This window comes from Malaclemys terrapin, chromosome 5 (genome assembly GCF_027887155.1).
Source record: "Malaclemys terrapin pileata isolate rMalTer1 chromosome 5, rMalTer1.hap1, whole genome shotgun sequence".
Lineage (NCBI taxonomy): Eukaryota > Metazoa > Chordata > Testudines > Emydidae > Malaclemys > Malaclemys terrapin.
The window spans coordinates 43941354-44049000 of record NC_071509.1 but is presented as its reverse complement, the minus strand read 5'-3'; the positions used below and the strand labels follow the sequence as shown (position 1 = coordinate 44049000).

General features: G+C 42.0%; 3 protein-coding genes and 1 long non-coding RNA gene across 10 annotated transcripts; 2 read left to right on the top strand and 2 right to left on the bottom strand.

The window, feature by feature from the left end:
• Positions 1 to 1099: 1099 nt before the first annotated feature.
• On the bottom strand, positions 1100 to 58194 carry FAM114A1 (family with sequence similarity 114 member A1). 2 transcript variants are annotated; one of them, XM_054030397.1, is made up of 14 exons: positions 57825 to 58194; positions 50926 to 51272; positions 49010 to 49097; positions 35559 to 35678; positions 35284 to 35390; positions 32839 to 32973; positions 29987 to 30139; positions 25863 to 25986; positions 14451 to 14536; positions 12604 to 12765; positions 11078 to 11217; positions 9788 to 9860; positions 6871 to 6924; positions 1100 to 3572 (listed from the first exon to the last, which is right to left on the bottom strand). In XM_054030397.1, the coding sequence occupies exons 2-14, from the start codon at positions 51262 to 51264 to the stop codon at positions 3471 to 3473; spliced, it is 1683 nt and encodes a 560-aa protein (XP_053886372.1). In that variant the 5' UTR covers positions 51265 to 51272; positions 57825 to 58194; the 3' UTR covers positions 1100 to 3470. The 2 variants fall into 2 exon arrangements, with proteins under 2 accessions (XP_053886372.1, XP_053886373.1); XM_054030398.1 differs by lacking the exon at positions 9788 to 9860 and having other exon boundaries at positions 3484 to 3572.
• A 1604-nt stretch (positions 58195 to 59798) lies between these two features.
• On the bottom strand, positions 59799 to 67124 carry LOC128838318 (uncharacterized). Its single transcript, XR_008445154.1, has 3 exons — positions 67084 to 67124; positions 64263 to 64435; positions 59799 to 61301 (listed from the first exon to the last, which is right to left on the bottom strand). It is a non-coding gene; the product is annotated as an uncharacterized LOC128838318 (long non-coding RNA).
• Positions 67125 to 69024: 1900 nt separating this feature from the next.
• Positions 69025 to 76781, top strand: LOC128838384 (toll-like receptor 1). 3 transcript variants are annotated; one of them, XM_054030525.1, is made up of 2 exons: positions 69025 to 69083; positions 74677 to 76781. In XM_054030525.1, the coding sequence occupies exon 2, from the start codon at positions 74743 to 74745 to the stop codon at positions 76705 to 76707; it is 1965 nt and encodes a 654-aa protein (XP_053886500.1). In that variant the 5' UTR covers positions 69025 to 69083; positions 74677 to 74742; the 3' UTR covers positions 76708 to 76781. The 3 variants fall into 3 exon arrangements, with proteins under 3 accessions (XP_053886500.1, XP_053886502.1, XP_053886501.1); XM_054030527.1 differs by having other exon boundaries at positions 69070 to 69102; XM_054030526.1 differs by lacking the exon at positions 69025 to 69083 and adding an exon at positions 71015 to 71198.
• LOC128838383 (toll-like receptor 1) lies at positions 69028 to 98534 on the top strand. Of its 4 annotated transcripts, none has more exons than XM_054030521.1 (3): positions 69028 to 69083; positions 89669 to 89849; positions 95538 to 98534. In XM_054030521.1, exon 3 carries the CDS (start codon positions 95621 to 95623, stop codon positions 98015 to 98017), a length of 2397 nt encoding a protein of 798 aa, XP_053886496.1. In that variant the 5' UTR covers positions 69028 to 69083; positions 89669 to 89849; positions 95538 to 95620; the 3' UTR covers positions 98018 to 98534. The 4 variants fall into 4 exon arrangements, with proteins under 4 accessions (XP_053886496.1, XP_053886498.1, XP_053886497.1 ...); XM_054030522.1 differs by having other exon boundaries at positions 69080 to 69102; XM_054030523.1 differs by lacking the exon at positions 89669 to 89849 and having other exon boundaries at positions 69065 to 69083.
• Positions 98535 to 107647: the final 9113 nt, after the last annotated feature.

Genomic DNA, 107647 nt, shown 5'->3' with positions numbered 1-107647 from the left:
GGGACTTCAAAAAAGTGGAAGTGCAGTTCTTTGTTCAGTGGCGTTAGGCAGTGGATGCTGTAGTGTAGGAGTCAGTCACTGAGAAAAGCCATTTATAATTGAACAGCAAATAGCAGCAATAAATAAATTATACCTTTCTTTTTTCCATTTTGGAAAAAAAATGCAAATACTTTTGATACAGACATACAAATAATGCCCTGTAAAATAGTTTGAAACCAAACTAAAGTTGAGCTAGATGCAGTCACCTGAAATAGTTGGGATTATTTGCAGGTTTGCAAATGTGCAGACATTCCAGCTCAACACACTTTTTCAATCCAATGCGTGTAAAAGCCTAGTTTATTCTGAAGCCTTCATCTCTGGATAGTAAAAGTGTTCATAAAAGTGAATCACTACTCAACAACTAAATATCATGTTCTACAATATGAAAAACTGGTTTGTCCATGAGTATAAGTGACTTTCATAAACAAGATTTTTTTTAAAATTAAATATTTAGGGTTTAGTAGTTTGAGATTTTCTTTGTGCAGATTTTACAAGGAATTATATATATTGTTTTCTTTTAAAAAAATTCTTTTCACTTAAGGTCAAAGAACTGATACACTACATGCATAATTTAAGTAGTACAGTGAAACCTGTTCTAAAGACCACCTTAAATAAGAAATCCCGTCTCAAATAATTTCCCTCAACAGCTCCTTACAGTGTCCCCTAGGGTTTCCCATACAATTCTGTTCAATCTTTAGTTAAAAGAACATTTTTATTAGACAACCAATTTTCGCTGTCCCCTTCAGTGTTTCCTTGTCAGGTTCAACTATATGTATGTTGCTCTGAACGCCAGAGGAAACCTGAGACACTTGCCCAATTTTAAATCCAAAAAGAGTAACCTCTGCATAGGGGTAATATGAAACTGCCATAACTATTCCTTGGAAATGATTCATTTGGCAGCAACATCACACTTACCCATACCTACTGCACAATTCTGATAAGTCTGGTTTGAACTGAAAGGCTTTTCTCAACTATAATTAATGGTCAGACTAATTTAAAGTCAATAACATCTAAAACGTAATAACTGATAAATAAAGGCACTTGACTTTTTGTGATACTCTCCCTTTAAAATGAAAACAGGATTTTAATCATGCACGATATACTAGTTTGACAATACTGTGATTAAATAAAAATATTGCTTTAAATAACGAGGTATCCATAGTAGGGCACTAGGCCTTGGAGGCATGCACACATCCCAATGAACCCGTTGTTGATTTGTGCCCTTTAAAACTGGGAGCTGCAGGAGCAGGGCACATGACTAGGAGAAAACATGTGACCTGGTATATGAAAACAAAGTACAAAGCTTCTTCTCTCTGGGGCAGGGGAACAAAAAAGAGAGACCCAGGTTCTAGGAAGTTAGTGTGGGTCTCTCTGTAGTAGCTAGGTGGGGCTATCAAAGGGGAAGGGTGTCCTTTCCCATCCCAACTGGTTGATGCTGGGGAAAAAAGGGTTAATACCTAATATTTCAAATTTATTTGCTTCTGTTTTGGGACTAGTATTTGGAAATAAAACAAGCCTTGAGGAAAGCGGGCTAGTGTTGAGAGCTTTAGTCTACCTTCCCAGCCAGTAAGTTTGCCTACCAGTTTACAGTATCTTTTCTATATTTTCCCAAGTGCCCCTCTTTATTTCATATTGGGCTATTATTTCAAGATGGTGTAAGTAATAATGAATGTCAGGTTTAGCTTGCCAAGTTCAGCTGCACAGGCAGAACAGAAATTGTGCATAACATACCACAGAAGTACATAATGAATATCTCCCATCTAAATGATGAAATATTAAACATAGTCACTACACAGGTGACAGCAGAATATGGATCTCATTATGTAAGGCAGAGACACAGACCTGCTTTCTGTCATCTCTTATTTAGGCTCCTTACTGTTACCATGCCTAGGCAGATAAATGGCTTCTCATTTCTAACAAATACAATTATAACATTTCCTAGTATTCTATTCTGATTATGTTTATGATGTGTGAACACATTGCTTCAACGGTTAAATACATTCAGATGTTAGCTACAATTTTATAACATTTAAAAGAGCTAATCACTATATCAATATGAAAAATTACAGTGTAGCTTACAAAAATGTAATAAACATGGACAATTCAGGAGAACTGGATACTTAAATAACTAAAGGTTTCTACTGTCTTGAAGTAATAATTTTAACCTGGCCAAAATAAACTCTGAGGCTGAAGACTGTGAATTTATTAAGCCCAAGATATGCATATCACCAAGTTTAACACAAGAACCCTTAAATTATTTTATACTGAAATGTGCTTTCCACCCTCTCAGGTTGGCTCTGTGCACAGAATTCCTCTTCCATGTTCCCACAACATGCTTCAACTTGTGACCTCCCTACCTTGTCTCACCCAACTCAATCTTCTCATAACTCCTTCTCCTCCTCTTTGACCCTTATTGGAAAACTTAGTTCCAATCCCTCCCTATCAGTAATCCCTTTTATTAAAAACAAACAAACTGTATTTAAAATCCAGATTTAGGTGAAATGATAGATTGGGGAGAAGGAAGAGAAGATGAGGCAATACGTTTGTTATGGTCACACAGATTGGGAGTTCCAAGGGCAACTGCCAACCAAAGTGAAGGGATTTGCTGAATTACTGTGTAGTTATAGAGTATGATGACATACTCTAATGAGTAGAGTAAATCCCTCTACTCTGGCCTATAATGTCTTTCGGCCAATCAGAGTGAAGGGACTGGCATAAATACAATAAGTATACAATTATGGGTCAGCACATGTACAGTTTTGCCTGTGCTCTAACTGGCTCAGACAATTTCACTTCAATACAATGTCTGATATGCGTATTTTTCCTAATTTTTATTAGCTGAAATTTGTTTAATGTACAGCTCTTTGAACACCAAAGCACTGTATGCGTGCTAAGGGTTACTATCAGACTGTCACTGAAAAAATAATATTGGAATGCTCAAAACAGAGTTCATTTGCTTAAGTTAACTTGAGAGTTAATGAAGGTTAAATACAGAAACTAACTTTCAAAAGTAAACATTTTAAACTGAGAATTAAAATGGGGCATCTGGACCAAAATGTTTAAAAAACATTGTTTTCAAATTTCCTTCAGACATCGCTGTTTAGAACTGAAAGTGTCAACATTAATTACCTGCTTCATATTGAAGTCAATACTAACTTCAATAAACACTTCATCAGTTTAAATTGACGTGAAGAATATTCACTAACTTGAAAAGAAATTACCTATTCTAGTAACTACATCTAGTTAAAGAACCTCTATTTGATTTTTCTCAAATATTTTTCAGTACTGCCTGTGCAAAATGGCTTTTAGTGTCCTCAAAAGGGCCCTCTGTGGCCAGACATCTTTTGTGCCATCTCTTCAAATTGCATACATTAAAGAGATTAGGTTTGCGGTTTCTTTTACACACAGTGATGACAACTGCTGGGAAACTGTCACTCTTGTGCTTTCAAACAATTGGTCTGGATATGTGAAATCTGAAGAACCGGAAGCAATAGCTGGAAAGCATCCTGAATATAGGTAGTGCTGTTGCAGCCCTAATGAGAGAAAAGATGTGATTCAGTAACATATTTTTCATGCATCTCAGTGACTCTATTCATACTCAGTCTGGCTGGTGCTACATCAGGATACAAATTCATCTGAGATTTTAAAAGCTCTATCCAAGTACACTGGAAATTACAACAAGAACAGCCATATGGAGTCAGACCAATGGTCCATCTAGCCCATTATCCTGTCTCCAACAGGGGCAAGTGCCAGATGCTTCGGAGTGAATGAACAGAAGAGGGCAATTACAAGTGATCTATCCCCCGTCCTTCAGTCCTAACTTCTGGCAGCTGGAGGTTTATGGACACCCAGAGCATGGGGTTGCATCCTTGACCATCCTGACTAGTAGCCATTGATGGACTTATCTTCTGTGAACTTATAAAATTCCTTTTTGAACCCAGTTATATTTTTGGCTTGCACGACATCCTCTGGTAATGAGTTCCACAGTTTGACTGTGTATTGTGTGAAGAAGTACTTTCTTGTGTTTGTGTTAAACCCGATGCCTATTTAATTTCATCGAGTGACCCCTAGTTCTTGTGATATGTGAAGGGGTGAATAATACTTTCCTATTCATTTTCTGCATAACATTCATGATTTTATAGACCTCTATCAGTCCCCCCCCCTTACTTGTCTCTTTTCTCAGATGAACAGTCCCAGTCTTTTTAATCTCTCCTTCTATGGAAGATGTTCCATACTCCTAATCTTTCTGTTGTCATTCTCTATACCTTTTCCAATTCTTATATCTCTTTTGAGATGGGGTGACCAGAATTGCATGCAGTATTCAAGGTGTGGGCATACCATGGATTTATATAGTGGGATTATATCTTCTGTTTTATCATCTATCTTTTTCCTAATGGTTCCTAACATTGTTAGCTTTTCTGACTGCTGTTATACATTGAGTGGATGTTTTCCGAGAACTAGCCACGATGATTACAGCTCATTTGGACCCCATCATTTTGTACTCATATTTGGGATTGTTTTTCAATGTGCATTACTTTGCACTTATCAACACTGAATTTCATCTGCCATCTTGTTGGCAAGTCACATAGTTTTGTGAGATCCCTTTGTAACTCTTTGCAGTCAGCTTTGGACTTACAAAATTAAGATAGTTATCGTCTGCAAATTTTGCCATCACACTGTTCATTCCCCTTTCCAGATCATTAATGAATATACTGAACCACTGAGGTCTCAGTACACATCCTTGGGGAACCCTGCTATTTACCTGTCTCCATTGTGAAAACTGACCATTTATTCCCATGCTTTGTTTTCCACCTTTTAATCAATTACTAATCCATGAAAGGACCTTCCCTCTTATCCCATGACTGCTTAGTGTGCTTAAGAGCTAAACGACCTTACGTAAGGCTTTTGGAAAGTTCAAGTACATATTCAGATAATAACTCTTTTCTTCTTTGTAAAAAGTTTATAGCAAGCAAGCATCATTATATACAGAGGTATGTTGTCCCCTATTTGACTGTGCATCACCTTCTAGAGTTGTGTATGTAATGTAGGTGGAATATACCTTCATGTGGTCAGGAGCAGAATCAATTTCCTCGACAAAAAGCATCAAATCTTTCCACCCACAGAGCTAATTTCAGACCTGCTGCATGAGGATGTAGCACGGCTGAAATCAGTGAGTTTAAAATTATTCATATATTGCAGCATAAATGCATTATTATATTATATACTGAATCTCTAATACAATGTAGAACAGCTGCTCACATTTCTTTAGTATGCTGTAATTCTGGGCTGACTAATGGCAAATCTTCGTATGGGTATACAAGACCTGGATTCCCCAAACTTTGTGGTATGGAGTGAGCCTCAATTTCAGATCCAAATGTCATGGTTCAAGCGTTGTTAGGAATTTATCCAAGAGTTATGGTACAGTAAAATGTGCCAACTTAGGTACTAGCAACTTTAATCTCTACACCACAATAAGAGGAAATATAAAAAGAATCTTTACTATAAAGCCAGGAATCTTTACAATAGTGTTTTTAAATATATTGCTTATTTAATACAAAATAGTCTATTTCAGGGGTTCTCAAACTGGGGGTTGTGACCCCTCGGGGGGCACAAGGTTATTACATGGGGGGTCGCGAGCTGTTAGCCTCCACCCCAAACCATGCTTCACTCCAGCATTTATAATAGTGTTAAATATAAAAAAGAAAGTTTTTAATTCATAAGGGGGGTCACACTCAGAGGCTTGCTGTGTGAAAGGGGTCACCAATACAAAAGTTTGAGAATCACAAGTCTATTTGCAATTGACTATTCAGATAATAGATCTTTTTTCCTTTTTTGTAAATGGGTCCCCAGTGTTAGGTTAAAGCTACACAGTAACAATGTGCATTCTGTACTGTATAGATTTTTATTTTTAAAGATAATATGTGGCTAGTTGGCAGAGCAAAAGAATGGGTGCCACAGATATATTAAACTTTAATCCTATATGAGCCAATCACTGTCTGTTGATATTACGATCTTTTGAACTCCTTCTGTCTCAGTCAACCTGAGTGTAAAACTGAGTAAAAAGCAGGGACTTTCTAAAACTTACTGAGCCTTTCTTGGTCAAAACTAGAACTGGGTGAAGAATGAGAAAAAATATTCATGAACATTTTGACTTCAACAGACACTTGGTTTGACCAAGATTGCTCTTATTTTTATGCACTTGTGAATATTTGTACAAGTGCAATTTAGTGTGGTTATGTGTGTGTGGGATCATGGGTAAGATTAATTTAATCACAAAATAAAACTTGTTTTAAATCACTGTTGTGTTTGAAGATTAGGTTCAAGCAATGAGGGAAGAACAACACAACTATACTTGAGTATCCTTGCAGCTCAAACTGTGAATATTCAATCCTGGAAGGAATAATCACAGTAAACTGTTCAAGCTAACCGTAGGGCTGAAATTAGTTGTTTGACAAATGTTTTATGTGCACAATCACAAATAATGAATAGATTAATAACCTTAGTCTGTTCATAGGCAATATCTGAGCAGGAAAAAAGGCTAAACTTGCTGAATAAATTGCATATTGTGAATTGTTCACCCAGCTTAGTCAATACATTACAACACATAGTCCGTGTTCTTAGGAATCCTGACAAAATTTAGTATTACTGCTCTGGTCCAGCATTTGTGGATGACTTCTGAACACAAAATGGAGTTGTTTATGAGATGGCACAGAATTACAATGCCATTACCATTACATTTGTATGGTTCTTTATAGGGACATAAATGTGTATGCTTCATTTCAAAATGAGTTTATCAAAATTTTTCCTACTGTGAAAAAATTGAAAGCTTACCTCTAATAGCACACTACTGACCATTGGGTTAAGGAGCTCTGCCTTCTTGTTACTCTGTAGAAAGACAAATATTGACAAGATGTAATGCCAGGGCTAAACACAGATATTTAACAGTAATATACTTGCTTAGTAATGGATTAGTTTTGGCTGTATGAATTTTGAGAAGGCCTTGGCTCAGCTTGATTCTCTTTGATGAAAATAAGGTTTTCAAGGAAATACACAAGTTCAAGATAATTTTAATACTATGGCATACTACTTTTGATAACATTTAACATTCATCTGTCTATACTTCTCTATTTGCCTTGTACGGTATCACAGTGTATAAGATGGGCTCATTGTTTTATCTGATTCTTTGGCTATGTCAAATGCCACAGAATTTGAGGCCATCTGTAAGAATTTAGGACTGGCCAGTGGAGAGCATTTTTTTAAATGGTAGATGTGGTCAGATCCTCTTTTCTCTGTGCACTTTGCCTTGTCACATAATGATGGCAGAGACTTGCAGAAAGAATTGCTTTCGTCTAACATTGAACAGGGAACTTTATTAGAACACATAAAACAGTATTTTTTCAATTCACTGTAGAGCTTCTGCTTTGAACTTTCGCAGACCCCCGTTCTGCTTGGTTTCTGTTACAGAGTTAAAGAAACAGGACAAATATCCTCACACCTTGTAAGCAGTTTAAGCACTGAAATGTGTTTATGAAGAGGTAAAGAGTATCTTTAAAAGAACAGGGAGAGAAGTGGAGGCAGTTTGGAGGGAGATGGAAGAACAAAAGAAAGTGGGGGAAGGGGAAGGGGGAGGGAATGAGGGTAGAAAGAGAAATAGCAGAACAGTATCTTTATTGTCCGGAACTAGAAAATCTATTCCATATCCCCTTGTTTAGTTGATTATCAATAAACCTCTTAAACATAAAGAAAGTAGTGTCAATTAAACATTATTGATTGTAAGAATCAATGGTAAGTGCAAGCAGGAAGAAAGAAATCTAGAGCGATAAACAAAGGAGATACTTCCTAGTTCTGAATAATTGCTAACTTTTAGGAAAAAGGCCACAATTACATTATAATGACTATATGCCTGAATTATATAGCACTGCTGCTATTCTGATGATAGAGCTCTTCCATTCTACACAACTACTGCAGAGGCCTGTGGCATTCCCAGAAAATTACCTTTTGTCCAGAATCAATCCAGCTGGGTATGTGAGTTAGCCAAATATTTGGAAAATTTGGTTGGTGGTTAACTCTATGCACATTATAATTATCATGTTAGATGCATGTAATTTTCATTCTGTACATCCTGCGATGGGAGCAGTGTAAAGATGCACTGTCTCTGTAAGGAGCGCAAGGAGGGACTGGACTCCCTGCGACACCATTTTTTGCTGAGCTCCCATCCACACAGCCTGTACAGTCCTGTTGGATGATGCTTACTGCTTTCCTTAGTGCTGGTGGGAGCCAGCATCATCTCTTTCCCCGCTGGCACAACCTGAAGGCACATATGGATGGGGCAGTGGTTCTGAGGCACCAAGCACAGGGCCTGAGGCTGTCCCCTGTGTGGAGCATACTGGGGGTCGGAGAGCTCCTTGTGCCCAACTTCTCATACCCTGCACAAATGCCAGTAACAATTTGGGCCTGAACTCTATGTTCCTGTATCGTAAAACCCTCCTGAATGCCTATGCACCAAGGGACAGAAATAAAGTTGCAGTGAAATCCTTAGCTCTGAATATCCTGAGTTGGGTCTGATTAATATTTCATGGCTAATTTTTTCTGCGTGCATACATTTATATGCTAAAACATGCTTAGAAAACGCAGAAATAGGCAGATTCATCTGAAATAACTGGAAGCAATGTAAATTATTCAAAATAAAAGCAATCCAATAAATTATGTTAGTTTTTAAATAACTTTGAAAAGATATCCAGTGATGCCCTGAAGTAGCTCGCAGGAGCCTCTTCTTAAAATTCCAACAGGCCTGGGGAAACTTCCGTGTCTTTGATAAGAATTCATGCTCCCTGGATAATCCCTACCAGACATGGCTTCACAAAACTATTTCTAAAGAGCAACTTTTTTCCCTTTGGATTGTGCCAGATCACTTGATTGTCAGGTAAGTTCAAAAATATTTTGTGGTGGAGTTTATCACCTCTGCTCTGCTGACTCCCATAAAGGTCTTCACTCCTTCCCCATTTCAGGTCACACAAGCTATGTTACACTAGTAATATCCTCTGTACATTTTTCAGGAACAAAGTGTAAATGTTTCCAGCCAGAGCAGTAAATAGAAGTTTGTTTTCTAAGTAGGTTAACTTGCTATAGTGAGAGTGTGATTTTGTTTAAACAGAAAAAAAAGGAATAGATTCTCTAGCCTTTCAATCTCCTCACTACAAACACGAGGGGATTTATCAGTCACTATGGGATAATTTATGATGTGAAGCCCCTCTGGGAACATACTGCCCGTGATAATGCTCCCAATGTTGTATTTGGGTGTTTTTGTTTTTTTTAATACAGATGCATATAAAAGAAGGGGCTGGGTAAGGGGCTGCTGCAGTTCTTCGATGTGTGTGGGCCACTCAAGGGGAGTGGGCTGGGGGAATGGCAGAGGGATACCTAGTAGGTCCAGGAACTCTGTGGATCCAGTTGCTACAAAACCAGCCTAGGGAAGGCAGGGCATATCACAGGATCTAGCAACAGTGGTGGATCTGCTGAAAGGGTGCTCTGTGTTCTGGATCTGGCTGGGGTTGGAGCGGACTGCAGCTCTCCCTATTTCTAGTCTTGCACATAAAGCCAGTTTTCACAGGGAATGAGAATCTCCAGCCCGCCCTATTTCTAGTCTTGCACATAAAGCCAGTTTTCACAGGGGATGAGAATCTCTCTTAAAGAGGTTATGTTTATAAAATTTAACAAACAATAAAAAGGAAATGCTCTCATATCTTACCCCGGTGGCAGTTAAAGAATCAGAAAACTTCTTAGATAAAGACAACACTTCATTGCACATGGCACTTGTTAAACTGGTTATAAAAAAGAAAAGAGACAAACGTTAAAAATATACTCCTGCTTTATCTCAGAAGTCAAAGTTCTGCTGACAATCTTGATCATGATGGAGGCTTTATGCTTTGGATTTGAAAAATCCAGCACTGGTTACAGCTGGAGACAGGATACCAGAGTAGATCAAACATTGGTCTCTTTTGATATGGCACGGTTTTGGTTTTTTTGTAAAAGTACTAGACTTTTAGTCTAATTATTGCTTTACTTAAAGTTATACCAACCCAACGACTAAAAATACCACTGGAAATAAATACTCCTGCTCCCAGCTAGAAAGAATGTAATGAGTTTTTTTTTCTCTCCAAAGCAGTGGATTGTATTAATAGAAGAAGCATTGTCTAGTGGTTAAAGCACAGGGTTGTGAATGAGGAGATCTGGATCTAGTCCCAGCTCTGTCACTGACTTGTATAACTGTACCTCAGTTGGGGCTCAATCTTGCAAGGAGCAGAACATTCTGGCTCTAATCCAGCAGACAATTTAAGTACTGAATTTTAAATAAAAGTGCCCCCACTGACTTTAATGGGATTATTCACATGCTCAAAATTAAGTATGTGCATAAGTAGTTTGCTAGATCAGGATCAGAATGTTCACCACCTGGTGGGGGTCATGTGTTTAGGGGTTAATCCAAAAACCACTAACGTCAGTGGGAGTTTTTGTATGGTCTTCAGTGGGTTTTGAATTGGATCCTTAGGTCCCAGTTTTGAACCTGGGATTCTTGAAGTTAGGTGCCCACTCCTGTGGGTTGGCAAAGAGTTGGTGATGAATATGGCATAATTGCTTAGAAATAGATTTTTGTGTCCTTTTGGCAGAGTACAAATGATAAGACCCTATTGTGGAGTACAAAAGCAAATTCTGTGCATGTTGGTATACTATCTTTGGTAGTGCTGGTAAAAAGTGCATCTAAAATGAGTGTGCACATTTCAGCTCTAATATAGCAACAAAAAGTCATCAACTTGTGCATCTGTTGTGTTTTTTGTAAAAATATATCTGATATGCATGTCAACAAATCACAGGCAGTCTGTGATTTGATTGCTTTTGAAAATAGAGTGGCAGAAACTCTAAAGTCAGTCCTGTTTGTTGATGTGTTATGGTGTCTGCAAAAGCTCTGGACTCAATAAAACTGCGAATGTTAAGCAAGCGCATACTAATGACAAAAATAAGAAATAAAAAAAATTATATTTACTTTGTCATAACTTTTGCTTGGTCCTGGGCTGTCTTTTCCACTTCTTGCCCATGAAGAATTAACTCTGCTACTTTATGAAGCTGTTCGATACAACGAGCTGTTATCTCGGCAAGGCTTTCAATAGATAGCATGTAGACTTCCTTAAATGAAACAAAGAAACAGTAACATAATTTCTATAGACTGAAGAAGAGGCTTTGTAAACTGGGGCAGAGTACAAACTGGGAGATATCAGTGCATACAAAGCCAAGGAATATCAGCTGTTACCCATCCTTGAGGAAAGGGGGATGGCAGTATAAGGACCTCATGCTTGCTTATCTCCGAGAAGCAAAAAAGCAAAACTGCCATTCATTTCAATGGAGGCAAGTCCGAGCCCTAGGAATTTCTATGGTGGAGTTTTTGGTTCTGGTCCCGATAGATGCTGAAATTGAGCCCTTAACACTCATGGAATTTACACTGATTTCATAGGGAGTTGAGAGGATCACGCCATCCCCAAAGCACATTTCCATAGTGAAAATGAATTATATTCCTGATAAAAAATTCATTTTGCTAGCAACAAAGTGACTATACATAAACTCTTTCTAATCTCAACTCTCAGTGGTTTAGCAGTATCTGAAAATCTGCAATAATATAATCTATAATATACACAGTACAACTCAGTTTCTTACATTTTAAAGTGTATGAATTTTTTTAAAGGGAACATAATGGATTTTTTTTATTAGAGATCATTAAAAAACAGCACAGTTTAACACTGTCATAACTTAAATTAAGAAATTCAACCACAGTTAACTATACCCACAGAAGGCAATAGCACTAGTGGGTATATTTAGTCTTAAGGAAAAACCTTTCGTAAAAAAAATCGTAACTTTTTGGTTTGAATAGTAAATAATATTGCTACTTTGCCAATCTGTTTATCCATGAATTTAAATATAAGTTGATCATATTTTTTTTTCATTTATTGGCATCTGAAGGAAGAGCCACTACCAAATGTTGAGACATGACTTTAAATATGGTACATTGCTACATACAAAACACCATAGGATTTTCCCATCTCCCTGAATTTAATCTTTTGTGTAAAAGGTGTATTTGAGGCTTTTAATTTTTTTAAAGTTTAAAAAGTTACTATTGGCAGAGGGTCTGATCCTGTTGATTATTTACTCATGAGAATAATCTAATAGTGAAAAATACTTATATAAGTACAATTTGCAGAATTAGGCTCATAGCTATTGATTACCATCTCTTTTAAGTTCCTTTATAAAGCTATAAAAAGCAACAGAGGGTCCTGTGGCACCTTTAAGACTTAAAGGTCTTAAAGGTGCCACAGGACCCTCTGTTGCTTTTTACAGATTCAGACTACATGGCTACCCCTCTGATACTTTATAAAGCTAAATAACTTCTCCCCCTGGAGATATTAAAAACAACAACAGTACCACCCATAAGGATGAAGCACAAATGCTGGTTGCTTAGAGAATCCAGCCAAAGAGATTATGATTTTGTTTATGAAATTTCTCCTTCTAGGACTATTTTACCTCCACGGTTTTGTTTTTCTTTTCTTCTGTTTTATCAGCACCATCTCCTCCTCCTTGTTCAGTCTTTTGTTCATCCTCTTTGTTTTCCTCTGGCTTCTCTTCCAAGTCTAGTGATGTGGAGAAGTTGGTTTCTTCTAGCCAGTCATGAGCTTTTTTCCTAGCCTATCAAACAAACCCCACAAAGAACCTCCTATTATTCAAGAGTGGAAGATCAAATAATGTTGCTGAAACACAAGTTAACAATACATTTTTCTTTACCTAGTTTTACTGTTCCACTCAAAATTCTTATTTACATCAGGCATGTACATAGGAGAAAATCTTTCTGTCCACTGAAGCATTGCTCACCCCGGCCATATACTGAACTATATTATACTGCCCTTAATCTGCATATAGAGCTATCATTAAGACTAAGGTTACCAAAACCTCAGGATGTATCTAAGAAATACAAGAAAAAGGAAACTAAGATCTGAGTGGAAAAGTGAAGCAGAATTTTTATAAAGAAAGAAAAAAAATAAGCAAATTCTTTGAATAAGCTAAAGCAAGTCCAAATTTAGAAACGAAATTAGAAAGAAAGCAACTGGATTTTGAACTGCTTAGTACCAAGCCGATAAGCAGAAACAACATCAGTGATGTCTTTCCAGCTAACTAATGTGGCATGTATCACTTTTTTTTTTAAAAAATGCCAAGTCTAATTAGAAGTGATAACATTTTGTTTCAAGATTAGAATGTTTGGAGTACTCCCCCAGAAAAATGAACATGACTAATGCTAAATTTAATTCTGACGCTGAATTGTGTCGCTGGTCAGTAAGGATACGTCTACACCACAGTTTAAAAACTAAGGGCTGGCCCATGCCAGTTGACTCGGGCTAAGGTGCTTTTTAATTGCAATGTTTGGCTGGGGCCTGGGTTCTAGGATCCTGTGAAGTGGGAGGGTCTCAGAGCTTGAGGTGCAGCCTGAGCCTGAATGTCTACACTGCAATTAAACAGCACCTTAGCCCAAGCCCAAGTTAGCTGGCATGGGCCAGCCCTGAGTTTTTAACTTTGGTGTAGACATATCTAAGGATTCGTCTACCCAGGCCATGGGAGTGAGCCTTCCAGCCTGGGTCGATGGACTCAGGCTACTGGTACTCGTGCTAGTGCTTTCAAAATAGTAGGGTAGCCAGTGCTCTGAAGTTGCATCCCAGGCTGGAGTTCAGGCACTGAAGCCTTCGGAGGGGGATGGGCTTCAGAGCCCAAGCTGCAACTTCAAAGCGCTCTCTACACAGCTATTTTGACAGTGCTAGCACGAGCCCCGCTCCCCCAAGTCTGTAGACTTGCTGCGGTCTGTGTAGACGGGTCATAATAGTCTAAACCAAACCCTCAAGTAAAGATCCCTATTCTATATACTAAAGCTTTCCCCACTTTGAGATTTCTTTGTGTGGCCTATCATTCTGGTTTGTCAGTGAGAGAGTAGCTAGCTAGCCTGGCCCCCTGGTTCTGGTCTGACTCACCTAATCTCTTCTACCACAGCTCTCTCTTTTTAACATCTCTGTGCCATCCACCATTTGCGGTCTGATCTGCCACCCTAGATAAATCTCTACTCTGATATAACACGACCCTATACAACATGAATTCGGATATAACGTGGTAAAGCACCGCTCCGGGAGGGGGGGGGGCTGCGCGCTCCGGCAGATCAAAGCAAGTTTGATATAATGCGGTTTCACCTATAACGCGTAAGATTTGTTGGCTCTCGAGGACAGCGTTATATCGGGGTAGAGGTGTACTACTCTACATTGAATTTCAGAGCAGCGCCCACTAGTTCTTCTTTATAGTAGGGAGTGGTGGCTGGTTCTGTAACTTGCACCAACCTTATTAAGTTTGTCAGGAGTGGCAGCAACGTGCAATTCAAACAGCAGCTCAGTAAGCATGCTAACAAACTCTTCTTCCATGTCTGCTGCAAAAGGAAATAAGATTATTTCTGTGAGCATGTTGTTTTTGTCGTAGCAGTCAAAAATCAAATCGAAGATCAGATCCCCACATATTTCTAGCACTATAGAACCAGCATTGGTTAGACTAACAAAATGTGAACGTCTCCACTCTTTGTTCCATCAAAGGAAAAAGGGAGGCGGCAGAGGCAAGAATTAGATGTGTATTTTTAAGAACAGGTTAGACAATCACCTGTAAGGGATGGTCTAAGTATACTTGGTTCTGCCTCAGCATAAGAGAATGGTCTAGATGACCTCTTGAAGTCCCTTCCAGCCCTTCATTTCTATGATTCTGTATAAGTTACAGGTCATGGCTTACCTCCCCAGAATTGCAATGGGTCAGCAGAATCACTAGGGAAGAACCCCCAACAGATAAGCCCCTTTTCTCAAATGAGAATATATATATACATAACACAGCAGCATAACCAGAGAATATAAGGTAAAGGGTGTTTCCTGCATATTCATAGGTTCCAAGGACAGAAGGGATCACTGTGATCATCTAGTCTGACCTCCTTTATAACATAGTTCACAAAACTACCTCAAAATAGAATCATAGAATCATAGAATATCAGAGTTGGAAGGGACCTCAAGAGGTCATCTAGTCCAACCCCCTGCTCAAAGCAGGACCAATTCCCAGCTAAATCATCCCAGCCAGGGCTTTGTCAAGCCGGGCCTTAAAAACCTCCAAGGAAGGAGACTCCACCACCTCCCTAGGTAACGCATTCCAGTGTTTCACCACCCTCCTAGTGAAATAGTTTTTCCTGATATCCAACCTGGACCTCCCCCACTGCAACTTGAGACCATTGCTCCTTGTTCTGTCATCTGCCACCACTGAGAACAGCCGAGCTCCATCCTCTTTGGAACCCCCCTTCAGGTAGTTGAAGGCTGCTATCAAATCCCCCCTCATTCTTCTCTTCTGGAGACTAAACAATCCCAGTTCTCTCAGCCTCTCCTCATAAGTCATGTGCTCCAGCCCCCTAATCATTTTTGTTGCCCTCCGCTGGACTCTTTCCAATTTTTCCACATCCTTCTTGTAGTGTGGGGACCAAAACTGGACACAGTATTCCAGATGAGGCCTCACCAATGTCGAATAAAGGGGAACGATCACGTTCCTCGATCTGCTGGCAATGCCCCTACTTATACAGCCCAAAATGCCGTTAGCCTTCTTGGCAACAAGAGCACACTGTTGACTCATATCCAGCTTCTCGTCCACTGTGACCCCTAGGTCCTTTTCAGCAGAACTGCTACCTAGCCATTCGGTCCCTAGTCTGTAGCAGTGCATGGGATTCTTCCGTCCTAAGTGCAGGACTCTGCACTTGTCCTTGTTGAACCTCATCAGGTTTTTTTCTGCCCAATCCTCTAATTTGTCTAGGTCCCTCTGTATCCGATCCCTACCCTCTAGTGTATCTACCACGCCTCCTAGTTTAGTGTCATCTGCAAACTTGCTGAGAGTGCAGTCCACACCATCCTCCAGATCATTAATAAAGATATTAAACAAAACCGGCCCCAGGACCGACCCTTGGGGCACTCCACTTGAAACCGGCTGCCAACTAGACATGGAGCCATTGATCACTACCCGTTGAGCCCGATGATCTAGCCAGCTTTCTATCCACCTTACAGTCCATTCATCCAGCCCATACTTCTTTAACTTGGTGGCAAGAATACTGTGGGAGACAGTATCAAAAGCTTTGCTAAAGTCAAGAAATAACACATCCACTGCTTTCCCCTCATCCACAGAGCCAGTTATCTCATCATAGAAGGCAATTAGGTTAGTCAGGCACGACTTCCCCTTCGTGAATCCATGCTGACTGTTCCTGATCACTTTCCTGTCCTCTAAATGTTTCATAATTGATTCCTTGAGGACCTGCTCCATGATTTTTCCAGGTACTGAGGTGAGGCTGACTGGCCTGTAGTTCCCCGGATCCTCCTTCTTCCCTTTTTTAAAGATGGGCACTACATTAGCCTTTTTCCAGTCATCCGGGACCTCCCCCGATCGCCATGAGTTTTCAAAAATAATGGCTAATGGCTCTGCAATCTCACCCGCCAACTCCTTTAGCACCCTCGGATGCAGCGCATCCGGCCCCATGGACTTGTGCACGTCCAGTTTTTCTAAATAGTCCCGAACCACTTCTTTCTCCACAGAGGGCTGGTCACCTTCTCCCCATGCTGTACTGCCCAGTGCAGCAATCTGGGAGCTGACCTTGTGCGTGAAGACAGAGGCAAAAAAATCATTGAGTACATTAGCTTTTTCCACATCCTCGGTCACTAGGTTGCCTCCCTCATTCAGTAAGGGGCCCACACTTTCCTTGATTTTCTTCTTGTTGCTAACATACCTGAAGAAACCCTTCTTGTTACTCTTAACATCTCTTGCTAACTGCAACTCCAAGTGTGATTTGGCCTTCCTGATTTCACTCCTGCACGCCTGAGCAATATTTTTAATAATTCCTTTCACTCTGTGGGGTCTACAGCTAAAGAGGGTAATTTCCTTTTTACTTTAAATTTGAACTCCGGTTAAGCAAGACTTTCATTTTTGTGGTTTAGTCTATGGCAGAGGTTCTCAAACTGTGATCCGGGGACCACCAGTGGTACACGAGCTCCATTCAGGTGGCCCACGGATAGTTCCCTCTACGGTGTGTGCCTGGGAGGCCACACATGAAAGAATGAAGGGCCACCTCCCTAATTAGTGGAGTTGCGCAGGCATGGCTCCACTAATTAGGTGCCTGGACCCTGGAGAAGACGCACATATAAGGTGAGGTGGCGGCCTGGGGGGGGGGGACTAGGGGTAGGTGGGAGGGGGCAGTGGGGTGAGAAGAAGGGGTGGGGGGAATTTGGGACATGCAGGGCTGCAGTGGCCAGAGAAAGAGGTGACTTTCTCCAGCTCCAGGGCTGCCAGGGAGAGATGGCCCTCCTTTTCAGCCTCAGCTTGGGGGCTGCCACGGCAGGGGAGAGAGAGAGAGAGAGAGAGACCCGCTCCTTACCAGCCCCAGCTTGGGGGATGCTGCGGCGGGGGAGAGAGGGCACATCCACTGCATTAGAAAGGTAAGACTACTGATATTAAAATATGAGTTGTGTGCTTTTATTTGTAGAACAAAAAAATGTTAATTATTATTAAGGTTTTTTTTATATAGCTCTTTTATCCAAAGCGCTTTACAATAGTTAGCTAACGGTACAAACAACATTTGGAAGGATTATTAAGTAGTCCGCCGAGACCGTCAGCAATTTTCAAGTGGTCCACAAAAAAACAAAAAGTTTGAGACCCACTGGTCTAAGGGGCAGGACTTTCTCTCATTGTAGAATGTTTGTGAGTAAACCACAGATTCTCTGTGCTTGAGCTCCATCTTGGTCATACAGATTCCTTTTGTCTGCCTGTGACAGCTCAACCTACAATCATTGTTTCCCCAGGGCCTATTGTGTTGTTTCTGTGGGGCTTCCCAAGATGCATATATTTTACTATCGTTTAGTTTATCTTTGACTTCACAGATAATGCTTTCCAAGATGACAATTTCTGCCATGCAGTTCTACCATTTTATCTATGTAATCTCCTAAAGTATCTTAGTTTGGTTGGTCATACCGTGTGTCTGGAATCCACATTAGCACCTTTCTGGGGAAATATGACTAAACACAGTTCTGTTAGAAATAGCTTTCTTGCCCTGACAATGCTACAGATAAGCACATCAAGATTTGTTTCATCGCCATTTTTATCTATTCATTTACTAGTTAGGGATACGTTTTCCATCCTTACTCTAAATCCTCAAAATAGGGTTTAATGGGACTAAAGCAGTGCTATGCTAACCCTCTGCGCAGGGTGATTCTCCCCCCCACCCCTCCCATTCAGAAGTACCGTACCATACTCTGCAATTAGTTTAACTGATTTTGATAGGATGATTTACAAAATAAGGTACTACTTAGCATGAGTAACGCTGGCAGAACCTGATATTATAATCTTTTTGAGGCAGGAACCCATCTCTTTACGTGTAAAGAAACACACACATCTCGGTGCCATACAAGTAAATATGAATAATTGGTAACACCAACTCTTTAACTGACTTGGAGACTGAACTATCCTGTCTCGCTTAGAGGTGATCCCACCAGGTCAACAATGAGACTAGTTTAGGCTCAAACAAAATGTATATGCCAAAAAAAAAAAAAAAAAAAAAAAAGTATGAGCCAAAAAAATTCCCCAATGGTAAACAGCAGAGTAAAAGAGGTGGTTAGAGGTGAAAAGGCATCCTTAAAAAATTGGAAATCAAATCTTAGTGAGGAAAATAGAAAGGAGTACAAACTCTGGCAAGTCAAGTGTAAAAGCATAATTAGACAGGGCAAGACAGACTTTGAGGCGCAACTAGCTAAAGACAGAAAAACAACAGCAAAAATTTTTGTAAGTACATCAGAAGCAGGAATCCTGCCAAATAATCAGTTGTGCCACTAAGCGAGTGAGTTGCTAAAAGAACACTCAAGGAAGACAAGGCTGTCATGGAGAAGCTAAATAAATTCTTTGCATCGATCTTCACTGCAGAGAATGTGGAGGCGATCCCCACATCTGAGCCACTCTTTTTAGGTGACAAATCTGAGGAACTGTCTCTGACTGAGGTGTCAGTAGAGGAGGTTTTGGAACAAACTGATAAATTAAGCAGTAATAAATCACCAGGACAAGGTGGTATTCACCCAAGAATTTTTGAAGGGACTCAAATATGAAATTTCAGAATTACTAACTATGGTATGTAATCTATCGCTTAAATCAGGCTCTGTACCAGATGACTGGAGGATATCTAACATAATGCTGATTTTATAAAAGGCTCCAATGGTGACCCTGGCTTTTACAGGCTGGTAAGCCTCACTTCAGCATCAATCAAATTGGTTGAAACTAGTATAGTAAAAAATAGAATTATCAGACACATAAAAACAATATCTTGTGGAGGAGTCAACACAGCTTTCGTAAAGGGAAATAATATCTCACCAATCTATTACAATTCTTTGAGAGTGTCAACAAACATGTGGACAAGGGTGATCCAATCAATACAGTGACTTTCACAAAGCCTTTGACCAGGTCCCTCACCAAAGGCTCTTAAGCACACTAAGCAGTCATGGAATAAGAGAGGGAAGATCCTCTCATGGATCAGTAATTGATTAAAAGCTAGAAAATAATGTATAGAAATAAATGGTCAGTTTTCACAATGGAGAGAGGTAAATGGCAGAATCCCGACAAGGATCTGAACTGGGACCAGTGATGCTCAACATGTTCATTAATGATCTGGAAAAGGGGTGAACAGTGAGGTGGCAAAATTTGCAGATAATGCAAAATTACTCAAAGTTAAGTTCAAAGCTGACTGCAAAGAATTATAAAGGGATTTTACAAAACTGGATGACTGGGCAACAAAATGGCAGATAAAATTCAATGTTGATAAATGAAAAGTAATGCGCATACAAAATGATGGGGTCTAAATTAGCTGTTACCCCTCAAGAAAGAAATCTTGGAATCATCATGGATAATTCTCTGAAACCATCCACTCAAGGTGCAGCGGCAGTCAGAAAAGCTAGTGATGTTAAGAACCACTGGGAAAAGAATAGACAATAAAACAGAAATATCATAATGCCCTATTTAATCCATGGTATGCCCACACCTTGAATACTGTGTGCAATTCTGGTTGCCCCATCTTATAAAAGATGAAATTAGAAATGGAAAAGATATGGACAACAAAAATGACTAGCGGTATGGAACAGCTTCCATAAGAGAAGAGATTACAAAGACTGGGAATTTTCAGCTTAGAAAAGAGATGAATAAAGAGAGGATATGACAGAGGTCAATACAATCATGAATGATGTGGACAAAGTCAATAGGGAAGTGTTATTTACCCCTTCACAAAACACAAGATCTAGGGGTCACCTGAAGAAATTAATAGGCAGCAGGTTTAAAACAAACACAGGAAAGTACTTCTTCACAGCACGCAGTCAATCTGTGGAACTCATTGCCATGGGATGTTGTGAAGGCCAGAAGTATAACTGGATTCAAAAAAGAATTTGATAAGTTCATGGAGAATAGGTCCATCAGTGGCTACTAACCAAGATGGTCAGGGATGCAACCCCATACTCCGGGTGTCCCTAAACCTCCAACTTCCAGAAGCTGGGGCTGGAGATGAATCACTTGAAATTGTCCTGTTCTGACAATAGCCAGTGCCAGATGCTTCAGAGAGAATGAACAGAAAACAGGATGCTAGGCTGGATGGATCGTTGGTCTGACCCAATATGGCTGATCTTATGACAGTATTGAGCAAGTTTTCTTGTATTCAGGGTTATTAATTCAACGTTCACTTCATTTATTTTTAAAAGTCTATATTGAAATGTGTCATTATTTGCAGCCTGCTGAAACTAGAGAAGCTGTTCACTGACACATTGCACAAGCACCAGAATTTGTGTTAACTTGTGGCATATAACATTTGATACCCAGTTCAATTACCTGTCCCTTAATGTCAGGTAGTGACATGTGAAGTCATTGATATTAACATAGCCTTAAGAATTAAGTACAGGCACTTTTCAGGTATACTCATCTTTAGTTGGGCATGAATATTACCACAGTTTGCAAGGAAACAGAAAACTACTGCAAAAACACATTTGTCCCTTTGGAAGCAAGAAGTGCCCTTTTTCCTTATTCCTGTGGATGCTGATGGTACCTGTCTGTCTGATCCTAAAGATGGCGTGGAAATGGGCTACGCACCCAATCCTAAAGAATGAGATTTATGCAAATGAGCTTTCTCAAAGATCCTCACACATCTTTCTCTTGTGCAGGCTCCACAGAGATAACTGCAGCTCAAAAGTTGTAGTAACATCCTTGGAGCAGCAGCAGAAGGTGAGAAATGGTCTGGGATGGGTCCTCAAGGTTACAGCAAATAAACAAACCATCCAAACAGTTTATTTGAAGGTAGGGAAGTGTTTTTTCCTCCAGCTAAATCTCTTATCTTTTATATATGTAGAGCACAGCCAAATGATACTGTAGCGCTATCAAATACTGTGACCTTGTCTACAATGGGAAAACACGGTGTCTTTAGCAAGACAGTTAGCCAACATGTGTTAATTAGCATGTTTTTAGGTACTGCTGAGCACCTAGGCAGAATTTAACATGTTCAAAAATATCTTGTCTAGGACCATGTCTTCACTGGGGAAAAAAAAGGTTCGAATTAAAATCCCACTGAAGACCAGGCATTTGTAGTTTTAACACAAGTTAGCGGGTTGAGTTAAAGACTATAGGGGAGTCGGAGTTTAACTCTACTTGCTAACTAATGATAAAACTACAACTGCCTTGTCTTTGCTGGGATTTTAACCTGACTTATCTAAATCAAGTTAAGAACACACCTCTTATTTGCAGTGAAGACATGCCCTGGGTTTGACCAGGACCAGCTAACTCATAATTAAACAACACTGTCTTTGTTCATATGAAGTGCTCAGTGGTATTGAAAAACATGTTAAATAGTATTAAGCACACGGTACACCTCATTTTCCCAATGTAGATAAGGACTATATCATGGCAGGTAAATAAATCAAATAAAAAAAGAAAAAAGACCAAGAATCTGCTCTAGGAAGGACACACCTCAGTGCAACCTGGGAAGCTACATTTGGTTTTGTAAATAGGATCAGAAACATGAACCACAGTAAGTGGAGAATAGAAACCTAGTTTAAATTATATAGCCATTTACAAATGAAGGCTGGCTGAATTAGAAACCTGCAACGGTTAATAAAACTGTGCTCTGTCGGGGGAACAAACATTTACATCATTAGCAGAATTAAATTTAAAGATGCTGGATGTCATATTTATTTTAAAATGACAGATTATTGCCCTTTATGGCCCTATTAACTGAATTCATTAAGTTTTATGGGGCCTTTATACATTGGCTGCACTCAATAAAGACATTTAGGAATGCATGTGTTAAATTCAGGGAATGGCCTGGTGTTCCTGTCTCACAGGCCTCCCAATGGTCACGAGAAACCCCTTCCCCCATTCTCCTGGTTTTTACACCTTTCCTGAAGATCCCACATTTTATTCAAGCTGAGAAAAGATAAGTAGGATTCTCTTAGGCACCTCAAAGGTGTTGTCTAGAGGGGACATTGCAGGGCAATGTAAGGAGACGTGCACAGTGTCTTTGCAATGCTCCGTGCATGGCCAGTTACAAGGGAAAGGCAGCAGCAAGCACTGAAACTCAAGTGTCTTATGTGGGTGTGCTCACCACAGAGATGCCAGCCCTGCTCTCATGGAAAGGTCCTATAGAAAATTATAATTTTTCCACAGTTTTTGAACCATCCTATAAAATTTAATACAAAATTATATCCTTGCTACTCTATATAATTCTATAGGATGGTTAAAAAAAAAAAAAAAAAGCCTTTAAGGGCTTGTCTTCACTACCCGCCTGGATCGGCGGGTAGAAATCGATCTCTCGGGGATCGAATTATCGCATCTCGTCGGGACGCGACAATCGATCCCCGAATCAACGCGTGTACTCCACCAGTGCAGGTAGGAGTAAGCGCCGTCGACGGGGGAGCCGCGGCGGTCGATTTGCTGCTGTCCTCATAGCGGGGTAAGTCGGCTCGGATACGTCGAATTCAGCTACGCTATTCGTGTAGCTGAATTTGTGTATCTTAAATCGATCTCCCCTCCCTCCCCTAGAGTAGACCTAGCCTCAGGCCTGATCCAAAGCCCAATGAAGTCTGTGGAAAGACTCCCTCTCAGCTCAGAGGGCTTTGGAGCAGGTCATAGAAAGGATTACATGCTCTGTGAATTTCTATTAGGTTTTAGAATAATTTCACAGAACCCTATTGATTTCATCCCTCTTAAATTACATAGGATTTTCCCATAAGGGTTTACCTTGCTCATCATTTCATACTGTTTAATGCCAGAAGGGATCATTAGTCTTACGTCCAGTATATCACAGGCCATTAATTTCATTTAGTTACCCTCATATTGAGCACAATAACTAGGGTTAGACTAAAGTATTTCAGCCCTTGGGAGACTGAGTTATAGCAAAAAATCTAGCTTAGCTACATGCAAGTTTTCTAGCTGAGCAGCAAAACACCGGGATGTATAAACCAAATAGCTGGCAACTTTGTCCTCAAGAGATTCAACACAGCTGCCTGTAAGCATGTTACAAGTATCTGAAAAGAAAATGGGTCTCCTCTCCATTTCTCAAAGTCCAGATTTCTCTCTCCATCTATTTTAGTAATTCTGTCTAAGGCCAGATGTTAAACATTTAAATATTTAATATTTTTATAGTCTCTTTCAGCCTCTTGTATTAAAAAAAATGCAAGTTGACATTGTCCCCTTAATAGTTTGTAAATATCTGTGGACAGACATCATGTGACGTGTACAAGATATGAAAGTTCCCTTGTGGAACTGCTGCTTATGCAGTATGGGTGACATCTGCCACTGTGCAGAGGGAGAGGGCAAATCCTGTCCATCACTGAAGGGCTGATCACAAAGGGATACACAATGTACTGTATTATACTGCCTTTACTCTGTATGTGGAGCTACGTGCACATGTAAATGGATCGTGGGACTTAAGTGGTGCATAGGAATTGCCCTGGCTTTTTGCACTGGGGTTACCCAATGTGCACTTATTGTGGTTAAAGGAAATGAGTCACCTTGAGCAGTAGCTGATCTTACTGCAGCCTAAAATAACTGTTGGACTTTCTGAAGACCATTCTCTCGCTCCTAGCTGCATTGAACATGTCTGTGGTGGTTATTATTTCCTCTGTCACAAGGGAGGATGTATTTTGGTTTTCTAACCGATTTGCTTTTGCAGAGCAAAATCTGCAATGCTTTTTGCTTCAGTCTTTATCTTCAAGGAACTCTATGGCTTAGGCTCAGCATATTTAAAAGATTGCTTAGAGCTTGAGAATGAGGACGTTGGTTGACAAGTCCCCTCCTCAGGCACAACTGAACTTTCCACCTTAAGGGTAAACCTCACCTGTCCTGGAGATAGAGCATTCTTCGGGGCTGTTGTGAGGCTGTGGAATGAATTCCACAGGCATTAAGGACCATCACAGACCTCACCACTTTCCTCTCCAAATGCAAGCCATGTTTCTTTGATGTGCTCTCTCTAGTATAAGCTCAAAGCAATGTTTACATTAAAAAAACAACCCTACCAAACTAAACACTTCATTGCACACACAGCTTTCCCTTCAGGAGAGGATGAAAGAACAAACCACATGAGACAGATGTTAGTCCCTTTGCTTAATAAACTATTGGAAGGTGCTAGGAGACTATGGTGATGAGGGCAATATTTCGAGTAGAACAGAATAGAAGTTGCTGCTGCCCCAGGCAGTGTGAACAATGAAATATCTCTAGACGCTTCTTTTAAATAAGATTTTATTTCAGTGATTCTTAATTTCAGATTCTTGGTCACACATCTCTCAGTATTTTGCAAAATGTAGGATCGTATAGGCCTGCATCCCTGAGATTAGGAGAAGACCCTCATATGTAAAACAAGGTCTTCTAAGTTATTGAGGATACAGTCCATTTCCATTGATTTCAGTAGCTCAATTCAAAATGCACAACCCAGGAGGAGAGGGGACTACAGTGGCTTTAAGCTATCTATGCAACTTTCTGATTCGGTCCTGTTTCAGAGGCTGCAGAGGCCCCTGGCATAATGTAGGCAGCCCTAGGGGGTCTCTCTAAGTTATGGAAACCTCCCTAGGCTGCCCTCTGGACCAAAGCATGGTCTGGAATCCTCACAGTGCTGTATACTGCAGCCCAGCCTGTGACGTGCCCTTGCTGCCCCCCCAATACACCCCCTAAGTCAGGACTTGCAAAGAGAAATCTTGGAGGCAGCCTTGTGGCTTTCTTCAACAGTGCCAGTGTGAGGGGAATCCTCTCTCAGCAGGAACTGGGGCTTTTAGGACCTTTTTATGCCACACCAGCCCTTTTACCTGGTGTAAAGGTGCTGGAGAAGGGGTAAGGATCTCACCCACTGTGTATTGGATACAGCCATTACGGTACAAAATCATTGCTGAACTCCCCTAACCTTTTAGCCTATGGTGCATTCACAATTTTATACGCAGAGTCTATAAACCAGAATGTCAATCAACTGAGTTTGAAATGAACATCTAACAATCCAAGCTTCCCTAGTCTCCACTGTATTTACTTCTTTTGAAGAATGTTAGGGTATTATAGAGAAATTCACTCCAAATTGTCTGTCTACTCTCAACTCTCAATTAAATTAAAACATGCTAGTTTGGGTTAAAGTTTTTTTTAAATTAAATATATAGATTTAACAGGTCTCAACTGGGATACACCAGTATTATTTTAATTACCTTTTTTTTCTTGATCCTCTTCATTATTTGATTCCTTTGGAATGAAGATCTCTTTAATAGCAATTAAGTCATTTTTCACAGTTTCCAACTGCTCTCCATTAAGTGATGTTAAAAATGACTGAATCTGAAAAAGGAAATGACAGTGATCACTACTAACCCAAATCACCCCTCTCTTTACTGAAATTACAAATTTTGATCCTGACCCCAAGGTGTGTTGAGCAGTAGACAAGAACTCCCATTAGAAGATCAGGTCCTTTATCTAACCTATCTACCTTATCTAGGGATTAATTATGTGCTCATCTGCTTGGTATCCGAGTTTCTGACAAATATTACACAAGCCTTACAAGATATTCAGGCCGCCTCCTGCTCCCAGAGCATATTTTTTGGATAACATCTTATAATTATTCTGGGAAGGCTCTGGTGAAGAGTGGGTAGGAAGAGCAGAGGGGAAGACTCGCTGTCAGCCTGAATAGCTGTGGCAGGAAATTCCAGAGTAGTGATCCTGTTCCCTGCTCCCACAAGGCTTACCCACATTACCTACAGTCCAACTGTTTTGAAGAATGCACTGGTCATGGTATGTCATTGTGCCTGAGAAAGTCTGGTTCTAGCCCACTGAAAGTTTTGAAAATTAAGGCTATCAACCTAGGGGATGACTGTTAGTAGTCTGCTCTCCTCACAAGCAGCCTTAGTTCCACTAAATTCCCGTAGGCTGTCTCTGGTGGACACTCACCAGTCTGTTTTCGTCTTCAACTAGAAATCTCCTTGCAGAGTCCCCAAACGGCTTTCAGTTTTCCCCCGCATGTAGGCTGCTAGATCTGTAGTTGATACCCAAGCACTGAACACTCTTGCTTACAAGAGATGAACCTCATTTCATTATAAAGAAGTCTGTGAGCTCTGGTTAACTTGAATTTAAACAGACTCATGCTAAGTTTTGGCTATGACGAATGAGAAGGTGTTTTTACTTGTTTCTTTGTTTTTATAGGACTGACTGTGATTTTTGTATTTACAATTCTACACCTAGAAATAGTTGCAAATGCTACAACTATAGGGACATTAGGTGTCAAAGTGCTATTGAAATGGGCCTGCAGTTATTTGTGCCGGAAAAATAGCACAAAAAATGAAGTGAGACACTTTTAAAAAAGCAGGACCATTCTGTTTAAGAGAAACTATTCCTTATACTTCTATTTTTTGGGAGGGCAGGGAGAGATGGACTTAAAAAAAAAAAAAAAAAGGTGGAGGAAGAAACGCTCAGAAATGTATTTGAAAAATGTCATAATGTATAAATACAACCGCTAAGTGTGCACCAAAGCTTTCCTGAATGGCTGCACAGCAAAGCCAATAAACTGACATTGAAAGCTAGCTGTCACAGAGACCTTATTAACTTAAGCATGTATCTCAGAGTAACCTTACAGGGTTTGTCTACACAGCAGTGTAAGCCTAGGTCTGAGTCTGGACACAAGGCAACCCCCTCTTGCATCCACACTGCAATTGCGCTAACCTAGGCTTGGACTTAGGGTCCCAGGACCCAGTAGGGCTATAGGGTCTGAGCCTGAGTTAAACCTGGACCTAGAGTCCGAGCCCTATTGCTATTCTGTGTGCACATGGTCCCATTTTGACTTGGGGTCCCAAGAATCTTCTAGATGTATCCTACAGTTCCTGGCGGCAGAGTAGCAGTGCTGCAGGCAGCCAGCACAGTGGTCCGGAAGTGCCACTACTGCTGGCCGAGCCTGCTTCCCATTCCTGCATCCTCCTGTGGTGGCTCTGGCTCCTGCGCCTCCTTGCTGTCATGTGGAGCTTGCTCACAGCAGGGAGAAAATTTGCCAGTTGGGATGTGGCTCTTGGGGATCATTACCCCCCTGGCCGTGGTGAGCCAGGAGCTCTCCCTCTCTCTGCGGGGTGGTGCTCTGATCTTGTCCTTGCTCCTGGGCTCCCACTGCCCTCCCTGGGGCTGCATGTGCAGGGACGCCCTGTCTGTGTGCACTGTCAGCATAGTGAGTGGGAGCTGGTCCCCAAACTTCCCTGCAGCCTCCTGGCATGCAGCGGGGACAGGGATAAGGGATCCCCGGGGATGCACTTCACCAGACCGCAGCCAGCAGCAGCCAGGCTGGGGGGGGGGGGTGTTTTAAGAGATGGGATCTTTGGGAGGACAGCAGCGATCCACCACCTGGGTCATGCAGGCAAGGGCCACACACCCTGGGTGGAATGGAGCAGGAAAGGAAGCAGCTAGTTCTGGATCCCCTGGGGGGATTGCCAAGAGCTGAAGAACTTGATTATTAGGCAGACAAGCGGGTCACCGAGTTGGCTGCTTCTTGAGACTTGTTAGTAAAAAGTGGGAGTAAGAAAGTGCCAGCAGTTGAACATTGGAGGCTGCTTCTGCACCAGTCTTCAGCTGGGCCAGGGTTAGAAGACTTTAGACAGGGGTGGTGACTCTGATGCAGTGTATGACCCACTCGGGGTGTTCCTTCTGCAGGGTGAGTGATCTGCAGTTTGCACAAGCACATTATCAGCCACAAACAAATTTATTTTTCATCATGTCATTTTGACTTGCATTGCATGGCAATCGAGACCACTCCCTCCCAAACACTGCCCCCTCACCAAAAATGAGCCCGTTTTCCCCTCCCCTCGAAGCACATTCCTATAGGTACTATTTCCCCTCTGCCATTGGGCCATGCAAGTCCATAACATGAGCACACAAAGTACCCCTTACTTCCGCTGGTCGGGTGCAATCAGCTCCCCGCCACGCTAGCCTCACTTCTGGCTGAGCGTATCAATCAGTGTCTCCTCACTGTCATACGTCCTTTTAGAGGGAAATGGCTCACCTCTGGCTTCACAGAAGTTATGAAGAGCACAGCAAGCCACAGTAACGCAGACAACGGTAATTACACTGGCATCTAAATGGGTTTGTAAACACCTCCAACAGGATATTAATCTGCCAAAAGCACATTCAACAATCATTCTACACCTGCTTAGAGTGTAATTAAACTTTTTTTTTTGCCTGAGCCTCTGAAATCAGAGTATGATTTCATAAGCCAAGGCAAAAGAGGGTAGGTGGGTTCCCCGATAACAACAATGGGGACAGTAGCACTATTTATATCTATGTCATTTGGTGGAAATAGTGTCCCAGCCTGTCCATGAATGTAGATTCCAGAGCAGCAAAAAACTCTGGCATCATTAACTTTTCCTGTATAGCTCACACTGACATTCATAAATCTGCCTATGTGATCCACTACTGCCTGCATAACAATGGAGTAATACCCTTTGCAGTTTACGTACTCATGTGCTCCTTGAGGAGGGCCAACTATGGGCACAAGTCCCATTGACAGCACCACCACCATTAGGAAACAGAGTGGGCAGTAGAGTTTTCCCACAGTACACCATGTTCCTAGGGCTCGAATGTTGACATTGGTGGGGGACACTAGGCACTCTGGAATATGGTTACTTTTGACTTGGGTTAGTGCACTGCAGTGTGGATGTCAAAGCCCTAGGTTTGAGCACAGGTCAGAAAATTCTTAAACTAGGGTTAAAATGCAATATAGATGCTCAAGCCCAGGTTTCCCTGACATGGGTCAGCTGACTCAAGTCCCAGTTACCCTAGGTTACATTACTGTGTAAACATAGCCACAGAAACTGCTTACATCTCTATTTATATCTTGGGTTAGTCAACAACAGGATAATAACACAATACAATAAAGAATATTTAGAAGTTAAATAAATAATCTGGAATGCATTTTCTTTTATTAACCTCTTGGTGTAGTTGGTGCAAGGTTCCTGAATATAAATGGCAACACCTTTAATAAAAACAATACACTTGAGTCTTCTGGTAAAGCTTGAAAAGGCATTAGCACCTTGTAACAGGTTTAAAGAGCAGAACACATAATGTCTTAACAACTAAAACTTTCAATGGCAGATTTCCTTGCTTCCTTTGTGCTAAATCCTGGTCCTCCTGAACTCACTGGGAAAACCTTCATTGATTTCATGAGATAAGGGATTGACCCTAGGAACCAAATCAGTGCCCAGTGAAGTCAATGAAAAAACTCTTATTGACTTGTATGGGGAGATTAATACTTACAAAAAGTATTTCACTAAACATTGTGTTTGTGATTTATGCAGCTTGTTTACTGTACCTTGGCTTCACTTTCATTTGACAGAATTTCCAGAGCTTCAAGATGGGACAAACCCTGGAACTCATCAAAAAGCAGCCCATAATGCGCTGTCCTTTCAACTGTAACTTGCTGGGCCAATCTCTGCTTCTCTTTCTCTTTCGCTTCTCGCAACAGCTGCAAAAAAATACATCATTCCTGTTGATTTATTGACTGCACTGCAGATTTGCCAGTTTTTATTACTCTCAGCCTCATCTCTTCTAGACAGTAATAATAAAATTTGGTACTATATTACACCTGCAGAGCTGAAATTTTAGTCAGCCTCAGATATGCCTCATAATTTTTTTTTGATTAACTTCTCTAATAAAATATTTAAGTAGTGTTCTATATATGTTTTTCCCTATGGTAATTATTAACTGTCTTTAAAAACCAACCAACAACAAATAACATTGCTCATATCCTCAAATGCAGTGATGGCTACTGGTAATACCTCATAAATTTTGCCACCGTTTGCAAGAGAAGAAAAATTAAAAAGCCTTTACTTCATCCAGTGCCCCATACAGGTCCTACAGTATGTATACCTAGAGCACAATCTCTGTAGAATGCTGTTTCCAGGGTTCCTAACCACATGAAGTATATATATAGTGAATATATAGTGAAACCTGTCATAAATGATCTTTGGACCCACAAAAATCATTTGCTTAATGAAGGTAGGGTTTTGTAGGAAAAATGGATCAGAACTGTACTCCATACATTTGGGGATATTATGGAGTGCTCTCTTAATACAGAAGGTTGCCTAAGAAGAAATGGCCTCTTGTACACATTTTCCACTGTATTTATGGGTTAAATTTCACCCTATCCAAAGCCTATGAACCACTTAAGGCTATTTTGACATTTTACGCTTACGTGGCACTTTGGCCTTCTCTGTCCCTCTGCACAAGGATGAAATATCTAGCTCTACCATTTTCAATACTGCATACACAATTCTTCATATCTAAATTTTGCATGCACAAATTAGATTAAAAGAAAGCAGTGGACTGGGACTCAGGAGAACTGGGTTCAGTTATTACCTCCATTTAACACTTCCTTTCTCCCATCCTTTGTTTCCCTTGCCTCTTTAGGCCCCAATTCAGGACCACACTTACGCACATGTTTAACTTTAAGTATCTGCTTAAGTGCAGTCTGGAATAGGATGGGACATGCCAACACTTAACTCAGGGGTCGGCAATGTTTGGCACGTGGCTCGCCAGGGTAAGCACCCTAGCGGGCTGGGCCAGTTTATTTACCTGCTGACATGGCAGGTTCGGCCGATCGCGGCCCCTACTCGCCGCGGTTTGCCGTCCTGGGCCAATGGGGACGGCGGGAAGCGGCGCGGGATGTGTTGGCTGCGGCTTCCCGCCACCCCCATTGGTCCGGGACGGCGAACCGCGGCAAGTGGGGGCCGCAATCGGCCGAACCTGCTGCGTCAGCAGGTAAATAAACTGGCCCGGCCCGCTAGGGTGCTTACCCTGGTGAGCCGCGTGCCAAACGTTGCCGACCCCTGACTTAACTGAATGTATTAACATATACCTGCCCATGCAATTAGCTGGTTTCATGTAAATGTGTATTTTTGCAGACACAGCTGTAGTCCAGTGTTTGAAAAATTGGTTCTTACCATCTAGATGACTTTCTTCAGATCATAAATTTTCAGTCAGATCAAATTTTGAGTCTACACTACTTGAGAGAGTCCCCTTTATTGCCAGAGTTGCAATATTACATTGTGAAGTGCCTTGGAATGCTTTACAAGAAACACATTAACCAAAACTAAGTCCTGATCTTGCAATCAGATCCATGTAGAAACTTCAACTGCAGTACTGGGGCTGTAGTATTTTATAGCTATACATATTTCTTTTTTAACAGTAATGGCCATTTGGAGCATTGCTCAAGTAGATATAGGTAAAGTGTATAATTATGTAATTTGCTTAGCATGGATTAGTTTGCTTTTGATCTGTTCTAACAGTATCATTCTGTTTCTGCTTACAGTGGTAGATGTTAAAAATGAAACATCTTATTGAGAGAAAAATATCTCACTGCAATATTACATTCTACAAACAGGAAAATATTGTGGTAATATAAAGGCTTCCTTTTAATGTCTACTGCTATAGGATTTCCCTTAACCATACTACATATAGGGTTTTATGCTACCTAGGTCTATCTGTGTTTATTAACACACACACACACACACACACACACTTTATTGATGAAATTCTGCTGCAGTTAGCAAAAGTAGTAAGCAGTTACTGAACATCTGTACCTGGAGAGCTAAAGTAACTGGTACTGGCAATGATTATATTCGGATTATACTGTTACAAGGTCTCTGAATCTTTGAAGACACAAATCATAACTTGACTCATATGGTAAGGGCATGGCTCATTGCTGTTGAGTATGCTGTTTCCCTAGATGATAGCATTAATTTAAAAGGATATAAGTAATAATTTTTTACTGCTTTAATTTTTTCCCCAATAAAATAAATGCTATATTCCACTATTACTCATTCCCCAGGAAAGCACTACAACTATGTATGTATTGGTGTGAATACAGATTTATAACTATTAAGAAAACATTAAGGGTTTGAGCACTTCTCCAGAGTACGTTTATCACCTGACACAGTATCTTATGAAAATCGGTAATTGCACATCCTTACTTATATGCAAGTGTTGATTTTACAAAATACATTAATTTGCAGTCCTGCAGAGAACAAAGTGGAGCTGACACAATGCATAATTTTTATTTGGATAGGTCTAACTATACTAAATTAACCCTACTACTGATGCGAATGAAATTCTTGCTCAGTAATCTGCAACTGCACTAACAAAGAGGATTTGAAGCAATCCAACCTGAGATAAGGAAACTGTTCTTTCCATCAGTATTTTGGTTCTCTTAAATCCAGGATCACTTTCTGCCAGGACATTCATGGTTTTCTTGCCGATAAATTCCAAAGCATCTAGACCACCTGTCAAAACACTTTTTCCCTGCACATAAAACAATGCAGTGTGGTTATTTTCTTTACACTTTATGTTAATAAGAAATTGTAAAAAAACACTGGTTCTGCTGACGCTGACTTTGAATTTTTAACTCCCTAAAGTTTCTCCACCCTTACTAATAATAGGATTTATGACTTCATCAATCATCTCACTTTGCTTTGAATCCATTTTCCAGGAGAAAAAGTACTATACAAAAGTTTTATAATTAACTTATTTTGAATGATATTTAATAGCTTGATGTCAATAAGAAATGTGCCCAATAGCAATTCTCTTAATAAATTAAATAATAATAATCAGAGAATAAAGCCATATTTACTTTGTATACATGGATGGTTCATCTTTTCCTTTAAATGGCATGCAGTGGGTCAGTGCAAATTTTAGGTACAAAAGGTTCCTTTGAAGTTAAGGACCCTTATGAAAGGAGCTCACCTCACTCGTGTAACTGAGTTTTTTTTTCATTTGACAGCTGCAATGAACTGCTACATGGGAGATTCTCTCACATGAAGCCATTGATTCTATGTCCTCTCACGAGCTTTATTCATCTCTCTCATTGGTTCAGCTACATGGAAGAAGAACCTACACTGGCTAACTGTTCTGTCTGTAGCCTAGACTCTATGTCTGGCAGCTTCTCAAATGAGGAGCTGAACATGGAAAACTTTACAGAGGTCTCAGCAGTCAAGACTGCCTCTGTTCTCAGTATTAGAACATTGAAGGAAACTTTTTTCAACAAGAGGTAGGAGTCACTACCTGAACTGTTCTGTTTCTTCTTGATACCATTTGTTACCTTGATATGATGGCCTTCACCACCCACATGGACAGCTCTAACTTTCCAGCTCGCCCTCCTAATTCTCCCACTTGCAGACTGGCTTCCCCATGGAGCTCAGGCAGTCTCACCCAAACCCACCACCAGCAAATTGTAGGTAGCTACAACCTCACTGACTCTGTGACCCTCACTGCAGCCCTTGGGGGGTGGCCAATGGAAATCTTCCTATGTTCCCAGAATCTTTGACATTAAAGCGAAGCTATTCATGGCATGCTTCGAATGGGCTGGACAATCATTGAAAGGGAACATCACCCTCACCAGTTTTGCACAAAGGAAACCCTGCCATCTATGCTTCCTGGATGCTGCCTGCAATTTTCTGCAATCCTATGCTAGTGCATCATGCAAAAAAGTTCAAAGGAAAATGACTGTAGAGGTAGCATTTTATACACACTGAAAGGAACAAGGCAAGATGTGGATGGATATTGGAGAGGTAAAATGGAAGAAGCAACAGGATTAGGCAAAAGCTGGGATATAGGGGAGGAGAGAGAAGAAGAGAGTGAAATGTAATGTTTAGGTTTTGAGCCTGGATCACAAGGAATATGGAAAGGACAATGGTAATAATGGATAAGGGAGGAAAGATGAATAGTTAGTTCAAATTTTGCCATGTTGAGTTTGAGATGGCACCAAGATATCCAGAGAGCAGTGTCAAAGAGACAGTTTGAGATGTGAGACTAGGCATGGAGGGAGAGGCCGGGGCTAGAGAAGAAAAGAAATCATTTAGTAAAAGTCTTGAACCAAGCAAATGTAGTATTGTCTTGTTTTATCTACCAGCAAAAATATAAGAAACCCTCCTCTCAAAGTTAATCACAAAGGACTTGATTTTAATAAAATCACGAGAGCACCACACCTTCATATGACTCCCAAGACTTTGCATAGACATACACAGTGCACCAGCCAGAATTTTTTTAAAACTAAGTCTAGTCCCAAATGTTCACTCAAAGGCCACGTCTACATTTTGAGCTAGCGATGTGATCCCCAGCTCACATACACATACTTGCGCTAGCTCAATGAGAGCCAGTGCAAGTATAAACAGTAGTGGAGCCATGGTAGCATAGGCAGCAGATGCAGTGGCATGGTTCAAAACCAGGCTGAATACAAACTCACCTGAACCTCGTGCGTAGGTCTCAGCATTGCTAAGCTGTGCCTCTGCTGCCACTGCCCGTGCTACTGCACTATGCTACTGTTTATAGGTGCACTAGCTCTCATCGAGCTAGCCTGAATATGTGTACTTAAGCTGGGAATCGCACCCCTAGCTCACAGTGTAGGTGTAGCCTAAATTGGTTACTTTCTTTGATATACTTGAAACTTTATATTGAGCTAGTTATTTTTGCGTAAAAGTGTCATTGTAGATCTGTGGTTCAAAAACTGTTTTTCAAACAGTCACACAACTCCCAAACCCTCGTCTTCAAATGTGACTTGCAATTAGAGGGCACGAAGGAGAACTTCAGAAGACAAGACACATTGGAGTTACTCACTGTGTTCTGTACAGCATTAGTGATTGTTGACAGCATCCCACGAGATCCAGATGAAGGCGAAGAGGGTGAAACCCCAATGGAGCTCTGGTCTGGGGCATCGTTGGACTCTAATAAAATGAAAAAGAGACAGGCACAACGCATCTTCAACACTGTGTTATTTTCAACAAATCACAATGAACTGGATTCTGTCACCAAAATCTTTGAATTTCCTAAATTGTATAAATTTGATAATTTGTCAAAATGTTTTGTTCAACTTGGACTAATAAGCTACTTACTGATCCCTGGTATTTTGCTCTCAGTTGTGGCAGGTTGTGCGCCTTCTGAAGATGTTGAACTCGCATTATGAATTCTTAGAGTGGCTCCTGCTTTTTCCTTTACTGCAGTTAATCCATGACCTGTAATGGTACAAATATATTTTAGATGCAATTATGCATGTGTCTGGGATTTGGAAACACTCTTATTACTAGTAACAAGGCATAATATTTAATGCTTAGTAAATACATCAATTAAAAATTAGGTGAAACTCACAAAATATGAAGCCTACTACATCTGCTTAACTTATTTTCTAGGTCAGAAAAGCCAGCTAGACCTTCATTTACTCACTAGTTATATTAATACATTTCAAACTCGTGTCCTGTATGTTAATTGAGCAGAAATGATGAAAATGAAATAGAATACAAATGATACAGGATATAGATCATTGTAAATTTTGTTATTGTGACAGAGAGGGGTAAATTTAGTGCTCAATCTTTCAAAGTACTGAGTGCCTTCAGCGCTGATTAACTAAAATGGGAACTGAGGGTGCTCTGTGCCTCCCAGGGCTGGGGCTTAAGTGGAATTCAGATGTTTCATAAGAATGGATGGCCATATTGGATCAGATCAATGGTCCATCTAGCCCAATATCCTGTCTTCTGACAGTGGCCAGTGCCAGATTCTTCAGAGGGAATGAACAGAACAGAACAGTTATTGAGTGATATATCCGCTGTCATCCAGTCCCAGTTTCTGGCTGTCTGAGGTTTAGGGACACCTGGTGCATAGGGTTGTATCTCTGACCATCTTGGCTAATACCAACTGATAGACCCATCCTCCAAGAACTTATGCAGTTCTTTTTGGAACTCTGTTAATAGTCTTGGCCTTTACTATATCCCCTGGCAATGAGTTCCACAGATTGACTGTGCGTTATGTGAAGGAGTACTTCCTTGTGTTTGTTTTAAACTTGCTGCCTATTAATTTCATTGGTTGACCCCGGGTTCTTGAGTTATGTGAATGGGTAAATAACACTTAATTATTCACTTTCTCCACACCTGTCATGATTTTATAGACCTCTCTCATATCCCCCCTTAGTCATCTCTTTTCTGTCTTTTTAATCTCTCCTCATATGGAGGCTGTTCCATACCCCATTTTCTGAACCTTTTCCAATTCTAATATATCTTTTTGAGATGAGGTGACCAAAACTGCATGCAGTATTCAAGGTGTGGGCATATCAAAGATTTACATAGTGGCATTATGATATTTTCTGTCTTATTATCTATTCTATTCTTAAGGGTTCCTAACATTGTTAGCTTTTTTGACTGTTGCTGCACTCTGAGCAGATGTTTTCATCGAACTATCCACAATGACTCCAAGATCTCCTTCTTGAGTGAAAACACCTAATTTAGACCCCATAATTTTGTATGTATCATTGGGATTATTTTTCCAGTGTGCATTACTTTGCACTTATCAAGATTGAATTTTATCTGCCATTTTGTTGCCCAGTCACCCACTTTTGGGAGATTCCTCTGTAACTCTTTGCAGTCATTTTTGGGCTTAACCATCTTGAGCAACTTAGTATCATCTGTAAACTTTGCCACCTGTTTACCCCCTTTTCCAGAACATTAATGAATATGTTGAATGGCTCAGGTGCCAGTACAGATCCTTGGGGGACCCTGCTATTTACCTCTCTCCATTGGGAAAACTGACCATTTATTCCTACCCTTTGTTTCCTATCTTTTAACCATATACTGGACCTTTCCTCTTATCCCTTGATTGATTACTTTGCTTAAGAGCCTTTGGTGTAGGGCCTTGTCAAAGGCTTTCTGAAAGTCCAAGTACACTATATCCACTGGGTCTCCCTCCCTTGCTCACTTGCCTTCTGACACCCTCAAAGAATACAATCCATGCAATTCATCTTTTCTCCCAACATTTTTGGGGCTAGCGGATTTGTTCTCAAGTGTGTTACTTGGATTGGATTTTAGGAACACTTTCCCTAAAAGTCCTGAGAGGTGATACAAAGGAGAGTTGAGGATGATCAGGACCTTACAGGACTAGGCTCTGAACACAGATGCAGGGCTTTCCTTTATGAACCTTTGCTCTCTAAACAATCAATCATCCCACTCTCCTGGGTTATGTTGTTGCTCTAATTTTAACCTTCAAATCATCTTCCCCCAATAATACTAACCAGCTTTCTTTGTGTATGTTACCTAGGCATTTGACCTTTGGACAGGAGGAGCTCTGGTTGGATCAGGTGGCAGAAAAACAAGCATTGCACCCTCATTTAGAAAGGTATTTGGTAGGTGGTCCCATTGAAGTCAATGGGACTATTCACAATCTTAAAGGCAGGCTTAGGTAAAGGCTGTTCTTTCAAAAGCATACAGTGTTTGCCAAACTCTGCTCCTACTGGAGTCTACAGGACCAGGGTTAGGACAATGCTGAGAGTTTCTGAAAATCCTCTTGCATATATCTTGCCGATTTGGGGCCTAAGTATGCACAAGGAGGTGTTAATGATACTTCTGCACACTTATGCTTCTCTGCCATCAGCTAAGTTGTCATGAGTTAAAAAGCTGTGATGTGAAAAATCAATCTAGAAAACAAATCAAAGACATTTCTAGAAATCTAAAACAAACACAATTGTAGGTGTTTATTAAATATTGTCCATATTCCCTAAGATTGGGAACTGCATGCATTTTATAAATTAAAAAATGAGTTTTCCCAGAGTTATTTTGATTGCTGCAAAACAGTTCATCAGTAGCTAGAGTACAGTACAGTATTTATATGCATCTGGGGTATCCAATTAGAGAGAGATGCAACAAACCATTGTGATTGAGGGTGGAGTGGAGGGAAGTTTTGCTGCATGGTTCTGTGATCGCCAGATGGATTATTCATGAGATGCTCTATGAATTCAATAAGTATCGTCTGGGGACTATAAAATTACATAAAATAACTCCACATTGTGAAGCAGCACATTTGAGAGATCACATGCAAGAACAGCAGAGTATCTTGGGGAAAACACAAAGTTCCAAAGTACAGAAATCTCTTACAGAACAGACCTGCAGATTGTGCTGACTATGTGAAATAACTGATTTACTATTTTATAGTTTAGTCTACGTGGGACTCTTGCATTTTACATTGAAACAATGAGACTTGGCAGCTTAGAATTTTGATTTGTCACAACAAGATGGTTGAAATGATCTTTGCCTCTTTTTTCCTGTCTCACAAACTGTAGTTGTGTGTCAAACTGTGCATGGTTAGTTAGGCTACCAGCAATGAAACTGTGAGTCAACAGAGTTATTGCAGACTGAAGTTCTACTTTATCTTTCCCTAGCCTGCTGTGCATTTTAATTGGTTCAATGAAAATATTATTAGCATTAGTAAATTCATGATTCATTATTTTTATTGACCAACTTTCTGGGACTGTAAGTAATTGTTAATTTGTGCTTGTAAACTAATATAGCTAGATACTCTATGTTGCATTTGTTAGCATTTCTATTATTTATATTTTTACAAAAGGGAAATCCAAAAGAAATTTCAATTACTTTTTTTTCTACTGAGTCATAAAATTGTATTCACCTTCTTTTGAGATTGTGACAAAATATTGCAGACAAATCAATATATAATTTTTTAAAAATATTAACTTCACATAGGAAGGTGTGCAGGGTTTTTTTAGGTTGATTTTCCAGTTTCCTTACATAAAAATGATGTTTTGTTTTTTCTTACATTCTGAAATGCTGGCCTGAAAAATATACTTATGGCTTTTCAGCTATGCTTACACCGTCAAGAAAATGAGCATGCATATTTTGGTGGTGTATTGATATTTACATTATGAGAATTCAGCATTTGCAGAACTGTACCTCTAGCTTTCATGCACCGCAGAACTGTGAGCCAATAATTCAGGGAAACTGGATGCAGTTTTGCTGAACTAAGCTCTGAGCTAAGTACCTCCGACTATAACAAAAGAAGCCGATTAGCTCAAAGTAGCGCAGCTGGGGCATGTCATCATTGTTGAGGATGTACATGAATGAGAAAAAGCACAAACATCATGAAAATACAAATTGTTTTAGAATGTGAGCGTGACAGACATTCAAATGAAAAATTATTTGTTACTTTAACAACATGGAAACGGGAGGGCTCTCGATGGTTCTGTGTTTTAGAGATGAAGACTTACTGATTTTGTTTTACATAGTGGTGTCATATTTACGCAGATATTACAAATACAGTATCTTCTGACAAAATTAGTGACTCTTTTCTGTCCACCCTCTCTCCATCTGTTTCCTAATTAAATTTATGGCTTTGTCTCCACTTCCTTCATCTAACTGTCTCAAAGACAGAGGAGCGTCTCTTGGGTGAGAGAAGCATCTTTCAGTATTCCTGTCATTTTGGAGAAAAACTCTGCTTGGGGTAGTTTTTCTTGTTTTGTTTTTTGGTTGGTTGATTTGTTCGTTACAAAGTTAGAGGGTTTTGATTAGCAGGGGACGGTGTTTGTGTAGAACGTTGTCACTGTCATTCTTGCTACGGTGGAAAGGCTTTTTCAAAGAGGAAGGTTTTGCAACATATCCTAAAGATGGTCAGCTCTGCATTTGACTGATCACCTCTGGAAATTTGTACCGAAGTCAGATCCCCTAAATCAAGAACACTTTGTCCCCAGCTTTGACACTTCATCCCAGGCTTTGTGATCTTCATGGTCCCAGAGGCGTAGTGCTTAATTTGTGCCAGGGCTTGCCAGGGCTGAGCTCCGACACCTCTGGGCTTGGCAGTTCAGAACTCGGGCACCTCTGGGCTTGCTGCATCAATTATGAATATAAAAAAAATTGCTTGAGCCCCAGCACCTCTTTCATTACAAATTAAGCATTGCAGAGGAGTGCAACTGTTGCAGACATTCATATGTTGAATTTTGATCTTTACAACAGCTGGAGCATGATCCATTTAATATGTCAAAGATTAGGGCCAAGGCCTAAAATTGGCATCTGAAACTGGCTGGGAGCCAGCAGAGGGAATTGAGCATGGCCTGATGTGCTCACAGCAACCTCAACCATAGAAGAAGACAGTATATGCAGAACAGTGCTGCCCCCTGGTTCATATCTAGAAATACATAGCATCACAGCATGCTCAGCCTCAACAACGCTACTGGTTCTTCATGGATTTTATGGTCCAGGTCAAAACTGCCCTCTGTGTTTTTAAAACTCTTCAAGGACACACTCCTGGGCTCAATTCTGATCACAGTTACACCATTATGTAAATCAGGAGTAAGTCCATTTAAAACAGGAAGTGAGATCAGATTCAGGCCCCATGTATGTCCTTATTCCAAAAGGATATTTATACGTATATGTTTTTATAAAACAGCAACAAAATGGCAGATGAAATTCAATGTTGATAAATGCAAAGTACTGCACATTGGAAAACATAATGCCAACTATACATGTAAAATGATGGGATCTAAATTAGCTGTTACCACTCAAGAAAGAGATCTTGGAGTCATTGTGGATAGTTCTCTGAAAACACCCACTCAAACTGCAATGGCAGTCAAAAAAAGCTAACAGAATGCTGAGAATCATTAGGAAAGGGATAGATAATAAAACAGAAAATATCATATTGCCTCTATGGTACGCCCACATCTTGAATACTGCGTGCAGATCTGGTCATCCCATCTCAAAAAAGACAAACTGAAATTGGAAAAGGTAAAGAAAAGGGCAATAAAAATTATTGAGGTCTGGAACAGCTTCCATATGAGGAGAGATTAATAAGACTGGGACTTTTCAGCTTAGAAAAGAGAAGACTAAGAGGGGATATGAAAAAGCTCTATAAAATCATGAATGGTGTGAAGAAAGTAAATAAGGAAGTGTTGTTTCCTCCTTCTCATAACACAAGAACAACAGGTCACCAAATGAAATTAATAGGCAGCAGGTTTAAAACAAACAAAAGGAAGTATTTCTTCACACCACGCACAGTCAGCCTGTGGAACTCTTTGCTAGAGGATGTTGTGAAAGCCAAGCCTATTACAGAGTTAAAAAAAGAACTGGATAAGTTCATGGAAGATAGGTCCATCAGTGGCTATTAGCAAAACCAAGCTCTGAAGTGTCCCTAGCCAGTAGCGTAGCTGGTGGGGGAGGGGTGGAGTGGCCGCTCCCTCACCGAGCACAAGTGGCGCCTTTTTAATTTTACTCACACGGGAGCGGGGAAAAAAAAGGCGCCACCCGCTGCGGCGCTTTTACTGACGGGGCGGCGCTCCGAGTCTTCGGCGGCGGGCCCTTCACTCGCTTCGGGTGTCTTCGGTGGCACTGAAGCTTCATCGCTCCCCCCTCTTCCCTCCACCTGGCTACACCACTGTCCCTAGCCTCTGTTTGCCAGAAGTTGGGAATGGGTGACAGGGGATGGATCACTTGATGATTACCTGTTCTGTTCATTCCCTCTGAAGCACCTGGCATTGGCCACACTGTCGGAAGACAGGATATTGGGCTAGATGGACCATTGGTCTGACACAGTAAGACTGTTCTTATGTTCTTAATTGACATGAAGGGCTGTAAATTGTATCAGTGATTCTCAACCTTTTCTATACCACGACTCCATGTTACAAGAGAAAAAATATTTCATGTTCCATGTAGCCACAAAGAAAGGAAGATGGCTGCAACCCCCTGAAATCTGTTCAGGACTACCAGGTTGTGAAACATGAACTTTATTAAATGTCCTTATAATGTAAGAACTGTAAAAAATGTGTTATTTTTACAGCAGCTAAATCATCTGTGTGTTATTTCCAAAGCAGTTTTTAACATCCATGTTATTTCAGTCTTAAACACATCATGCCTAATCAGCTCTAATTTATGTAATGAAAAAGATATTTTCTGAGGAGATTAAGTTGTCTTTTTTATGACCACACAAGGTATGAGCATAACATCCAGCCTTCACAGTTGATGTTATTCCTTATTCTGCAACAAGGGAATAATGTATTTAGGGAAAGGAACAGCTTTTCACAGCATCTCAATGTTTCAGTTTCACATAATTTCAGGCATTTCCACTTCTGTTCAACACATAATGAAATTTAAGCTATGTAACACTGATTACTACACATACCTACGAACCACTCATGCATACAGTGATATCAGCAAGCTACATTTCATTTTGTCATACCGAATGACAAAAAGACATCAGGCAGCACAAAGAAAAGGTTTATGGTGGTTGATATTTTGTGTACTGTTATGCAGGATTAAGAACTGGAAGAGGAATACACACATGCACAAAATAATCAAGAGAGCAGAATACGGAACATGAGTATGTGTAAAGAGACACATTATGCAGCTCTCTAATATCAATTAATTGATAATTCAAGTTAAACAGTGGCAGAATAGAAACCCAAATATTTTTTCACTGTATTATGGCATATTAATGGATGTGCAAGTTTAAACATGGGCATCTGATTTTTACAATTTATGTAGTATGTTGTGCACATATGCCACAAATTAGGGAATTGGCTTTGGTAGGACACAAAGCCAGTCCAACATCATAAGTGAAGCAAATATGTAACTTATGTAATGCACTAATATAAGCAATAAAACATTTGGATGCACTATTGTTGATTCATTAAAAACATGATCGTTTCAGAGAGGGAGGGGGAAAGGGCAAAGAAAATGGATATATTTGTGACACCATGCAATGTTATGCTGTTCACGCCATAGTGGGACTGATTCTCTTCTCAGTGACTTCAATAGAGCTACTCTTGATTTATGCCGTTGCCAGCAAGGAGAGACTCAGACCCAGCATGCTTTTAAACAAAAATCTTCTTACCTCATTAAATGGCAACCTACTTCATTCTTTCTCCCATAGCCTCAAACATTTAATTAGTGTGACATCTAGTGTCAAATACTGACCATGGTTCAGGCTGTAAGTGTTACCAATCAAAAGGCATTATGAAAGCTTTTTGTTTAGCACCGTGTCACCGACATTAATACCAGTGGGGATGCTGAGAAGAGGGGGAGCCCAACAAGACCAGATAAATATCAAGGTTACTTTGGAGATGAAAGACATTTTCTTAAAAAACAAACAAACAATTGTTTGTATATGTCAAAATAATTAAGTAGGGAAAGAAGATTGAATCTACACAGAAACTGCTGCTAGAAACCAACAACAATGCTAAGCAAATTACTGCCATACTGTAAAAATGCTAATCTGTTTGGAAGTGCTAAATCAGGGCTTGAAGGATAATGAAACCGACAGGGATGAACATCCATTTCAGTCATCCTTGAGAAGAGCTGTTAGCCCTTTAAAATGTTAACTGGTCAATCACAACTGTGCAACCATTTCAGCTACTTTTACAAAGAACAATTTATAACAAATAAAGCAAAGGACAGTAAACATTTGTCATGCTTGACTGGGAACAAGCAAGTCTGTTACAGAAATGAGATTACTAAGAAATAGCAAAGTCCAAATCTAAGATGTTGCTGCTAGTTTTAGTATGAGAAAAGTGGCTCTGTTTGTAGCACTTGCTACATTAAGGGAATGAGCAACATTCAAGTGGATTGCATCATGTGATGTCTGTTTTCTGTTATATTGGAAAGGATGGAAGAGGAAGTGTGGGATGAATTACTCAGCTACTCAGAATATTTTTAAGGAGAATAATAAATATTCAATAAAAAGAAGATACATTGCAAAGATTCCCCCACTAATAGTATAAAATGCTTTGCACCATTTCCTCTCTATATAGGAATTATAATACTGCTCAGATCTGTGGTCCATCTAGTCCAATATCCTGTCTCTGACAGTGGACAGCAATAAATACTTTAGAGTTGGGAGCAAAAATTCCTATAATGGACAATTAAGAAATAGCCTGTTTGTAGGGGGAATTTCTTCCTAACCCCAAGTAAGCAGAGTCTGACTTACGCCTGGAAGCATGGGAGCTTATATCTCATATAACAATGTTTCAATTTTATCTCGGTAACTTTGAGTATCCATCCATAAAAATGTCTAATCCTTTTCTAACCCTTGGATACGAAGCTCTTGGCCCCAATTATATCTGGTGGCAGTGAGTTCGACAGGTCAATTATGTGTTTAAAAAAGTATTTCCTTTTACTAGTTTTAAATGTGCTTACTTTCAATTTCATTGACTGTCCCCTTGTTCTTCTACTATGAGAAAAGGTAACTATGAGGGTAAGTATAAAATCATAGGGTTAGAAGGGACTGCAAGGGACATATAGACTAACCCCCTAATCTAATCATCTAATGGTATGATATTTTCTATACCATTAATTATTTTATATACTTCTACCATATCCCTCATACTCATCTTCTCTCTAAACAATGCCATTCTTTTTAATGTCTCTTCATACCATACATCATGTCTCTTTTTTAGTACATTTTACCATCAGATAAAGGTGTCTCTCTTAATTACCTTAATGAGAAATGTGCATGTGCAACTGAGGACAGCATTCTGTTTTGCAAGTTAAATGCTCCTCTCAATTACATGCCTGCAACCTTAGTTATTTCCAATATATAACTAAGGATTTGGCCCTACTTAGATAATTTCAGCATACAATTCAGAGACAGCAGTACATAACAAGAACATCAGAAAGGCTAGAAGTCATCACCAGTTGCCTTTCATATACAAAGAGGGAGACATTTCTAATTAGATATATTTATCACACACACAAAATCCTATGTTACAAGAACATTATTAAAGTTGCAAAGACAAGCACACTTACATTAGGAAATACCAGAATACAGGTTGCCTGTGTAGCCTTATTTCAGCGCCCCAGGAAACTGGATTATGATACCGTCTTCATTACGTGCCATTTTTTCCACAGGATCCCTGCCTCATTCAGTGCGTGGGATGGATGGTGCTCTCTTTAATGATCAGTTATTCAATAGTTTGTTTTCTCCTCATTCTTCAAAGTGTGGCCCCATGTCTGTCTTACTGTACACTATTCATACCTTGATCTGAAGACATATTTATTAATTTCCTAATGGATTTTTCTGTAGTTCTCTTCACTATAGTATCTGAGTACTTTATTAATATTATTAATTATTTTCACAACACCCTGTAAGGTTAGGGCGTGGTATTATCCCCACTTTATAGATGGGGAACTGTGGCACAGAGAGATTAAAGTCAAAAATATCTACTAGTTTTGGGTATCCAATCTGAGATGCCCAACACTTGATTTTTTTCAGAAGACAGAGCACTGTATTGCACTTTATATATTCAAAGCACAGTTCCCAATTCTTCAGCTGCAGTGGTGAGTGCTCAGCACTTCTGCAAATCAGACCCCAGGGTCTCAAGTCAAGCACCCAGAAAATTAGGAAATACAATTAGTGACCACATGTGAATTGTTTGGTTTAACATTACACAGGAACTGGGGCAGAGGCAGGATTAGAATCCGATTCTCCAGGGCAGCATTCAACTGCCTTAAGCATGAGACTATTCTTTTTCTTCTTGCAATCCCCTGCCTCATTCACTACACACATTCAACTTCAGAAACAAATGAAGCAGGGATCCTACAGACCATAGCCTCCTTCACTAGCAACCCTGATTCATCCTTAGAGTAGGTCCATCCTGTGCACTGAAAGAGGCAGGGATCCTGTGGAAAAAATAGTATGTGATCTTGTAATTAAAGATGGTATCATAATGCATACCCACAAGGGAGATGAACTGAGTTGCAGTAGTGATAAGATTTATATCCAGTGTAGGAGAACCATTAGACAATAACCTGATCACATAGTGGAGTAAATACAGTAACTCCTCACTTAATGTGCTAGTTATGTTCTTGAAAAATGCAACTTTAAGCTAAATGATTTTAAGCTAATCCAATTAATAAGAATTAATATAAATAGGGGGGGTTTAAGTTCCAGGGAAATTTTTTCTGCCAGACAAAAGACATTATATACCTAAACAGTATAAGTTTTAAATAATTTTAAACAAACAATTTAACACTGTTCTCACCAATGATGATTGTGAAGCTTGGTTGAGGCAGGGGCGTAGCGGGGTTGGGGCGCGGGGGCTTGCCCTGCTCCGCTCGCCGGGCATTCCAGCTGGAGAGAAGGGTCAGGGCGTGGGGCTTGCCCCATTCCACCTGCCTGGGGCTCCTGCCAGGGAGTGGGGTGGGGATGCAGGGGCTTGCTCCATTCTGCCCGCCTAGGGCTCCTGCCAGGGACCGGGGTCGAGGTGCAGGGGCTTGCCCCGTTCCGCCCACCCGGGGCTCTTGCTGGGGAGCAGTGTGGAGGCGTGGGGGCTTGCCTGCTCCCCAGCTGGAATGCCAGACAGGCGGAGCAGGGCAAGCCCCCGCACCCCAACCCCGCTCCTGGGCAGGAGCACTTTGTGGGCGAAGCGGGGGGAGCCAAACAACGTTATAAGGGAACATTGCAGGACTTTATGTTCTCTAATAGGTCAGCAACCGAATAGCAAAAACACATTAACCAGGAAGATGTTAAGTGAGGAATTACTGTATTTCATTTAGTAAAAAGACAGTGATACAGATGCATGCTAGCCATTATATCATCAAATACAGAAACTTTCTGAGCACTGTGTGAAAATACAGATAATAATAATAGTAAGCAAGTTGGGTAATTGAAATAAGAAGACTATTGCATGACACATCTCACTTGCTTGGAAGAATGTTTTGTATTTCAGTACCCACAGGTCTCCTGAATATTCCTTGGTTATATTAAGAAATTCATAGATTCCAAAACAGAAGGGATCATTGTGAACATCTAATCTGACCTCCTGTTTAACACAAGCCATAGAACTTCCCCCAAAGTAATTCCTAGAGCAGATCCTTTACAAAAACATCTAATCTTTATTTAAAAATAGTCAGTGATGGAGTATCCACCATGACTCTTGAAAAATTGTTCCAGTGCTTCATTACTCTCACTGTCAAAAATGTATACCTTATTTCCTGTCTGAATTGGTCTAGCTGCAACTTCCAGCAGTGGGATCATTTTATACCTTTCTCTGTTAGATTGAAGAGTTGATTAGTACATATTTGTTTCCCCATGCAAGAAACTACCTATTAGGGGATTACAGTCATAGGTCAGCAGTACTTATATGAAAGACTTTGCACGTGTTATTTGTAACAGCAATGCTATTATATGTACTGTATATAAAGTATAAACATGGGAATACTGTGTTTCCTTTCTGTTCAAAGCATATACATTTTTGTTTTAATCTAACATGACTAAACTCACTGCATGCATTTCTTAAATTCCTTGAAATGCCTATTAGTTATAATCTAAATAATCATAACATACACAAAGTCCCTGCTCGTGCCATGAGCTTGCTATTACATAGAAAATTCTCAATGTTTAATGCCTATTACATAGCTTATATTTTATTCACTTTATCAAACCTACATTAATTCAAGGAATGATAGTATATTTGGATGTTAGTAGAGCCCACTCCCAAAAATCCAGGATTTAAATGGTGATTTGTGTGAATATAATCAAATGAAAATACTGTGATTTCTCAACTATGACTCTATGGTCAGCATGGGTAAAAGGTGACTTTTTAACCCTTCGCTGTTTGTGAAAGATGCCGGCCAGACAGCCCAAAGAGAATGAAGAATATGAATGGGCAACAGCAGTGAAAGCTTCTCCAACACTGTCCTCTCAATTTGCCTCAACCCTGATACCATCTTGAAGGTCTGCTCTACACTGCGGGGAAGGTCGATCTAAGATACACAACTTCAGCTATGAGAATAGCGTAGCTGAAGTCGACGTATCTTAGATCAACTTAGAATCACTTACTTCGCGTCCTCGCGGCGTGGGATTGACGGCCGCCGCTCCCCCATAGACTTTGCTTCTGCCTCTTGCCGAGCTGGAGTTCAGCAGTCAACGGGAAAGCGATTGGGGATCGATTTATCGTGTCTACACTACACGCGATAAATCGATCCCTGATAGATCGATCGCTACCCACCGATCCGGCAGGTAGTGTAGATGTACCCGAAGACTGGGAAGGTTAATTCAGTCTTCAAACCACTCAGTTCTTAGCCTCTCTTTTAAGACTTCCAGTAAGGATGAAAATTAGACTGGTGTCTTTGTAATATGGCTACCTGAAACCACAAACTCATGTCACATAAGAAATTGATAATATAACATATTTTGGTCACTAGTGATTTAGGTTGGATTTGAAGTTAGAAGAGATATTAGAAGTTAAAAGAGGCTTACAATTAAAAAAAAAAAAAGATTCAGGATCTTCTTATGCTCTCTGAAACCCAAAGGATAGTTTTTAGTTTATTGAACCTTGGACTTTCCGTGAAAGCCAAAATGATTTACAAGAAGAAAATCCATCTTTCTTCCACATTACAAAGGTCATGATAGCCCAGTAATTTTGTCATTCAAATCAGGATAAGATTGCTTATAAATCTTACAAGTGTAAGCAACCACTTTAACATTAATTGTTGCCTTTAAGAGTATTTAACCATGCCAACCTGCATTAAAACTCTGATTTAAAAGTACTTTCCAGTGATGCCACAACCTTCAATGGTCGAACACTTACCAACTGTGGCAGAGGCTGTTGACAGCAGAGATTTGCCCCACGATCCCCAAGCTCCCCATCCACTTCCTTTAGGAGAGGAGTCCAAATCCTACAGAAGAAAATATTAAGTCCACTGTCAGAAATGAATGTTACCCAAAGACAGGAGGAAAAACAACTAACACTAGAAAACAGAATCCAGCATGTAATAAATGATGACAGCAGGCAGAAAATATAATATAATTATGTTTGTGATTCAACACTAATGCCATCAGGGAATCTGTGGAAAGATAAACCCAAGAGAAGATACTGGCTTATATGCAATGGTGATGTTGCAGTGTTGCATTATTTTACGTACTGTCCTTTGAATTGCACTTTAAATTGAGGTTTCTGGTGAAAGCTTAAGCTTCTATGGCTGATGTGGAGAAGAAAATAGCTACGGTGCACAATCCTGCATTCCCTTTCTCAAGAAAATAATTTGTAACAGCTAAGATTATCGTAGTAGACTATTTTCAGTCTTTCACATTTTAATAAGGCTAAGAAACCAATAGCCTTGTTAGAACCTCTATATTACTTCTTTGTAACCTAGCTTCAATATGTACTGGACCTTTGGCCAGGAAAACAGGTTCATTAGAAAAGGTACATGTCTTATGAACTTGAACCTCTTCACCCATTTTCAAAGGGGCAGAGTAAATAATCTCTTTCCTCCAGTCCTTGGCCTACAATTCCTTGTTTGTAATTGATCAGACATCCTTTTAGTTTGCAATATAACATGAAGAAGCTGCAGAGTGTGCCCTGATTGGACATGGATTCTATTCTGCTGACATGAAAAAATAAAGTAAACAACTTTTGCTTTTACAGGTGTAACAAACATTATATCCACAAGCAATAGCAATATTGCACTAAAGTAAGCAGTTCTGTGCACTCAGCTGAAGTAGAAAAGAACCCTCAACAGCCAGGGATACTTTAATTTCAGATGTCTCACTGTTTTATTATGGCTAATTAACTAGAATTTTCGAAGTAGTGGGTAATAATAATATAAATAAATCAATAGTAATAATAACTGAAACATTTCAAGATTTTGTAAATGAGCTCTATGGAACATACAATAGAAATGTCATCTGATAATGGTTAAACAGATGGTGAATTGTGGCTATGACTACCAATTAGCTAAGAATAGCAAATACAGCTAGTTTAGGAAAACATCCTCTTGCTTTTGAGCTCGTGGTTTGTCCATCTGTTGTGTCTTATCTTTAAAGGGCCCTATTCAGCAAGCATTTAAAATGTGCTTAAGTCTCACTGAACTCAATGGGATTAAGCACATACCTAAATGCTTTGCTGCATAGGGTTAGACTGGCCTTAGACTGCCATCTCTTTGGGGAAGGGACTGTCATTATTATATGTTTGTACAGTTCTACAATGTGGCCCAAATCTGATTAAGGCCTCCAGGTGCTATCACAATGTAAATTTGAAAACAAACACAGTCCTAGGACATTGTATAGGATGCAAAGTCAAGAACTCAGAAATAAGGAAGCACCAATTTATAATTGCATATGTGACCCAATTCTGCCCACTTTTTGGTCCCTCCTGTGCACTGAATGAACCGGGGTGTGGGGGAAATTAAAGACGATCATAGTGCATACGCACAAGCGGGTCAAATTAATGTTACATGGGCAAATCGGATGTTTCCTAACTTTGGAGTGCTTCACTGCAACCTAAACAGTATTATTTTAACACAGATTTTTTTGTATGATTTCCTAGGTTTTTGTAAAAAATTGCCCACGATTATTTCATAGCAAGATTCTAGTGCAATGAATATATTATTTTTACAGCATCCTGTCCTTCGCACCAAGTGGGGAAACATGCTCATGATTCTGTCGTACAGAAAGCTAATTACCATCAAGGAAAGATTTTTGGAAGAAAGAGGCAAGATTACTTACTGGACTGCTTTGTTCATTCGGTGTCACTTCTGATCCAGGTTCAGGATCAAGGCTCACAGACTCACTGCAGTCAGTAGGTATGTTTTCAGTCACCTCTCCACTGGAAGGCTGATTTGCAATTACTTCTGCAGTCAAAGGATTTTCATTGATAACCATGTCCCCTTCTTGTCCATTACTAGTATTATGAGAAACTTGTCTCTGTTCATCTTGGAAAGACTTATGCAAGATCCCAGCTGTTTCACTGTCTTCTGCTGCATCATTAGCCAACACATCACTGCTAAGCATTGCCATTACTTCAGGTTTTCCTTCAGCAGATATTGCATCACTTGTGTCAGACATTTTTATTTCTGTTTAAAAAAAGCAAAGAAATTAGTATATTTATATTAGCTAATCAAAGTAATTTCAAATCCCATAAACTCTTAAATGACACAAAGGCACTGAAATAGACAGCCTTCAGTACCATCCAATTGCAGATACACAGCATACTAATAATGACATAGAAGACTACAGAAGTCTGTGTTGTAAATTTGCAGTGTTTCATCTATAGAAATCATCAGGGTTCATTTGTGATGGCTAGTTATAGCCCTTGATCTTGGAGGAACTCCCATTGATGTCAATGAGAGACGCAAGCAGAGATCAAGGAGAGGACATAGAGTCCATGTAATGAACACTGATTGCTTCATATAAAGAAATCTTGCAGACTTAAAACCCTATATAGCCTTGTCCCAGCCTTTTTCTTTTCTTCACATTATAGACTACTAGACTCTAAGGCCAGATGGACCATCATGATCATCTAGTTTGACCTCTTGCACATTGCCAGCCACAAAACCTCACCCACACACTCTTGTAGTAGGCCCATAGCCTTTGGCTGAGTTACTGAATTTCTGTTTGCTTGTTTAGCATTGGCTTCCGCTAGGTCCCTCCGATTATCTCACCAATGCATGTACAAGAAGAGCGGCCTCACTGTAACCCTTACCACCTGGAACAATGTTTCTAGTATCCGTCCTACATGCCATACATATTCTAATCTCATGTGAAAACTGAGATTTTTCTTTTCTACAGTCATTTTTTAAACTTTGAACCAGAACTATATTATTTAACTCTGTAAAGCATTTTCAAGTCCTATTTGTATGAAAGCTGCTATAAAACATGCATTTTGATGTATAAAATTGTGCTGTTCAATAGCTGTGGGGGTACACGCAGTCCATTCTTAAAAGTGTATTTTGTGACTCTTGCAGCTCTTGCAAATCCCACTTACAGTGGGTCTGATTCTGATTTCATTTGTACTGATGAAAACTAGGAGTAACTCTATTGAAGTCAATGGATTGATTCCAGCTCTTGTGGCCCCTTTACACTGTATGGTGCAGTGGGCCCTGGGGGGAATTTCTCTGAAATTCATTTAGTATTTGCAACCCTAAAGACCCCACAGGAGCATACTGCGGGCAGACCTGGGACAGAGACTGCCCAGACAGGTCTGATTGTTTAGCCTGGGTAATGCTAGGTAAAAGCAGGCACTGGGGCTGCTCTAACTTATACTGGGGACTACTCTGGTTCCCAAAGCAGCCTGGAATCCAAAAGACAAAAAGATGGTATACAGCCATCTTCGTGTGATATTCCTCCTGGACTGCACCTTCTCTGCTGCACCTTCTGAGAGGCTCAATGAGATGGGATCGGAATCAGGCATAGTGAGTGTAAGCATCTGATGCAAATGGAAAAGTTGAGGGAAAAACATTTAAAGAAAAACTGAAAAACTATTAAGAATTTAGAGCAGGATATATATGCAGATGGGAAAATATAGATGCATCTATTCAAACTCAGCTCTTTACTAATTATCTAAAGCCACAAGTGACATGACTTGACAATTGAGAAGTCTGTTTTACCTGCAAGGTTGCTGAGAACACAACCATATAAAGCACAACAGGGGAGAGAGCACTGGAATATAATTAATAGATTTTAAGGACAGACAGGAATACTCTGATCATCCAGTCTGACTGTATGTATAACTCAGTCCAGAGAACTTCACCCAGTAATTTTGGTAGTGAAGAGAACTGTTCTTACTACGTAAGTGAACACTATTGAAATTTAGCAGTTTGTAATATCAGCTGCTGCAGAGAAATTATCTGAATGTAGGTCTTGAAAGACAAATGAAGGAGAACTGCTTTTCAGATATATTGGACTTGATTCTTCTCTCATACCAGTTTTACACAAATGTAGGAACTTTAACTCCCATGGAGTTACTTCAGATTTACAATGACAGTGAGTTTCAAATATGAATAGATACCTGTCAAGTGTACAGTTTTAGTAGATAAAGTCCTCATTTTAGGCCCAAATGTACTTCTGTCCCATACAAATCTGGTGCTCTCTCATGTTTTTAATGTTTTTTTCCCTTTGACATTTCTAATACCAGTAATTAAAGTGACAGAAAATTTTACATGCAATAAATAAGTGAACCCCACATTCAAGCTTTTTCTGGTATATGAAGTTGGTTATATCACTTAGGAATATAGTTCATTTTAACTGTTGGTAACTCGCACTTTGGGTTTTGGCTACTTGAATTCTATGTAGACATATTTGTAATGACAGAATATACAAAGAAACTTGATTGATATGATTGAAGCAGAACTGGCTGGATTCTGATTTTGCTTACACTGATGTAAATTAGGAGTAGCTTAACTGAAGAGTTAAACTGGTAGAAAACCAGAGAGGAGAGTTAATCCCTATATATCTGAAATTAAAACTTTTTCCTTCAATTTTCAGTTAATTTTTGTTAACATTAGCTCATTTTCAGTCCTTTATAGTCTCATAGGAAATAGCAACATTTTACGTTAAAATCATGTGATGATTGTAAGTTAATGAAATTGCATGTATGCAGAAAAATATATAGGTAGATTGGAGTCTGATCCTGTGAGACGAGTGAGATATGAGGGCTCTAAGCAGTTTGAAAGATCACATCCTAAGAAGTACAGAGGACATCACTCAAGTGGTTCCATTCTTTTCTCTCCAAAAGGCCCCAGAGAGTGTTTTGGGGGAATTGTTCATTTGTCCTGAAGGATCTCTTGTCAGAACTGCCATAGAGATTTATTTTCATCTCCTTTCCTGTTAAGAGGTGAATGTAAGGCCATTGGGGAGAGAGATGATTTGGGCTCCAGTGACATTGGCATGCAGACTCTAGGTTTCATTTTCATCAGTCCCACATGATAGTTTCCAGACCAACTGATTAAGAATTGGATGAGAAGGTGCTGTCAGAAGCTTAATACGAATGAAACAGTGGTCATGTTAGTGCATTGGGTTGGGGAGAAAACTTGAAGGCAGGTCAGGGCATGGTTTCAGCAGCCATTAGTTTTTCAGCAGGCATTCATTACTGAGATGGCTTCTCCACAATTTGTTCAAGGTGTTTGCTATTTGGATGGTGTTTTAGGACTCTGTGTCCCTAGAATTTCAAGTGGTTTCAGTAGCTCTCTATTCTGAAACTCACATCTACAGATGGTTGGACAGAGCCCAGATTTGTTGGTTTTTGTTGAGGGTGCAGTATGCTTGTTTGGGGCAGGGTTGTCATTTTTTGTTTGTTATACATTTAAAGATGTATACATTGTTATACATTACACTTCCCTTTCACTTCACTGAATTATTTTCCTCCTCCAGTTGTGCTCATGCTGAAAAAGACAACAAACAACTGGTACAGTTGTTTTCAGTAGCACTTTACCTGCTGTGTAATGCAGCTTTTAACTTGCACTTCTTACTAAATTAGTAACATGGGAGACAATTAACATTTCTGACTCTGATTCTTTGTAACCAGAGAAAGTTATTAATTCCTTAATCTGGTCTCTCTGACTGATCCAGAAAAAATTACAGCTTTGTATACATTAGACCAGGGATCGGCAATCTTTGGCAGACGGCCCGTCAGGGTAAGCCCCCTGGCGGGCCGGGCTGGTTTGTTTACCTGCCGCATCCATAGGTGCGGCTAATCACGGTTCCCACTGGCAGGAAGCGGCGCGGGCCAGTGGGAGCTGCGAGCGGCCAAACCTGCGGACGCGGCAGATAAACAAACCAGCCTGGCCCGCCAGGGGGCTTACTCTGGTTGGCCATGTGCCAAAGGTTGCCAATCCCTGCATTAGCCTTCTTTTCTTAAAATTTCACATTATTGCTTCCACTTGTGGAGCAATAGAGTGTGCTGGGGCAGAATGACTACCAGCATTTTAATAGCCATGTCATCTACTCCTGATCTGAACAGGAACTACACAGGAGTTAGGAATGGAAATAAAAACAAAAAACAAAAAACCATCCAGTGTAGAGAAGTTTTGTGAATGCTGTGCAGATTGTATAATGAACATCCACGAGGGGAAAGGAGTGAATATTCAGCAATTACTGCACCTGAGAAAGGAGTGGCCATGGCAGAGTCCAAAGGGTGTACTGTACAGGGATCATAGTTATCTATTGGTTGAGCACCAACAGTATGCCTGGCACTGCACACACAAGACATGATTCCTGTTCCCAGGAGCTTTTAGTCTTCACCTTGAATGGTCACTTAGGGTATGTCTATACTACAATTAAACACCCATGGCTGGCCTGTGTCAGCTGATTCGGGCTCCCAGGACTCAGGCTAAGGGGCTGTTTAATTGAGATATACACATTCTGGGGGACATTCCCCCATTGCAAGGTCTCTGATCCTAATGTCTACGCTGCAATTAAACATCCCTGTGAGCCAATGCCCCATGAATCCAAGTCAGCTGACACAGAACAGCCATTAGTTTTTAATTGCAGTATAGACATACCCTTAGAATGTGCATTAATTATTTACGCTAAACAATCTGTTCCACCTTATATTCAGCTGTGACACTCTGAGAACCTTTTGCAGACTTGAGGAAGAGCTCTTTGTAGGGGGGAGGGATAGCTCAGTGGTTTGAGCATTGGCCTGCTAAACCCAGGGTTGTGAGTTCAATCCTTGAGGGGGCCACTTAAGGATCTGGGGCAAAAACAGTACTTGGTCCTGCTAGTGAAGGCAGGGGGCTGGACTTGATGACCTTTCAAGGTCCCTTCCAGTTCTAGGAGATGGGATATCTCCATTAATTTATTTATTTATTATCAAAGCTTGTCACTTTCACCAACAGAACTTGGTCCAATAAAAGATATTACCTCACCCACCTCGTTTCTCAAAAATGGTGTGGCTTATTAAAGTTTGTATTCAAAGCTACAATTACAGCAATACTGGAGGTGATAATTCAAATCCTGTTCAGTGAATTTAGGAGTCTGAACTGTATTGTTTATCCAATTTTCAATGTTGCATCCTTGGGGCAGGGATTGAGTCTTCCTCTGTGTCTGTACAGTTCCATGAATACCCTTGACAGTCAATAAACAACAAGCACTTGGTGACATTTTAAGTATTTGTTTATATTGTTATTTACTTATCTTCGGAAAAATGCATTTACAACTCACACTGGTTACATTTATCACAGCGTTAGCAATGTTTGCCATTATGAGTATAGCAAATACCATAAATGCTGAAGTACGGATACATTCTTTCTAGGTTTTAATGGTGTTCACTGGCTGATGATTCTGGTGGCATTACATGATGAGAAATAGTTTGTTTCTAGTTAAAGGCCAGATTCTATCAAGAGATATTTGCACGCAACTTCCATTGAATTCAGTGGAATTATGTGCATGTACATGATGGCATAATTTAGCACTAATAGCTTAATTATGGGCCTAATCCAGCAAAGATTTATATACGCTTATAAATTTGAGTGATATGTACATAAATAAGACTTTACAGGATTGGATCCTATATTTGGAAACTCACCCAAGTTCATCATAAATGAGTGCAATTGGTCAGTTAAACCCCTTCCCCAATGAGCTAGGTAGGTATACAGCATTCTACTAGACATGGTCTAAAAACAGTTTGCAGAATGAAAGGAAACAGAAACAGCAATGAAAATCCCTGTTTCAACCTAGCATAATGTGTAATTCAGGTGGTCATGCATATGATCCTACAAAAAAGTACCCTACATTCACATTAAAAAGTAATTGAATCATGTAACTCCTCTGTATCTAAACTAAGTACATGGAACTATTCTTCTGTAGGTTTCAAGAAGGAAGATTCAGGGCCATGTTCACACATGCTGTAAGTGGACACATCTCTGTTGATGTTAGTGGAGCTGCATACACTTATACCAGTTTGAAGTTTACAATCCAGTGTAAAGTTAGGAAAAGCTACACGAAGCTGTAAGAAAACAAAGAGAGCTCCATAGTTGAGTGCATCCCAAATACTATCTCTCCCGTTTCCTTGCAGCTGCTGCTACCCTAAAAGCCACACCACACTTTAAAAAGAACACTTTCAGTACCAAGTAGGTTAGTAGTTCATCTCTGGGATTAGCGTGCCCCCTGTTGGATTCCAGTTTTACATGCATAGTTCAGAATTCCTCAAAAGCAAAGATGAAAACACAACTGCAGAGAGACATTTCAAAATAAATCTCAGTGTGCATCGGCGCAGGGTATTTTGTAAATGGTCAGGTATAGGCATGTTTTTAAGCAGCAGCTGTTTCCCCTTTTGTTAGGTTCCTTAATTAATTGTACACTTGATCTTGATGGGATTCTAAAGAACCCCATGGAAATATCAACTGCAGGGGAGAAGTGGTGGAATGATATTTGGGGACGACGGGGCGGCTCCTATTTCAGTGAAATGTGCCACGAAGCCTGGAAAGCAACCCGCTGGAAGGATTTGCTATTATTAACCCAGCTCTACCCCGTGTCCCGCTCTCAGGGCACCAGGCAGGAGCGGCAAGAACTCTGGTCCGCTGAAAGCCAGTGGGGTCGAGTTTCCCGCGGGACAGGAAAGTTCCTTTGAAATCTCTTTAGACAGTCTCAGAAGTGAGGGAAGAAGGGAAAATCGTTTAGTTCCTTACCGCTTCGCAGCTGAGCTGTGCCTGGGCCGACGCGCCCCCCGCTCCTTCCTCGTCCCCGCCCCGCCACGTCGGCAGGCACTGGGACAGGGAGGAGGAGGAAGCCGGGCAGCTGCTGGCCGGCGGAGGGAGGGCTCTGGCTCTGCCTTGCAGTCACCCTGGAGCTGCTGCCTAATGCAAAGGGCTTGCTCGAGCTTTCCAAGCCTCGCTCAAACCAGCACAGGCTCGTGGGCTGGACCCGGACAGGACGGCGCGGTTTGCAGCGGCTGAAGAACGCGCGGATGTAGGGGCTGGTCTAGCCCAGGGCCCGCAGCCTCGCGCACAGTGACTCCCCTGGCCTGGGGGTGCGGCGGGGTCTCCCGCCCCCCGGGCTTTAAGCTTCTCCGAGCCGAAATCAGTCATTTGTATTGGAACAGCCCTTAACATAAGCTAGCCACGCCCCTCTGTTTGTCTGGCCCTGATACTTTTTGTGCAATTGCCTCAGTGATTCCCCCCCTCCATTCTGTCTTTCTTCTGTGCCTCTAACGCTGACCGACAGATTGAGGGAGATTATTAAACGATGAACGACGAGATTTTCCAAGCCGCTCCTTGTCATGGGAATTGGGCACCCAAATCCTGGAGGCAGCTTTGAAAATCTCAGCCTGAATCAATCTAGTGTGGACAAGCCCACAGTTGCGAGTCTTGCGACTTAAATACACCAACATTGGAGGAGCTATTGCCCTGCTATCCCAATGCATTACAACTACTGTGATCTAATTTGATCACTTTCACGATTTATCAGCTCTCTTTTTTGGAAGGTTTCGTTATATAACTTTAGGCACCTAAAAAACAAAACAGAACCACCAAGTCTCATTCCTTTCAGGAGGAGAGGACTGTCCCCTTTGGGGGACGGGGGAAGTCATTTCAAAGTGATTAGCCTCTGTGCCTCTGAGGAGGAAGGATATTGCAGTGAGTGTTTTTATCTAAAAGGAAGGAGTCACGACCTGAACTCTGCACATAAGGGCAGTGTAGCAGCAGGCAAGAAGACAAAATGGAGAGAAAGGTGAAGGGGAGGGGGGAAGTTTAGCTAGGGTTCATTGGCAGAAGTGATGTAAGGGAGAGTGGTGAGAATTGTGAGAAGAAATGCAGGCATAGGTAGAATGATAATTTATGTCAGGGTTTTGTTACATAACAATATAAAATGTAAGGCCCAAAGATCTTCCCTCAGATATGTGCATTCAGCTTCTATTGATATTAACTTGTGTTATAGGCTTGTAACTCAGAGGAAAAAAGCAAAGGCTTGAACTGAGGGGGAATCAGGCTAACACAGTTCTCCTTGTTAAAACAAATGGATTTATCACAGTGTATGTTTCTGGTACTTTGAGACTAACTGTACCAAAATGTAAAAATAAATAAATAGCCATGTTAACAAGCTGTTTTTCATAGCGGTCATTACGTTTTAATGTTTATGCTGGCACGATGTTACATGACAGGACTGTGTAGGTCATGATATGCCACCAAAATATAGTGTGTATCGATGCCCTCCTCCAACAGGGCCAAATGTATACTTGACAATATTTTCAATTATTATATTGTTATAGATATATCTATAGATTTGTTTGTGGTAGCACCTCTAAGCCCCAGTTAATTATTAAATTCCTTGTAGAAAATTGAATTTAAAGTGAGAAGGAGAAACGTGTGGAAGCCTTGTGGAGCAGGGGACACAATGGAGTTATGACAAAGTAAGAGCTGGGAAATAGCTTCTGTCAGACTGATTAATTCTCATAGTTTTTTATTGAGGCAGTGATGACACCCTCATACAGTATCAGCTGTATACCACTGGAAAATTACACAATAGTAGCTAAATGCATCATCTTTCTGTATCAAAGAAAATTGGTAGATTGCAATTTCTTGCTTTTTATTTCTGATCCTTCAGTGAAATAACTGTGACTACCTATGTGCATAAAGTTAAGTATGTGGAGTACGTGCAGGAGTATTTGCAGTATAATACATGAGTATTTGCAAGGCCAGGAGCCCTAGTTACTTTTTTCAATCTCTGCATTGAGTAAATCAGGAAGTTAAAAAAAAATTCAGAATTGTTCATACTAATTTCCAGTAAGTTACTGTTCACTTTGGGTACCAACAATGTTGTGAAACAAGTTCTGCATCATCTTTTGACTAGGGCCTGGTCTACACTACGACTTTAATTTGGATTTAGCCGCATTAAATCGAATTAACCCTGCACCCGTCCACACAACGAAGCCATTTAATTAGAAATAAAGGGCTCTTTAAATTGATTTCTGTACTCCACCCCGACCAGCGGAGTAGCGCCAAAATCGATTTTATCATTTCGAATTAGGGTTAGTGTGGCCGCAATTCAATGGTATTGGCCTCCGGGAGCTATCCCACAGTGCTGTCCCACATTGTGACCGCTCTGGACAGCAATCTGAACTCGGATGCACTGGCCAGGTAGACAGGAAAAGCCCCGCGAACATTTGAATTTCATTTCCTGTTTGCCCAGCGTGGAGAGCACAGGTGACCACAGATAGCTCATCAGCACAGGTAACCATGCAGGCTGATAATCGAAAAAGAGCACCAGCATGGACCATACGGGAGGTACTGGATATGATTGCTATATGGGGAGAGGATTCAGTGCTAGCAGAACTTCGTTCAAAAAGACAAAATGCAAAAACTTTTGAAAAAAATCTCCAAGGGCATGATGGAGAGAGGCCACAATAGGGACTCAGATCAGTGCCGCGTGAAAGTCAAGGAACTCAGACTAGCCTATCAAAAAACAAAGGAGGCAAACGGTCACTCTGGGTCAGAACCGCGGACATGCCGCTTCTATGACAAGCTGCATGCAGTTCTGGGGGGGGGGGCCGCCACCACTACCCCACCTCTGACCGTGGATTCCGAGGGGGGGGATCATCTCATCAGCTACACTTGAGGATTCTGCGGACGGGGAAGAGGAGGAGGAGGAGGATGAGCTTGCAGAGAGCACCCAGCACTCCGTTCTCCCCAACAGCCAGGATCTTTTTCTCAGCCTGACTGAAGTACCCTCCCAACCCAGTATCCAAGACCAGGACTGCATGGAAGGGACCTCAGGTGAGTTTACCTTTTAAAATATAAAACTTGTTTTAAAAGCAAGGGTTTTTAATGATTACTTTGCCCTGAGGACTTGGGATGCATTCGCAGCCAGTACAGCTACTGGAAAAGTCTGTTAACGTGTCTGGGGATGGAGCGGAAATCCTCCAGGGACATCTCCATGAAGCTCTCCTGGAGGTACTCCAAAAGCCTTGCCACAAGGTTTCTGGGCAGTGCAGCCTTATTCCGTCCTCCCTGGTAGGACACTTGACCGCGCCATGCTTGCAGGAAGTAATCTGGTATCATTGCATGACAAAGCCTGGCAGCGTATGGTCCCGGTGTTTGCTGGCATTCAAGCAACATCCGTTCTTTATCTTGCTGTGTAATCCTCAGGAGAGTGATATCGCTCATGGTAACCTGGTTGAAATACGGGAATTTAATTAAGGGGACAGAGGTGGCAGTTCCTACTGGGCTGTTTGCCTGTGGCTGAAAAAGAAATCCTTCCCTGCAGTTAGCCAAGTGCGTGGGGTGGGGGAGGGGGAATTGGCCCAGAGTTTTTCGCGTTTGGCTAGCAGGGATCTTCCCTGATACCAGCCATGCGGTGGGGGGAGGTATAAAGCGATCATCCAGAGAATTGGATGGGGGGTGGTTAGTTTGTTTTCTTCTGCTGAATGTTAACAGGAAAACCGCAGCACTCAATGGGCTTTGCTTGGTATGTGGGAAAGGAGGGCACAGAAGCCGAAAGACAATGGCTTACCATGGCCGCATGCAAGCCGAATTCTGTTGCCCGGATCTGCGTCTGTGATCTCTAGCAGCAAAGCCACAGGCACTCAATATTAAGAGGCAAAATGCGACCTTGCACAGAAATCACATGTGCTATGTAATGTGAATAGTGTTGGTCACCGTGAAAGAGTATAAGCATTGTTCTGCAAAATGTATCTTTTTAAAAAATTCTCTCCTTTTTTCCCTCCCTCCAGCAGCTGCAAATTCTTCAAGCCTCCCTCCCGAAGGCTATCACAGATAAGGCGTCGGAAAAAGACGACACGAGACCAGATGTTCGCAGAAATCATGGAATCCACCCGCAGTGACAGAGCTCATCTGAATGAGTGCAAGGACACGGTTTCAAAGTATAGGAAAGAAGACAGTGAACGTGAGGACAGGAAGGACCAACGTGAGGACAGGAGGGACGCTCGAGATGAGAGGTGGCGGCAGGAAGATCAGAGGAGGCAGGATGCAATGCTGGGGCTGCTGCGTGAGCAAACAGACATGCTCCGGCATCTAGTGGAGCTTCAGGAACAGCAGCAGGAAAACAGAGTGCCGCTACAGCCCCTGTATAACCCCCCTCCCCATGTTCTTTATCCTCCTCACCCAGACGTGTAAGAACGTGGGGGGAGGCTCCGTACACCTTCCCATTCCACCCCAGTGGACAGCCCATGCAAAAGGCTGTCATTTTTTTTAACCTTTTTTTAGTGGCCTTTTCCTTCCCGCCGATCCTCCTCCCAAACCCCACCCGGGTTCCCTCCCTCTTTTTATAATGTATTAATAAAGAATAAATGATTTTTAAATGATAGTGACTTTATTTGGTTTGAAAGCAAGCTGGGGGAAGGGGGAGGGTGGGTTCCTTACAGAGAATGAGTCAATAAAGGGGGCGGGTTTTCATGAAGGAGAAACAAACAGATATTTCACACTGTAGCCTGGCCAGTCATGAAACTGGTTTTCAAAGCTTCTCTGATGCACAGCGCTTCCTGGTGTGCTCTTCTAATCGCCCTGGTGTCTGGCTGTGCGTAATCAGCAGCCAGGTGATTTGCCTCAGCCTCTGACCCCACCATAAAGGTCTCGCCCTTACTTTCACAGAGATTGTGGAGCACACAGCAAGCAGAAATAACAATGGGGAGATTGGTTTGGCTGAGGTCTGAGCGAGTCAGTAACGATCGCCAGCGACCTTTTAAACGTCCAAATGCACATTCTACCACCATTCTGCACTTGCTCAGCCTGTAGTTGAACAGCTCCTGACTCCTGTCCAGGCTGCCTGTGTATGGCTTCATGAGCCCTGGCATTAAGGGGTAGGCTGGGTCCCCAAGAATAACTATTGGCATTTCAACATCCCCAATGGTTATTTTCTGGTCCGGAAAGTAAGTCCCTTGCTGCAGCCCTTTAAACAGAGTAGTGTTCCTGAAGACGCGAGTGTCATGAACCCTTCCCGGCCAGCCCACGTTGATGTTGGTGAAACGTCCCTTGTGATCCACAAGTGCTTGCAGCACCATTGAAAAGTACCCCTTGCGGTTTATGTACTGGGTACTCTGGTGCTCCGGTGCCAAGATAGGGATATGGGTTCCATCTATCGCCCCACCACAGTTAGGGAATCCCATTGCAGCAAAGCCATCCACTATGGCCTGCACATTTCCCAGAGTCACTACCTTTCGTAGCAGCACCTGAGTGATTGCTTTGGCTACTTGCATCACAGCAGCCCCCACAGTAGATTTGCCCACTCCAAATTGATTCCTGACTGACCGGTAGCTGTCTGGCGTTGCAACTTCCACAGGGCTATTGCCACTCGCTTCTCAACTGTGAGGGCTGCTCTCATCTTGGTATTCTGGCGCTTCAGGGCAGGGGACAGCAAGTCACAAAGTTCCATGGAAGTGCCCTTACGCATGCAAAAGTTCTGCAGCCACTGGGAATCATCCCACACCTGCAACACTATGCGGTCCCACCAGTCTGTGCTTGTTTCCCTTGCCCAGAATCGGCATTCCATGGATAGAACCTGCCCCATTAACAACATGATCTCCAAAGCACTGGGGCCTGCGGTTTGACAGAATTCCGTGTCCATGTCCGTGTCCGTGTCCATGTCCTCATCACGCTTGTCGCTGCGTTGCCGCTGCCGCTGCCTCCTCGCCTCGTTTTTCTGGTCCTGGCTCAGCATAAACTCCACGAGAATGTGCGAGGTGTTTACAATGTTCATGACTGCTGTCTTGAGCTGAGCGGGCTCCATGCTTGCCGTGTTATGGAGTCTGCAGTGTTCACCCAGGAAAAAAGGCGCGAAATGGTTGTCTGCCATCCGTTGCTTTCATGCAGGGAAGGAGGGAGGGAGGGAAGGGTGAGGCTGTACCCAGAACCACCTGCGACAATGTTTTTTGTCCCATCAGGCACTAGGATCTCAACCCAGAATTCCAATGGGCGGGGGAGACTGCGGGAACTATGGGATAGCTATGGGATAGCTACCCACAGTGCAACGCTCCAGAAATCGACGCTAGCCCCGGAACATGGACGCACACCACCGAATTAATGTGCTTAGTGTGGCCGCATACATTCGACTTTATACAATCTGTTTCCAAAATTCGAATTAGATAAATTCGGATTAATCCCGTAGTGTAGACATACCCTAAGAGAACATTGATTGCAGGCTCTTGCCAAACAACTTGTGGTTCTTGTCTCCTTATTCCTCCACTTCCTTCCTCACTTTATTGTAAGGCAGGACTCATCAGTTTCATTCTATGGAAAGTCAGTGTGTAGATTCATCATAGCTTTTTGCCACTAGTGTTGTTCTTCCTCTGCTGGAGAAAAAGAAAAATAGTTACTCTTGTGTAGTGTTGCTTTAGGAGCATAAGGATATATGTTATGATTTATTAAGGAATTTCACTAGCAGAAAAGAATCTCAGTACTCCTAAATAAGTTGTGGTGCTCATAAAAGCATCATTAAAACCAGACAACTTTTCAATAAATTTATCAAGGAAAGCACTCTGCAGTTCCCATTTTAAGGTAGGTGAGACCAGAATAAATATTGAGTAAATATATTTCCAGGGCATTTTAATAAGGATAAAAATCAGTGCAGACCAATGATTACCACCAATATATTTTATATGATTTTATTGATTTTTGACATAGTATATATTGACAATGAAATCTTGAAAAACACAGAGGCTTGTCCTCTGCTTTGTAGTGGAATTGTAAAAAACACACACAAACACACACCAAACAAAAACAAAACAAAAACAAAAAAAAACCCCACTCTTTTGACTTGAGCTGAAGGGGATAAGGGAAGCTCAGTAACTGGAGATCTATTTTACTCTTGATGGATGGTGGAGTTTTGTACAGACAATGAAGCTGGTGTTAGTGTGTCAGTTTTACAAACTCTGTAGAAGCCTGTGCATGGATCAGAAACGTACAAACATATAGCATAAACATATAAAGTAATAACGTTTTTAGCTAGGATGAATGTGTATTGGAAATGAATAAGCCTATGATACATGTCCTACTGTTAAGTGTAATGATTAACTATCTTCTTAAGCATAGAGATTTCTTTAACTGAATTTATTTTTCTCGTAGTTATGGTTTTAAATTTTGTTTTTGCATTTATCTCACTTTGGCTGATAAAAATACAGTAGTTAATTCCACTTATTGTTTCTCATGAATTAGTACAATGCTGAAATGTCTGGGTTGCAAACACTGGATAGGAATATTTAGTTCTTTCAAGAACAGTTCACACAGAAAATTAATTGTAAACAAAGTCATGGAAACATTTCTTTTGGTCTCAGGTTTAATAAAAGTTTGTTCTATATCTAAATTTGGGGACAGATTTGACCTGAGTGTCTCTTTAAATGTGCACTTTATGGTTTCTAGGAATGGTACCTGCTCTTTAAGAAATGAATGAATTCAGTGCTGCAACAGTTTTTTAAAAATGTTGAGATGGTACTAGGTGCATTAGTCCTGCTCCTGCCCTCAGTGGGACATAACAAGGTAGTTCTGATTTGGGAGGACATACACCCCATACTCATGCTCCAGAAGATGGTTGCACCTATGATTGAGCATGGTGAAGTATAATGGTTAAGAGTGCATTAGCACTAATGAGATTGTGCTTGTTTTGCTTTTCTAATTCATACTTTTATTTTTAATATATTAATCAGATAATATATAGGCATGAGTACAGAATTCAAACAGTGTCAATGGCCAGCCAGTTTGGCCGTATAATCAAAGGGCTACCCCATTATAACCACTCTGCTATATGACAGTCCCCTTCAGATTAAACAAAGTGTATTATGCACCATGTTCACTAGGGCAATAGGCATTTTATAGCCAGACTGTTGGACTTTGCCCACCTCCTGAAGTTTATCAGAGAGCCCAGTCTTTACAGCTGACCATAATTGCCATGACAAAGGATAGATGAAGTGGTTTGGATATAGCTGGTTCCTGGGCCATTTAGAGTTGTGCAGATACACAACACTGTATGGTTTTTTTTTTTTTTTGAAGCATTAAGTGAACATTTTTGCTTATTTCATTTTTGTATATTTTGACTGCACAGCTTTTTGAAGCACATTGGCACAACAGTGGAGGGCAGGGAGTTATCACAGTGCTTGTCCATATTATGTTGTGTTTTCACCTGTATTATTTTGCTCCTCCTTTTCCTGACACCAGGTGTCAAGGCTGATTCCCTACTCTGGCACTTCAAGGGCAGAAGTTAAAAAAATTAATACTTGCCACTTCAGGCTTGTATTAAACCCTCAAGGTTACAGCTTTTCTCTGACCTTCGCTTGGTAAACACTGCCATCACCCAAGGGAAAAACTGCCTCTTGCAAATCCTGGAAAAACTCACTTGGGAAGTTTTCCCTAAGACACCTCGGCTTTTCCACCCCTCCCTCGGGGAAGCTGAGAAAGGAAACAAACAAAAGGGAAACCCAGCTGTTGCCACTAGCTACTTCTGTACCTCCATATAATGCTGTCCTCGGGAGCCAAAAAGTCTTACTGTGTTATAGGTGAAACCGGGTTATATTGAACTTACTTTGATCCACTGGAGTGTGCAGCCCTGCCCCCCCGGAGCACTGCTTTACCGCGTTATATCCAAATTCATGTTATATCGGGTCGTGTTATATCAAGGTAGTGGTGTAATTAAAAAACATATGCACAGACCTTTTAAGATACAAAACCAATCAGGTTCTTAAAAAAAGTAAATTCTATTAAAATAAACAAACAAATCTGGAACTTAGGCTTTTGCTAGATTTTGAACGAACAATTCCAAAAATTAAGCATCCAAAATAGCTTTTTGGGGGGTTCAGCTTAAAGGTTACAAGCAAACAAAAGCCTCTGGGGTTAGCACAGAGGAGTCCACAAGCCTAACAGAAAATAAAAGAAATAAACCTAATCACATCTATCTAAACATTCCCTGTCCCAATGAATTCTTCTAGGTATGGATGATGAATTTTCATACCTGGTCCAAACTTTACATAGCTTTCCAGCTGCCCCGTCTCTTCAGCCTAGAGAGAACAACAGAGAGACAAAGGGAAAGCTTTTTTCCCATTTAAAAAAGTTCTAGCCTTCCCATTGGCTCTTTTGGTCAGGTGCCCACTCCCTTTTCTTTACCTGAAGGACTTTTTAACCCTTTACAGGTAAATCAAGCAGCCATCAAGAGGGACTTCATAGCTAACTGGCTGGCTGGGTGTCCATAAAAGGGAGCCTTCCCCCCTTCATTTATCAGACCAGGCTTGACTTAAATTTCAGAAATAAAACATGACATGACTAATGCTGTTTAAGACAAAACCAGTCATTTTTAAGGTTGTTTCTTTGGCTTCCTGGGCTATACCAGTGTAGGGTGACCTGATGTCCCGATTTTATAGAGACAGTCCCAATATTTGGGACTTTTTTCTTACATAGGTTCCTATTACCCTCCACCCCCTGTCCCGATTTTTACACTTACTATCTGGTCACCCTATACCAATGTTGCATCATGAGTCATTATGTCATTTCATTGTGTTGTGGCACCCTAAACTAGAAGGATGTGGAAAAAGCCCATTGATTTCAGTGGGATGACTTGCTAAGTAAGTGCTAGTCTATATGAGTTAGGGTGGTAGAACTAGTCTCTGAATTAGATCTCAAGGAAAGGAAAGTTCTCAGGGACTGTTTTTGATGGTGTTATGGAATTTTTAAAATTAAGATATTGTTATCACAAATCATCAAGTGGCACTGTCTTACAAGTCATAGTCTTACAGGTTTTTGTTGTTGGTGGTTTTAGCATGCAAGAAGTGTATAATCTTTGAAGAAAAGCTGTGTTCTTATGTAATCCATGCCTGCTGGGAATGGTGCTCTGTCCCCGTCTAGTGACACCTAGACCACTTAGCGATTAATGAGTCTGCTACATTCTTAATTAAAAGACAGGTGGCTTTTACCTCACACAGTAAAGGCTCATGCATTTACCTCCAGAGATCCCAGGTTCAATCCTGCTTGCTGACAGACCCTGGCTGTCAGAGTTACAATTAATTTTGTCATATAGGTTCTTGATGGGAGCTGTGAAAAACAGCATGAGAGTTTGTTCTTTGCCTTAATTTCTCCAACAGAGTCACTTTCTTGTTTAGAGTTGCTTTGTTGGAACTGGGCATGTGAGCGTGTGCTTAGATTTCAGAAAAATGGGTTTTCCTGTATGCTGTTTGTGACCACTTCTGTTCATGGACTGTTGTGTATCATGTAAATAAACTAGTTATACTTAAAATCTACACAGACTCCATGTCATTGATTATTCCTCCAATAGGAAGCTGACTTGCAGGGCCTCAACATCTGCTACCACTTGACAGAGCAGTGACAATATAATAATAGACCTATTTTTATCTTGACTTCAATGTAGCTACCACTGTGATGCCTTTAAAGTAAAAGATTTATCATTCTTCCTTTCAGACCAAAATGCAATTTAAATGTTACAAAAAGTACTTTTAGAAACCATTTTATGACAGGAACTTACAACTAAACTATTTCAACTAAAATGACAAAATGCTCAAAACCAGAATCAGAATCATGCTTTTTGACTTGTATTACTATTTAGTTCCAGGAGAAGATATTTGGGTGTCAATGTAAAACTTGTTCAACAGAAGAAATATTTAATTTATTTTAAAACAAATTCAGTAGAAAGGGAAAGCAATTGATGGATCGGTTGAAATGAGAATTAAGGAATTTATCCTACTTAGGCTATCGCAAAGCATGAAAACATGCAGTTCAATAATATAATTAAATGAGCAAAAGTTATCAATAATGTCTAGAAAAACATCAATTTGTGGAAAATACATGTGTAATTTCATAAGAAGTCATTAGATGGCACAAGCAACTTTTGGAAGGTTTGAGTGTTGTTAAATGTCATTATTCAAATGGGCAGTGTTACAGGAAGTTTGCTTTTTGTCTTTTCCTGTATAATTTTTCAGCTTATTTGTGCAGCAAGACTTCCTGGTAAGAAAGAACTATTAATGTATGTTTGTTTTAAATAGACCTCTGATTAACTTAAAGTGTTGTGTACTCTGCATCTTATTCAGAAAATGAGAAATGTTTTGTAAATCGTTTATGAACTAAAGTTTATTATTTGTTTTCTAATCTTTGTGAGTGACTAGCGTAGCCTCATTTGAGTTCAGTAAATTAACTGAAACAAATTATAGCGATATAAACACCTTTATACTGTCAAGTATGAGAGGGGTAGCTGTGTTAGTCTGGATCTGTAAAAAGCACCTTATAGACTAACTGACGTATTGGAGCATAAGCTTATGCTCCAATATGTCTGTTAGTCTATAAGGTGCCACAGGACTGTCACCTTTATACTGGTATCAATGTGTCTACATTAGAGAGTTCTACCAATTCAACTAAATCTATTTTTGTGCACATGTGTGTTTTCAGGATTGGAGACAAAGCAACAATATATTTTACCTGTATCAATTATATATTTTTACGTCAGGCTTGTGTCTTATAATGGTATCTTACAAAATACATGGTCATGCTTATATGACTTTTCAATATATTCCATATATTTTGTGTATTAATATAGAGTTCTAATCTTAAATATTTAAAATGTTTTTCAATTATGACAAGAATCCATGATATCAGGAGTGCCTGGAATTCATGTGTGGAGAAAACAACAGTTTGCAGTGCTGTTGTTGTGCCCGTGTTGGTCACAGGATATGAGCAAGACAAGTATCAGAGGAGTAGCCGTGTTAGTCTGTATCCACAAAAACAATGAGGAGTCCGGTTGCACCTTAAGGACTAACAGATTTATTTGGGCATAAGTTTTTGTGGGTAAAAAAACCCAAAACCCCCCAAAAAACCAAAACACACCACTTCAGATGCATGGAGAAGAAGTGGTTACCCACAAAAGCTTATGCCCAAATAAATTTGTTAGTCTTTAAGGTGCCACCGGACTCCTCGTTGTTTTTGAGCAAGACAAGGTGGATGAGGTCATATCTTTTATTGGACCAACTTCTGTTGGTGAAAGAGACAAGCTTTTGAGCTGAAGAAAAGCTCTGTGGTTTGGAGCTCGAAAGCTTGTCTCTTTCAGAAAACAGAAGCAAAGTTTGCTTTTAGTCTTTCTCTGCCTGCATTCCTCTGGGTTTAGCTAGCTGCCTGCTGAAGATTACTATCGGCTATGTCAGTCACCAGTTTTCCTCGCTGTGCAGTTCTGTTAGCCTGTCAATCATATTGCTCTGATCCGCTCACCTGCTGTGCCAGGTTTATACCTGTTTTAGAGTCTGGTCCTGGGAGGGGCTGATCAGGTGCTGCCTAAGCTCAGAGTGAGAAATGAACACATGACAAGAAGTGAGCTCCCAACATCTGTTTTGATCTTAATAGCTCAGATTTTGACTCTTTGTCAAATGAACATTTATTTCATACTAAATGCAACAATTTTGATTAAATAATAGTTGGAAATTTTGCTTAAGAATAAAAATTGAATAAAATTTAATATATTCTGATTTTAAACACCACACTGTCCCTAACCAAAATACTATACAAAGCCAAGAACTGGTAAGCTTTATTGGCCTCACAGGCTCAGTCTGGAAGTACTCTCCCAAAACCTCTGTCTCATGTCTCTGGTGGGCGGTGGGGGAAGGGCTTTTCTTTGCCACCACACTTGAGTAGTTCCTTGCTGCATTTACACCAGTAATATAGATAGATAAAGATATGGCTAGCGCAGTGGTTCCCAAACTTTAACAACCTGTGAACCCCTTTCACTAAAATGTCAAGTCTCGCGAACCCCCTCATAAAAATGAATATTTCCAGGGATTTTCTCCTTTACCTGAGTATAAATTATAAAAGCAGTGATCTTGGAAATATAAAATTTGTTTTTATGACACGCTTATTACATACTATTTGTTATTAATTATTCGTTATCATTACAGTATTTTTATTAGATTATGAAAACAGCAACACTCTTCCAAGATCTCACTTTCGTCGCTTGTATCACTTTGAATAAGCCTGTTATAAGACAAGGATCCTATGTTTCATCCAGGAGTATCTGATGTGAAACAGCATGAAGGCATTTAAGAAGCCAACTCAGAAAGTTCCTGCTACACAAGCATTCAGGTCTTGAGCAGTCCAGGCAAATAATACACGTTATAACAAAGCTTAAAATTGTTCATAATAATTTTAAAAGCAATACTAGCTGCCTATTTAATTTTAAAAACAGCAAAAAAAATCCACCTCCCTTTCCATTTCTTATAATGAGTCTTGAAGTTTAAATCTCAGTGTGATAGCTATGCTTGCTTTGATCTGCTTAGCTCTTGGAAGTCCAGGGGCTCCGGGCTGCTGGCCCCACGTTGCCCAGAATCCCTAAGAATGGCTCTGACCACCGTTAGAGAATTTTTTTCCCCCCTGTAACATTTCGCGAACCCCAGTTTGGGAACCACTGGGCTAGTGTGACTGCCTGGGAGGGCATTGACTGCAATTCCATTCAGCCATTGTAGAAGACTTCAACCACAACAATCTGTAGTTAACATTAGGTTCTATTCAATTTATTTTGGGTGGGTGGTAAATGGTCTTTTGGATGAGACCTTAAAAATCAAGTTTTTGTCTGTTCTCCGTGTATATAAAGGTCCATAGGATCCTTATAACACAGTAGGGATTTGCCCCTGTGAACTTGGATTAAATTCCTCACCACTACCACACATATAGGTTGCCTATCTGGCTGCAGCCTATCAGGTAGGAGGTGATTGCATTTTATTGATCCTCTGCTTATCAAGTTTAAGTGCTTTGGGATCATTCAGAATGAAAAGTGCCATGACCACGTCTCTGTCAAATGTTAGTTCTCAATTAATTATAGACCCTAAAGATCACAGATGTGTTTTAACTCTTATCAATTTCATTGTACTACAGAGCATTCTGACTCAAAAAGAAACTCTAGGCATGAGAAAGTGGACAAAGAATGTACGAATGTATATTTAAATACTTTGACTCTAATGATCAACATTCAGGAATAAAGAAGAGGATTTGTTTTAATAAAGCAGCTGGAAAATGTATAGCCTCCTTTCAGCTGGTCCTTCTTCGCAATAAGGGCAGGGAAAGAAAGATGGCAATGTACATTTCAGGGCCTTATTTAGCTGTGCTGTAGCATCACTTATGTGAACGGGGGGGGGCATTTCACTTAAGGTTTGATCCTGCACAGCACAGAAGGAGTGTTGTCCATACAAACACAAAGTAAGAAAGTCAGGGCAGTGAATGCTGCTTTGCCCAGTCCTGTTGAGCTGTAGTACAGAGCAGCCAAGGTACTCATGCCTAGTAGCAGGAGTAAGTCCTAATATGGAAACATGTAGCTAAGTGTCTCATACCATGCTGAGGATTGCATTTATACTGCCGTTCTCTACCCATGCCGAGGTATCCACTGGGGACTACCATTATAAAAGCAAACTAAATTTAACTTGACATCTAAGGCTACACCTACACTACGGGGGGAGGGGGGTGTCAATTTAAGATACGCAAATTCAGCTACGCGAATAGCGTAGCTGAATTCGACGTATCGCAGCCGACTTACCCCGCTGTAGGGACGGCGGCAAAATCGACCTCCGCGGCTTCCCGTCGACGGCGCTTACTCCCACCTCTGCTGGTGGAGTAAGAGCGTCGATTCGGGGATCGATTGTCGCGTCCCATTGGGACGCGATAAATCAATCCCCGAGAGGTCGATTTCTACCCGCCGATTCAGGCAGGTAGTGTAGACCCAAGTTAAACCTGAACCTAGGTCTCTGGAGGTGAAAATGCTGCACCTCTTAGCCCCAAGATTTCTAATTTGTTTCTCATTCGGGCTCAACATATTTTTTTTAAAAGGTGTAAGTCAATAAGTTGATCCTCTGTTACTTGGTGATCTGCTAAAAGTTGTTAACATAAGTAAAGGTTTGGCAAGGAATGTCAGTATGTTACCTATAATAAAGCAGTGGTTCTCCACCTGGCATCCAGGGCCCCCTGGGGGGCTGCAAGTAGGCTTCAGGGGGTCCGCCAAGCAGGGCCAGCATTAGACTTGCTGGGGTCTGGGGCGACAAGCCCCGCTACCTGGGGCTGAAGCCGAAATCTGAGCAATTTAGCTTCTCTGGTCCCGCTGTGGCATGGGGCTCTGGGCAGTTGCCCTGCTTGCTGCCCCCTAATGCTGGCACAGTTGTTGTGGCACAGATGGGCCATTGAGATTTTATAGCATGTGGGGGGTGGGGCTCAGAAAGAAAGAGGTCGAGAACCCCTGTGTGAGGGTTTATGCCCCTCGTTACAAAGCAGTACAGCCTAGAGGCCAGAGTCCATAGAATTGCCCCTGGTTACAGGGCACCACGGCCTAGCGGCCAGAGTCCATAGAATTGCCCCTGGTTACAGGGCACCACGGCCTAGCGGCCAGAGTCCATAGAATTGCCCCTGGTTACAGGGCAGCACAGCCTAGTGGCCAGAGTCCATAGAAGTAGTCCTTGCTGCAGGGCAGTAGAACCTTACTACTGGCTCAGCAGGAGGGTCCTACCGAAACACGCTGAGGCTCACCGGGGGCAAGGTACCAGTCCGTCACACCACCCCTCCCGGGTCGCTTCCCTACCGGCTTGGGAGTTGGGGTCTCCCACGAATCCCAGGGTTCTCTGTGGGTCTCCAGGAACATCGCCTCCCCTGGTTCCTCCTGCAGCAGGGGTTCGTGCCGGCCTGTAGAAGTCTCCGTTCCCAGCAGCTTCAAGAGTGTTGGCTGGTCCTCCACAGGAGCTTCCCAGTTAGGTCCTTCCCCTGTGGCCACCAGCTCAGACTGAGCTGAGTTCCCTCCTTTTATACTCCCAGAGCACTTGGAGCATGCCCAGTACGAACCGGGCGGGACTTCCTCCGTCAGAGCTACTGGTCTGATGCTGCTGGGACTAATGCGGGGCGGGACTGCCCCGTCACACCCTGTAATAAAGTATAATTTCGAGGAGGGTTTGTGGGACTGGGAATGGGATAGAGCTTATTCTCCTTTGAGACATTTTCCCTCCAGCTAGCCTTTTACCTCCAGCCTAGGGTGGCAGACAAGTATTGCTTTCTGATAGCTCTTTGATAGGTTATATGAAATGACTTAGTTGTTGGTCTCAATCCAGTTCCTACTGGACAGAGGTTTATGTGACAAAACCTCCATCTACTGAGATTAATTGATGTCCTTGTTGGCAGCCTCAGCAAAGAACCCAAGGACTGGATGACCACGAAAACTCTTATTCCTAGGGTTGATCCCTTCAGTTCAAAAGCGAGGTGCATTTTGTAATTCTGAGGAAGCTTGCATTGTCCCTGCTCATGCATAAACAGCAGATTTCAGTCTCCTGAACTGTCAATCAGACACATTTTACAATTATATTAATGTTTTAAAAAGTAAGAGTTTAAAAAGTAGTAATTGTGTTTTTTCCCTCTTAAACAGATAGTAAATGAATTAACATCAATGTGTGTTGCCTCTCCTGAATGGCAGAGTGCCCTCCATTGCTCTTAAAATCAGAAGGACACTCAGCACCTTCCAGAATTAGACACTAACACTTATGTTGGACACTCACTTAGTCATTACTATAGTGATTTAATGTGAATTCTTTTATAGGATTAGAACCAATATGGAGAAATGCTGAAGAAGGGCAACAAGCACCTATAAAGAATAACAAAAAACATGGCAGAAAACAGAAGACCCCTCACAAACTTTTTCTTTTGTAGTTGTGTCTTCACATTAACTCTTTGGAACAATATCAAGCCATCTGATGAAAATGAATTTATTGCAAACTATTCCAGCAGCTTACTAGAAGACCATTCTGATTATGAAACCAAGAGCCCGCCACTCTCACACACAAAGAGGCTTCAATTTGCATCAGCAGATAACAAAATAAACCATCCCAGTTGGGATGTGGAAGACAATACTTCGGACAGTTTAATACTGTCAAATATCCCAGAGAATGGAATCAGTGATTTAATACAATTATTGTCAAAATTCAACAAAACCTCAGGATTAAAAAATCTTGCTCTGAACAATATTACAACATCCTGGGAAAATTTTATTAAAATTCTTCAGATTGTGTGGCATACATCCACTGAATATTTCAGTATCTTCAAGGTGAAACTGATGTCAAATATTAACAAGCAATCCTTCAACTATGATGGTACCTCACTGAAAGCAGTGATAATATCGAATGTTTCCATTCAAATATTCTATTTTTCACAGGATGACCTATACTGCATATTTTCAGAGATGAACATTATAGCCTTGACAATATCTGATTCAAAGATAATACATATGCTTTGCCCTTCCAAACGAAGTCAATTTCGCTTTTTAAACTTTTCAAACAATGATTTGACAGACATGGTTTTTCAAGGCTGTAATAACTTAGATCTCCTGGAAACACTTATTCTACAGAGGAATCAATTAAAAAAACTTTCCAAGGTGAGCTCAATGACGAATAAAATGAAATTACTGAAACACTTGGACATAAGTAGGAATATGCTGTATTATGATGAGAATGAGAACCACTGCCACTGGGTTGAAACTCTGGCTAAACTGAATTTGTCCTCAAACAAATTGACAGATTCAGTTTTTGGATGTTTGCCAATCAATGTCCAAATACTTGATCTACAAAATAACCAAATCACAACTGTCACCAAAGACATCACTGAACTGAAAGCTTTGAAAGAGCTAAATATTGCATTTAACAGGTTAACTGAGCTGCCTGGATGTAGTCATTATAGGGGTCTGGAATTCCTGAATATAGAAGAGAATTCAATTCTCACCCCATCATCTGACTTCTTCCACAGTTGTCAAAATATCAGAGAGCTCAGAGGAGGACATAATCCATTCCAATGTTCTTGTGAATTACGAGACTTTGTTAATTTTGAAAAAAAATCAGGCGGAAGGTTGGTTGGCTGGCCAGAATCTTATGTGTGCGAATATCCAGATGGCTTAAAGGGAACCCAGCTAAAGGACTTTCAGTTGTCTGAACTATCTTGCAATACAACTCTCTTGCTTGTTATAGCTCTAGTTGTTACAGTGGTGGTAGTGGCTGTGACATCCTTTCTGTGTATCTATTTTGACGTAATGTGGTATTTGAAGATGATGTGGCAGTGGACACAAACAAAACGTAGGGTTCGGAAGAGTCACCCTGAAGATCTGCAAAGCATTTTACAGTTTCATGCTTTTATTTCATACAGCGAACGGGATTCCCTCTGGGTGAAGAATCATCTGATCCCAAACCTGGAGAAGGAAGATGGGTCTGTACAGATCTGTCTGCATGAGAGGAACTTCATTCCTGGCAAAAGCATAGTTGAGAACATTATAAACTGCATTGAGAAAAGCCACAAATCAATCTTTGTTTTGTCTCCCAATTTTGTGCAGAGTGAATGGTGCCACTATGAGCTTTCCTTTGCCCATCACAAATTATTTAGTGAAAGTTCCAATAGCTTAATCCTCATTTTACTGGAACCAATCCCACAGTATCTCATTCCTGCCAGATATCACAAGCTGAAAGCTCTCATGGCAAAGAGAACATACTTGGAGTGGCCAAAGGAGAAAAGCAAACATGGCCTTTTCTGGGCTAACCTTAAGGTGGCTATTAACATTAACCTGCCAATATCTGCCAATGTGGTGTAGAAACAGACTAAGAACTATTTTTATTTAAATTGTTTTTTTATTCTGAGAAAATAATAAACATTGGATTATAATGATTAAGTGTCAGAGTGTTTCCTTTATTATGGTAGAGGCCATTTAAAAAACACTGCCAGTCAGTTTCCGTGTAGTTATCAAAGCTGCCCCCTAACTTATAGGAAAAAATTGTCATCTTAGAAACTGGGAAAGCCGTATAGATGAAGAATACCTAAGGATATTAGTAGCCAGTGAATTAGATATGTGTTTGGAATGTGATATTACTGCAATAAAAGCCAGTCCAATTCTGGATAACCTACTGTATTCAGAGGCATGCAACAGAGCATGAGGTAAACATCATGCCTACATGGCTTTAATGTGACCACCTCTGGAATACTGTGTCCCGTTCCGGCCACCATCTTACCTGGAAGACATTGACCAGTTGGAAGAATTTCTGAGCAATAAAAGTGGTCAGCATGCTGGAGGAATTGATTTATGAAGAAACATGAAAAGACCTAAACATATAGAGAGTAGCCAAATGATTACTTTTTCTCCTGATCAGGTCTTGAATCACCTCATCAGGTATATCTCCATATAGACAGATTAAAAGAATATCATTATGTAGCAACATATTGGTCTGTAGATTCATCCACGGTTCATGCACATAACATTTGTATATAGTAGCATGTTCACTCTGAAAGTTCTTTCAAGTTGCAATAACATTTTGTTTAGTGGAAAAGGGAAGTGTATGCCGACCTCCAGCACCCAGACCGTGTATCAGCAAAGCTTGATTCCTGGTATCTGGGAAGTCCACTCCATTAGGAGGGAAAAAAACCCTAATCTTAAATTGTCAAAAGTAGCTAGTAATTTGAAGTGTTTCTGTGTTCAGAGCCTGGGTGTTTAGTACTTTTTTAAGGTTTCTGAAGTTGGGCACCCAAAAACAAGCTCCAAGAATCACTAATCATTTTTGAAAATGTAGGTCATAGGTTTTGAAACATTCAAAACCAATGTATAAGCGGTAGTACAGATCCACAAACACAAGCCAGAAATTCATCAGAAGGTTTAAATCAAAGAGTAACCAATTCTATCACTAAACCTCCCCAAACCTCACACTGCCGGGGCAGTGGCGGATTTTGGGCCCCCTGAAAAATCTCCCCCTGCCATGGCCATGGAGCTGGAGGATCTCTTGCTCCCCACCATGGCCCCAGGGCCTGGCTAGGGCAGAGAGCTTTTCCGGTCTCGGGGCTGCAGTGGGGGGGAGCAAGCAGGGGGTGGAGTCGTGGGAAGAGGTGGAGTGGGAGTGGAATGGGGGCAGGACCGTGGGGGAGGGGGTGGAACAGGGATGGGGCTGTGGATGGAATGGGGGTAGGGTTGCGGGGGAAGGGGCAGAATGGGGTGGTGCCATGGGCAGGGCTGTGGGCTGAAGGGGCGGGACGAGGGAGGGGCTCCAGGCTGGGAGCTCCACTGCAGTCCCAGCCGAGGCTGAGAGCTCGACTCCTGCCAGGGCTGAGCTCCCAGCCCCACTGTGGCCCTGACCGAGCTCTCAGCCCCTCTCGTCCCAGGCGGAGCCATGGGAGAGAAGGACCGAACTTGGGGAGGGCCTGAGAGCAGCGAGCTGGGGCTGGGATTCGGGCGGAAAAGGCGGGGCCTTAGCCAGAAGAGGCAGGGCAGGGAGCTAGTCACCCATGACAAAAATATTATATGGTTTAGCACTGATGTTTCAAACTGAAAGTTTGTAACATGTTATTCAAGTCACCGTTATTCACTGTCTGTCTACCAGAGGACCTTGCGGGGGATAACCATCTGGGCTTGAGGGATTGCCTCTGGAACCTGGTCCAGAATACTCCTTTCTCTGGTGAGAAAGAAATCCTTAATGCTGCTACAAAACAGAGCCTGAGGCTGCAACTCTCAGTTAGCCACAGCACTGTACAGTAACTCCTAACTTAAAGTTGTCCTGGTTAATGTTGTTACGTTGCTGATCAATTAGGGAACATGCTCATTTAAAGTTGTGCAATGCTCCACTATTATGTTGTCTGGCTGCCTGCTTTCTCCACAGCTGGCAGCCTCCCTACATCCCTCCCCCCTCCTCACAGCGCCTCCCGCCTGCCGGCAGACCCCGTGGATCAGCACCTTCCCCCTCCTCCCCCTGCCTCCTGCCCGCGGCAATCAGTTGGCTTGCGGTGTTTAAGAGGCAGGAGGGAGGGGGGAGAAGTGAGGACTTGGCACGCAGGCTCCCCCTCCCTCCACTGCCTCCTGGACACAGCAAACCAGCTGCTTGTCCCGGGCAGCTGGCTTGTGGCGTTCAGAAGGGAGGGGAGGGAGAGGGAAGGAGTGAAGATGCAGCGTGCGAAGTAAAGGGGAGGAGGTGAGGGAGGGAGAAGAGGTGGGTCAAGGGGTGGAGTGGATGGGCTGAGAGTTGAGCCCCCTGCCCCCGGCAAAGTCAGTGCCTGTGCTTGCAAGAACAGCAAGAGGAGCAGCAAGATAATGCATCCTCTTCCACTCTCTGACTCCACCACCTCAACCAAGCTTCATACTCAGCAGTGATGATTGTAGTATTAAATTGTTTCTTTAAAATTGTTTAAAACTTATACCTGTATTAAATTGCTTGTTTAAAATCGTTTAAAATGTATATAATGCCTTTTGTCTGGCAAAAAAAAATTTTTTCCCCTAGAACCTAACCCACCCATTTACATTAATTCTTATGGGGAAATTGGATTAGCTTAACATCGTTTCACTTAAAGTTGCATTTTTCAGGAACATAACTACAATGTTAAGTGAGGAGTTACTGTATATGTGACAGGATCTGGCTCACAACAGATACAATAATAAAACTTTAACACCTTCTGATCTCCTTTACTGCCTGAAGCATCATCACCCAACAAGTGGTAGTGTTCACTGAAGCAGACGCCAGGTGTTAAATGCTGGCCCCATTGAAGTCAATGGCAAAACTCCCACTGATTTCAATGGGGTCAGAATTTCACTCCAGACCACCTGGCTCCAGATTTTATACATGGTAAGTAGAAGCCTCATTCCAAACTTATTCCTTATTTCCTTAATTCCACATACTATCAGATACCAAGAAATGCTTGTCCTTTGCACAGATGCCAGTGCATCAGTACATTTATGCTAATAAACCAGATTTACATTATGAAGTGTGCAGTCTGTTCTAGAGATTTTACTTCCTGTTTTTTATATAACTACAGAGTGAAATCTGTAACTCTCCAGGATGTCTGTAATGAATTCCACGGGCTGAATTATTAGGAAATAAACAACACTTACAAATCCCGCAAATCTTGTTAAAGAAACATTTTTAACATTGTTTATTTAAAAAATAAAATAAAATAAAAGTGTTTGGCTTGTTTAAATGGTTACTTTTGAGTTAAGTCCATAATCAGAAGCATCAGTAGTTAGAATTGTGGGCAATGCGGGACTGAATAGTGCAAGTACTGGATTATGTGCAATCAAGTCTTTCGCCGTTTCGAAACTAGCTTGTGCATCCGTTGTCCACACTAAGGTTGAACTTCTCCATAGTAATTCTCGTAATGGTTCAATGACAGAAGCATAATTTGTAATAAATTTTGCATACCAGGAGGTAAGACTCAAGAAGGAACATAAGGTTTGCAAATCTGTTGGAGGAGGAGCATCTGAAATTGCCAGGATATGATCTGGATCAGGTTTTAGTCCAGCCTGTGAAACTGTATGCCCCAGAAAGGAGAGTTCAGTTTGTCTAAATTTGCATTTGGACCTTTTGAGCTTGAGGCCTGCTTTGCTGATGCAGTTTAGTACAGACTGCAGGTTATTGTCATGCTCCTCAGTAGTATTTCCAAACATGATTATATCATCCAAATAGCACTGAACTCCATGTTGATTCTTCAGAATCAATGACATCATTTTTTGGAAGGCACTTGGGGCTGATGCGAGACCATATGGAACACATTTAAAATGAAGGAGGAGAGATAGCTCAGTGGTTTGAGCATTGGCCTGCTAAACCCAGGATTGTGAGTTCAATCCTTGAGGGGGCCACTTAGGGATCTGGGGCAAAATCAGTATTTGGTCCTGCTAGTAAAGGCAGGGGGCTGGACTTGACGACCTTTCAGGGCCCCTTCCAGTTCTAGGAGATGGGATGGGAAAAAGTCCCTCATGTGTAATAAATGCTGTGAGGTCTCTGCTATCTTCATGCAATATAACCTGGTGGTATGCGCTCTGCAAATCAAGAGTAGAAAACATCTTTGCTCCTCGGAGTTCTGCAAATATTTCTTCTATGTGAGGAAGAGGATGGCTGTCAATCACAATAGCTTTATTTGGCTCCCTTAAGCGCACACAAAGGTGAATGCCTCCACCTTTCTTCTGCATCACTTCTATAGGTGAAACCCATTCCGAGGAGTTAATCTCTTCAGTAATGTCATTTTAAACAAGTTTTCTAAGTTCCTCTGAAACAGCTTCCCTGACTGAAAATGGTAAGAGCTATAATTTCTGTCATACAGGCATCACATTATTCCGCATTTTAACTTTATGTAGAAACCCATAAGCACAGCCGAGTTTCTCCTAAACCTGGTGTTGGGTCCCAACTGAAACTGGTGTGAGTGCCGCAAGAGAGCTTTGCTGAGGAAGATCAATTTGTCCATTAACTACCCTGAGATTTAAAACAGCCAATAAATCTCTGCCAAGGATAGGAGTGCCTTTGTGGACAATGTAGAACTCTGCAGTTACACAGCAATCACCAAAAGTAACTATTGCTGGCAAGTATCAGAGGGGTAGCCGTGTTAGTCTGAATTAGGGTTACCATACGTCCGGATTTTCCCGGACATGTCCGGCTTTTGGGGGCTCAAATCCCCGTCCGGGGGGAAATCCCCAAAAGCCGGGCATGTCCGGGAAAATCGGGAGGGCTGGGTGGTGCTCGGCCGGGGCCGGCGGTGCGGGGCTGGGGGCATGGTGCGGGGCCGGGGTCCGGGCTGGGAGCCGGGCCGGCCGGGCCGGCGGGGAGCCGGGCCGGCCGGGCCCGCGGGGAGCCGGGCCGGCGGGGAGCCGGGTCGGCCGGGCCCGCGGGGGGCCGGGCCGGCGGGGAGCCGGGTCGGCCGGGCCCGCGGGGGGCCGGGCCGGCGGGGAGCCGGGCCGGCCGGGCCCGCGGGGAGCCGGGCCGGCGGGGAGCCGGGCCGGCGGGGAGCCGGGTCGGCCGGGCCCGCGGGGGGCCGGGCCGGCGGGGAGCCGGGCCCGCCGGGCCGGCGGGGGGCCGGGCCCGCGGGGAGCCGGGCCGGCCGGGCCCGCGGGGAGCCGGGCCCGCGGGGAGCCGGGCCGGCCGGGCCCGCGGGGAGCCGGGCCGGCGGGGAGCCGGGCCGGCAGGGAGCCGGGTCGGCCGGGCCCGCGGGGAGCCGGGCCGGCGGGGAGCCGGGCCGGCAGGGAGCCGGGTCGGCCGGGCCGGCGGGTCGCCGGGCCGGCGGGTCGCCGGGCCGGCGGGGAGCCGGGTCGGCCGGGCCGGCGGGGAGCCGGGTCGGCCGGGCCCGCGGGGAGCCGGGCCGCCGGGGAGCCGGGGTCCGGCAGTGCTGGGCGGGCCGGGGGTGGTGGGCCGGGGCCGGCACCCCAGGGCCCGAGCCGACCCAGGCTGGAGCCGCCGGGGGGGCTAGCCTGGGCTGCGCCTCCTCCCCCCCACACCCTCCTTACCTGCTTCAGGCTTCCCGCGAATCAAATGTTCGCGGGAAGCAGGGGAGGGGGCGGAGACTTTGGGGAGGGGGCGGGGTTGGGGAGGGGGTATGGGCGGGGCTGGGGGCGGGGGCCGTGGAGTGTCCTCCATTTGGAGGTACAGAATATGGTAACCCTAGTCTGAATCTGTAAAAAGCAACAGAGGGTCCTGTGGCAAGACTGATGAAGTGGGCATTCACCCACGAAAGCTTATGCTTCAATACTTCTGTTAGTCTTAAAGGTGCCACAGGACCCTCTGTTGCTATTGCTGGCAGGCAGCCATGTGCTGAAATATGTTTTTTCAAATAGCACACCAACTGAAGTTTGGGTTCAGTAAGAGGCACATCTTTAAAGTAATGCAAATAAATGGAATCAGGTAGTATAGATCCTGCTGAGCCAGTGTCCAACAATAGCTGAATAGAGTGTGATTTTGCCTAAGGGTATGGCGGAAATGTTTACAGTGCACTTTATCTGTTCTGGAATATGTGCAGTAGTGATTTTCTCCACACTCAGCACAGTAATATCTGGTATTGTAACTGCATGCACCTGTTGATTGAACTGGCTACTGCGACATACTTTAGCAAAATGCCCAATCTTTTTGCAATGATTGCACTGTGCTACTTTTGCTGGACATCCTGTGTAGCTTGCAAGATGTTGTGGGGATCCACAGTGAAAGCATGCTTTTACTGTATTTTGAATTTGCTGATTCAGTGGCTTTTCATTAGTTTTCCTCTTGCAATTGTTTGTCTGCAGAGATAGTGAACTTTTCTGCAAAGGAGTCATAGCTTGGACTGGGCCTTCTGTATCTCTGCTCATTATTTTGGCTTCAGCTGTAGCTGACTCAATCTGAGTAGCAATGGTTATTGCTTTTTCTAGTGTAAGTTGTGGTTCTAGAAGTAAGCGTTCTCTTACAAGAAGCATGGTTGTTTTCTCAATGAGCTGGTCTCTAATCATCTCATCTGCCATATTCCCAAAGTCACAAGTTACAATCAGACTCCTCAGGGAAGCAATATACTGCATTATAGTCTCCCCTGGTTTCTGCTCATGCTGGCGAAATCTGTAGGGATTAGCTACTACATTCACTTTTGGCACAAAAAAGTTCTTTAATGCAGTGAGCGCAGTCTCATATTTATCATCTGCATGGGGAAAAGTGTAAAATATACGCTGCCTTTCTGCTCCAAGGCAGTGGATTAGCAGAGCACACTTTCTTACTTCAGAAATCTCTGTAGCACTGATTGCAAGCAGATAAGTCTCAAACATATGGATCCAGACAGTAAGAGCAATTGGAGGCTCACTTGGGCTTTGCAGAAAGGGTGCAGGTGGGTTTAGAGGCAGAAGAGCCATCCTCGTTGCCAAAATGTTGTATCAACCAGGCAACCAGTGTTGTTGTACTAACAACTTCAACAGGACTTTATTTTACCGTGGAAACCTCTTTACCAAACTGCTGCTGCACCCTCTGTAACTCTAACTCAGCCTCCTTAACTCCTCCCCCCTCCTTCCTGTTTCCTGTCCTTTCAGACTCCCAACAGCCAGTGCTCCCAGTTCTAATAATTACAGCAGCATCTAAACACCACACCTTGTCAAAGCCTTTCTGAAAATCTAAGTACACTTTGTCCACATGCTTGCTGACCCCCTCAAAGACTTCTAATAGAATGATGAGGCATGATTTCCCTTTACAAAAACCGTGTTGATTCTTCCCAACAAATTATGTTCATGTATGTGTCTGATAATCTTGTTCTTTACTATAGTTTGAACCAGTTTGCCTGGTACTGAAGTCAGGCTTACCGGCCTGTAATTGCTGGGATCACCTCTGGAGCCCTTTTAAAAATTGGCATCACATTAGCTATCCTTCAGTCATTTGGTACAGAAGCTGATTTAAATGATAGGTTTCAGACTACAGTTAGTAGTTCTGCAATTTTACATTTGAGTTCCTTCAGAACTCTTGGGTGAATACCATCTGGTCCTGGTGACTTATTACTGTTTAGTTTATCAATTTGTTTCAAAACTTCCTCTAATGACAGCTCAATCTGGGACAGTTCCTCAGATTTGTCACCTAAAAAGAATGGCTCAGGTTTGGGAATCTCCCTCACATCCTCAGCCACAAAGACCGATGCAGATAATTCATTCAGTTTCTCCGCAATGGCCTCATCGTCCCTGAGTGCTCCTTTAGCATCTCAATTGTCCAGTGGCCCCACTGGTTGTTTATTAGGCTTTCTACTTCTGATGTACTTAAAAAAAATTTTGCTATTACTTTTTGAGTCTTTGGCTAGCTGTTTTTCAAATTCTTTTTTGGCCTTCCTAATTATATTTTTACATTTCATTTGCCAGAGTTTATGCTCCTTTCTATTTTCCTTACTAGGATTTAACTTCCACTTTTTAAAGGATGCTTTTTGCCTCTGTAGCGCCCCTCTCCACCTAGTTACCTCCTTTAATGGCAATCCGCTTACAGGTTTTGATGGACAGGTCTGGGTTCTTTTGGATCCCGCCACCCACTCAGCAGGGTGAATCTTTTTTCTTTTTTTTTCCTATGAAATTATTTGGCGGTGCCTCCACCCCCCCTCGCTCCTTCCTGGCAGGGTCACCAGGACAGCTTGGGCAGAAAATTCTAACTACAGAGTAATCCCCACTTACTTGCCAGATAATTGGAGACTTCCAAGAAATAATACAACACATAAAAATATATTCAACACAATAATTATATTAAATAGGCAACAAATACAACATAACAGGGTGAAACACTATTTTTAGGGTCACCGGTGCCCACACTGAAAATACCCGTAACTTGATGTAACAAGTGTAAAATTAGTGTCCTGTTGGTACCCTTTGCTGGGGCCCTTGATGACCTATAAAATTCTCTGCAGTGGTTTAGCAGTGTGGCTGACTGGGTTCAGTACAGCCCAAAGGACCCAAAAGTGGGAGGAGGTGGTGAATCCCTCCACAGGTATAATAAGCAGCAGGTTATAAAATCCTCAAACCCTTACTCCCTGGCTTGAGGACACAGTTCAGGGAGTAGGGGGTCCCCAAAACAAATTCCCTAACTAAAAAATGATGCACTCACAAACTCCATGAATGATCTTCAGGTTTGAAGATGACGCTGGACTCTTCAGTCACTGCAGAGGGGCTGCGGTCTGCTGTCAGGGATCCTCCACAAGCAGGAATCAGGCTGCGTTGGTCCCAGGATTTCCCCTCACCACAAAGGGGTGCAGGGCTCAAGGTGTAGGTTATACAACTACCCTAACATTCAAACTGTAGCCTCCTAGCCCAGCCTCCAGTCACACACTCCGCAGCCAGCTTCCCTGGACTAGCAGAGCTGACCATGTGGTGACTAGTCTCACCTAGGGAGCTGGAGGTGAACCCATGCTCCTGAGATACTAGTGGAATGGAAAGAATGTTATCATCATCATATGATGAAACTACATCTATTTTTTCCCAAATACAGAACAGAAATAGTTATTGGACACTTCTGCCTTTTCTGCATTATTATTGATAATTCTACCATTTCCATCTAGTAATGGACTAATACCATTGTTAGGATTCTTTTTTCTGCTAATATACTTAAAAACTTCTTCATATTGTCCTTAACGCTGCTGATCAATGATTTCACTTTATATCCCTTTGCTTCCCTTATCAATTTTCTACAATTCCTAGCTTCTGATTTGTATTCATTACTATTGATTTCCCCTTTCTTCCATTTGTTATATATGATTTTTTAATTTTTATAGCTACCATCACTTGCCTTCCAAACTGGGTTGTTTTTTTAACCAATGTGGCCTTCTTCTATGATTGTGGATTTTTGGGCATCTAGTAAAGTATTCTTAAACAATTCCTAGTGATTATTGAAATTTTTCTGATTAAATTCTTCCTGCCAACTGATTTGATTCACAATTGGTTTTAGCTTTGTGAAACTGGCCCTTTTAAAGTACTAAGTGTATATATTACTGGTCTACATTTATTCTGCATATTCTGTGAAGAAGTAATCCTGGATGAGTGCAATGAAGACTTGTGCTTTCTAAACCTTTAAAAAGATGTACCTTGTGCTTTCCAGCATTTCTCTGCTAGTATGTAAAGTGGTCTCTTTGTATACCTAATTTAGATATTTATACCATGCTTCAAGTGGTAATGCAGTATCCTTGCTCTTGCCCAATTCAGCCCCGCACCCCTTTCTGAGCATGGTACTTCTGTTGTCCTTATCCCAGCTAGTGCCTGCTGCCAAATTGTGACTGCCTTCTGCATTCATGCAAAAAGAATGGCTTTCTGCACATTTTCCCACTTGTGCATCAGTGTATGGCCAACTATAATTTAGCCCTTTAGCTTTTGGAGACTATCCCATTTAACTTAGTCTGTGTAATCCTCATTCAAAGATTCTCCAGGAGGCAGTTGGCACTTCTTGTATGTTGGTTTGCTTGACAGTTCTATGTGAAAATCCCATAGTTTTTTGTCTAGATCCGCAATGTGCAAATAGCTTTTCAAAGCTCAGTTAAATGACCGGTGTGGTGTATGGAGCTTTAAGAATTCATCGTATTCTTTTCCCTGATTGGCTGAGGATAAAGGCAGATAGTCGGTGGTTCATAATTCTCCCCAGGAATTCATTACATTCTATAGATGATATTGACTCTCTTGGTTTCTTTCAGGACTGAAAATTGTTAACAAAAGTTTACTTACCATTGTGGAAGTAACCTGGGAACAAAAAGCTAGTTCTGGGACTTTACTGAAGTGATCATTTGCAGTAATATCTAATGGCAGGTTACTAATACTGTTCAAAATCTTTGAGTGGCTGAGCATAGGAAGGGAATGCTTGTAAGTAGGAGTGGGGAGAAATTTAAATTTGTGCTTAGGGGTCCATTCAAATGTCATTATTCTCCTGCCTATACTATGTGCCAGAGGCATGACAAAAAAGCTAAAATATGTGCTGTGCTTTTGCATCCAATTTACTTCCCTGATTCCACATGGAAACTGTAGTCCTTTGAGCAATTATTTTAGCCTCTGTCACAGAAGACTCTGCTGGGGTAGCACTTATACAGCTTCTTGTAAAATTAATTTTGGTTCAAGGAGAAATTGCTCACTCACATGGGGCATGACTCTTTTCTCCATGGGAAGGCCGCTGATCATGTATTCCTGTAGCGGCACTTACCCACACGGTCTGGGAAAGTAGAAACATATTGGTCAGCAGACTCACCCACTTTCTGTGCACACTGAGGAAGTCTGTATATATTACTGCATTGAAAGTGGTAACTACTGAAGCATGCCAGTTATCAGAAAGAGGAAGTTTATAGATATACACAGGTCTTCAGTAGCCAAACAGCATTATCAGCAAACTTGATTCCTGGTGTCTAGATGGTCATCTTCATCAGTAGCAATAATATAGTTTACAAACAAACAGAACCAGTGCATAAAGGCATTAAAGACTCACACGAATAGGAAAATATGCGTAAGGAGGAGGTTGCCATTCTGGTCATTAAAATATTATGCAGTGCAAGCCAGATTGTCTGAACTATGGCTGACTAAAGCTCTTGGTTTACCCTCAGGTTGCACTATGTGAAACTCAGCTCTTGCTTAGCTTCAGTGCTATAGAACTCCCAAATGATGCAGAGATAAAGCTCACTGCACAGCAGCAGAATCTGGGGACCCTGCAAGAGTTTAGGCATTCTTCAGGGAGGAAATGTCAAGATCTTAGTAAAATTTGTGTTTTATTAATACTTTTTATGTGGAGAGCTGCATTTTCTTCACCTTTGAATAGAGGTTTTCCTGTAACACTCATCTGTATAAAATAATAAGCCAAGAGGAAGTGGTGGTGGTTCAATACATGACACTTTCCCTTCAGAGTCAATGCCCTAGCACTGTGATTCTTGTGTAGACATTTAGCTCTGTGCAAGTTGGTGTAAAATTCTATTACATCAGAGTTCTCCACCCGCTTACATTCATGATGGCATTTTACACCCACTTTTCACACCTTACACAGGGGTCTAAATGATGGCAATCAGCAAGGCTATGGAGAAGTAAGCAGACACTCTCTTGCCTGAGACATACAACCCAAAGCCCTAGCAACTTGCAATCACTAACAAATTGTATGGGCCTCTTCCAAAGTGTTTGGATGAATCCCACTGCTAATGGTCAAGTTCCATCTTGGTTAATGTTCTGCAAACTGTGGCAAGGCACCTCCTTCACTTCCTGGGCTGCAGCATTTCTCCCTTTGGCAGTGTGGGAGCCTGGAGTAAGTCAGTTCTACTCCGGAGGTTTTACATTCTTCACTCTGGTTAATTTTTCAATATTCAGAGTATTCAATATTCAATATTCAGGGAAGGCCTGAGTAGTTCTCCTAAGTGAAACAAAAAACCCATACTCAGAACACAAAAGAAATACCTTTCCCTGCCCCCTCTCTGGGGCATTCCCTCACTATGCTGCTTCTGGTTGCCAGTCCTTCCCCAAACACAGCAGTTAACTTGGCTGTTTTCCCTATAGAGAGGAGAGCAGCCTTCCACCAGGAGAAGCCTTGTCTCCGTGCTTCCTCTAATTGTGCTGCAGCTTATTTCTCATGCCTCCCTCTTCTCTTGCACCAGAAGAGGGTCTTTTTTTAAGACCACAGGCAACCCATAATTGGACTTAGGTGTCTCTAGTTAACCTGAGGTAGCCTCTTTTCAGTCCGTAGGGAAAAAGGCCTTTTCCATTCTGCAGCTGATATATCTGTCGTCCACCACTCTCTTACATCCATCAGGCTGACTTGGCACGCTATGTAAACTTCCTCTCTGCAGTTTCAAATGGAGAAGTTATTCTTCACTCCTCCTACAAACTTGAGTAGTACTGCTGGTTCTGAATGGCTTCTATCTTCCAACCCAGAAGTGTCTGCATTTCACTGGGGGGTGGGTGAGTAATCATGGTTTGCAGAGGACTTTAGGCTGATTCCTGAGGAAAGGCGATATATATAAATGTAGGTGCTTATTATTAATAATAAATACAGATTTATTTAATAATACATCAGCTGCGAACAAGCAGCAAAATAAAGATCACAGGCAGAACTAAGATATTTGCATGAACATAGACCTGGTCTCTGTGGAAAGTATGTTTAGTCAGAACACGTAGGATACATAAAGTGAAAAACTTCTACTTTTTGTATTTTTAATGAAATGATTCAATCAGTGAAACGTTCAGATAAAGCTTTGCTCAGATAATTAATAGAAATAGCATCATGCAGTCTCTGTGAATGAAGAGTACAATGTTCAGAATAGGACTTTCCTTTAAGGGATACTAATTAATTCCTCTTAACATTTGGTTACTATGGGCTTGTTTACACTTACAGCACTGCAGGAGGGCTGCTGTAGCACTTTGTGACTACAGATCCTGACCAGAAGGAGATTCCCCCAGTCAGCCAAGATCTCTTCAGCATGCCCAATCCCAAAGCACAGACCCAGGCACTGGAGTTGCCCTCTGAAACCGAGGTGGAGAGCCACTCTGAAACTGCTACAGAGAAAGCTCTACTAGTAAGTATTCAATGCTGTGTTATAATACAAATGTATAGGGTGATTTAAACTACTGCCTTTTGGGGCAGATGAGAAGTTTAAGCCTTTTTCCACGTGCTCATATCACCCTTCTGTTCCCCTTAGCATGTTCAAAATGATATCTGTGCCAGAGACATTAAAGGCTTATTTCCCTGAGGTATCATATCCCATAACTATCAGCCAAACATGCTGTACTACTTTTCCATTCTGCTTGATTCTTCCTTTCCCGTCCGGTCGACTGCTCTTCCTTCCCCTGCCCATGCAAGATGGTGGCACTGTGGGGGGTTAAAAATCAAATACATTGCATGGTAGACATGTTTATTGTAAAGGCAAAGACAGAAAGCAATAGAAAAAGTACTTTGGCTCACAATTTGATCAGTGCCCTGAGCTTTTAGCTGCCTTTAAATTTTATGAGATATACACCTCTACTGTGATATAACGCTGTCCTCGGAAGCCAAAAAATCTTATGGCGTTATTGGTGAAACCGTGTTATATCAAACTTGCTTTGATCCGCCGGAGCATGCAGCCCCTCTTTCCCCCCACCCCCGGAGTGCTGCTTTACCACATTATATCCGAATTCATGTTATATTGGGTCACGTTATATCGGGGTAGAGGTGTATGAGTGACCATTCAGTCTCAGCTTCTAAATTCCAGGGAATTGGATGTTGCAGTGCTGCTGTTGGGCTATTCATAGAAAGTGCTGTGTATTGTACATTGATGAAAAGACTAATCCTCTATCAAAATACATTTTACATTATTATAGTCATAGGATCGTGAAAATAAACAAACAAAAAACAACAACAGAAGTTGGTCCAATCAAAGATTTTACCTCACTGACCTTGTTACTCTAATATCCTGGGACTGACACGGCTACAACAGCACTACATACAGAGCTTATAAAGCTTTCATGGCTAATTTCAATCAGACCTTCAGTTTTGTTAATCCCTTGGGTTCAAGCCAATTACTGCAAAAGTCTATTAATCTTGTAATTTTATTGAACTTTGTGCTGATATGCAGATGTTATAAAAGAGAATTTAAGTAAAAGAAAATGCTGTATTTTGACATGCACATTGCAAGGCAATGCAGCGTTCTCAGGGTCAGCCATACACTTGGTTTTTCCCTTCTATGCCTGCATCAGCTGGGGGAATACCGTGCTGGTAAATTGCAGCGCTGCTGTGTCTTCCCAGTTTGCTCATTGCCTTTTTGAACTTAACCCTTCTCTGCCTCTTGGGGATGTCTCTCAGGATAACATTCTCCAACATAAAGACAGCCTGCTGAGGTGCGCATGCATTTCTAACCTTCCCCCTGCTACTGCCTCACCCCACCGTCAGCCCACCAGCAACCCCACAGCCTACCACCCACCCAGCTTTACAGGGGTCCTAAAGAAAGGAAAAGTAAGGTGGAAAATGTCTTACTATCTCCAAGTGCACCCCAGAATGGGAAGAGCAGATGGCAACAACATTCCAAAACTGAAATAAAAAGTTAACTTTTTATAATTGTAGGCATGGAGATTAGTATTGGGACAATAATTTCTTGTGCAGGGTCTCTGCTCCCCTGTAGCTGAAATGCCATGACCTTCACTGGTAGGGGCCTTATCAGCTGCTGAATATTTGAAAAATCTCTGAAGGAAGCTCAAGAGGATGAGGAAGGAGATGCTGGCTGGAGTAATAAGGTGCAGAAGATCAAGCAATAAAAACTCGCAACACTGAGTCTTAGAGCCCAGGCCAATTGACTCAGGCTCATGGGGCTTGGGCTGTGGGGCTAAAAATGCAGTGTAGACTTTTGAGCTCAGGTTGGAGCCCAGCCTCAGATGCACACCCTTCAAGGCATTTCAGGTCCCAGGCTCCAGCCCAAGACCGAATGTCTTCACTGCAGTTTTTAGCCCCACCGCCCAAGCCCCTTGAGTCCAAAACAGCAGACCCAGGCTAGTTGCGGCTGTGCCACAGGTCTTTTTTTTTTTAGTGTAGATATACTGCCAGAGGCTTTCGATGGAGCACCTGGACACAAGGGAGCATTTGGAGAATGATGAAAAGACATACAAGAAAGTCTGCAGGACATGATGCAGAAGCAAACAGCTCTGCTGGAGAATACTATGACACTATGTTCAAACCAGCATGCCAACCTAGCCATGGCCTGCAACCTGGGGAGAGCACACGATATTGGGAACCCTCTTTCAGTTCCCCACACGTCAGGCCCTTCCCATGTCACTCCACCCCACAGGACAAGGGGAACAGTTTTGACCCCCTCACCCACACATTTTTGTGAGCCCATCAACACAAACATGAGCACTTAGCACTTGAAGCATGGTCTGAGACAAGTGTCATAGTGTTCTCCAGAGGTTTTAAGTTTGTGTTTGTTATGTTGAATCAAACATGGAAAGGAGGAGGAGTTTGGAAGAAGTGCCAGGAAGCCCTTCTGTGTACATATGGCTAGAAGGCCAGTCAGAGTTGTAGCACCACTGTAAACAGTTCTCTTAATAAAGAGCTTCTCATGTTCTTACATGAAACAGCACTCAGGATCTTGCATATTGAGCCCTGAAAAAGGTTTCAGTACAATGTGAAGTTGACAGTGAAGGTTTTGCTTCCTGTTTTTTGTACATATGACTGAGGAGAGATGTGGTAAATCTTGACATCATCTGTGCTACTATCAGAAACAACCATTGTTACACCATCAAACTTGTCTCAGTATTATTTTAAGCAGTTTGACTTTGGTAAACACTCTACATAGCAGGCAGCTTTACTTCCAGATAAGCCATATGGTCATGTAAGTATCCAATATGTTAAGATGAGCATGTAGACAGTTGTTTGCTTGTACTGAACTTTAGTATCAGTATCTTAATAAAATGCAGTGAGATTCTGTTTGTTAGAAGTATTGAGAATGAGTAAAAAATATTCCACTTTATTTATCTGCTTTTTATCTGTGGTCATTATTGATTATAAAAGGAGTTTGCATTTGGAAAGAAATTCACCCCTATGCAGAGGACCAACATGAAGACTTGATATCACTTAAGTCCTGCCTTGAAGGGGTTAAGTGGGACTTAAGTGTTGCATAGGCCTTTTGCTAGCCCTTTGCCCAGGAGTAAATTTCACTTGCTATTGACTTTGTAGGCTGTGTTATGTATATATCCTTCATATTTTGGTGTGTACATGAAGATGCTTTGAACTGGGAGACAAATGTCTTCAGAGAAAGGAGATAAAGAGTATTTAATGGTGAAATGGGCAATAGTGGTTCATGCTGTCTCTATTCATCCCACCACCAGACTCTAGAGGGCTGGTGTTTCCTCTAATGTTGACTAGAATTATTTGAATTTTGAAATTTCAGTGAAAATTTTCATCTGAATGTTGAATTTCAACAAAAAAGGGACAAAAATATAGCAAATATCTTGGCAAATTTCCCCCTTTTCCAACCAGCATAAAAGGGAACTGGAAGTATCACTGCTGCTGCCTCTTCATGTTACCATTCTCTGGTAGGCTAAGCTGCTTCAGTGTTTGACTTTAGCACCCAACAGTGTTATGCGTATGCGGTGCCTGTCTCAGATAACGCTTCACCATAGTTCATACCACAGCAGCATGCTAAATTCAAACACAAGGGACAACAGTGCACAGCTTGGGTCCCTCCACATCCTAGCTGAATCCTCACTTACTATGTCTCCTAACTCCATTTTCCCGCAGCAGTGGGATCACCTTCTTCCCATAGATCTATGTTTTACTGGGATTTGGGATCCTCTGCCAACCATGACTCAAATCTGCAGATGAATGGGATCTGCCACTGTTTGGAGGGGGTGTGGGAGTCTCCCTGTCTTGGTGCTTCCTGGGAAATTTCAATATACCCCTATAGACCAGTCTGAGCTTGATATAAAACCAGCTTCTGCCCTCAGATGCACTCATACAACTCCTATGGGGCAGAATCTAGCCCATATTGTTTTCCTCAGCAATTACATTTCCACTTCATCCTGTTACTCTTCTGTTGTTGCTTTTATTAGCTTTATTTTACATGTATTTTTGCTTTCCTTGTCTCAAAGGAAAAAGGGAACTGAGAGATGAGGGGAAGAGATTTTTTATTAGTCTAATCAAATTAGCCTGGGTCTAATTAGGATTATACCATAGAATACTTGATTGTTATTTAAACAAAAATTACTTTAAGGGTGAACTGAAAAGCATTTTACCTGCCTAGAACCAAAGTGCAGGGTTTTATATTTCTCCTGCAACAGTTGATGAGTCACTAATACTTAAAGTCAGGTGTTCATTGCATTAATTACTTGCCTTAGGGTATGTCTATCATCACCACAGGAGGGGATTGCAGCTCAAGTGGATGCACTGGAGCTAGCTCAAGTACTGGAGCAGTGAAGCTGTGGCAAGCTTCATCAGGGGTTAGCCCTGTGAATAATTACCCAGGGTTCTGAGTGGGCTTTTGCAGCCCATACTGAAGTGTGCGCTGTGGATTTTCATTGCTCCAGGACCTGAGCTAGCTAGATTGAAGCTAGCTCGGGTATGTTTACTTGAGCTGCAATCACACCCTGTGAGTATAGTATGGACATACACTTAGATGATAGTAATGCCACCAACATTCTTGGCCTGTTGTTGGGCAACCATCTCTTCAAGACTCTTCATAATGCTGAAAAGTTTGGCCATAAGATCACCACATTGGGCCAGTTTCTATCTCCACAATATCTGTCCCCAGGGAGTTTTTAACCCACAGATCCTGCCTTATGCTGTTTTCCTCCTTGGCCTTTCTTAGAGGTTCTTGGTCTGTCCTGCTGCCACTGCAAGGCAATGCAGGACTGAAACTAGCAGATGTGGGGGCCTTTGCAGTGCCATGAGGTTAGTACTAGCTTTGTGTGGAATACTGGATCATACAGATACATTGACTACACTATGGTCACACTGTAATCACATTGTTCTACACTTTTTGATGTATTGTAGTTGCTGTACTTAGGAGGAGGGACAATTCTTTCCCAAGCTCACTAGTGCACAGTGGGAATGAACACTCAGCACCATCTCTTTGGTGTAGCCTGCTCTCCAACGCATAACTGGCTGGCTCCTTGAGCTGGTGTTGAGGGAGTATAGGGCCATGATTCCACCAACTTTCCTGCCTCTAAACCAGGAGGAGAAACTCCTGTGCTCCTCTGAGTGTAAGGACTGTGCTTAGCTGACCTTTGGGCAGAGCTGCAAGACTTGTGGCACCTACTGTGTCAGGACCAGGCCAATCTAGAACATCCTATGGAAGACTTTAGATCTGCAGATTCTGGATCACAGTAAAATATTCTTATTTACATGAGATTTTTCCTTTAATGCCTAAATACATCAATGCTGTTTCAGTTTGTTTCATTTTAAAGTTTGCTGAGAAGTTTGTATTTGCTCATACCTTTGCGGTTTCTACCTGTATTTTTTTTAAAGGCATCAGTGTTTGTATCCATCCTACTGAAAAATACTAAATATTTAACAAAATAAAAGCATGAGTCTCTTTGTGCTACTTTACCTTTATACTTAACAGAGAAATTGTCCTTGAGAAATTACCGGAAATAAATAATATGAATTTGATACTAATTTAGAAAAATAATGTGCATGATATCATTTTTATTATATAAACTATGTGGTGAAATTATACTCTACCATATACCCTCATCTCACTAAAAATACAACAATTTAATCATGCCATTTCTTTTTATAGGGTTGGAGTCAGCACTGAGAAATATTAGACAGAAAACACAATTATCAACTCTTCAAAGAGACAGCATAATACTGGAGGAAATCATGGGATCCCCGACAAATATCTTCCTTTTTGCTTGTATCTTTACATTCACATTGTGGAATAATATTCAGCTGTCTGTGGAAAATGAATTTACTGCACACTATTCAAGCAGCTTTCTAGCTTGTGTTCCAAAAAGTCAATCAAGACATACAACAATGTTGGATTTATCACAGAAAAATATCTCTGAACTTCATATCTCAGATTTCAGTTCTCTGCCTGAACTGCAAGTATTAAATCTGTCTCATAATCTAATCAGAGAGCTTGACTTCAATGTTTTCAAATTCAATGAGAAATTAGAATGCTTAGATTTATCTCATAACAACTTGTGGAATATGTGCTGTCAGACTCTTGCTGGTATTAGACATTTAGATCTTTCTTTCAATAAGTTTAAAACTTTGCCCATCTGTCAGGAATTTGGCAATATGTTGAACCTGGAATACCTGGGACTGAGTGCCACAATGATACGAAAGTCAGACTTCAGAGGTATTACACATTTGCAACTGCATACTGTCTTCCTAACTTTAGAAGACTTTTCTCACTATGAATCTAAGAGTTTGACAGTCTTAAACACAAAGAACCTTCACATTGTTTTCCCAATAAACAAAAACTTTTCTTTTCCCCTTTTGTATGATGGAATGAACACTTCAGAGAAGTTAGAATTGTCAAATATTAGATATAACTCTACAGATTTCCCTTTCCCTCCTTTTGCCCCTTTGAAATTCAAGACACTCAATCTGAGGTTCAACAATGTGGATTTGTCCTGGAGTATCCTTGCACGAATTTTCATGATTGTTTGGTATACACCTGTAGAATATTTCACTGTAAAAAATTTGACCTTTTCGGGATCTATTCAGAGTATGACCAATACTGACTTTTCACACTTATACAATTGGACACAATCTAACCGTTCAGGTAGTTCAATGAAAGCACTTATACTGGAGCATATTCGTACTAAGGTTTTTTATTTCTCTCAAGATATTCTGTACAAAGCATTTTCAGATATGAACATTGAAAATTTGACAATATCTGATGCGTATATGCCACACATGCTTTGCCCTTCTCACATTAGCCCATTTCAATATTTAGATTTTTCATACAATGCCCTGACAGATGAGGTATTTAAGAACTGTGACACTCTGACTCGTTTGAAAATGCTTATCTTACAGAGAAATCAATTAGAAAATCTTTCCAAGGTGAGCTCCATGACGAGTAAAATGAAATCACTGAAACATTTGGACATAAGTAGGAATTTGCTGTATTATGATGAGAATGAGAACCACTGCCACTGGGTTGAAACTCTGGCTAAACTGAATTTGTCCTCAAACAAATTGACAGACTCAGTTTTTGGATGTTTGCCAATTAACGCTCAAATACTTGATCTACAAAATAACCAAATCACAACTGTCACCAAAGACATTACTGAACTGAAAGCTTTGAAAGAGCTAAATATTGCATTTAACAGGTTAACTGAGCTACCTGGATGTAGTCATTATAGGGGTCTGGAATTCCTGAATATAGAAGAGAATTCAATTCTCACCCCATCATCTGACTTCTTCCATAGCTGTCAAAATATCAGAGAGCTCAGAGGAGGACACAATCCATTCCAATGTTCTTGTGAATTACGAGACTTTGTTAATTTTGAAAAAAAATCAGACGGAAGGTTGGTTGGCTGGCCAGAATCTTATGTGTGCGAATATCCAGATGGCTTAAAGGGAACCCAGCTAAAGGACTTTCAGTTGTCTGAACTATCTTGCAATACAACTCTCTTGCTTGTTATAGCTCTAGTTGTTACAGTGGTGGTAGTGGCTGTGACATCCTTTCTGTGTATCTATTTTGACGTAATCTGGTATTTGAAGATGATGTGGCAGTGGACACAAACAAAACGTAGAGTTCGGAAGAGTCACCCTGAAGATCTGCAAAGCATTTTACAATTTCATGCTTTTATTTCATACAGCGAACGGGATTCCCTCTGGGTGAAGAATCATCTGATCCCAAACCTGGAGAAGGAAGATGGGTCTGTACAGATCTGTCTGCATGAGAGGAACTTCATTCCTGGCAAAAGCATAGTTGAGAACATTATAAACTGCATTGAGAAAAGCCACAAATCAATCTTTGTTTTGTCTCCCAATTTTGTGCAGAGTGAATGGTGCCACTATGAGCTTTCCTTTGCCCATCACAAATTATTTAGTGAAAGTTCCAATAGCTTAATCCTCATTTTACTGGAACCAATCCCACAGTATCTCATTCCTGCCAGATATCACAAGCTGAAAGCTCTCATGGCAAAGAGAACATACTTGGAGTGGCCAAAGGAGAAAAGCAAACATGGCCTTTTCTGGGCTAACCTGAAGGTAGCTATTAACACTAACCTACCAGTGTCCACTGAAATGATTGTGGTGTAGACCACAAGATAATTTACCAATTCTTGGATTTTATCTGTGTTAATTTTGCTTATAATGCAACTAGATGTGTAAGAAATTCAATCGATTTACTATGGAATTACACGGAATTAACCAAATCACTATCTTGCTCATAGTATTCATGATTGTGAACCCATAAATACATGTAATAAATGTAGAAATTATTATTTTCATTTCTATTAGTGAAATCATTGTGTAAAAAGTGTTCTTATATAGTTTGCCTATTATAAAAGGGCAGAAGAGGAAAATATTCATAATAATTCTACTATTTTAATTATTTTATGCTCAGATGTTCAGGGTGAATTTTTTTCTGGAGCTGTGTTCCCTTTAATACTAGTCATCATTGAAAATAATGGAAATGATGGGTGGGTTGGATGCTTTTTAAGGCTGAAATATGTCTAGAAATAATTTTGTGCTTGACATGTTTTGAAGTTATGGCCTTATAGAATTGCTTGCTTGTATTAAAAAAAAAATAAAAGAAAGTTCTTTCTTAGGACTATCATTGGATTTTCAGTTATGAGGCAAGCTTAGCTGTACTAAGTAGTAAAAACATAACATAATGGCCATACTGAGTCAGACCAATGATCCATCTAGCCCAGTATCCGGTCTTTTGACAGTGGCCAGTACCAGATGCTTCAGAAGGAATGAACAGAATAGGGCAATTATTGAGTGATCCATTCTATGCCCGCTTCTGGCAGTTTAGGGACACTCAAAGCTTGGGGTTTCATCCCTGACCATCTTGGTTAATAGCCATTAATGGACCCATTCTCCATGAACTTATCCTAATTCTTTTTTGAACTCAGTTATACTTTTGGCCCTCACAACCTCTCAAGGCAACAAGTTCCACAGGTTGACTGGGAGTTGTGTGAAAAAGTATTTCCTTGTGTTTGTTTTATTATTATTTTCATTGGATGACCCCTGGTTCTTGTGTTACGTGAAGGGGTAAATAACACTTCCCTATTCATTTTCTCCACACCATTCATGATTTTATAGTCCTCTGTCATATCTCCCCTTAGTTGTCTCTTTTCTAAGATGAACAGCATGATGTATTCACAGACTAGTTGCGTTCAATGGAACTATTCATGTGCTAAATGCTAAGCACATACCAAAGAGACTGATTCAAAGCCCATTTATGTCAATCAGAGCCTTTCCCCCATCCATTAAGAAGCTTTCCTATGTAAGGCCTACAGGATTTGGCCCTATATTCCTCTTTTAATTCTTCTTGCTTTGCTGCACTTAAGCATTCTGGTTGGCCTAGATCTGCTTACAATGGGGGTACAGAATTTCTTAGAAATCTCTATTAATTATTTACTGTATATTAGTTAATACCTGAAGTTATGAAGAAAAATATTTAACATGGTAATACTCAAAATTGCTACAATCTACAGAGATCGGATCAGTCCATAACAGCTTACTTTTTTGTACCTTATTTTTGATGAAAAGAAGTTACTATATATTTTGATAAAGTAACATGGTTTCTATTAGGAATTGACAAAGATATAACAGGAACAAAAGAGTCCTTTACTCTTTTAATTTACCACTTTATTGACCAGATTGCACTTACTTGGAAACACCACAAATGGCTTGTTCATTTATAAAACACATTTTATTTAGGAGATAACTGGCTATAATAAAATAAAATGTGTTTTATAAATAAACAAGCCATTTGTGGTGTATATATATATATATATAGAGAGAGAGAGAGAGAGAGAGAGACTACACATAGTTTTGTGGATATTTAGAAAATGTATTACATAAATTGTATTAAAGAAAAGTCCCTTTTATTTACAGAACATCAAAAACAAAGCAAAATATGCATTAAAAGGGGGAATTCCCATATGTTCTAGTCAGCGAGATTTTTGGATTAGCAGAACTGATACTGAATTAACCAGTCTGTTTAATATTTCGATGCAGAAACTTCTCATTTTTGGTAGTTCTCCTTTCAGCTCCAGACAGTGTATTTTAACTTTCATAGCCTGTTCTCTTTGCAGAAACCCACAACTGATTTAGCCACACGGTTTGGAAGGGAGGGGGTATGCTATTGAGGGGAGGATCTGGGGTTGCTGATGTTAGTGTGGCTACATCAGAGGTCAACAGCTTTTCACTTCTGTTGCATGCTATCTTACAATTGTGTCAGAGTTTGGAGGCTTACTCAGAGGGGAGTTTGGCAGAAGTCCCAGTCGCTCCACAAGGGCTCAGGTTTGAGATAAGTGAGAAAAACAGATAGTGCAGATCCCACACATTGGGGTTGGAGTCTGTCATAGGGTAGCTGTTCCCATGGATAGAACAAGTGAAGCTCTCCTCGACCAAAAAGAACAGGAATACTTGTGGCACCTTAGAGACTAACAAATTTATTTGAGCACAAGCTTTCGTGGGCTACAGCCCACTTCTTCGGATGCATAGAATGGAACATATATTGAGGAGATATATATACACATACAGAGAGCATGAAAAGGTGGGAGTTGTCTTACCAACTCTGAGAGGCCAATTAAGTAAGAGAAAAAACTTTTGAAGTGATAATCAAGATAGCCCAGTACCGACAGTTTGATAAGAAGTGTGAGAATACTTGCATGGGGAGATAGATTCAATGTTTGTAATGGCTCAGCCATTCCCAGTCTCTATTCAAGCCTGAGGCCTTGGCTACACTTGCGAGTTACAGCACTGTAAAGGCTCCCCCAGCGCTGTAACTCACTCCTCGTCCACGCTGGCAAGGCATTTGCAGCACTGTATCTCCGTGGTTGCAGCGCTGCAAGTACTCCACCTCTCCAAGAGGAATAGCCAGTATTGCGTTTCCGCTGCAGCGCTGCGGCACCAGTGTGGCTGCCCAATGCGCTGTGAATGGCCTCCAGAATTATTCGGCAGTATCCCACAATGCCTGTTCTAGCCACTCTGGTCATCAGTTCAAACTCTACTGCCCTGGCCTCAGGTAACCAATCATGTGACCCCCCCTTTACATTCTCCCGGAATTTTAAAAGTCCCCTTCCTGTTTGCTCAGCCCGGCGTGGCATGGAGTTCTATCAGCGAATCTTTCCAGGTGACCATGCCTCCACGCGCCAAGCGAGCCCCAGCATGGAGCAACGGTGAGTTGCTGGACCTCATCAGTGTTTGGGGGGAGGAAGCTGTACAGTCCCAGCTGCGCTCCAGCCGTAGGAATTACGATACCTTCGGGAAGGTATCAAAGGGCATGATGGAAAGGGGCCATGACCGGGACGCCCTGCAGTGCAGGATTAAAGTGAAGGAGCTGCGGAGTGCCTACCGCAAAGCCCGCGATGCAAACGGCTGCTCGGGTGCTCCCCCTGCGACCTGCTGATTCTACAAAGAGCTGGATGTGATACTTGGGGTTAACCCCATCTCTGCTCCGAGCACCACCATGGACACTTCAGAGCCGGTGGGGGAAGGGAGGAGGAGGAGAAGGAGGAGGAGGAGGAGGAAAACGGGAGTGATGGTGGTGGGCCGGATGGAGACAGCCCAGAATCCCTGGAGCCATGCAGCCAGGAGCTCTTCTTGAGGCAGGAGGAAGGTAGCCAGTCGCAGCGGCCAGTATTTGGTGGAGAACAAACAGAAGAGCAGGTTCCCGGTAAGCGTTTTTTTTGGGGGGGAAGGAATTTTTTCAGTGCGGGCTCTTTGGGAGAGGAGGGTTAGGCATGCATGCCTAGATGCGGAATAGTGCATTGATGTGGTTTATCACATCGCGGTAATCGGCCTCAGTAATCTCCTTGAATGTCTCATCCGTGTGCAATGCGCTTGCGCAGGTTTATTGGGAGAGCCACCGTGGTCCTTGTCCCAGCCAGGCTAACGTGTCCGCGCCACTGTGCTGCGAGGAGTGGGGGGACCATTGCTGCACACAGGCAAGCTGCATATGGGCCAGGGCGAAAGCCGCATTGCAGTAGAAGACCCTCCCTTGCTTCCCAGGTCACCCTCAGCAGCGAGCTATCGTCCAGGATGAACTCCTGTGGAAAATGTTGGGACAGTGTTCAGTGTAGGTGCCCCCTGAAGCTGTTGGCTCTCCCCAAGGCACAGAAACCCAGAGGACAGTGCAGCCCTGAAACAATCAGTCCCCTTTACCATTTTGAGGCTCCTGTGGGATATGTGTGCTCTGTTTTGGATGGGAAAATTATGCTATTGTGTAGACCCTGTGTGTTTTCTACTCCTTAAGTGTGGGGGGAATCATTACTCTGTCTGGTATAAACTCTTTCCGTTGTGCCCCACTGTCACCTCCAACCCACTTTCCCCAACTTCCGTGTTCTTCATGCCACCTGCTGCCTCCAACACCAGTATCTTCACCACCCAGCCCTGAAAACCACGACCCTTACCCTCTGCACTCAACCCCCATCACCATGCAGTATAGCTGTCCTGAAGTGCAGCACTCACTGCACAGCACACCAGACAGGACATACGCGAATCTGTGATTGTACTGTTCCCCACTCCACGCACTTGTTTCTTTTCAATAAACAATTTTTTTTCTTTTTAATAAATGGATTCTTTGGCTTTGAAAACATTCTTTATTATTGCATAAAGTAAAAGACTCCTTAGCCCAGGAAATAAACAGGCACTGCAAGTCTGCTTGTCTGCTAAGCAGATACTGATTCCTAAAGATTGGAACTACTGCACTTCACTCCCATGCACCAGATATCACTGCTGGTTTTCAGCCTCAAATTGCTCCCTCAAGGCATCCCTAATCCTTGCAGCCTCGCGCCGGGCCCCTGTAATAGCCCTGCTCTCTGGCTGTGCAAATTCAGCCTCCAGGTGTTGAACCTCGGAGGTCCATGCCTGAGTGAAGCTTTCACCCCTCCCTTCACAAATATTATGGAGGGCACAGCACACGGATATAACCGCGGGGATGCTGTTTTCGGCCAAGTCCAGCTTCCCATACAGAGATTGCCAGCGGCCCTTTAAACGGCCAAAGGCACACTCCACAGTCATTCGGCACTGGCTCAGCCTGTAGTTGAACCGTTCCTTGCTGCTGTCAAGGCTCCCTGTGTAGGGTTTCATGAGCCACAGCATTAACGGGTAAGCGGGATCTCCAAGGATCACAATGGGCATTTCAACTTCCCCTACCGTGATCTTCCGCTCTGGGAAAAAAATCCCGGCCTGCATCTTCCTGAACAGCCAAGTGTTCCAAAAGATGCGTGCGTCATGCACCTTTCCGGGCCAGCCTGTGTTAATGTCAATGAAACGCCCACGGTGATCCACAAGCGCCTGGAGAACCATAGAGAAATACCCCTTCCGATTAACGTACTCGGATCCTAGGTGGGGCGGTGCCAGAATAGGAATGTGCGTCCCATCTATCGCCCCTCCACAGTTAGGGAACCCCATTTGTGCAAAGCCATCCACTATTTCCTGCACATTACGCAGAGTCACGGTTCTTCTGAGTAGGATGCGATTAATGGCCTTGCAAACTTGCATCAACACGATTCCAACGGTCGACTTTCCGACTCCAAACTGGTTTGCGACCGACCGGTAGCTGTCTGGAGTTGCCAGCTTCCAGATTGCAATAGCCACCCGCTTCTTCACTGGCAGGGCAGCTCTCAATCTTGTGTCCTTGCGCCACAAGGTGGGGGTGAGCTCCTCACATAGTCCCATGAAAGTGGCTTTTCTCATCCGAAAGATCTGCAGCCACTGCTCGTCATTCCAGACTTCCATGACGATGTAATCCCACCACTCGGTGCTTGTTTCCCAAGCCCAAAAGCGGCGTTCCACGGTGCTGAGCATGTCCGTGAATGCCACAAGCAATTTGGTGTCGTACGCGTTACATGGCTCGATAGCATCGTCAGACTCCTCACTCTCACTCTCACTGTCACTTTGGATCTTAAGGAATAGTTTGACAGCCAAACGTGACGTGCTGGCGAGACTCGTCAGCATACGTCTCAGCAGTTCGGACTCCATTTCCCGCAGACAGATCGCGCTGCACAGAAACCGTTGAAAGATGGCGCCAAAGGTGGACGGAAACAAAGGGATTTCTGGGATGCGAAGCGATGCATCACTGGGCATTGGGACAGGACCCAGAATCCCCCGCCCCCACGCCCCCTTCCCACAACCCACAGCGCCAGAATGGGAAAAGGTGTTCTGTGGGATAGCTGCCCATAATGCACCGCTCCCAATAGCGCTGCAATTGCCGCAAATGTGGCCACGACAGTGCGCTGGGCAGCTGTCAGTGTGGACAGACTGCAGCGCTTTCCCTACTCAGCTGCACAAAGTCAGGTTTAACTCACAGCGCTGTACATCTACAAGTGTAGCCAAGGCCTAAGTTGATTGTATCTAGTTTGCATATCAATTCAAGCTCAGCAGTTTCTCGTTGGAGTCTATTTTTGAAGCTTTCCTGTTGCAAAATTGCCACCCGCAGGTCTGTCATTGAGTGACCAGACAGGTTAAAGTGTTCTCCTACTGGTTTTTGAATGTTATGATTCCTGATGTCAGATTTATATCCATTAATTCTTTTGCGTAGAGACTGTCCGGTTTGGCCAATGTACATGGCAGAGGGGCATTGCCCTCTGTATGTGTATATATATCTCCTCAATATATGTTCCATTCTATGCATCCAAAGAAGTGGGCTGTAACCCATGAAAGCTTATGCTCAAATACATTTGTTAGTCTCTAAGGTGCCACAAGTACTCCTGTTCTTTTTGCGGATACAGACTAACACGGCTGCTACTCTGATCTCTTCGACCAGAGCAGGCAAGTCCAATCCAGTCAATTAAAGAGGGCTGGGCTACACCTGGGCCTATAAAGGGCTGCTAATAGGCAGTTTGAGGGGAGGAATGGAGACAGGCTATGCCCTGAGGAGAGAAAGCCATACTAGAGTACAGCTAGCTCCTGTGGTGGGGACCCTAGAGCAAGGGGCAGGGGCTCGGGCTCCTGGAAGCAACCCTAGGGCTGTTGCCTCAGGAAGAGAGTGGAGCAGACTGAAATTGGGAAGGAGTAGGGGTGCCAGAGATCCCTATCATGGATCACCCTGAAGCCTGAGGCTAAGTAATGAGTTAATTATTCATTAGTGAGGCTTTCTTGATTGTTAAGAAAATAAACCTCCTTGTTGGAGGGGGAGAAGCCTGGCCTAGTGACAGAGTCATTAATGCAGGGGTAGGAGAGAAAATTCAGACTCCGACTCACACAAGGAATATCGATTCATGACATAAGATCACTCTTCCAGGATCAGGACTTTGAGGATTCCATAGAGGTTAGTTGAGAACATGATTATGCAGGAGTGTCAGACAAATGGGAGTTCTGCAACACTTACAATAAGATATTGAGAGGTGAATACATAGACATTTTATCACCGCTCCACCAGGAAGCTACGACAGACAGTAAGATGGGATGGGACAAGCAAAGCAAGGACAAGCCAAGCACCCAAGCGTGGCTAGAACCTGGAAAAATTGGGAAGCATCTTTTTTAATTTACACAGGTGTCATTTCAGAACAATACCAGGGAAGAAGCTTGGATATAATCAGGAGGGCATATAATACATTTGGAGGCATGGCTTAGTTTAACTATGATGAGCGATTTAGACTGAGAGCTGCAACTCAGACTAGGATTTGATTGGACATCCTGCATCATATGCTGTGGTTGGGATGCATGACACCATGGGGGCCAGGTATTCACACTGATAATGGCCTGTTTACTACTCAGCATGTCCACCAGAGACTCGATGCTCTGAATAACGTTTGCTGGGCTTTTAATGAGGGTGGGTGTTTTTGGAACATCTACAGATTTAAACAGGGCTACAAGTTGTGTTTGGGGCCTATGCAGCCCACAACTGTTATAGATTTCAGGGAAGACTCCAGTATGGTAGAAGATTGGGGGGTAAACCCATAGGCGCCGACTCCGCAGGTGCTCCAGGCCCCTTCTCCCCCTCTCCACACCAGTGGGCCCCTTCTCCTCCTCCCCGCCAGTGCCTCCTGCCGGCGATGGGCCCCTGCTGATCAGCTCCTCGCCCTCCCTCCTAGCACATCCCACCTTAATCAGCTATTCAGTGGCGTGCAGGAAACACTGGGGGGAAGGGGAGCAGCAGGGGGCAGGAAGAGGTGGGGTGAGGGCAGGGCTGAGCACGCATCAGGAGGATTTCCCCAGATTCTGGGGAGTGAAGGGGCGGTACCAGCCCCTTCTGGCCCCGGGACGCTGCTTTGCAGCATGGCGGGCTGGCAGCTGCCTGAGAGAACCGGCTGGGGAGGTGACTTCCACTCCTTGCCCGGCTTGGGTGCCATGGACTGGGGGCAAGCAAGCTGGAGTCCCCCATCCCCTGGCACCCGAGCTCGGGCAGTGTGCAGAAGCTGCCTCCCCAGCCAGGTTCTCTCAGGCAGCTGCCGGTAAGTGAGGCAGTAAGGGGAGGCACCAGTCATCTAGGGGAGGGGGCAGAATGGGGCAGGAAGAGGCAGAGCGGGAGCAGAAAGAGGTGAGGCGGGACCTTGGGGGGAGGGGTGGAGTGGGGGCAGGGCCTGGGACGGAGTGGGGGTGAGCACCCCCTGGAAATCAGGAATCAGGCGCCTATGGAAAAACCTACCACCCCCTGCTTACACCAGGTTATGAGATTGGGGATGGAGGTCAGGGAACAGGAAAGAGGAGCTGGCAGTGGGGGTATTGGGAAAAGCTTGTCTCCAGTTAAGCTCTGAGTGTTTCAGGTATTCTGTTGAGGTTACCCTAACAAGAAGATGTGGCATATTTATAGGAAGCTTTTATTTTAATCTTTGGCCAGACAGTGAACCCTCTGGACCACACCAAGATGCCTAGTGGCTCCTCTGGAGGACCAGGGGTGCTTATTAGCAGCGAAGGATCCATCGTTGGCATTGGGAGAGATGTATGAGGAAGCCTCTGCGTTCCAACTGCCTTCTGTGCGATCTGGACGCTCAAACCTCAAGCCTTCACAACCTCCTCAGGCAAGGAGTTCCACAAGTTGACTGTACGCTGTGTGAAGAAGAACTTCCTTTTATTTGTTTTAAACCTGCTGCCCATTGATTTCATTTGGTGGCCCCTAGTTCTTGTATTATGGGAATAAGTAAATAATTTTTCCTTATCTACTTTCTCCACATCACTCATGATTTTATATACCTCTATCATAACCCCCCTTAGTCTCCTCTTTTCCAAGCTGAAAAGTCCTAGCCCGTTCCAAACCCCTAATCATTTTAGTTGCCCTTCTCTGAACCTTTTCTAGTGCCAGTATATCTTTTTGAGATGAGGAGACCACATCTGTACGCAGTATTCAAGATGTGGGCGTACCATCGATTTATATAAAGGCAATAATATATTCTCCGTCTTATTCTCTATCCCCTTTTTAATGATTCCTAACATCCTGTTTGCTTTTTTCACTGCCTCTGCACACTGCGTGAACATCTTCAGACAACTATCCATGATGACGCCAAGATCTTTTTCCTGATTTGTTGTATCTAAATTAGCTATTAGATATATTAATAGTTATTAATAACATAGGCCAGCCATCTTCCTCTACCTATATTGGACTTTTAAGAGTACTAAATTATACAGCAAAGAAAACTATCAATATGTCAAAAAATACATATTCTTCTGAACCTTAAAACACATTTACCTTTTCCCAAAGACCTAAAACAAAGTGAAAACATTTAAACAAATGATTATCATTAATTTTATTGAAAATATTGAGGTTAC

Bases quoted from the DNA above. Each gene is read 5' to 3' on its own strand.
- LOC128838384 (XM_054030525.1), top strand. From the start codon at position 74,743: ATGGCAGAAAACAGAAGACCCCTCACAAACTTTTTCTTTTGTAGTTGT.
- FAM114A1 (XM_054030397.1), bottom strand. From the start codon at position 51,264: ATGTCTGACACAAGTGATGCAATATCTGCTGAAGGAAAACCTGAAGTA. The intron at 11,218-12,603 runs GTAAAATAGTCC...GTTTCATTTAAG, and splicing joins AGAAAAACAAAACCGTGGAG to GAAGTCTACATGCTATCTAT. The intron at 3,573-6,870 runs GTAAGCTTTCAA...TTCTCTCATTAG, and splicing joins TCAGTAGTGTGCTATTAGAG to GGCTGCAACAGCACTACCTA.
- LOC128838383 (XM_054030521.1), top strand. From the start codon at position 95,621: ATGGGATCCCCGACAAATATCTTCCTTTTTGCTTGTATCTTTACATTC.